Source organism: Haemaphysalis longicornis, unplaced genomic scaffold, assembly GCF_048455015.1.
Source record: "Haemaphysalis longicornis isolate Haplotype H1 unplaced genomic scaffold, Haemaphysalis longicornis Haplotype H1 scaffold_6, whole genome shotgun sequence".
NCBI classification, from domain to species: Eukaryota; Metazoa; Arthropoda; class Arachnida; order Ixodida; family Ixodidae; genus Haemaphysalis; species Haemaphysalis longicornis.
This window is the reverse complement of record NW_027526407.1, coordinates 64436864-64581042: the sequence shown is the minus strand read 5'-3', so window position 1 is coordinate 64581042 and position 144179 is coordinate 64436864. Positions and strand designations below refer to the sequence as shown.

The 144179-nt window shown below is 46.4% G+C and overlaps 1 protein-coding gene and 1 non-coding gene across 3 annotated transcripts; one reads left to right on the top strand and one right to left on the bottom strand.

The window, feature by feature from the left end:
* Positions 1-45187: 45187 nt before the first annotated feature.
* Gpa2 (Glycoprotein hormone alpha 2) lies at positions 45188-134580 on the bottom strand. 2 transcript variants are annotated; one of them, XM_077674628.1, is made up of 4 exons: positions 134202-134580; positions 88662-88772; positions 64360-64535; positions 45192-45498 (listed from the first exon to the last, which is right to left on the bottom strand). In XM_077674628.1, exons 2-4 carry the CDS (start codon positions 88759-88761, stop codon positions 45406-45408), a joined length of 369 nt encoding a protein of 122 aa, XP_077530754.1. In that variant the 5' UTR covers positions 88762-88772; positions 134202-134580; the 3' UTR covers positions 45192-45405. The 2 variants fall into 2 exon arrangements, with proteins under 2 accessions (XP_077530755.1, XP_077530754.1); XM_077674629.1 differs by lacking the exon at positions 134202-134580 and having other exon boundaries at positions 45188-45498; positions 88662-88764.
* Trnaa-ggc (transfer RNA alanine (anticodon GGC)) lies at positions 106644-106716 on the top strand. Its single transcript has one exon. It is a non-coding gene; the product is annotated as a tRNA-Ala (tRNA).
* Positions 134581-144179: the final 9599 nt, after the last annotated feature.

The window sequence follows — 144179 nt, the reverse complement described above, 5'->3', positions numbered from 1 at the left end:
TCATCGACGCCGGGTGATTCCCCCACTTAGCTCCAGCAATCTCCCTCAACATGTCCACACGGGGAAGCAGAGCCGAAACAGTCATTTCGACTGCCCGTCGCCAATACAGTCTAAATAACCCACTGCAGCAACAGCGTATCAGTAATTCCGTAAAGATTTTTCGGGCAATTAACGGCGCAACGCCTGTACGAGAAAAGCACGTGTGAATTCCCAAAAAGCCACTGAAGTTTCACGTGACAGCATGCGCAGTAACACTCTTTTTTGTGTGTTGATGTCAATCCCTGACTACCAGTTACCTAGAGAGGTATGCAACATTTTTTTGTTTACTTTTCCCTTGCGCTCCATTACCTTTCGTAAACACGCGCGATGCCTTCTTGGGTGTTAAAGCATGCCTTTACAAGCTGTGTTGGCCAGGAACGCAATATAATCCTCCAGGACCACACACAAAAAAACGTAGTCGTAAGAAAAGCTCAATATTAAGTACCAATTATCTTCTTACAGAGAACCCCACACAAGCTGCTTACTGTTGACGGGCTTCACATTTCTTCAGATTACGCAAAATAAGAGGACGGTGTCTTGCGGTTGCCACAATTAATTTAGAGAGCCTCGTAACGCAGGGTAGAAATGATCGTTTCCTTATTGTTGATTAGGCTTTCCGTAACACAGCTTTCGGATGTTTACGTTGCATAACGCAGCATAAAGTGTAAGTTTCCAATTGCTGTTACAGAAACTCTCCGCTCTTAATGGCAAATTATGTTTACCCCTCCGCCACCGCAGATCCGTGCGGAAAGTATACACAACCCAGTCTAAAATCACAGCAGGAATACCGCAACAACCTAACAAGAATTCCTGTCGTACGACAAAAAACTGTTGTGACAACAGAAGTCCTGTCGTTACGACTAAACCATCAGTTTGCACGACAGACATTTCTCTCGTAACGACAAAGCCAATTTTCTCAATGACAAACACTCCTATAGTCACAAGTATTTACGCTAGTCTTCGCAATGGGCAATAACATTAAAACAATGTGTATGCTACTGATGGAACATCAGGATCACCACAAGACAGGAATTCGGCACGACTGAACATCAAAATCAGGACAGGAATACGACACACGACAGAACACCACCATCCCGACACGACGAGAATACGACAAGACGACAGTACGACACGCGAAAATACGACAAACTGCACAATTTTTTCCTGCCGTCTTTTTCGACTGGGAGGTGAGGGTACGTAATACCAGTTTTGCAGTTTTGATCTGTTCTAACGTCCCGGATAACCCACGCTGAGTGCACGTTTGGTAGAAAACCCAGTGTACTTTTTTTTACGGCTCGTCTTCCTGAAGAGTTATACCAGAGTACGTCAATGCTATTGACAGACTTTGGTTATACTGAACACAAACAGGTAATCTCATTACAGAGTCCAAGGAATGCTCCGACTACAAGTTTCCCAGGCAACGAGCCAGCGTCCACCACTTCCACTGGCCAACGCGTATGGTCTTGCACAAGAACTGGCTGTTATGCTTGCATCAAATTTACTTGAGACCTTGAGTAGATGATGGGGCTTAACGCGTCGCAGCTACACTGCGGCTCTGAGGCGCGCCGTAGTGGAGGGCTCCGGATTAATTTTGACCACTTCGGGGTCTGTAACGTGTGCCGAAATCTCGACAAGCGGGCGTTTTCTCTTTTCGACTCCATCACCAAAGCAGCCACCGCGGCCGGGAATCGAGAGGGAGAGGGGGAGAAGGAAGTATATTTGCCCAGAAGTAGAGAGCTTGGGCTCTCTTTGCCGTGTTAGTCAGCCAGAAGATCTTGGTCCCTGGCGGCTTCTTCAGCCATCTGGACAAGGCGTAGCTGCGTTAGAAGATCAGAGCTGCGCAGCACGGTTTACCAGTGCTCCAGGTGTTTGATATCTATGGGGGGTAAAGGGGTCTTGCTCCGTAGTTTTCTTTGGCATTTACACATAATGTGCGTGAGGTCTGCGCGGTGGCCGCAGTGTTTGCGCTTATCCGAGAAGATCTCTGGATGGAAGTGACTATAGGCCAGCGGGTTCGGGTAGGTATTGGTTTGAAGTTGCCTCCATGCCTTGGCCTGCGCAGCGTTGAGTGTATAGTGGGTGGCTGGAAGTCGATCCCACGTCTTTGAGCTCATCAGCACAATGTCTTAGCCTCTGAGCCACCTTGGAATCCTAAGTAACTCGTGTGATCAGATTGCAGTCGGAGAAGGCTGGGACCTTGAACGTGTGACAGCCGAGTAAGAAACAACAATTTTTAAATGTGAGCTAATGGATTGGCTCGCATACAGCCGTTACCCCTGCTTTAAATGTTCACTCAACATGACGACATATAATTTGGGGTGACAGTTTTAGATCCGTATGTTCGAAGTGCGCGCGTTGTGGGGTACCGAAAATGGGTGGTACAAGGAAAGATGAAGTTCTGGACGGAGCGAGCGTGGGTCGCTGGGCGCTTTCCGGTGACCGCGTGCCGGGAAAGGGAAATAGCAGTGCCGGAGGAGGGTGTGCCGTGGCCGCGCGTACAATACGAGCCGCATTGAGACGTTAAGGTACCGTCAAACGTGAAGAGAAGGCTCCGGACGATGGCGAGTGATCGGAACAACAGTCGAAGTGTTCTTTTTAGAGGTTGATCAACTGGTGACGGGCGTGGCCGCGAAGTTCATCATCAAATCAGCAGAAAGTTTAGCCTCCCCATTTTACAAAGTTCTAAGCATCCCCCATATTTTTTCTTTCCCCCTTTCTGATTAAGATGCCGACAAGGGCAAATAAGTGAATCGAAATTTGCTATTCTAAATTTTAATATATCCCCTCAGGACATAACGCGTTAATCGAGGAGCATTAACGCGAGACAACGCTGCAGTAGATTACAGTGAAAGATGGTGAATTCGAACTCTGTTAATTCGAACATACAGTTAATTCGACCTGACGCCATAGTCCCTGCACAGCCCTGTGTATTTCAATGGGGGAACGCTCCCGATAATTCGAACGCGTCGATATCCTGAACGGTTCATTTGAACTGGTATTTCCTGGTTTCCATCGTTTCTCGCACAAGAAGCCTGCCCAGAGTGATTGCAGTGTGTTTAAAATCCAAACAAACCAAATTTGCTTGAGATGAAAAACAACGAAAAAAAAAACAGCGTAGCTCGCGTGCACTACGCTGCTGCGACAGGTTGTTTTGCTTCCGCAGCGGGCGCCGCGAAGCATAGAGTTTCTTAGTAAGTATACTAGAGAGGAAACAGAACCTGATAATCCATGCTGTCATGGAGTTGATGGGAAGACCCCCCGCTTTCGGATTGGGCTTGGCATGACAATTGGATTCTTAAGCGGTTTTTGGGATTTGCTTTTTTCACAATGCATTACAACGAACTACGAGGAAGCCGAAATCCTCCCTGTTCTGTGGTAGCCGTGTTCGGTGAAACAGCAGGCAGTGCGTGCTTGTACCTGACGTTGGTCATGCCGCAGTGGAAGGACGTATGACTGAGCGGTAATATGCCACCGCGAAATTTGTAGCTGGGGAAAAGAAGAAACAAAACGTACTTCGACAAAGGCAAGATACGACACATACGGGCGCCTGTTTCCATCGTATCTTGTCATCACCCACGACTGTTTAATGCCACGTTTTTTTTTCCCTTCAAGTTCTCTTTACCAACTCGCTCAGCAGCAAGTTTTGTTAAACTGTAGCTGACGGTCGGTGCACCGGTTCACCACGAAGGCGACGTTTTCATAGGCATGCTCAAAAAACTTCCCAAACTCTTGAAGCAACTGATTTCAAATAATGGTAAAGTTAATAAAATAAGAGTCTCTAATGAGTCCCCCCCCCCCCCCATAAATATTAACATTGTTCGTAACTACCACCTTGGCCGCAGAATAGCAGCCACAACCGTTCCGGCAAAAATACGCCTTACTTCCTTTTTCTTTAATGATAAAACAACCTGTTTTATTTTTCCTCTTACATAATTGCACACTATTATTCGCGTTTTTGTGGCCCTTCGTTTAAATTTGCGGTCACTCAAAGGTTTCAATCCAAGCCAATGATGAAACTGAGGCGAGCGCATCATGTAATGGCGGTCCAGGGCGACACAGGCGGCCTTCATGTCAGCCGCATAGGCGCTAGCTCTAGATTCCTTTGTAGTACACATTGTAAGAAACTCTATGCACTGAGGCACGCAAGTGAGCAATGGCAGCCATTTTGGTGTAAATCAGTGTTTCAGGTTGTCACTTCCTGCGGATTTACAGCGAACTTGGGCGAGGTAATAGTGAACAACACTGCCGAAGACGCAGCAACGCGGCATATTCAGACACACTTCTGCAGCTGAAATGCTGCGAAGCGCGTTGTCTTTGATTCGCATACGGAACGACGCCAGTCGCGCGCAGCGTCGGTGCAGGGAGGAAAAGCTGAGACTACCACAGTTAACCGACAGAAAATGTATACCACAACAAAATGGCGGCGCACATGAGCCGTCGCAGTGGAACTCTTCGATTTACAGTCTCGGACTCACCGCGGATAGCCCGGGGGTAGTCCGAGGATTCCCCAAAGCCGAAGGGATACATTGGAAAATCTTATGCCGGTCTGCTTCTCGGGTAGTCCGCGGTGAGTCCCAGACTGTAAATCGAAGAGCAACACTGTAACCAAGGGTCACGTGATGTGAACTGACAAATGATCATGGCGGCGGAACGGAGCGATAGGTGAAAAGCTTGTGAATACTCTGTAACCTTATCTAGTGATACTCGATGCAGCCATAGCCTCCTTGTATTCTTTCCTGATGGCATGCAGCTGTACTCTTGCCACAATCCACTTCACGCTCCTCCCCTTCGTACGAACGAGCGATGAGACCATATCACTCCGCAACCACATGAGGCGCCAATTTGACCTTGGCTGATCTTAAAGGAGACTGTAATGCGTCCGATATATGATTTCGCTCTTTCCCTCGTGTCTGCTAGCATTGCGAAAGATAAGCTACCGCCAGCACGGAATGGCACTGCGTGATTTGCTCGTCGCAGCAGATGCGTCTTCCGTTTCTTCTTTGCTTTTGCAGCTTTCTCTAAATTTAAAGTGGCTATCGAATGCGTTCATTGCTGCAACCGAAGGAAGGCCGAGCAATAGCCGTTACACCACTGTAATGACGTAATTCATGCGCTCGAAGGACACCAAAACTGAAAAGAGAGAAAAATCTTTTGTGCAAGTTGGAACGTTATCTGATGGACATAGAACAGTAATTTTTGGCTGAGGTACTACGCGACCCCCTAATATAAGTACTGGATGAGTTGGTCGACTACGTTCTGCAAGCATGTAGATTTCGACTAAGTCGCAAAGAAGGGTTTTAGGGTTCCTTGAAGGTGAGAGTGAAGGAACAAGGTGTTTTCTGGGTTTGTAGCTGGAATAATAGCGGTTTCCCTCTAGAAGAAGTCTAGATAACAATGAGACGTACGCCGCCGCGTTCAAGTACACCGGTGCCACGTGCGCCGGCAGAAGCGTGCACCCGGGCTGGCAAGGTCAAGCCCTAGCTGTCACTGTTACCTCTTAGATCTCTTGTTTATATCGTCATTCATCCTTCGTTATTGGTTTCTTTATGCTAAGCGCAGGTTGCTCTAGACGAAACTCGAACTCCGTTCACCCATTTGTGCCTTCACAAACGTGGCGTTGTGTCAGAGAGATATCCCTTGCGCGCCTTCTTCGCGGAACGCGTGGGACTCCGACAGCGCGGAATAAGATGATCCGATCAACGGGCATCCGATTTGCCTCAGCTCACAAAAAGCGAATGAAAAGAAAAACGGAACTAGAAGGTTGACAGATGACGCGTGGACTGAGCGAGCTGTATCAACGCCTCCCAGTTGTGGGAAAGCCTCAGCCTTGCTTCGTCACCTCTGTTCTCACGTACTGTCATTGGCAGACATCTCCGTCCTATGATTTCCCGCGGCTTTGCGAAAACGACGAATCAAAGTCGTGCTTTTTCGTTCAACTGCTATGGCATGTGTCGGAGGCGTTGGGTTTAGGGAAGAGGCGTTGGCCAGACGTGGTGGGCAGGGCTGCGCTTACGCGGACGTCCTAAGGAGATGCTTCTTTTTAGTCTTGAGTTACGGAACGCGTAATGTACCTGACACCTTAATTGCCTTTCGGCAAGAAGAATTCGCGCTAGAACAGAAATCCTAGCACGTGTTTTTCCGCTCACGCGACGAATTTGTGAGTGCTGTCGTTTCTGGCTGCCATGCACGATTCAGGTGACGTCTCGGTTTGGTAACTCCGGCTCACGGACAACTTTAGCCATCGACGGAAAGCCACGGGCTGATATTCGATTGTATTTTGGGCGAAAAAAGATCCCAGACGCCAGCTATTTCGCAGCGCTAAAAGGCAAAATGGTCCATTTAAAAGTTTGGTATTTAATTTCAATCTGCTGGGAGGTGTCGAATGTCGAAGCCAACTACACGCAACCTTCAATGCCCTCTGATGAGTTCGAAACCGAATAGTCGAGATTAAATGCCAGAAATGTTCGAATCACCCGTACGGCTTTTGACGACGCAAGAAAATTTGCGTGGAAAGAGCAGCCATATTTATTGCACGTGCGCTGCGAAAACTTACCCTTGAATGACGGGAGTCATTGTAGCGCCAGAACGCAAAAACACCAAATGACATGCGCTTTGCTGAATATTGTTTCAGCTTACACAGAACGTCCTAAAAAATGACGATCAAATTTTCATCCAGGGAAAGTGCCGATACAGGTGGCTGCGCGTATGCGACTGTAGACGATGTGCTAAAAACATTTAGACATCCTTGCAAAAAAAAACCTAGTGACTGGCTGCAAAACATGTACCCAATGACTTGAACAAGAACACGTGGGCGAATACGTGGGAGAGGCATCTGTACTTCATCCCCCCCCTCCCCCCCCCCCCCGCTGCTCTATGAGCATGCGCTGCGCTTCTTGTAAATGCAGTCTGTCTTTATTTTTACACAAGCCCCCAAACAGCGACTGCTCATCGAGTAGAAAGAGACACTGTTAAATTTTCATTGCGGTTACTTGCTTTTAACTTTTATTTTATTAATACTGACTCTTTGTTGGCGGTGAGCTCGACCACTGGCGGCACTGCGAAACGAGTATCCATGACATCAGCTTAGGGATTCTCGGAGTTGTCGTCTGCGTCACTCGGGCTCGCTCTCCCTGCGGTTTCTTCGCGCTCGGTTGACTGACTGACTGATTGATTGATTGAATTATTGATTGATTGATTGATTGATTGATTGATTGATTGATTGATTGATTGATTGATTGATTGATTGATTGCAGGGTTTACCGCGCCGACGCTGCACAGGCGATGAGGCGCGCCGTAGTGGAGGGCTCCGGATTAATTTTGACCACCGGGGAATTTTTAACGTTCGCCGAAGTCTCGAACACACGGGGGTTTTTGCTTTTCGCCTGCACCAGAAAAGCGGCTGCCGCGGCCGGGAATCGAACCCGCGTCCCTGTGCTCAGCAGCACAACGCCATAGCCACTGAGCCACCGCGGCGGGTTGCGCCCGGTTGACTTTTGATACTTGTCCGCGTCAGATTTTGCGTGTGCGTAACTTTTTATCGTAATAAAAAACGTACATTAGCATACACTAGCTCAAGCCGTAATTTAAAGTATACTTTTTGACACCGCTCCGGAAGAAAACATTGTCGGCATCGCCCAATTCGTTGCGAAACCGGTCCTGTGCGGAGCGTGAAGAGTGGAAGCCAGGCGTCTGATTCTGTATCGAGCAATCTTTCGCACAAAGGGGACATCCAGCTGCTAATAACCGACAATAACGAAAGTGCAAGACAAAAAAACTGGCCGCGTATCTGCTCCTTTCATTGCAAATGTCGTCAAAAGACGATAGTCTTTATCGACTTTTGCCAAGTAAATGCCTACCTTCGCTTTACGGCTCACCTCTCATGTTGTTCCTCTTGCGTCGCGCTCCTCACAAGGTAAAGACACCAAAGGTTTGCTTAAATCATTTTAAGTTTCCCGCGTTCCACTGCTCCAAACCAGGTGTCTCGATGCGAACGCTGCCGTACGGCGAAGACGCGCGTTAATCGAGGCACCCTACTTCAACGTTTATAGAACCGCGTTTCCCTACTCCACGTGCGTTGCAAGCAGAACGTGGAAACTATCTAGTGGAACCTTGCGTAACTGTTGCCGGTTGATTTCTTAAAATGGCGCCAGAAGCTATAGTGGCGCTGGCGACAGCAGGCGACGGCGGAGTGAATTCTTTTTGTGCGGTTGATGAAGTATTTAATTTCGCAAAAGTCAAGCATGTTTGAATTTTTATAAAGGAACACTGCAAATATCACTTCTGTATTGATTTGTTGTCTCATATTTGCGTGATGCCTTGTTCTTCTTCAACAATGTTGACAAGTACGAACATTACACCGGACCAAGGCGGGTAGATTTAGCTGTGACTATATAAGACTATTGCGCAGGCATTGTTTTGCTTTGGCCGGGTGGCTGATTCGAGTCACAGACAGATAGACGGACAGACATACAGACACACAGACATACAGGCAGACCAAAATTTCTGGGTTTAAGTAGCCCAAGAAAGACTATCGTCTTTAAAAGAATTTCAGGGAAGCTTGCACTCACGCGAAATACTTGAATGACGAAGCTGTTGTAGGTGAACACTGCCGGACACATTGTTAAGTTTCAGTATCGTTGTTTATTTGCATAGTTGCGGTGCCAGTTATCGTCGCCATATGGAGCAAAGAGATCTTTGTCTTCTTCCCGGCGAGTAGTGAATGGAAAGTCATTTTCAGCATTATAGACTTCGCCAGTTCTTCAGCGTCGATTCGAGGCAGCGGTGGCGGGATCGGCAAGTCGTCTCGGGAAGGACTGGCACACTCATAGCCACGTGTCCAATTATCCCTAATGGGTACTAGCGAATGCGGCGGCTGTGGTGACATTTTGCAAGAAGGATATATTTTCACCTCTAGCATTAGCACTGGTGATTTTTTTTTTACATGCGCGGAAGCGCTTGACGGCAGCGCTGGCGCTTCTTTTTTTCTAACGCCACTACGCGGGCCGAGAACGCTTGGGGGTCACCGCGGGGCATGCGCTCACGAGACTTGACATTTTCTTTGTATTTTTTCCTGCAACGGCGAACTGAGGGGGTTGTACAGCTGTTTCACTGCTAAAGGAAATTCCTGGCCTTCGGGGTTCTCAGCTTTGGCAGAAGGCATTACAATTCCAGGTAATCGTATGTTAGGAGATGGTAAGACAGTTTTAAAACGAAAGCGTTTTATTCCAGGATACAAGAAAATTTGACTGACGTCGTATCCTTCACGTAAATGATGACAGTACAACGAAGCAAGCGGCCTGTAAAGGGTGCCCCCGTGCACACAGGGTCTTTTTGTGGTTATGCAACCTTTAGTACGTATAAAGAGTACGCTTTGCTAGGGTTCTTTGTTTTTGGGTTTTATATTTTAACACGAAGGTGTTTTATGCCGGGATACACCAAGATTTTACTGACGTCATATCCGCCACGGCAATGGCGCCAGTACACCTTTGCCGAAGCGACCCTTCAGCAGGACGCCGCTTGACAAGCACACCCACAAGACAGCCGCCGACCCGCAAATCATGCTCAGCTGGAGATTTCGCTGCACATTTCCCTTTCGTATTTTACCGGTTCCTGTGACAGAGGAACCAACCACAGTTTGTGTAACCTTGCCGACCGCTCGAAAGTATTGTATTACATCACTTAACGTTGTCATGGCAGGACAGTATGCCGGCATGCGCAGCGGACAGCAAAAAATGTAGGTTGAGTTTCAAATAACCTACTGTGTGTATAGGCGCCTGCTGGTTTTGCAGCAGGCTTATAACCAGCATGGATATTTATTGAGCACAGCGGTTGCATTCAGGCACAATATCAATGACGTGGCCTGGTTAAAGTCGGAGGCTGTGCTCGTATACAGGGCACGGCGCCATAACCGCTTCATTCACAAAGCAATCGTGGTTTCATACTTGTGTGATATTTGTAGGAATAAACGAAATCATAGAAACTGAGGAATGAAACACACGTATTTCATTACTGCTTTTCTGTCTTTATAAGCCCGCGGTGGTGGCTCAGCGGCTGAGACGCTGTGCTACTAAGCCCAAGGACGCAGGTTCGACTCCCGGCCACGGCGGCCACTTTTATGATGGAGGCGAAAAGCAAAAACGCCCGTGTGTACGAGATTTCGGCGCACGTTAAAGATCCCCAGGCGGGCAAAATTAATCCGGAGCCCCCCACTACGGCGCGCCTCATCGCCTGTGTAGCGTCGGCGCGTTAAACCCCACAATGAATCAAATCAACTTGTACAGCATGTATCAGCGGCTCAGCACGGGAGATGATGTGTGCAGCCTTTTTTTTACGGCTTGGGCTGAAGCTTTACTAATGGGCAAGTGCTCACAAGACATGTTTTTTTTTTTTTCATTTTCATTGATTATTGAAGGCGCGTTAAACGTTACAATCAATCGATTCGCGGTGCGTGCGCTGCGCGCAAAGAGCAGTGCGCGCGAGATCAAGTGCAAAAATAGCTTTCCTTGTGTACATTGGTCGTCTGAGTGATACTTTTCGCAAATAATTAAAAAAAATGGTAAATTGGCGCCATGGCTAGCAAGCATAACCCGCCAGGCTCATTTAGGTTAGGTAATAATTATAGCTCTGTAATTCTTTATGTGCGATATTGTTGAAGCATGTGTGTCAGCTCCTAAGGCGATGATGGGAACTGGCAAGCTCCGGACGGTAATCAAAACCCTACTTTTAAAGTAAGGTGATGCGCAGATCAAGGACTAGGCAAAAGAAACTAACCAGAACGGGGCCCTGGTGCTGAATAATTTCTGCCAGAAGAATTTAAGCATTGCCCGACATGAACGCATCATGGAGCATGGTCCGGAAAGCGAGTTAAGGTCTTTGCACCAGATATTAGAGAGTAACTTAGACAGTTGTTATGAGGAACAATCCAACGAAACCGGGGGAGGCAGCCCATAGTGGAAGCTAGTCAACTTAAATAGGGCCCAAATCTTTGAATACGGATACTTTGCGTGTGCAATGGGTGCCGTGATTGTGCACTGGTGAATAAAGTACACGCGAGAGGACGTCGTTTCCAACGAGCTTCGGGCGAAACTAAATTGCAAGCCGCCTGACTGTTTCGGCTATTCATGAGCGCAGGTAAAACATGCGTTAATCACCTCTCCCCAAAGGCGAAGCGGTCGTCAAATCAGTGGACAGCACTAGGTGTAAGCGCTTCCAAGAAAGCAAGGGGCATTTGCCGACCAAGAAGGTGGCCGGCGCTGCTTAATGTGCCAGGATTGTACGGCTGCTTCCATCGGGAAATCGCGTGACCGTCCAGTTACGGAACGCGTTGCCCTTTAATGGGTTACATGGGTCTTATGGTGAAGTATTTGTAATGCTTTATGACTACGCGGTATGACTCCATTACTTATGACGACGTAGTGACTAGTTAAGGGAACCCTGTAAAACTACTGGTAAAGGCTTCCACTCTTCCCGTCGCGCCTGAAAGCATTTTGAAAGCAATAGTTCTTTCCAGGACAAAGGGACTATGGGTGATTTGCTCATCGCAGCAGATACGTCTTCCAGCTACTACTCAGTCTTTAGTGCGATTTTCTTCCAAGTGGCTGTTCAATGCCTTTATTATTGCAACTGAAACGAAGCTGTCCAATGGCCGCGATGCCGCCTGAATGACGTCATTCCAGCGCGCATACCATGCCCAGATCAGGAAACAGAGAAAAATCTTTCGACGGAGTTTCTAAGTTATCTTATGGGTGGAGAGCGTGCATTTTCGGCTGGTGTAGTTGTTGCCACCTAATCGTAGTACGAGATGCACTTGTTGAACACGTTCTGAAAGCACTTCATAGTTTTAAAAAGTCGGAAAAATGTGCGGGATCCCTTAAAGAGTCAATTGGAGCTACTAAGATAAATTAGGTCATTTTGAGGTGGCCTATCGTTACGGAGTCTACCAGGGTCTGTTAAAAAAAACAGTAACCACTGCCAGCGCATATTATGAGTGACATTACCTTTAATATTATCAACATAGTAATGCCCACTGCAGGACGAACGCCGCTCATATTTACTGGGAGGATACCGCGACGCACTGAATCCCGATCACCGGATGCTGCTCTGGTGAGAAAATAATATGCTGTGGTTATGATCCTCTGTGCACTAAATCATAAAAAAGACGGACTCTGAAACGACGCTTCTTGACGCTTAAAAGAATCTCAGACACGAGATAATTAACAGCATTTGATTTTTTCCGAAACTCTGATAGGTTTGTCCAAAACAATATACTGTGTGTTCTAGTTAGGGCAGCAACTGGCTTTTTGAGTAACGAGATGCGACTACTACGACTGCCGAAGGGTGATTACGAATAATTAAGGTAACCTAAGACCAATTAGGATGAATAAGACTAGTTACTCCTAATTAAGGAAAAGTAAGAGAATAAGTATACTTTTAAAGGTTAAAGAATAATTAAGACGTATTCGACAAATTTAGAATAGACAGCCTTAGGACTAAAAAAGACGCCCTTCGTTTAATTGGACATTCACGAGACGGATTAGCAATTAGATAATAAAGATCTACTCTAAATAGGTTAATTTGGTGTAACCAGGTTATTGCTATATTCAGAGCACATTTAGCCGTCTTCGACAGTTAGAGGGGGTTTAAAGTGATTAAATAGATTAAGTAGATTATTACTTAGTGGAATTGTAGGCCTAAAGCAAGCGTGATGTAAAGAGATTAGTTTCTAGGTGTACGAAATCATTCGTTTCCCATGTCGCAGGCACGTCCAGACTTTTTGCAAACTAGGGGCCAATTCCTGACGGTAGTTTCTCTAAAGATGTCTGGGAGTTACAGCCAAGATATAGCCCTGATTGGCTACCAGCAGAATAGAAACGTAATAGCGGATAGGAATAGTGTGAGGCGTTTGGAATATGCGAGGTAAGCTGAAAAAAGAAGGCTCCAAAGCTAGTGCCCAAAAAAGTGCACTATCACCAAGAGAACGCACCATCCCTCAAATCGATTGCATACATTTTGTTTTCATCCTCGCGGTGTTCTCTTGATTTGACACCATATGGTCACTTCTTGGTCGCAAACGTGACAATCGGCTATGCGGGGGACCGGCCCTACGCGGCAACCTAAATGCAAGTTTCCCTTGTTGAACGATTCGGGCATTACTTAAATCCTGGATGTTCCTTGTAGTATAGTTCTTATTGCCACCAGCACACTAAGCCGAACACTCCAGATCAAGAATTAACTGCTTCAGTCAATCATAGAATATAAAACCACCCTTACAAGAACAGAAGCCGACCTTGCCCTAAAACAAGAGCAGTCGGAACCCACGCAAGAGACTTACTTAAAGAGACAACCACGCATGAATGACGCAGCCACTAACTTTCCTTTCACCGAATTGGCATCTCTTGCTTCCGCCGTGGCCATGAGCTATTTTCGAACGCTATCCGGTTGTCGCCACCGAAGAAGAAGCGTTTTAGCACGCGAGAAGGGTATCAGGAATTGCGTTAATAGGCCTGTTACGTAAGGGAGATGACGTCCTGTTTGGATGGAACCAGCGCAGACAAAACGGGACGCAGAGAAGAGTACGCTGGACAGGCGCTGGTCTAACAGCCGACTTTTATTAGGGGGAAAGAAAATATATAGGCAAAAAAAAAAACCACACCCCCCACAACAAAAAAGCAATAAAAAACGAAAAAAAAAACAATGCGCTAAATAGCACTGCTCTGTGTCTCGTATTGTCTGCGCTGGTTCTATCCCAAAATGCATTTCCAACTTGCCCAACTTGCTACAATTCTGCAACGGCGCTCCCTCTAACTAATACCCCTGTCACACGGGCACTTTAAATCGCGATTGAGTCGATCCGGATCGAGCTCGATCCGGATCGGGCTGCCGCTACACGGCAGTTTCAATCGCGCTCGAGCCCGATCCCGCTCGAACTCCATCCTGGTCCCCCAAGCGTGATCGAGGCTTTCAAGCGCGATCGAACGAAAGCGGCGATACTCTCGTCCCCGCTAAGTAATGGCACAAAGGTGACAACTTCAACTAACGTCACAAATTGTGTCAAATGAGTTGACCCAAATAAGCGTGTGGTAACATTTACGTATTTACGTATACCTACGACCGCGCGAAGTTACCAGACGCCGGCCACGAAGTACATTTTTAGCGCCATCTGGCGTACATGAGAGCAACCGGTGCAACTTCTCGATCGGGATTGAACCGTGCCGTGTAGCAGCAGCAGTGCGTCGAGCGCGCTCGAAAATTAGATCGCGATTCACTTCAATCGCGATTGAAAGTGACCGTGTGACAGGGGTATTAGACATCAATGCAACCCTTTGCTTGGCGAATATTTATATACGCGAGCACAACTAAAGATAGCGCCACTTAATGGTAGCAGAATGCGGAGTGGATCTCATGAAGCATATCCCAGTGATTTTTTGACATGCTGTCTTTCTTATCAGATCGCTGGAAAACGTTAGGACAAGAGTAACAACGCGTTTCATCAGTAGATCAAACAACGCCACTACCGTACCTTCTTATCCTGCTAGGCCCTGCAAAAGAAAATACAGGTGGATAATCAGAATCAGAAAAAGAGTTTACTTGCTCATTGATAACAGGTCAGAATTTCAGCACCCTATTACAGTGGCCTCACGGAATACTTTGGTGAGATCCATCGCACTGGCCCATCGCGTTGCCTTGTACAGGCATCTCGTTGCGCTGGCTGTTGCGTTGAGCTATCTGTCGCCTTGGGGGGTCACTCCGTTGCGCTAACGGTTGTGTCGGCCATGCACGCCGTGAGTTTCGTAAGAGTGGCCCGTCTCCCTTTGTGAGTTGGTTCGGAGACGTTTGGTTCGCCCTACAGTGTTTCTTCTGTTACACAATGTATCGCGCATACGCGTACCATGGCAGATCCTGCAGATCGTTACGAGCCTCTGGTACGCCAGAACGACAGCAGGCTACGAGTTTTGTGTGGGCGCATTCTTGGGCGGGCATGCTGGCGAAAACAAACAAACCTCGCGCCTACTGCTGCCGCCGTCGTATTGTGAAGCATCCATCGCCTGCGCTGCTACATATTGTTACGGGGAAGAGGCTATATTTGGAGGATTGGTACAGCGAGATGCAGGCACCGGGCAAGACGAACAAGGCTGAGGGCGAGAGAGAGCCGTGATGATAATGACAGGGTCAAATGATGATGATCGCAGTTAGTCGCGTAGATTGTCCACCTTATATCATGGGTCCACCTAATATGTGACTGTGTGCGCTTTACTACACAAAGAGTGTCTCTCGCAGTGTCCCTGGGCCGGCCGCTTTCCGCAAAACTAGAACTAAGGGACGTATTAGGTCCTTGGAACTCTTCCAAACGCGCCGCTCGTGCAACGAAAGCTTTATTGGCATACCTAAAAGACACAAGTCTTGATCAGACTTTGTAATTAGTTAAAATCATAAGTATTCCTCTTCATCATTATAATCATCATCGTCATCGCATTCATCTGGCGTAGCAAGCCAGGCATCTTAGCTGGGCTGACATCCCCAGTTTTCATTAAAGATTGTTCTCTCTCTCTCTCATGGGTCCCGTTCGCCAACAACATAACCACGCCTGGTAACAATATGATCGGAGCCGGAGGCTATGTTCAGACTACCGGCGCAAAAGCCATATCGTGATATATAGACGTAAGAAAACGGCGTGTCGCGCAGTTCCGTTGGCTGAGACATGAAATGACGTCATTGTGGAAATTTATCACGACGTTTGCGGCACACAGTCTGAACATGGCCTGAAGTGTAAGGCACTGCCGCTTTAGACGAACGATCATGTTTTTTAGGAAGTCTGTGCTTGTGCGTACGGGCGCGCGTTCATCTAAGAGCAAACGTTTATGGACCACGAAAGCAGCAATTTAGGGTTATTTCTCCGCCGCACGGTGGCCCTGGGTTTTATGTCCGGTATTTTCTCTTACTTCAGTAGCTATACAACATCTCGCATGCACGCGGCAGTTTGTCCGGCTGCTACCGGAAGGGGAATAACCTAAAATTGCCATTTTCCTAGTCCGTAAAAGTTTGCTCGTCGCTGCACGTCAGCTTACCAATGTTTTAAATGGTGGAACGTAACAATGTAGGGGCATTCTTCCCACTGCTTCTATACATCAGAGATTGATCCGTGTTCCGGGTGCCTCCAAAGAAAAACCACCCCGACTCAGGCCTAACAAGTAGGCCCCCTATTTCTCCCTCACCGAGAGGACAAGGCGCCTCCACTAGTGCCTCAGTATTAGATTATGAACGACAGGCTCTACCATTGACCGAATCTGGCAGTGGGTCGTTTGGAACACCCTGCTTCTGTGGTGACAGTCTCGCCATATTAATCTGACTAAAATGGGAAAGCCGACATCGGTAAACGACGCCCGGCTTCACCGTGTCTAGAGGCGGGCTGATGAAGAGAAGGAAGTGGTGAACGACAAGGCCACCAAAGGCGACATGGAAACGATGATATAGGGAACGCCACAGGCCCTGTTGCGGGGGCTACTCGAAGCGCTCGCGAAGGCGGTGCACGTCCGCAGTTCGGCGGCAGCCACGATTTGCATATCTTGCGGAGAAGGGAGAGCGAAAAAGCGCCGGCTTCTTCCTCCCTAACGACCTGTTGTTCTCGGGGGAAAAAAAAGAAGAGACCCCTAATTGGTCTCCCCCGCTCACCTATAGGTGCGAGGCGAGGCCCAAATTGTGACTTGAGTTGATACGCGAATGGGAGGCTGGTGGGGGGAGAAGCGTTCTTCCTTTACCGTTAGTCGAGGTTGACGGAGGCGACGCTTGACGTCACCACGTTCGCTGGCTAATGAAATTTCTCTGGAGAATGTGCTCGTAGAGCCAACAGATCGGAGTTGCTAGGGGCTCCCCCGACGAATGAAATAACGCGGCAAGTTCTGAATAGAAAGACTCGCATAAGCCACATTGTTACGTAGGTATAGACGTGTTTCGGAAATCGGTAATGCAACCAGGGCACATGAGCTGTTTTATGTCGGCAAGTTTTAATGCCAAGCATTCTTTGCCTGCGAATCCAGACTTAGAAGGCCTGTGTGGATAGCTTACTGGCTGGCTGAGGGGGTGTCCCAAGTGCGCCTGAGTCGTCGCAACAGCCCAGTGATCGTACAAAGTAATGTAATTCTCAGTTATATTAAGTGATCCCAAGTCTTCGAAATATTCTCAGATAATTTCATGTCATCCTAACATATTTCATATGTAGAAGTAATTCCCGTAATTATGCGTACTTTCAAGTAATGCTGCTTGTAACTGTTTAACGCCCATGATTCGTATTTAAGCGAACCATCGCTTCTGCCGGATTTTTCGCCTTTAAATATTGGACTGAATTGATTTGGCTATATATGTACTTCCCAATTCAAACTCGCCGCAGTGGCTCAGTAAGTAAGGCGTTGTGCTACTGAGCCCAAGGACGCGGGTTCGACTCGCGGCCACCATGGTCAGAAAACGACCGTGTGCTGGAGATTTCGGCGCATGTTAAAGAACCCCAGGTGGTCAAAATTAAACGTAAGCCCTCCACTATGGCGGGCCTCATCGCCTGTGCATCGTCGGCCAATCACTTTCCATTTCGATTATGAAACGGCTGCAAACCAAGGAAGGCACTGATAAACGCAACTTATTGATTTTTACGAATTACCTGAATGTTTAAAACGTTGTTCAAGGCTCCGTTTCTCCGTTATTGGTGAAAATTGCCTCTACAATTCCAATGGCTGTCACAAAGAAACTGCCCTGTTGATGTGACGGAGTTCTTCGCTGTTCCTAAAGCTTACGGACATCTTATCCCTTGATGGGGTCATCGAGGTGGCCGTAGAATTCATCGCAAGCACAGGGCAGATATAATGCTTTCAGTGGAGCACTAGCTGTTGGTAGTAAACTAAAAATACGTGGCAACGAGTGCATTCTAGATAGCCGTGAGCTTGAATCGGCAATTTAAGGTAAAAATACATTTTAATAGTGGGCATAGTGGCACCAACGACTGCAATATGCTAAAAGCTAGGATGCCTTTTTTTTATACAGCTCCTTGCCAGTTCGATCGGATCCGCGCTCTGGGCAGCTGCCGTACCCGGTTTCAGTGTTGCATCGCCTTCTTCTGTGTGATGCTGCCTGGAGGGACACGTAGTCTTCGGCGGTGGCGCGCATCCGAACTTTCCTATCGCCCCGTGCGCGATAGCTGCGATGTGTCCGCCAGCATGCTGTCCGGAAGTTCCTACTCAACCCTCTTATACAACGCAGTCATCGATCGACCAATCATCACCAACGCTCGGCATGCGACGTCCAGCAGCGAAGCTTTAAGGGAACCAACCAGGGGCTTCGCCTTCAGTGGGCATTGTGGCAGCAACGAGTGCATTATGCTGAAACGATGCCTTTTTTTAATGCAGGTGTATTGCTTTCGTGATGCGTACTATCTTGATCACACTTTGGGTAAACACGGCCGCGCGTGTCATTCCGTGCGCGGGAGCTGCCTGTCGGCGTTCCCGGTATCTTTGCACGCGCATAACATAGCCTCGTTTCAAGCGAACTGCGCAAGCGTGTGAAGTTTCCCGGAACGCCGACAGGCGGCTCCTGCGAACGGAATGACACGCTTTGTTGTGTTCACCCTAAGTGTGATCAAGATAGTACGTATTTCGTAGCGATGACCGTTTTTTATTGCTGCAACTTTGGCCACAAGTGTTTGCGTAATCATGTTCAAATGCAGTCTTTTACTTTAAGAATCTTCGACGTGCAAGCTGCTTCAGCATGCACGAACATATATCCCGTGATGTTTCCTACCTACATTATCTAGCCTGCGTCGCCGGTCACCGCGTGATACTGCAGTGGATCCCTGCTCACTGCAGCATCAGAGGCAACGAAAAAGCAGATGAGGATGCCAAGAGAGGATCTCGACTGCGGAACGTGAGGAACATTCTCTTCACGAAGCACGATGCCTCTAGACTAGCAAAGGAGCTTGTTTTCAGGGAAAGAAGCACCTTCTGGTCTCTCCCGGAAAACCAGCACCCATTCCTGCATCATGCCGACCCAACTTTGGCACTGAGGTTACAGGAGCGACTTCAACGTCGGCTATAGACTTTGCTCCATCGCTTACGCCTCAACGTGGCGCTAACACATACCTACCGCTATCGCCTTGGCCTAACCTCGAACCCCTATTGTGACAACTGCGGTTCACCAGAAACCGTCGAGCATATTTTACTGGAGTGCCCTACATACTGTCAAGCAAGGAACAACCTCGCACAGAAGATCGAGTGCCTCAACCACAGTTCCTTGACTTTAAAAGCACTTCTGGGACCATGGCCATCTCCCTCTTCTAAGCGTGAAGTGCTAACGCATTATTTATACACCAAATGACATCGGTATCGCTGAGATGGTATAGGAACAGAACATCCTTGCACTGTGCAACCGTCTATAGACTTTTCACGTGTCGCACGGACGGTGCCCAACCTTCACACTAGCTCTTTTTTTACTTGTTTTGTTTTCTTTTTTCTTCTCTCCCTTCCGCCTTACTTCCTATTGCAACTTTATTCCCTCCTCCCCACCCCGCATAATAGCATGTAGGCGTTAACATGCCGGCAGACCTCTCAGCTTTTCTCTAAGAAAGAGCTTTCTCTCTCTCTTAAACAGCCCATCTCAATCCTGGCCCGCCCAAAGCTGCGCCCGTAGCTAAAAACGGGCAGCTTCGCACTCGTCCCGTAACTCGTTCTTTCGACAATTCTAGTTCGCCATCAGATCTTCGTGCGAGGTCCCGAATAGCCGATTACAGTAACTCTGACAAACCTGATGTCGCTGCTATGCTTTCGCGACTGCTGGCAACCCAGCAGCAAATCGGCAGTGATAGTACTGAAATGAAGCTCCGTTTTGACAAGAGATTTGAAGCACTTAATTCTCGTGTATCCGCGCTGGAAAAGCTTCCACAGATTGCAACTTCAGCCCTGCTGGTATCGGGTTACGCTCCTAGATAACATCGGCTAACCCATGCATCGCCCAACTCACTTCCGAGATTGATGATCTTGAAATTCGATCACGGCGCAACAGTCTTGTAAGTTACGGGGTAACAGAGTAAGCCAACGAAGGCGGTGACTGTTTGGCGGCTAAGATTGCGTCGGATTTTACTGAAATGCTGCAGATTGAATGGTTTCAGATTGAACGGTGCAATAGACTCGGCAGACAGCAACCAGATCGTTCCCGTTCTGTCACACTTAAGGTGCTTGATTCGGGAGACTAAGTGATCACATCGGGGAGCGTACCACAGCTTAAAAGAATTAAAACTTATTTTGATGAAGAATTCCCTCCTACAGTGCGTGCTCTGGGTAAAAAAATTACACCATCTTCGTGTAGGGGAACCCTGAGTAGTACGCGAAGCAGTCATGGGGTCGACTGAAGTTCCCATTAGTTTTCAGTTCGTCGTTTCGTTGACGTTCAGCTTCGCGTGCCTTTGTTGTATCAGTAGCTTCTTGACGTAGTTTGAATGAGTGAAGGACATAAGGCGCATTCGTAGCACATGCTCCCGTCTCGGTTTGTAGCGCAGTGGGAAGAGCGCCGCGTATACCTCCCGTTGCGGCCAGAGAGTCGTGGGATCGAAACAGGGCGCCGCCTAACTATTTCTTTTTATAGTGGACTGCGCTGACGTGAGCCCAAACGCTGACGGGGCTGAAGAGACGCGCATGCGCAGTAGAGTGCGGATGGCGGACAACGACAACGAGGGAGTGAGAGACACATCCCCGAGCATGAGATGCTTCGCATCTAAAAAAATGTGGGACGCCGCTGCTTCATTTTGTGCTATAGGGTGCTCTACTAGTTTGACGTTTGACTATATTCTAATAAACAAGGTTCTGTACTGCTAGCATGAATGAAACACTTAATTCGCTTGTCAAAGCACCTGGCGTGTCGAAAAATCCCGATGTTACGCCCCTCTGGGCTACATCCGGTTCGGAACTCCTCTCCTCTCGCAGTGATCTTTCGCCGGCCACACTGCCTTCCACCTCCGGCTGACGTCCTTCCATCAGGAATGAAAATTTCCTCCTACTAAATTTAAATTCTAAAAGCATAATAAGAAAATTACCAAACCTTCTGTCCCCTGTTTCAGCGCATTCTCCTCACGTCATCGGCATAACCGAAATGTGGCTACATGCTGGTACTCTCGATTCCGAGTTCACATCCCCTACGTCCACGGCAGTTCGCACTGATCGACTCGTAGGGAAAGGGGAAGTGTCGCTCTGCTCATCTGTTTAGACGTAAAATTTGCTGCTTTTCTAGGCCGCGCCGAAACAGTGTGTTTGGCGTAAGATTTGGATGTTTAATATTCAAGCGTCACTGGTGTTTTCTATCGGCCTCCTGGTTCGACTGTTGAAACATTACAAATCTTAATAACTTCATGTACGAGCACAATTTTAGTGCCTCCAACTTCATTTGCAGGGGTGATTTTAATGCCCCAGGTATCCACTGGCCCTCCATTACGTGTGTTAGTCGTGAAGCTCATATCGGCAGGGAACTTATCGACTTTACAGTATTTTTCGGCTTGACTCAATTTGTTCATGGTGCCACCAAGATGAAGGCTGTACTCGACCTGCTATTTCTAAGCTCCGCCCTTTCGGATGAAGGATTTATCTACGAAATAATTGATGGCCTGTCTTACCATCAGGCTGTTTTCATCTCCCTCGCATGCGAAATAATTAAACCACGATTTGTTTTATTTACGTTCCCCAACTTTGGACGTGAGGATGACCTTTATGTTTTAGACACTTTAGCCGATAGGTACGGGGACTTTGTGCTACTCAGCACTTCAAGTGACATTGATGCACTAAAAGCTGCTTTTGGAAAGCTGGTTAAAACATGCGCTAAAAAGGTTATCCCCGTGAAGACTAAAAAAAATACTGATGTTCCCTGGACGAACCGTGAGCTTTTGCACTTATCTCGTAAAGTCGTGGGCGCTGCAGATTATATTCCACTCCGGAAAGTATTATCCGGTTTAATGAGGCCAAGATGGCACTTCGGGAGCGGAAAAATGCAGCTAAAGACTTTTTCTTTTGTGTTCAGCTGCGACGTTTACGGACCGACAATCCCCGCAGATTCTGGCGTTCAGTCCTGCCCCGTGATGCCTCCTGCAATTCTTCCAAAATAACCGACAGAATCATAGATGATCCAGGGGAAATTTCGAATGCTTTTATTTTTTTTCACACTGTTTTTACAGTAGAGAATATGGTTGTTCGTTCATTTTCCACCTGAAATCCAGCGTCTCCATTTCGTGATGTAGTGATCACCGAAGAGGGCGTGTTAAATCTCGTAGTTAATTTGGACAATAAAAGATATAATGACCCCGACGGATCCCTAAAATGTTTCTCGTTTGCTATTGCCTGCAGACCCCTCGCTGCCTTGCAATCATTTTTACTGAATCCTTAAAATCTTGCACCGTTCCCAGAGCTTGGAAAAATGGCAAAATTACACCTTTACTATAAAACATAATATCTGGTGACAAGCAAGTCTTCAGCAATTACAGGCCCATTTCTGTTACCCTTCATTGCTGGAAGTTATTAGAGCACATTATTTAGAAACGTATAATTTGTGGGATTCTACATTTCACACACTAGTAATTTCCCACCCCGCAGCCATCCGCGCTCAGCAAACATGCCTTGCGAGCGCCGGCTGCGGACGGGTCCGTTGTTTGCGGAGACAGACAAAGGCAGGAGGCGGCGAGGGCAAAACATCAATGGCAGCATTTATTGCAAAGTGCAAATCAAATACACTGCATACAGACTAATCGTAGGCCATAACGGTAACATTGGGAGCGAGGCATTAAACAACGCTAGAGATCGAGATGGTTCGACTCACCGATTGCATACCGGAGCAGCGGAGCGCTGCTCGTGCGAGCGCGGGTGCAGTCTCCCAGCTCGTCCGGACGCGTCCTTTGTGGCGCGTTCCCCCAGCTCAGGACCAGCGCGCCGAAACGTCCGCGCGCTACCGGATCCCCAAGACAAGAGCCCGTCCCCTCGTCATGCTACGTCCCACCAGACTTCGCCTTACGGTGGCGCTAGTATCGAGGAAGAACTGGTTCTCGGGTAAGGCAGAGGGGAAAAGGGTCAACGCTTCCACCAGGGCGGAAACAAACCGTCCGGTCGCTGGCGCCCTCCCGTATGGTTCCCGTCGCGTGAGCGAGGCGCGTGTGCACGCCGGCCGCAACGGGAAGCTAGCCAGAAAAGGGGTTCGCGTGAAAGTCGCGATCCCCACATCCCTCCCTCCTAAATTCCTTGCGTACGCCGGTGAGAGCTGACTACAGGACTAGAGGCGACGAAAAGTTCGTTCGTCGATTAAATCGTTAGTCACTGCATCGTGTTGCCTACGCCGGCTTCCACTCGTCCAATGCCACCGCTGGTAGTGTACCAGCAGGCCCGGTCGTCGCCCGCTGATGTCTGCAGGCGGGTAGCTCCGGGAAGAATCGCACCATCCAACCCAAGCAAGCGTTGCTCAAGTGGCGGCACATCCGTGATGGCCCGTGGCCGCCGAGCGACCAGACTGCCGACTATCTCAGCCAGGCTGGTGACGGCATGCCGCACCGCACCCCTTCAGCAGGCTCGGCAGCTCGCCCGGAACAGTAGACAGCAGCATAAACACGCTCCGTCATGTGGTCCAAGCCGGGGTGGCTTAGCTGCACAAATGAAACTCCCCGCACCTTCAGTGTACGGCAGAAAAAATAGCTCTCCGATCGCACCGCCTTTGTGGCGCGATCCTAACGACAACTGCCGAGTTGTCAGCATTGCCATCGCTCTGTTAATGCCAACAAAGCCCAATAAATAGTCCAAACCCTACAATGTATAGGGTAGGAAAAAACAGGCTGCAGTAGCCCTTTGATCCCATCGATCATGCGGTTCGATGTCGAATATCACAACTGCCAAGGCTTCGGCATAATTACCAGCTTGTTAGCGTCAACAAAGCACGCCAAATTGTCCTAACCCTGCAGCGTGCAGGGTAGGGAAAATACGAACTCGATTGCATCGATAACGTGACACAATCCGATGGTTCAGCTGCTAAGTTTCTCAGCAATGCAACCGCTCTGGAAATGTCCACAGAGCTAGAACCTGTTCTAACCCTATACGGTACAGGGCACAAAGAACACACACGGTCGCATCGACCGCCCGGAGCGGTGCTTAACCTTACAAATGCGAAAGCAGTATTTGCTCGCATCAGTAACACTTCGTTCATACCCATGAACGCGGAAACAGTACTTGCTCCCAACGACAGCCCTATGTTCACACATGAACGCCGCTTGCGTAAAAATGCTGAAATACGTTTCAACACAGTGGCGCGTAGTTTACGTGAACAGAGCGTGGTCTCTCGAGCCGAACAAGAAGGCTCCTGCAACGTTACAATCAGCGGGCGCAAAGTTTGCCTCGCGTAATTCTCCCCGTCAGTGGAAGAGGGATGAGGCCCCCCTTCAGTCCCGTCGCCCGCGTGGCGCGACAACAAAAACAACTACGTTGCGGAAAGCAGTTTTTCAAGCAGCGAGGGGTCAAAGCAAGTCTTTCCTGAGGCGGGAGAGATTCCTTTCTCTCGCGCGAGGCGATCAACAAAAGAGGAGGGAGCGCTCCATGCGCCCTCGCATTGTTCCCAAGGTCGTGCCTTCGTCTGGGAGGACCGGCTGCGAAAGCCTTCGGGTCGCTCACTTCGGCAAACGACCCGCATCCAACAACGCACCAAAATAACACAGACCAAACGAAAGAAACCCTGAACGTGCCCGTACGTGCAGCCGTGAGGAGACATCTGCTTTGTTAGGGTCCTACTCGCTCGCTGCAACACAAGCAGCTTATGAGCGAACGGCGCCTACCGCATTCAGCGGTATCGGAGCGCCCGTGCCAGGCTGCAATACCAGCTAGCCTTTTGCGGCACACGTGGCCCGGCCACACGGCTCCCAGAGCCTCGACTCCCGGAGTCGACAAAACTCGGACCCAAATTGCAGCTTCCGTACACACTCACTTCGGGCTGACACAACGGCGCGGGCTCCCGGCCTCGCGTGGATGCAAACTCGGAAACCCCCGTTTCCATAAACAACAACGTCCCGACAAAAATTCGGCGACCACGTGTTAACTGGCAGCGATGTCCTGCCATATACACGATTGCTGCAAACTCGGCGCTTAACAAATTAAAAACGCCGCAGCAATAAATAATTCGCCTCACTCTCAGGAAAGTTCGCCTCTGCTAATAACTCGCTCCAATCAGTTAGGCCTGAAGTCTGTTGTCTGTGCTCGGATCGTCCGACGCCAGAACAAAGGATGCTGCCGTGCCTCCTGCTCGTCTCCGCAAACAAGGCCCCACGTTGGGCGCCAGATGTGGGATTCTACATTTCACACACTAGTAATTTCCCACCCCGCAGCCATCCGCGCTCAGCAAACATGCCTTGCGAGCGCCGGCTGCGGACGGGTCCGTTGTTTGCGGAGACAGACAAAGGCAGGAGGCGGCGAGGGCAAAACATCAATGGCAGCATTTATTGCAAAGTGCAAATCAAATACACTGCATACAGACTAATCGTAGGCCATAACGGTAACATTGGGAGCGAGGCATTAAACAACGCTAGAGATCGAGATGGTTCGACTCACCGATTGCATACCGGAGCAGCGGAGCGCTGCTCGTGCGAGCGCGGGTGCAGTCTCCCAGCTCGTCCGGACGCGTCCTTTGTGGCGCGTTCCCCCAGCTCAGGACCAGCGCGCCGAAACGTCCGCGCGCTACCGGATCCCCAAGACAAGAGCCCGTCCCCTCGTCATGCTACGTCCCACCAGACTTCGCCTTACGGTGGCGCTAGTATCGAGGAAGAACTGGTTCTCGGGTAAGGCAGAGGGGAAAAGGGTCAACGCTTCCACCAGGGCGGAAACAAACCGTCCGGTCGCTGGCGCCCTCCCATATGGTTCCCGTCGCGTGAGCGAGGCGCGTGTGCACGCCGGCCGCAACGGGAAGCTAGCCAGAAAAGGGGTTCGCGTGAAAGTCGCGATCCCCACAAATTGCATTTCTCGAATTTAACAATCTATTGTTCAATTACCAACAATCATTCAGGTGAGGGCATCGTGCTGTTACGCAGTTAACCGAATGTGTGCACGACATTAACTGTAACAAGGACATTGGGAATTATTTTAACCCACTATTCATTGACTTTTCGAAAGCGTTCGACACTGTACTTCATTCTAAATTACTATGTAAATTAAACACAACATTGAACAAGTCGCAACTAGTTATTAAATTGCTAATTTAAGTTCAAACCGCTCGAAATTCGTCTCTTATAACTCGGCTGACTCCCATGTTGTTAATTAATGTTTGTTCGGGCGTTCCACAAGGTTTTGTACTTGGACCTTTACTGTTTCTACTGTATATTAACGATCTGCCTCGTAACGACAGTTCTAAAATTCGTCTGAATGCTGATAATTGTGTTTTGTATGAATCCATTGACTCTCATGAAGCTCATCATCTAAATAATTCCTTTACTAAATTCTGTGGATGATGTGCAACCAGGCAAATGAGTATTAATTTTAACAAATCCGTGCTTATGTATTTCACCGATAGCAAGTCCCCTTTCCTGCTTCCCGTATTCTTTTAACGGATCCCGCCCGAAAAAAGTAACAGAATACAAATATCTTGGTGTTACTCTTTCGAGCAATCTTAGTCTCAGCATATTAACTTTATCTGCACGAAATCTTTAAAAAAATTACGTTAAGGCGAACGCTTCCCAATCCCCAAAAAGCACTTAATTACTAATGTATATCGTTACGACCGCTACTTTTTGCCTTCCCTTGCCCTATCCTTCCTGGAACTTTCAACACTTCGCACGCACCGACTCAATGATTCTATGAAATTCCTTCCCTGTTTTAGTCATTCAGCGTTTCGAATGTCTGACGATACGTACATCTCACCTGCCCCACCGTCTATAACTAGAAGCAATCACCTTAACATGACGCCTTTTCATTGTAAAAACAAAACACTCAAGTTTAGTTTTTTTTCTTGTAATTGTTGTACACTGCAGGGAATCGCTTCCTGGGGGCCCACGTTCGCTTCCTCTGGAAAATTTGCATTTGCCCTTTCTGATTGATCTTTATTGTCCTTTTTGATGGTGTTGCTGTGTTGCCCTGTTTATTTGCTCTTTTGACAATGCGCACTCATATCGTAGGCCCAAGTGGGGGCTCGAGTTTTGTATAAATAAATAAATAAATAAATAAATAAATAAATAAATAAATAAATAAATAAATAAATAAATAAATAAATAAATGTTTGCAACTGAGCAGGAACAAATTTATCCGGCGTAGTCGGTTAACTGAAGAATTGAACTGTTTTTTTGCACAACCGCAGCAACAACTACTACAGAAACCACAACAAAACGCTTCCTATCTATAAGCTTTTCTAAGTATGGGGCTTAGGCCAGGTAACCACTGTTTTTATTGTAAAGGTCAGGGGCTGTCCGAGCACGGTAGCGACGTTACGTGCCGAGAAACAAGGAAAAGGGCGGTGTCCTTACGTTTGCGGAGTGAACCCTCCAATCTTCTTGCGGTGCAATATATCAGGAAAGAACATGGCCGTGGCCGTTCTTTTGACTAAGGTAAGTTGCGAGAACCAAAAAGGGACGCGCCAATCATGAAAGGCGCCGAGTATATGCCGATTTCAAAAATTAGCAGACTGCCCCGCCACACGATTACATGCGGTGGCCGCAACGAATTCCCTCCGAGTACCACAGGCAGGTTGATTCGGGTGAGCGCTGCCGAGTTGGTGCTCAGATGTTTAAAATAAGGCCGATGTCGTGGATAAGCACGGACGGAATCGGAGGCGTTTTCTTCCTGGAGTTGTCATGACCGGTGTCGTCTGCAATTTGAGAGGAGGCGCCGGGGGAAAGAGATCTAATTGCATGCCAGTTTTATTCTGTGGGAACAGGGGAACAAGCCAGCAGTCTCGGATGGGTCGTGATTCATCTTGAATGGAGTGCCTTGACGCGCAGTGTTACCAGCAAGCTCTGCACTCCACTTGGCAAATATGTGCCTACTTTATACAAACTGTGAATGTATATAGCGAATCAGAATGGGAAACGAGGGGCTCGTTGAAAATAAGACAGAAATAAGGGTTGGCAGTCAAGAAAACCTCGGAAAGCAAAGGGGAGGATGCGGTAGGTCATTGAAACAGATAAAGAATTTTGGAAAGAAAGAAAGAAAGAAAGTGGAGAAAAAATGCCCGCCAGGTGGAATCCGAACCCATGACCTCCAGAATACCGATCTGGTGTAAATGTAAATGTAAATGTCTGTAAATGTAATGTCTGTAATGTCTGTAATGTCTGTAATGTCTGTAATGTCTGTAATGTAATGTCTGTAAATGTCTGTAAATGTATACATTCATAGCAACACACCTGATCGTACCCGTTCCGCAGAGACGAGTGAACCTGATCATCACTATCATTTTTTTATTGGGCGCATTGATCTGGCTGCTACAGCACAGCTGTTGCGTGTGATTTTGGATTTAGTGGTTACGAAGAGCAATAATCATGCAAGATGGCACGGAAATTCCACACGTTATAATGTGGTTATTCGCTCTTCCGAGTACTCATTGTGAAAACACTTACTCATATGTTGACAGTCACCTCGATTGGGACAAATCAAGTTACACAAGACGTTAAGTGAAACGATAGTATACAAAGACCAATAACATAAATCTCACTGGCACTACCGGTGCTCATTTGAAATGGTTACACACGACAAATAAAGCAAGTGTTTCGTATCTTCTTTAGCTTCGTACCTGTGTTAATGCTCGCTACTACGATGAATTCATTATGGGTAAAGTAACAGCCAAAAAACGAAATGTAAATAAACAGTAACCGTACGTTCCAGAAGGTTCCATTCACGGCAGACGTGTTTGGACGCAGCTGGGCTAATTTTCACAGTTTCTTCAGGACATCGGACATTCGAGTTCTAATCCTTTGGCACTCATCTTTCATAAAGTTCTACGGCACCTTTGTACCTAATTTGAACCTTGTAGCACCAATAGGTTTACAGTTATAAATGTTTTATTTCCTTTCGGCACCCGGGCGGCCGCGTGCGCTGAGTCCCACGCGAGCAAGACATATCTAGTCAACTTCCGCGGCAAGGTGGCTCTTTAAGGGCCAGACTTGCGTTATCGCGTTGCTGTTCCGATATTTTGTCAAGTAAATGAGCTCGCTAGGCGCATTTTTAGTATAGTTAAAGCCAAGCGTCGGCCCTGAGAGCGTTGGTTACAGTTACAGTCATAAGCGTCATCCCTGCCTTGGCAACAAAATTTGACAATTCGACTGAGCACCCCTCTCTAGCCCACCCTTTAACCAACACGTTCTGTATGTATGACATTGAACCAAATGATATCGAAGCTGTTATATTAAACTTGTCTACGAATAGAGCTGCTGGACCAGACCGCATCACGGTGTAGTTGCTGATAGAAAACAGATATCCTGTGCCCTATCTATGCAAGATCTGTAATCATTATCTGCGTGCTTCTACGTACCGATGTCCATTAAAAAACCTAGGGTCGCACCGATCTACAGAGACGGAGACCTCTCCGACCCATCTAGGTATCGGCCAATATCCGTGCTAAGCGTCCTTAACAACATATATACAAAAATTCTGGTAGCCCGAATACATAAATTCCTAGATAAAATCACATAATTTGCCGACAACAATACTGTTCTTGGTCCCAGTATTCAATATCAACTGCGGTGCTGCCTTTAACACAGGCAATCAACTCTGCCCTAAATAATAACAAATTGGTGGCTGTAGTGTACTTAGACTAAAAAAGGCATTCGACACTGTAGATCATTCCGTTCTATTACGCAAATTGAAGCCCTATTGTTTTAGAGGTACATCCTTCGAGCTATACGCAAGTTATTTTCACGACCGGTGTCAGATGGTTCGCATAAACAATTAATGTTCTTTGCCGCAGCCTATGCAAACTGGAGTACCACAGGGATTTAAAAATGGTTTTGTTTCAACAGGCTAATAATTAATACCAATAAATTAAATATACAATTTTTCATTCACGTAACAGCGCCGTCAACGTTAACTCCACCAAAATAAGTATAAACATCATTCCCTTCTCCATGAACCTCTTACAAGTACCCTGGCGTTCATTCTAATAACCACTTAAACTGGCCAAACCACGTAACGGAAGTTCGTACTAGGCTGTCGTCCGGATTTAATGCTTTGTTACATGCCTGAAACTACTCCGATCGAGACATTTTACGAACATTATACTTCGCATTCATTCACTCTCACATTACATATTGCATTGAATCTTGGGGATGGACTTATGAGAGTTACCTAGAACCTATTCGGAAATTACAGAAACGATCTGTAAAAACAATAACACACTGTAAGCATTATCATTCGAGTCAAACATGATTTTACAATATGCAAATTTTACCTTTTGATGCAATGCGGTAAGCAAAGGCGGCCAGCTTTCTAACATCATGCGGCACGATACCTTTTCCACGTATCCTTGTTTTACGCTACTTCTCGTCCCACTAGAGGCGTTGCATGTGGTAATTTCAATCTTACCCCCACAAACAACGCGTACGGAGAACGTCAGTTACCATTTGTAGGAACAAAATATGGAACAGCTTGCCACCTGAAATAAAGAAAGCCCAAAACTTTATAACCTCGATAAAATATTTATCTAAGCCTAAATCATGCGACCTAACTTTGTGATTTCCTTTTTATAGGTGGGTTTGTGTGCACAGAAATAACATACGTGGCGGATGGTTATTTGGTTTGTGCATTCTATGATATCAGTGCCAGTGATTTGATTGTGAATCTTTTTGTGGCCAGGCATCGAAAGCCTGTATTTGCATCGTATTTGTAAATGCCGGTATTTGTATTGTATGGCTCCTTCGAAGTTTGCCATTTGTTTTTCTTTTAAATTATATTATGTCCATTGTAGTGATTTGCCTGCGTTGGTGCACCTTTCCCGACTATCGCCATTATAAATTTCATTGTTACAAGGCCCATATATTGCGTATTATAAAGTGCTTGTACCCGTGTTGTACAAGAGTCTCTATTTTGGTGTGTTAGCAGCTTGACATTTTCTACTGCAGTAGAAAGCTTGCATCACTGCATGCTTTATTTTGGACCCAGAACTAGCCGTTGGCACAGGTCCAAACAGTGTGATGATCCTTTGTATATATGACTGAAAAAATAAAAGAAATCAATGTATGAAAAGAAATGAATGAAAAGCTCAAATTTTAACAAACAGTCACCATAGCTTCGAGGCCCTTCCCGTCACGGCGGGAAGGTTCTGGGACGTTCGATAAACTTGCCTTCATGGCGGACATACTTAAAAGGAGCTGCGCGAGCTGAGATTCAAAATAGCCAGCTGAGCATCAGTTATAAAAAGCTAAGCTTCTCTTGGCCAGCTTCTCTTTCGCCAACTGAGCTCCAAACTAGCCATTTTTTTCGCATCTAGGCACTTGAGCATGGCAGTGGCTTACCTTTCCAACAGCCAGACATGAGTGAATCTCATCAGTTAAGCCAGCGTGCCAGCTTACTCTTTCAGAACCGCGCGTGTAAAAAGAAAACCGAGAAACACTGGCTGGATGTCACTACAGGCATGCGCAACACCGTCGTCGGCAGGAAACTTATATCGCTGTCTCTCTCCCTTATAAAATAAATTAAAATTAAAATTAAAATAATAAATAAATTAAAATAAATGTGAATCAACCTAATGTAATGAGAAATAAGCATGCCAAGAACGTCTTCTTTAACTTGAGAAATGAAACATTAGCAGAAGTAGCAAAATATAACTACCTCGGTCCGGCGCAGAATAGGTATGGGCTAGGGAGTACTCCGCAAGCACTCCCAAATAATGAAATGTGAGCTACCTCTGTGACTCAAAAGAAAAATATACAGCCAGTGCATACTGTCTGTGGGGACAGGGGGGGGGGGGAAATCCGACTGCCACCTGCTAGTGGTCCCCCCTGCCAGCTGGCTGGGCAAAGGCGGTTTCGGCTGCCTAGCTTTGGTCAGTTGCCAACGACAGCGGTGGGTGGGTGCCAGGTCTCACCCGGGGATGCAAAACCCCAAGGGAGTGGCAGCGACTCCCTGGAACTGTATGGGCCAGTTCCTTGTTCCAGAGCCGATGCTGGACGCGGAGGCAGGCCCGGACAGCCTGGGTGGCTACCGAGGTTGGCTCTGGGAACTTGGCTTAAAAGCGGTGAAAAAGGATCTCTTATTAAGGGTCCGCCGCAGTCACCCCACGCGGGCACGACTGCTCGCTGCCGACACGAAGGTTCCTGGACAACAGGATCCAGGGCCTTCGATAGGTGCTCATGATGGCCAAAATCTCTGGCCTTTAGTAGCGACCAATCTAGGAGGCGCGCACTTGCTAGGACCGAGGAAAGAGGGATTGGCTCACTTCTTAGGGAAGCTTCTCGTCCTCAGTATCGGGAGTAGGGCTGGTCGTACTCTATAAGGATTACTCCTTCCACCTGATGACTGCTGCCTGTATGGGGAGGGTCCCCTGGTGGGTGAGTGGTTGGCATAGGAGCACATAAGAGGTCCACCGAAACCCTATAAGTCACATAGGCCTTCCTATGGAGGTAGGTGATTCAGGTGCACATAGGATCGACGGGTGCGTACAGGGTACAGCTTACCCCGTCTGTCGGACAGTTAGCTTTACCAGTATCCGAAACCGTTGAGACTAGGGGGATTAATACTATGTAGGCTGGGCAGGTGTCTCTTGAGTACTCGGGGGACCTGGTGGGTGTTAGCCGGGGGGCTGGTTGTGAAAAGGGTCCGGAGATTAGGTGTCGTCACTCCGTCGCGGGTTCTCCCTGTTCTTCGCTGTCGGAGCTCAGATAGTTGGAACCTATAGTGGGGTCCGCTGAATTCCAATTGGAACCGTCTGACGCCCATCCTGAGTTTTCAGGCCTATTTTAGGAGTCAGACATCTAAGGATTAGAACGAAAACCTCGCTGTCCCCATTCCCACCCACTTTCCCATAACCCATTCCTTATTACCACCATCCGCATCCCTCATCCCAACCTTTCCTGCTACCGTCCCAGGGGAGATCAGGGGAGTCTCCCCGGGCCCGCTCTCCTGGCTGTGGTGTCGCTGTGTAGCATTTTTCCCTTTTATTTTCCACTTCGGTGGGTATTTCCGTCTCTTCAAAACTCTAGTTGACCTCGGTCCAGTTTGTTTATTTTTAATTGGCGTCACCCGTGATACGTATGTGGTACGGGTTGGGCTTTTATTTTATATTATAGCCCTTTAGCTTTATGTCTGTGGTGACATACGGAGCTGAAACGTGGCAACTTACTAAACAACTAGAAAGCAAACTTAGGTCTGCTCAACGGGCCATGGAACGAATAATGTCAGAGATAACACCCAGGGACAATAAACGAGCTACCTGGATCAGAGAACAAATTCCAATTGGCGATATCAGAGTTCAAATAAATGAGAAAGGAAACGGACGTGGGCTGGCCATGTAGTGAGACGAACCAACAACCGGTAGACAATTGGGCTAACAGAATAGATACCAAGAGACGGGTCTAGAGGAAAGGGAAGGTCAATAACACGATTGAGGGATGAAATATGAAACTCCAGGGATAAAGTGTGTACTCGAGCGGCGCAGGACAAGAGCGGTTGTGGGTAAATGTGAGAGGCCTTCGTCTTGCAGTGGACCGGAACAGGCTTACGATGAGGATGATGATGAGTATGATAACTTTCGTGGTTATACAGGACCATGCAGAATGAGGATAGCGCACTGCTGCGACTTTTTGTTAGGAACCAAACAGAGACAAAGCAAATGGGCATGCACATCGCTAAACCATCACGACGTTATCGTATCTACCATTACGGAATAGCGAGAGAATTAAATACGTATGTTTCCTAACTATCTGTGGGGTGCGTATTATATGCAGGTCCACTGGTCATCCCCTTCCATAGGGTGAAATGGCTCCAAATTTTTTGTCCTTTTACAGCTACAACTATTTTATCTACAACATATTTGACAATGTAGCTCGGAACTTAAAATAGATTAAGGTAGCGCCTGCCACGTCTGCCTACTTTTGTGCTCACTGCCTTTTCAGAAATAACTTTAGTTCGTCTTATCAACCAACTAGCCCAGAAACGAGTATCATTAAACGGGATGAAGAACATTCTTCTAAATTCTGTTACTCAAGCTCCATACAGCAGGGCCGAAGCTACGGCTCACCGAGGCGATTAATCGTGTCCAACTGGGGTGTTGGAATTGTCCTTTCAACTTCTACAATGCCTTTGTCCTTTTCCTTCGGCCAGTGTCCGTAGATTACCGCAGTGAGTTAGACGATTCCGTTGGACGGATTCGTTGAGAGCCGTGCGGAATCTGCCATGCATCACGCCGCTTGTGAATTGAATTTGTACAATGTGGTGAGCTCTGTCGGAAAACCCCAAACATTTTGTCAGTACTATACACGTTCAGCAGTAGGAAATAAAATCTTGCACCGAGTGAAACCTTTCTCAGCAGGTCAGAAGTTCGCGAATAATTGGTTGGGCAGGTTGAATATTTAAATTCGAGTTTTGTTCGGCGAAGCGTGAAAATGGCTATGTAGCATGATCTAGTAGGAAACGTAGAGGTACGTTACATATTCTTTGAAATGTAAATACACCGCACATCTTGCCTCGATCGCAGGTCTCAACCGAGGTCCCTGCCGCTAAACAGCACTCGTTTCTGGCATTCATTACAGCTACAAAAGTAGCCGTAGCCCTCCATTTTTTTGAGAAAAGTTTGTTAAAGTACGAAAAATGAAAACGTAGAAAGCTCATCCACAGCAATAAAAATCGTGATACGCTGTTTCCTCTAGAGAACCACTTTGCACGAAGGCGTTCTTGTTATGGCAGTCGAAAGCAACTCAGCTTGCGACGACCGACTTATGTACTCCATTCGTTCATTACACAGACGTCATGGCGCTTCCATGACGACATTGGTGTTCCCTTTCGTAACATATCGGCGCAAGAAAGCAACAGGGCTGGCATGAAAATATGAGCCCACAATGCGGCCTCCTCGTCTGGGGGGTGTTGGCTGACCGAGGCATATCAAATAAGCGACGGCGTACAGTGGCTGTCGCGGCACACAATCCTGTTTACGGATTTTATTACTCCTTTCAGGAGACCCGGAAGAGCGGTAGGACTTGTCAACACGGCACCCGTGCAACCCGAAGCTGGTATTTTATTGCTGGCTTGCATAGAGGTCGATGGATGCAAGCGTTTCTGTATACGGTGCCCAGGCGTGGCCTTTGATGTGGTTTGGGTTATTCAGTACGAGGCGGTTCTAAAAGTTACAATTCCTCCTTTCTGGTCTCTGTTCCCTATCTTCTTGTGTACGACCTTCGCTTCTCGTAAACCCGCAAACTTGTTCCTACTTTTTGTGTTAAAAGCCATTTCATGACATATTGATGATAATGAAAACGAAAAAAACAACAAAAAACTGCCTTTCTTCTTCTTCAGGACATACAAAAAGCTGTGCACAAATGGTTTTCAAGGCTTTGCTTTCCACACGTCTTGTTTTATTGAGAAGCTGAAAAGCCGCCGAGAGAACCCTCACGTTTTCGAGCCGATGGACTCAACGTGAAATGCAAGCGTTTGGACGTGCAGTTTTTCTTGTTAACAAAGGCGCTTTCACAGGATAACCAAGCTACAGAAGGTTCCGATGTTGAGTTGCCACACTAAACGTCTGTCTGGCAGCGATCAAAAATGACATAGTGCTCTGTGCTGTATGGAAGCTTTCCATTAATAATTTTTCAAACAATATCTAGAAGGAGCTGATCAAGGAGTCAAATGATTATTTGTAGCACCGGAGGCATCTTCTGTGTTCTTTTGTACTGGCGCGAATATAGCTGATTTCAATGCCTCAAAAAAGCGTTCGGAGCATCATAGTTTGTTCTATAAAAAGTCGAGTATTGATGGTGTCTTGAAGAATGTGTTTGATAATGCTGTATGCTGGCCTTGAAGTAGTCCAGTGGAGCTATAAGCCTCTGGGAAGAGACTGGAGGGCTATGAGGGTTATGGCTCATTTGATTTCATGCCGCTCCGGTGGAGTTACACTGTGTACACTTTTGGTTGCTTTTTAATGTTCTTGTGAAGTGTGAAGAGCTGGCGACGTGTCCGAAATGTGCTCTTTTTTTGCGTGGCCAAATAAAGTCTAAAAATTGGTGCTAACGACAAATCAATTCTGTGCATTTTGTGTATTTCTCTATCTTATCCAGTCCGAAACCTTGCATGTACCTGGGTAAGAAATAATGGAAGTCCAAAGGGACTTCCAACTGCTGCTTTTGGAGTGACGTCGGGTGCGTTTTGCCATGGCTTAGTGAGCTTGAGAACTACAAAGTTACTTGCACTTGCCTACCCAACAAAAGTACCCAAGTTATTGCTCTGTGCGTGATGTGCTTCTCGTCACTCTATATTTTAGCACAGCCTCCTTAGGTGACAAGTGTTACCCAAGACCCAGGATATTGTGTTCTGAGCAGCGTTCATAATATGCGTTATGACAAGGCTTCAGGATTTACCATAACTCAAGTGTCTTATGGAAGCGTGTGGTGATTTGAAAATTCTGCTTAAATTGTTTCCCGGTCTTCAGCGATTTCTTGGGAGCTTTTATTAGAAAAAATGGTTAGGGAATTTGTCTATGCACCTAAGAATGCCCGGAATAGGTCACCTTACCAAATACAGTGTTCACCTCTGTAGCGAATGAATAAAAGACGAATACGGAAAGCAACTGTGAAGTATATGAGCGAAGTGGTGTTAGTTATAGTAATACAATATTTTGGATGGTTTAGATGGTTTTTATAACTAGAAAAGCTCTAGAGGGCACAAGAGCATGTCAAATTAAACATCCACGGGCATCAGTTCTTTAAGATTTCGAGATTTTGTTGTGTTCGCCTGGATTGCCGAATGAAAGCACGGCTCCGGAAGCTCATTCACCGAGGACTTGAATTCGGAAGTAGATAAGTGATAATCTTAGTGAATGTGCAATGAACACCTTGTAAAACTGTTTCAGAGCTGGTGGTGGACTAACCGGCGGAGATGGGAGAGATTGACTGCAACACAGACTGTAGGCGGGCCAGTTGGTACATAACTGAGTCACAAACAGCGCAGGAACGAGACAATAGGAAGATCACACAAACACGGCGCTGACTAACAAATGAAGTTTATTGTCGCGTACAGGCAATAAAGAAGCATGGGAAATATACAACCGTAAGCAGGTTTGCATCAGCACACCCTCCGTCGCCCTTACTGGGAAAGAAATCGAATTTCTTTGTAGCTAGGAGAGATTGTGTGGAAGATGCGATATGAATTTGGCTGGTTGCTGCAAGTATAGCAGAAGTACAGATCACTGCACCATAGCAGATATTGTAGTCTTTGTATATTTTTGTATCTTTTTTGTTTTTTGTATTTGTCATTCCTAGATTTGTATATCACGTGTTTTCTATCTTTTCCTATTTATTGCCTGTACGCCACAATAAACTTCAGTTGTTAGTCAGCGCCGTGTTTGTGTGATCTTCCTATCGCCTCGATCCTGCGCTGTTTGTTACTCAGGCATGGGAGAGATGTTTGAGCAACAATTGCTAGTGCGCCAGTGAAGTGAGTAAAACCATCTCTATCTTTCCAGACGGCACTTTCAGTTTCTGTTTCAGTTCAATTGCCCGTACGCAATACACGAGGAGATCCCGAAGTTAGTAGAACTGACCGGGGGACCTCCCGTAAGAAGATATCAAGCGCTGTTACATGAGAAAGGTAGCGGCAATTGTACATTAAATAAACCAAGCAATATGATTAGTACAAAAAAACTATTCACAGACAAACATAGCTTGAACAATGTACAAAAGCAACGCATCACGTCGTGGTTTTTGAGAAAGTTTGCTTGGAATTTAGGTGGCCTCGAAGTCAAACAATGTCTAGTCAAACAAAAGCGATCGCTTGATGGTGGGCCTTTGTGATCCAGTCCCGCTGTCCAGGTGGAGTGACGTACAGCGTAGCGCCAGCCCCTCGGTGCCAACTGGGCCATCCGTTAGAACTTGAATGTGATTTGGGTGATTGTTCTCCAGGTGTTCAAGCACCAAGGATGTGGCTGCGTTTACTGGGGTATTTCTCTCCCACGCTACCCGGTTGGTCAACAATAGATAGATAGATAGATAGATAGATAGATAGATAGATAGATAGATAGATAGATAGATAGATAGATAGATAGATAGATAGATAGATAGATAGATAGATAGATAGATAGATAGATAGATAGATAGATAGACAGACAGACAGACAGATAGATAGATAGATAGATAGATAGATAGATAGATAGATAGATAGATAGATAGATAGATAGATAGATAGATAGATAGATAGATAGATAGATAGATAGATAGATAGATAGATAGATAGATAGATAGATAGATAGATAGATAGATAGATAGATAGATAGATAGATAGATAGATAGATAGATAGATAGATAGATAGATAGATAGAGAGCGCGCTCCTAGGAATACCAGCTTGTCTTGTTAGTCTGCGCCCTTGCTCGCCTTCTATTTTAGTCGGGAGGTTCATTTTCTTATGTCAAGCACTCCTCAGCTTTCTGCAGTTGAAGACAACTGCTCCCATATTTTCCTGCTTCGCTTTTACCAGTTTCTTGATTTGGCGGTTCCTTGCTACCCGGAGATTTGCGGAGTATCTCGACACCTGCTTCGCTAATAAAACCTTCGCCGGAAAGGGCGCAATCAAGACCATCCCAGAGGAGTTGCAGCAAAGGGCAGGTGCCTCATTTGGCCCTGAATTGTTATTGTTCTGGTTAAGGGGTAAAGAATGAGCTGAAGGAAACAAATAGATGCCTGGAAATATGTGGGGGCATGAAGAAATGCAGGAACAGCCGCGAGCATTAGCAATTTCTTTTTTCACGCCGAGAGAAACGAAATGCGAACAGATTGTTCTCTCTCATTCTGTTCTGCTATTAGCACCGCCCACTAATGCTGCACCCGAGGGCATTGTCTTGAACACTGTGTAGCCTGTCCCTCCAAGACACAAGAGTTGTTTCAGAATTTAATGGTGGAATGGCATCCCATCGCATTCCGGCAGCCCGCTAATAATGAATGCCGCTTCTACCTTTAACCGCCTGATTTTATTTCGTTTGCATTTGAGCGTTCGAGATGAAATAATGTCATCCAAATAAGAAAGAAAGATTCCGAAAACAGTTCACTTTTTCTTCCCGCCATGTCATCCAGTTATGTGACTGACACAGCTCATATCGCTGCGGCGATGCTCTTTGTTCTTGTCCTATTAAGAGGAGCCAAATCCTTATCGCGTTGGACTTCCCCGCGGTCAGCCTTTGATCGAGACCAGAAAGACTCGCTCGTGACGTACGAGATTTTCGCAGTCGTAGCGTTGTTTCGGGATACAAACGCAAAGAGAAAGAAATCACTTTATTTGCCCAAAGTAGACAGGTGGGGCTCCTTTTCGCATTAGTAAGCCAGGAGATTTTTGTTCCTGGCGGCTTCTTCGGCTATGGGGACAAGGCAAAGGTGCGTTAGCGAATGTGGGCTGCGCAGGAGGATTTCTGTGTTTTCTGTGTGTTCCCTGTTTTCTCTGTGTTTGGTGTCTATACGGGGTAGGGGGCTCTTGTTCGGTGGTTTCTTCGGCAATTCCACACAATGTGTGGGAGGTCTGACTGGTGGCCGCAGTGTTGGCATTTATTATCATCATCATCATCATTATTATCATCATCCCATTAGGTCTACTGTAGAGGAAGGCCTCTCCCATCGGCCTCCAACCACTCCTGTCCCACGCCGTCGAGTTCAAGCTTTGCCTCCGAAACTCCTTATTTCGAACCTGCATGGAGTAATTGGCCTCCCCTCCTACTAGACCCGTCGCCCTTGTTGTTCACTCTGTCACACTGGTCGTCCACAGGTTGTAATTTCGCCAAATTGCGTAACCAGCCCAAGTCCACTTCTTTTTCTTTATTTTAAATGCGATATCTTGCTCTAGTGTGTTCTCTGATCCGGATGGCTCATTCCCGGCTTCTAAGTCTTACTCCGATCATTATTCCTTCCATGACCCGTTGAGCCGATCTACGATTGTTTTCAAGTTTTTCAGTAAGGCGTCAGGTTTCCTCTCCATATGTCATCATCCCCAGGACGCATTGGTTCTATATTCCCCTCTTCAGTGATAGAGGTAGCTTATTTTTCATTATGTGGAAGTGTTTCTCGAAAGCACCCCAGCCCATACCAATTGTGTTCCGGAATTTTTTCTCGTGGTTAAGACAAGCACAGATGACTTTACCGAGGAAGGTATGATCTTCTACTTTTTCCAGCGCTTCGTTACATAGTCTGAACGGGGCGCTTACGGCATGTTAATTCATTATTAGTTTTGATTTATTCAGATTTATTTTTGTCCCACGGCCTTGCTTTCTGCATTTAGTTATCCACTATTTTTGGAGCTGTTCTGCAGACACGCTTAGCAAAACTGCCCTCTGCAAACCTCAAGTGGCTCAAGTATTCTCCGTTTATCTGTACTCCAGTGTTTTTTCGGTGTAGCTTTCTAAAGCAGCAGAATGATTCTACTCCAGGCTATATGCGGGCGACGTTAAACCAAGGGAGACACCTAAGCGTACAGGTTCAGCTCACGAAGTCCCACTGATAACCAAAGACGAAGTTGAAAAGGCTCTCGAGGACATGAAAAAAAGGTAAAGCTCCAGGTGACGACGGCATTATCGTGAATATTTTGAAGGAGAAGGAGATATTGTGCTGGAAAAGCTTGCTGTAATATTTTCGGAATGTCTGAAGACTGAAAAGATGTCCATAGCCTGGAAAAACGCCAGCATTATTCCGGTTCATAAGAAGTGAGATTCCAAGGTCCTCAAGAATTACTGACCCATCAGCCTACTCCAAGTTCTTTACAAGCTGTTTATCAAAGTTATAGTTTGCCGCATAGGTGACAGCCTGGATTCCCAACAAACCCAGAATGAGGCTGGGCTTAGGAAATGGTAGTCAACCATGGATCATATCCATGTCGCCAATCAAGTGATAGAAAAATACGCAGGATACACTAGACACCTTTACATGACATTTAAAGACAATGAGAAAGCGTTTTATTGGGTGCTTACCGCAGTGGTGGCAGAAGGACTACAAGACAAGGGAACAGCGAAAACCTACATAAGACTTTTAAAAGACATATACCGTATTTACTCGCATAATGACCGCACTCGCATAATGATCGCACCCCCAAAGTTTTTAGTCAAATTTCGATTTTTTTTATTTCCCGCGAAATGAACGCACCCTGAAATCGCTGCCGCAATATGTCGTATGCGTCCCGAGTCTAGCTGATTGTGGTCGTACGTACCTCTGTGTCCTTCCATTTCAAAATTTCAAAGAGTGCAATGCTACGTTATTTCGGCAGACTTGCAAGCTATCAGCGATATCGGCAAGCATGCGTTCAACACTGATGAGGAAGAACCTCTCACTAAATGCACATAATGTACTCAAAAGGCGAAGCAAAAAAGGCGCTGAGGTTGCTGCGTCGGTAGCTATGTCTGCTTTGATGTCCCACACGGTGGCAGTTGCAGCCACTTATTGGTCGAACTGTTGTCACCACGCAACAAACTCGTTCCGGCGCGTTCCGTAAGTTATTCATGATTACACTGCACTTGCGTCACTTTGCGAAGCGGCTGGCGGCGCTGTGCAGAGTTTTTATGATGCTTTTATTCATTATTTTTATGATATTCGTGAGAACGATTGCAAAGATTTTGACCCATAACTTGCCTGCGTTTGCTGAGCTCAAAAATGTTTCGCGAACCCCGAGCAATGAACGCACACCTAAATCTGCATCAATTTTGTGCGATCATTACGGGAGTAAATATGGTATAAGAAATGCACGGGCAGGATAATCCTCCACTAGCCAAGCGACATATCCCCGATCCGTAAAGGAGCACGACAACGGGCTACCGTCTCTTCAAAACTGTGCACAGCTTGTCTTGAGGATCTCGTCCATGGTGTGTGTAATGTTACCCTGTTCGTCCTTGAGCGCGTACATTGTCTTTACCTACAGCTAGCTTCTTCTTAGTCGCTCTTAAGCTTCATCCTGTCTTTAGGGTTTCTCGATCACTGTCAGGTTGCACGCAGAAATGTCGTTCATTTTGTCTCTGTTAATTTCGACAGCTCGGCTAACCCAATCTGAACCACCATACTAGACAGTTTCACAGTTAGTTCCTTCGTTTTATGTGTTAGCTTTCCAGTTTGTTTTCTACACGCTGCTTCTCCCACAGCTGGTGCTGATTCCATGATTACCTTTGTCAGGTTGTCATTTAGCCTGTCTACACTGTCCTCGTCGTATCCAGTTAAAAGTGCGAATTTGTTGTAAAGGGTAAATCCAGCGTCCTGGCTCTGACTGGCCCCAGGTCGGGTTTCTTACTTTTTACTATCCTTGTTCTTTCTCTTTTGTGATTGAAACTTACTTTCCACCTAACCATCCTATGATCGCTGCTTCGAATCTTGCTTTGCTTATAAGTGACTGTAGAGGGTTCGAGATGCTGATGGTTTCGAGTTGTCTCCATGACTTCACCTGGAAGAATTTACTCGGTATGCCTTTTTAAATTCCATCTGTACCCTGCCGTTCTCGCTGACAAAGAATCCAGCGAGCCAACATAGTGAAACATAGCACCCAGATTTTCTCTTTAAAACGTGACATGGTCGTAATAGGTAGGTACCGCAGCCGAACAGAAGCCTAAAGTTGTACAGAATGCCCCTAAATGCGCTGCCATAAAAATTTCTCCGTGCACTGAAGTCTGCTCTTCTAGCTTGAACGCGATAGTATTTAAAGTTTGTTCATGACACATATGGAAAACTCCTGCATAGGTGCACCGTGTTCGCGTACCGCGAGTTCGATCACTGCGGCACCTTCGAAGTCGCAGCAAGTTTCATGTGTTTGGATCTCCTCGTTGATTTGTACGCTTTCTGCACTGCTGCTTTGTTGGCGTGCGTGCAAGGCTGTCCGCGCTACGCCGAGGCGGAAACTGGTGGCACACCTCACGTTGAAACCCCTTCCATCATGAGACGTGGCTTCCACCACCTTGACAGCTCCAACAAGCACCAGGCAGACTGACAGCTTTCCCTGGCGCACTATGGAGCCACCTGGGGTGTGCGCTCGTGGAGCCACGAGGGAATCAACGTCGCTTCGTGTGTTAGCCGCAGAGCTGCTTAAGCTTGAGCTTGGCCCGCTGGCATTAGCAAAAAATACCGAACAAAAAACTTCTCCACGCGCGCCGCCCGGCACGATCTTAAGCCAGCCACTAATCGTAGCCAAGCCTCGCTTCGCTATGACGTCATCGCGCACGCCGGTACCTCTCGACATTCGAGAACACTGTGCTCAGCGTTCGTGGCGAGATATCCTGCGTGCTATTCTACTCGCCAGTTCACGTTCGTTTGCGCCTGAATTGGGGCGCAGAGAAAAGCTCACTCTGCAGATCCGAGTTCGCGAAGGTGATTTCTGCAGGTTCTAGAGCGTGCTAACGCGTCCCCTACTGGGGAGAGATGTGAAAGCCAGCAGACAAAACGATTCCGGCCTGCCAGTCATGGAGAACTTCCAGCGGCAACTTCGCAAATCTGTGGGAGGTGCAACAGCTGGGTATTCGACGAAGGGAAAGGGGCCACCAGCTCAGCGGTTTCTCCAGCTTTGCACCACTAGTGCAATCTGCGGCATTTTTTAATTGGATAACGGCGCACACCACGTGGCATTAAACAACCACAGATTGACTGACAATCCTGGATTTTGGGCATAATGGAACTAATAAAGTTTTCGCCTTAGAATTTTTTTTAGGGAACGAGCCGCGAGGTCATCGTTGGGGAGGCGGTTTACCGCTCGCGAAACTGCTCCGCAGACCGGATTACAAAGTACCCGCATGGACGACCGATTCTATCAGTTTGTGTGCGAGCTATGCATGGCAGTGAATTAATGGCTAGGGATGCGGGACTCAAAGAGCGCCGATTAGCATGAATTTAGAGGATCACTTTAGAAATATATTGCTTAATTACACCTGAGACTTTTTCAAGCCGGCCGGTTGGATGCAAATAAAACCGGTATTAATTACCTCAAATGCTATGTACACTTCGAATCATTTGGAAGCATCTCATAGGATCCTTGCAATATTTTTCTCTGATCCCTATTTGATCGACTCAGACTCGTCTTTCGCCATGGTATCGTCCAGGGCACATCAACTGGATTTTAATGTCGGCTACTCCATCTTGTACTCCGCATCCAAAGTTTGATACTGAATTCGCCTATTGTCAGCTTCTTCGACGCGGGAAGTAACAAAGATGGGATGAAGCGGGCATTGGTAACGATGGCACATGAAATAAAAAAAATGCCTAAAAGCCTAACACACGGTGGGACTAAAGGAACTCAAGAATAAAAATGACTTGGTGCGCCGTGCGATAGCGGACGAGAGTTTCAATGGCGGCACCTTCAAAACTTCAGGAATTGTGCCAATATGTGTACTGCTCACACTTTGTTTAAAAGGATTAAGTGTGTCTTATGATTAATAAGTTGGCCATTAAAATCACTTATGACAGCTTTTGAGCCATGACTCAAGCATCTCTGAGGTGTGAGGAAACAGTAGGCCACAAGAGATTTTGCAATTTAGGTCGCGAGCTTTGAGTGGAGTTATGTTAATTACAACAGACGAAATGCACTATTGGCTCACCTGCTTTTGCCTATCGTATTCCCGGGAGGCCACTTATGCTTTGTAAAAAATCGGCACACCTACTCAGGTGACCGGGCACTGATTTGTGGTGAAAAGGCTTCAGTAATGAATATCGCATGCCATCATGACTTCTCGAACAAAAGAAAAGACGTCTCTAGGTCAAAATGAAAACCGGTCGCCAGCAGCGTTACGCGAGACGATCTGGAGTCTTTCTTCAAGACACTATACTTGTGTAATCAACACAGAGTAGCAAGCTTTACTGCCTGGATTATTTCAAACCCTCAAAGTTTTTTATCATCCTACCAATGCTTAGGTTCCGATTTTAAAGTGGGCTCACAGCATGACTTTGCGTATGCCATCGCTGTTGTGAAGAGCAACAATATCTAATCAACATCCAATGTTTGTTGGATTTCTGCTAAGCAAAATGCTGTCGCTCTTTACCAAACAAGATAATTCCATCCAACTCGAATTTCCCCTATTTTTATTTATTTCAGTTTTCCACCAGCTGCTATCTGCCGTTGGACAAGCATTGCATTCACGATTACAACGATCGAACTTCTAGACAAATAACATCATGTGTGGAGAACGTAGTGAACACAACAGCGACACATGGACGAGGAGCAGAGGGATGGTGGGATGTTGGGTGCCAGGGAAGCCGCGGCTGGGTGGTCTCGTCAATTCTTCTTGCAGTGGAAGCACGAACAACTCTTCGCGGACTTGAACGTCAGGTCCTTGTGGCCGTCGAGACACCGGACTTGAACTTTCACCTGTGAGAATCGAAGACCGAACGTAAGGGAAAGTAGAATAGAAAAAGAATTTCGCAAGGGTACTATGGTTGACCACCTAATGGGAGAATTACTACAGCGTAGTGCTTCGACGCACACATTGTGCACTCATGAGTAGGTACGCATACACTTGTGAGGACATGTTCATGAGTACTTGCCAAGTGACCATTGGTACTCGAGTTTTCTTGAGTACATACGCATGACAATGTGAGTGCACATTATACGTTCTCTAGGTCGCGTGGAGGGTCTCCACCTAGTATGTCCTCATGAATACGTACTCACGAGTATGTGCTCCAGCACACGCAAGTGCTCGTGAGCCCATAAGAGCGCCCTCCGGAATGCATCCTCATGAGTGCTCTAAGGGCTTACGAGTACATATGTACGCTCCAAAATGAATCGCACACCGCTTTGGATCGCAAAATGGGTTATTTCAATAGCCTCTGATTTACCATTGCAATTTAGCCTTTTCCTGTGCATATGAATGCGCCCTATATATGTTGTGTAAGTTTGTATTGCCTCCCACCTTAATTTACAAAAGGCAATGTACCAATCCCCTACGCGCTTCAAATAATGCCTCTAACCAAGTCAAAACTTGCATTGCGGAATTTCATCCAACCAGAGCAATTAACCGGTAAATTACAAACCCCAATCACACATTATCCTTGAACATTTTTTAGTTTCTCTTTAATTTTAAAATCGACACAGCTGTTCGATCTTAGGACACCCGAAACCATACGCCAAATGAATTAAATCGCCCCCGTATACGTAATTCTTTTTTTAAAGTCAACGTTTCACTCATGCACTTTACACTTTGGCTACTTATTGTTGGCAGAGGTGAACTGTCCACCACATTCAGATTTTTGACGACAGTCAGCGAATATTCTACGCTTTTCCACGACTTTTAAATGGAGTGTAAATGGAATTTATTGCATTTGCAAATGAGCGTAATTAACACCATAGTCTGAAAAGTGCACCTTCGATCAACCTTCATATGTGCTTATTGCCTATAAATTTAAATGCAATACAGCATTTGTCTACCCCGTAGGAACTAAAAACATGCATATCACGCTTTCGAGCGCTTTTGGATGCATTCACAACCTCAATGTAAAGAAAGTTAGTTTACCATACAAGCGATGCTCCGAAAAAAAATAGACGCGTGTACGTTTACGAAAATTGAGGCAAATTCTCGCCAGACACTTCGTATTCAAAACAAACCAATCACAAGAGCAAATGGGGCCTAAACCAATGGAAACTTCGAGTTTCGTCCTTACGCCATACCGTTACCGCCTACTGGTGAAATACATCCAAATCCCAACCAAGGAAATTACTATTACCATATTTCCCGCCCACAGCAAGGCCACCACGATCTTCGTGTAACCCCCTTTCAAGTTCATTCAATTGCATGTTCCTCTCTCTGCTTAGGCGTACCATATGGCCTGCCTAGACACAAATGTTACGGGAGAACAGCCTAAGGGCGTTTTAGTTCCAAATTCTCTCCTTAGACTCCTCGTCGGTTGTCAACCCATAACGTTAGTGGTTGTTAGAGGTGAAGGGTCGTTGCCAGCAAGGCTGACTTGCACTCAGGCAGCAGTACGTTAATAAATACTGTCGCCGAAGTTTATTATTCACCGACGAATCGCTTGAGGAAAAGTGCAACAATTGATGTATTCTACGATTTCATTCTGGGCACTGACTCCTGTCTCAAGTTTTAAGTTGTGACACACCGCGAATATGTTTGCAGTTTTTGCAACTTGCCATCTGGGGCGTCACTTACTCCGGTACAGTACATACAAGTGGTAATGGCATATTATTCTGCAGATCAGATCGCTGTAAAGTGATGATGCTTAGATGCACTCAAGGTAGAGACTAGTGAAGGCAAGGCAGTGCAGACGACGATATGCGACAGCAACCTCACCGCGTGAGAGTCAGCGTCATTCCGTACTATCATAAAGTATCACAGACTTATAATCTGTTATACCGAAAATCTGTATATAATTTGCTATGCTAAAATAGTACCTCCTGCGGCGACCAAAAATTTCGCTGCGATATTAAGCAGACAGTAGTTGTTACTTAAGTGCAATATCGCATTTCTTTGATGTGTGGCCAAGTATATGTAGGACTAACTCGTAAGTATAAAAACAACTGGCTATAATGACATGATTACAATGCTACCCTGGCCATCCGGTGTCACCTTGACACCCTGTCTTGTGAATACGTGTCAGAGTTCGCTCACTACGACGTCCTGCTTAATTAAGAGCACTGATAACTCAAGTCGCCTTATTGTAGAAACCGCTCAAATGGGGCATGCACGGCCAAACTGCATTACTATAATACACACGTGTCTTATAAACATGACGGAAACGTTTTTGTATTCTTTAAAATGTTTGTTAGCTGCTATCGGCTTTTTGACGGCAGAGTGGTTTAGGCCGACCTTTGTTCGTGCGTCGCAGAAAAAGACCTCGAAGCCTGAAGAAAAAAAACTTGGTTAGGGAGGTTAGCAGCGGCGGAGAACGATAACATGTGCTGCCAGTTTGAAAGAAAAAAAAAACTGTGGTTGATTTCTCTTTCATAGGAATCAGTAAAACAATGAAAGGGAAATGTGCAGCGAAGTCTGCAGCCGAGCATAATTTGCCGGTCGGCCGCTGCCTTATGGGTGGGCTTGGCGAGCAACGTCCTGCTGGCGGGTCGCTTTGGCAAAGGTGTACTGGCGTCCTTTCCGTGGCGCATATGACGCCAGTGATATCTTGGTGTATCCGGACATAAAACACTTCCGTGTTAAAATATAAAACCAGAAAACAAACAACCCTAAGTATAACGTACTCTTTAGTTCTAAAGGTTGCTTCGCCGCAAGAAGACGCTGTGTACAGGGGTGCACCTTTCACAGGACGCTTTCTCCGTTGTACTGGCGTCACTTCCGTGACAGATATGGCGTGAGTGAAATCTTTGTGTATCTCGAAAAAAAAAAACACTTCCGTGTTAGAAAACCGCTTCCCGTTGTCTAAATGGAACCTCGGTCCCTCGTTTTACAAAACCAGTGTCTATCAGATTGAAATATCATCGCAATCCGGTTGCTGGGCATTGCTTTTGGGTTCGTAGCATGGGTGTTGCCTTTGGATTTCCCCTTCTGGTCCTAGCGCGTGCTAACTTGGTTCACTTTGGGAGAGATCTGAAAACTTGCTTTCGGGAGAAAGTTTCAGCAGCAATTTCAGCAATCTTTGTGAGGTGCAACCGGCGGGTCTCCGACAAAAGAACAGGGGCCTTAATTAAGCCCTGCTGTTTCTCCAACATTGCACGACTGGTGCAAGCTGAGCCAATTTTGTTTTTTCATATTTCCAATCTTTTTTCCTGTTTTGTGCGCGTGGCACGCGTACGAAGAGCTCGCAAAATAAATTCTTGTGGGAGGTAATCACCTGTGTTGACGGTTTCTTCGTATTGTGTTCTTCGTCCTGCCATCTGTTTTGATCGCGTGGGTGTTCAAACCAATCCCCAGTAAATCAGCTCCCTCTCCCATTGTCGCTAAAGATCACGCGTGACGTTAACTTCGTCTCGCACATCAGAAAGCCCTTACGCAAGAGATCGCAACGCCTGTAATTCAGAGCACGCGGCTAACTTTGTCCCATCACGTAATCGTCTTCAGGTCGAGCTGTCAGCGAGGAAACCGATGCCTGTTCCGTCGCGTTACGAGTACCTGTTGCGTAATGGCGTCCAACGCGGCTCGAATAGACCCGAAAAGAGATCTACCTGGCGATGCTTCGGAAGCTGGCGCCTTCCTTCTGCGACATTAAGTTGGCGGTGCTGCCAGGCGGAGTAAATTGACTTCCTAGATCGGGCATTTCATACCACTTTGAAAAAGGTCAGGAATAACTGTGCTTGCGGCACAATCTCGCAATTCAGCCCGTGAGGATGTCGCGAGAGTGGCTCAAGGTTTTCTGTTCGAAAACAAGGATTAGGAAATGAAGTGACTCGCATCTCGAACTCGAGGTTCTGCGTGCGGTTAATGTCTACTGTAGCATTAAAGGGACCCTGCAAAACTGTCGATAAACGCTTTCACTCTTTCTTTCGCGTCTCGAAGCACTACAAAAGCTACAGTTATCGCCAGCATAGAGCGGCACGGCGTGATTTGCTCGTCGGTCCAGATAGGCCTTCCATTTCTGCTTTGTTTTTCTGGCTTTAGTTTTAAAGTTGCAATCGAAAAGCGTTCATTGCTACAACTGAAGGAAAACTGGCCAACAACCGATACATTGCCTAAATGACATAATTTGAGCCGTCAGAGAACGTCAAGACCGGGAAAGAGAGAAAAATCTTTTGAGCAAGTAACCGAGTTATCTGATGGGAATATAGCAGTAACTTTTGGCTGAGGTAATTTGCGACCCCCAAGTATAAGTACTGGGTGTGTTGGGTGACTACCTTCTGCAAGCATTTAAGATTCCAAAAAAAAGCTGAAAGAAGTGCTGCAGGGTCCCTTTAAGAAGGAAAATCACGAACCCCTCTGTCTAACGGCGATGATGGTTGAACGCGAAGCTGTTTCGCGATGGATTCTTTGGTTGGCCAATCCCACACAGCGAGTGTGTGCTTCCCTGGAGGTAGGTACGCACCACTTTTCTAGAATACCCACAGCAACTCTTGAGTGTGCACTTCGTAGGCCCAACGTTTGCGTTTGGAGTGCACGGCGCGGATCGGTACCTGGTGCTTGGCGTTCGCTTCGCCCATGTCGAAACGGAGAAATCAAATCGGATAGACGCCGGCTTCACTACGCGAGGGACCCAGGTGCGATTCCGGCCACGGGATGCGTTTCTTTCGTTCACTGCACCCACGATCATTCATCAGAGGTCCAACCAGTCTCCGTTCAAGGTGTGACGGAAAGACGGAAAGCAAAACCGCCCGCCTGTCCCCGCAGGGGTGTGCGCAGATCCGCAGTAATTACCCGGTCTGCTAAAGTATCAGGTACTCAGATTTCCACCCCTGCGACGGCCGTCCAATGCCGCGCAGCCATTGGATGACCCCTATTCGCCTAGCTTCCCCCCTTTTCGGAAGTTCCACCGTTTCCCAGCGGGAACCTCGTGGAGGTTGGGGCCACCTAGCAGGGCCAGTTCTACCACCCTCCATAACTCGACACTCGCGCTCCCCAGAAGCAGGGTTACATAGGTATGCCAGCTCCCCCAGCGATATGGACCAACACCCCTTGGGACCCCGCATGGGTTACAGAGGTGTGCAATTGCCTCCGGCCCGTGTCTCAATCATATTTGAAAAACCGATGAGACACCAGGTGCGTACCGTCGAGTGACGTAGTTATAGGCACCGCGGCCTCCTACCACGTTGGATTACAGGAGCGCGTTACTACTCCCGGCCATTGGGTAATTCTGTTATCCCTGCTTCCGCGCGGATTAACAGGAGAGTCATAGTTACTCCCGCCAAGTGTGCGTTAACGGTGGCGTCAGTATGATTCTATCGAGGCAATCTTTCGAATGAACCGAACTTATGTTTTGTCCTCATGGCTCCTTTAAACGAGCCTTTCGTCAACTAAGGTAGGCTTTCCTCAAGTGGCGCATCAGCTATACCTCTGACGAAAAGCAACGTAGAAGGAGGCGGCCACAGCCCAGAAACGTCCTCTATTATCGCAGGATTCATCACATAACTGTCTCCACATTGTCGCGAACGTCATCATCAGCCTATCTACACCCACTGCAGGGCAAAGGCATCTCCCGTAGATTTCCAATTATAGCAGTCCTGTGCTAACTGCGGCAAATTTATCCCCGCGAACTTCTTGATCTCATCCGCCCATCTAACTTTCTGCAGCCCCATGCCTCGCTTGCCGCCCCCTTCCGCGCGAGCGTAATGCTTTCAAAATCAGCGGAATTAGAACCACGAATCTGGCCTGCGGGACGGGCCGCGGTGGAAGGACACATTACCTCCCTTAAAGGGGCCATGAAGACAAAACGCAAGTTTGGTTCATTCAAAACATTGCCTCGTTAGAATCATGCTGACACCACCTTTGACTTGAACTTCGCTCGAATAAGCTGCATAACTAGGAAAAAAAGGAATGGCCATGCGACCCGATAGCTCATTTCCCGCAACAGAACCCATGATGCCATACCAGCCAGCTCTGCGATTGGCTGAGGCCGGCAAAAGCAAACGCAAATTAGGCTGAACTTATCAGCTTGCCGAACAAGCTATTTGCGCTTACATTTGGGGCACATTCTTTTTATATCCGTAAAAATTGTGGGACAAACAGCGGAATTTACGAAAGAACACGTGAACATAGGAGTACCGATGCGTACTGCTGTTAGTAATGCGCGCAGTATGGTTCGTTTATATGCACAGCACTGCGGGGCTTTGTGGTTGTCGCAGACGACACTGGACGATTGCCGCAAACGATGGTGTCTTACGTGACCGTATTTGTCGAGCGAGCACCGTGTTTCACGAAACGATTATTTTCTTCATGAACAAAGACAAGCCGGGTTTAAAAATAGGCTCACAAACAGACCAACTCCAGAAAACGGCCTGCCGCGGTCTGGTGGTGCCATCTAACAAGTCTCCGCTCTACACCAAGCTTAGCGGAAATACATGTTCTGATGATGTCATTGCAAACGTTGTTCAAACAGACGTGGTGGTTCGAGAATAAAAATTTTAGCTTAAATTGATTAATTTCGCAGTGAATAAAGCATCGTTTGCTTCCGGAAAAGCGCTGGGAGCACAATAGAACACGAAATTTTTCGAATAAAACAAACTTGCATTTTGTCTTCATGGCACATTTAAAGACAGCGGAGCTGGAGAAACCCACTGTCACGACGCGTGGAGGTTGGACACAGCCGCACCCGCTGCCGCTGCCTCCTTTCTCCAGCTCCTATCTATTTCTTACTCCTTACGGAATGTGTATCAATCTGCGGTCGTGCTCGACGCAGAATGCGTGCCGCCCACGGGTCATATAAAACGCCCGCCGAGAGAGGTTAGGCTTAACTCGCGCGTCGTTTCGATGTGCGCTCGCTGCGAGAAAGCTGGCCGCCTATATTTATGGCACGCGACGCGTGGGAAGCCTTACAGCCTGTGATCGCGCGCTGTTTGGAATGCAGTAAAGGTGTATTAGGCGCGCTGGCGCATATTGGTGCGCGCGCAAGATAGGCCGGTTGGGCCGATCCGCAGCGTGCGGCCGACTAAAACGATTATTTCGCCATCGGAACGTAGCTGGGGCCCCGGTGGGGAAAATCGGTTAGGGGATGCATCGAGGGATGCGAAGGCGACGGACTGATGGAAGCTCGTGGACGGTGTTCGAGTCCGGGGATGTCCTTTTCGGGGAAACCCACTGATTTGGGAATCCCTGGGCTGCTCACCAGCGGCAATCTTTCGGGCCAATAAGAGGCCCCGCGTTTCGAGCGGATGTGACGTCACGTGTGACTTAATAGACTGAACAGCTGCGCTCCTCTTTTTACCGTTGCCAGGGAGCACGACGCCCACTGATGTATGTGTTTTCAGGCTGGTCACTGACGAAGATAACTTTAAAGGGACCCTGCAACAGTTTTCTTCAACTTTTTTTGAAATCTAAATGCTTGCAGAAGGTAATAACCCAACACACCCAGTACTTAGATTAGGGGGTCGCAAAGTACCTCAGTCAAAAATTACTGCTCTCAGCCCATGAGATAACTTGGAAACTCGCTGAAAAGATTTTTCTCTCTTTCCCGGTCTTAACGTCCTTCGACGGCTCGAATTACGTCACTAAGGCCATGAAGCGGCTGTTTGCCGGTTGTCCTTCTGTTGCAGCAATGAACGCTTTTCGATAGGAAATTAAAGAAAAAATGACACGAAAACAAAGCAGAAATGGATGGCGTATCTGGTGCGGCGAGGAAATCACGCAGTGCGGCTCCGTGTTGGGGATAACTATAGCTTTCGCAGTGGTTCCAGACGCAAAGGAAAGAGTTAAAGCACTTATCGAATGTGTTTCACGGTTCCTTTAATAAACGCTATCAGCTGTTGCAGCGCTGTAGTTCACGGTCAGGTTAAACAGGGTCAGCCGGGGCTGGAAGAATTGTGAAAGCTGTGCCTGGCTGCTGATACACCAATCTTTATATATGTAAAGAAATTGTATGCATTTTAACGCAAGTTTGCCCGCTTTATAAAGCGCTGAGAGTCTGCCGAAGCTAATACCCCCCCCCCCCCCCCCACAACTATATTTTAACTATGAACAAATTATACTAGATTTACTGCTGAGCAAGAAGAAGAGGACTGCAGCGTTTGTGCTTGAGTCGTGTGCAAAGAAGTCGAATTAAGAAATTCAAGAAAATATTTGTCAGCAACACTTTGTTCTTTACAGTAAAAGTGAGATAGATACTGAAAACTTGACCACGAGGTCACGGGTTCGATTCCCGGCCGCGGCGGCCGCTTTTCTGATGGAGGCGAAAAGCAAAAACGACCGTGTGTACGAGATTTCGGCGCGCGTTAAAGATCCCCAGGTGGCCAAAATTAATCCGGAGCCCTCCACTACGGCGCGCCTCATCGCCTGCGTTGCGTCGGCACGTTAAACCCTACAATCAATCAATCCCTGAAAACTGATAGCAATTCATGACCTCTAGACAAGCGCAGAGCGAGTGAAGTCGTGCGAGTAAAACTGGACGCCGAAACAACAAGCCAATAGGAGCCCTTAGAAGAACCGGCCATATCATGCTACGCGGGTACGTCGATAGGAGCGGAAATGCGAACGCTTCCATTTCAGGGGCCCTATTGTCGACTCCACAAATTCCCGGGAAATCTGGGAATTTGGCGGAAGTCTTTTCTGATTGGCTCTCAATTTTGGCCACGTGCTTCCGGTTGACAAAGCGGTTGTGTGTGCTGTCGTCAGTTTGACGTTTCGTGGTGTTTACTGTCAACAGTTCTAAAGTTTGCCGTATTGCTCTTTACTGAAAGCGCGTAATTCTTGGCAGGCAAAGAAACACTAGTCTAAATGCACCGGATGTGACAACAGAGAGTTTTAGCTGACCGTTTCTGACGGTCCGCTCCGCTCCGATAGCAAGCGGGAGCGCCATTGCGCATGCGTGGCACGCTAGCCCGCTACCGGCGATACCGGAGCGGGGCTCCGCTCCGCTAACCGGGGCCTCTTAGCGGACCGTCGCGGCAGCTTACGCTACCGTGCGGAATAACAACATGGCTGCCCCCGCGATGCGAGCGCGCTACGGCGAACTCCGTTTCTACAATTGAAACACGGCCGACGAAGCCGCGAAAGCGCTTCCGAATAATCAATTGTGCCACACACCTCAAAGAAATTTATAACGGAAGCGAAAAACGTCGACCGAAGTGCGGGGCTGCTTCTATGCAGCGCCGAGAAAGACAGCCTTGGCTTGGCTATTACAAAGTTTATCGGCTTGTTTATTGATACTTAAAAAAAATTATACCATGTCAGCGACTACAATATACAAAAGAAGGTTCAATGAGGCCAAGAAACACGGTATTTTGCTTTGTTTGGGCGACCAAATACAAATTCTTATGTTTCCTTTTGAATGAAGTTTCGGTTTGCACGCGCGCGCGAAACGACCAGTCACGCGAATCATTCCCCGTCGAGGGAGATACGGTTACCGCTTAGCTAAAAGCCTTTCGGCTGCTGACGATCCGGTTGTGCTGAGAGGCACGGCGGGAGCATAGCGGAGCGTCAAAAACGGTAAGCTAAAACTCTCTAACGTAGACCTATCTTTGCTATTCAACAACAATGCTGTTTGTAATACACGCCCTCTCTGTGATTTGTTGAGAAGGCGTGACGTAATTTAAACAGTTGGCAGGAACGGTCGCGTCATGCATTGGCAACTTCAGCCTGAGTAAAAGTGACGTAATGTTACGTAACAGCCTGAAAATGGCGGCTGTTTTTGTCGCAAAATAGGGCAAAGAATTGCCCGGCTTGTGGCGCCGCGAAATGTCCGCGAATTGGCAGCAGGCGCAGTTTCGCATGACGCGCTGTTTAAAGCATGTTTTCTACCGAAAGATTGAATAGTTTCGACTGTTTCCTAGTCAGCGATCAGCGAGCATACAAATAACGTGCCGTAGTTCGCTTTTATATTCGGCAATAAAATAAAAATTATTTTTTTGGCGTAACCGCAACATAAGAGGGCAGTACAAGTCTCTCCATGACCAAGAGAAGCCAATGCATGGTATTTGTCTACGAACCTCCTAGTAAGCTGCTGGGTCACATGATCGAACTCAAGAGAAAAATAACAAAGAAAAGTGACTCGTTTGTTCATTACAGCGCAGATTGAAGTCGAGCTTGACGAATGAGTGAATCGGCAACATCGGTGCGCTCCGCGGTTATCAGGGGTAGCGCTTCGCTGCTCTTATGTGCCATACAAGCGTTGGTCGCCGCCGTCTTTTTAAATGCAGAGCATTTCTTAGCCTCGCCTGTTCCTGCGTCGGACGGTGTCAACAGTTTCGCGTCCGCAGCAGGTGCGCCTCTCCTTCCCTCCTCTCTCTCAACAGCAGCTGGCGCGCGCATGCCTCGTAGTCAGCCCGTTCGCTCCGTCACGGTCTCGGCGTAACATGTGCGTGATAGCAGCGCGGTGGCGCATGGAAGGGCGCGCGCTGCTTGCGCATGCGCGCTCTCCCCCCCGTACTGCTCTCCCTCTACTGCGCGCGCTGCAAATATAGCGGCTAGCGGTCGCTCGTGTTTCAGTCACTGCGTTGCTCCTTCCTTCCTTGGTTGACGCTCGTGCCCACGTTTACTCGTGTCTGCTACTCCAGAATCACGGAAGAAGCGATGGAAGCAACACTGCCTTCAATCAGTACTTAGGCCCCAATGCTCTGCATTTACTCGTGTTCCCCTCGCGGGAAGGCGCGGGAATTTTTTGTGATCACGCCATAAACTTGTAACAGAGCAGCAGACGATAGCGTGGCGGCGTGGGAAGCTGATAATGCAAGAAAGCTTGCATTGAAGCAGAGAGCCCAACTATGTTACTAAAAGCGATTGAATGAAATCAATAGATACGGTAAAAAACTTGTGTGATTTCCTTTAGTTCGACATCCGCCTTTCGCTCGCTTTTGGATCAACGTTGCTCGATCTCCGTGTGGTGTTGACGACAATTTTGACCTCCAGAAATGTGTTTTTCTTGCCAGCCTCAGCTACCGTATTTATTTTTATAGTACATGCCAAGTGTTTTTATATCTTTCTTCAGCAATATTTGATACCTTTCTTGCGATTTTTATGAGTGAATCGTCAAATTACACTGCATGTCGTCATAGCTATAGGTGCAGCATGTCACTGATTGCTTACGTCGTGCTTACGCAAAAAAATATGGCGAATTTCTCAGGAATTTGTGCAGTCGAGAATAGGGCCCCAGCTTACGAAATGAAGGTTGCGTAGACGATTCAAGCGGCAATTTAGTGACACCCAAGGCGTGCCGCAAGGGAGCGTATTATCCCTTACATTGTTGCAAAAGTATCTTCTCTGTGTTGCGCAAAACACAATGTTTCGAACATTGAGTGGGTTTAAAATCAGGCATAATGCGACATGAAACCGGAAACCTACCATGAGAGGGTGCGCAATTTGTGTTTATGTAATCTATTTCGCTTTTCGACCTCGCTGGGCGTACAACACACGCGGGGAAAATGCTACGTTTCAAAAACGACACGTGGGGAGAGTGCCACATTCATACACGGGAATTTGGCTTCCCTTGTTGCAGAAAAAGAAATCACCCTTCCTTATCTGGAGGGGAATGTAATGACGAAAGCCGATAGGCTTCCTGCCTTATCAAACTGCGCTGGGGGATTTATATAATGGCACATAAACGTATAACCATGCGTAACTGGAGATAAGCGTAACAGCAATAACCCTGCACAAGTCGCAAAGTAGCGCGTTGAAATAGGCTCTGTATCCTTGCGTCAATATATCTCCCTGTCGAAATTGGTTTAGGAAGGAAGAATTACTGAGACGACCGTATGCCGAGAACAGCCTGCCTCTTCGCAAATAAGCCACGTCGACTATGGCGATGAGAATTACAAATGACCTTCGGGGCAGGTGCAACGTTTTACATTCAGTTTACTGGCCCATCGCCTGCGCTGACGAAGGCGACGATGTCGATGACAATGATTGTTATGGCTGCTGGATTTCCACACTTCGGCAAAGACGGCGTCGAAAGTTTTCTCGTTAACTGGCTCTGCGCCTGCCCAGGTGTTGTTTAGCAACGCCGGATGTATTTCGTTCTGCTTTATATTTGAGGGACACGCTGTGAAATTCAGGTGCCGCTTCTGTGCCACCGATGGCGCCGGATAGCGTCTACCCTGGCTTTTCCACTCATCGGGCTATACAGGGTGTCACAGCTATCATGCACCAAGATTTAAAAAAGATAGCAACGACGTTACTCGAAGAAAACCTAGTGCATAATGTTTGCAGTACTGTGAAGAAGAGGACTAATTTTTTCGTGACTTAGGCCTACATAATTAATTGTATATAATTATCTAACTCGAGAAGTACTGTCCTAATCACTAAAGTGTCAATTAGGCACTTTTAGGTACCCACGAGGGGCATCTAGCTGCGGTATGTTCAGCGGCGAACTAATTGCGCACTCATTTATTCTGACTGATAAAGGAAACCCGCGAAATACGAAAACTACCACGTGATGGCGCTTCCGCGCGCATTGTAAAGCAGCGTCCCCAAATGAACTGCTTGAAAGCAACTGCTTCGCCTGTAACCCGCCCGAAGAGACAGCGCGTCACCTTGATAATGGCATTCATAGAAGGAGCAGCAACAGCAAGATTCGCGGGGCGCGTGTGCAGAGAAGGCACAAACTCGGTCGCGATTTCTTTCTTTCTTTTGTTTCATTCATTCTGGCTAACTCAGAGGCAGCCTGTTTGAGGGCATTGCTTTACGATGCACGCGGAGGCGCCGTCACGAGATATTTTTCATATTTGGGGGATTTTCTTTGTCAGTCAAAATAAATGTGTACGTAATTAGTTCGTCGCTGGAAATACCGCAGTTAGATGCCCCTCGTGGGTACCTACAAGTGCTTCACTGCCACTTTAGTGATTAGGAGAGTACTTCTCGGGTTAGATAATTAATTACAATTAATTAGTTTAGTCTCACCGACGAAAAAAAATGCTGCCCGCTTCTCCACAGTGCTGCAAAAATTATGCACGAGGTTTTCTTCGAGTTACGCCGTTACTCTTTTTTTAAATCTTGGTGCAGGATAGCTGGGACACCCTGTATATGCTTGCGCATTTAAATAAAACGACTCAACAGCACTAAATTCTTTCAACGTAGGCAGGTACGCCCTCATGAGCGGTAACTGAAAAGAATAAGATTGTAATGGAGGTGCTTGATACGCACAGCCTTTGTCAAACTTTTCCAGGCCAATGCTAAGCCTTCTGGGCCACAATAAATTCAAAAAATAAGCTTTGCCTTTACATGTGTCAAAAATATTTTTTGACAGTAAGAAAGAAATGTCTTCCTAGCTTACACCTCCTTCTCAGCAAAAAATCTTGGCAGATGGCTATGACTCCCGCTTCGGAAGCCGTATAATACAAATCAAGCCAAGCCAAACCAACGGATTCGCAGAGCTTGCAAATAGGCTTAACAATAAAATTTTCATGTCTGTGCAAAAGATCCACGGATGCGCGGACGTTTGAAGGTGTGTGTGCTAGTGCTAACGTCAAGTCTCGGGTATGAAGCATGCCTGTTCGCAATAGCACGCACACCTCCCACTTTTACGCATGTTTACTTTGTGTCTTGTAGCAACCCTGGTAGCGGCTCATGTGTAAGCCAAAAAAAAAAATATTCGACGCGCACCTGCTGACTTCGCTGCAAATGTCGTCAGAAGACCAGACTCTTCTGCTGCCTCTGTCACGTAAAGGCGGCTCTACTCTTCACCGCCCATCTCTCAGGCTTGTTCGCTCCTTCTGCTCCTCCCACAATAAACACGGAGAAGGTTTGCTAAAGTCAATTTCATTTTCTTGCGTTCCGCTGCTTGCGTCATCTCATAGAACCTTTCTTACCATAGAGTTTCATATTAATATATACTAGAGGGAAATCTGGCGCTGCATTCGCGGGCCGCCGTGGGCGGCGCCATTGCAGCTAGCGACGTTCCTCACCTCATTGGCTTGGTTAGCCACATCGCTTCTTTTTCCCCTTGAAGCCAAAATGAACAAAAACGGGTAACATTGTTTTTTATTCAGCTTGCATGAAGCTTCCAAATAATCCCTGACAAATACATCTTTCTGGAGCTTTACTTTACAATGATAAAACAAATTCGATTAATCTTCTGCAGTAATATTGCATTTTTGCAGCCAGAGGCGACTTTTCAGCCTGTTCGTGAGCCATGCCAAGGACAAGTGGAAAGTTCCTGCCCGGTAGATGACGGAACGCTCGCTGATACGCGGCTCCCCTGGACGGTGGCGCCAGATTTCCCTCTAGTGTATATTAGTATGAAACTATGTTTCTTACTGTTGAGCTTGGAACACCGCCACGAGGTCCGGGCTCGCCCGAGCTGTTTTTGTATTTTTGGGTCAAAATATGGTTTTTAAGCTCGTATTTTTCATTGGCATTGGCAAATATCAAGCACACGTTTATTTTTAATATAACGACAACTGTGAGTACCATTTCTGCAGTGATGTTTTGCCTCAAATAGGCCTAATGTTATTTGTTCGCCCAGGAATGTTCGCGAGTATGATGCATGTTTCTAGATTTAGTGGTTCGCAAAGATTTTGCCTATGTAAACGTCTCGTTCCAGAATTCTGTTAACTTTTTTAGATGGCTCAATCGAGGGACAAATAGATATGTACAATGACAGAACAGAATCTTCTTATTTAAGTAGCCCAAGAAAGAATGCCGTCTCCTTCCTGAATTCGTGTTGTGCAACGGTCTGTCTGTACCGGCGTTTACGACGAGCTGGGAATACTGCATCTTGTCGGGCGTGGCTTCCTGCACTGACCGCGCCCTGAACGGAAATCAATGCGGCAGTTCGACCCATCTGGATGCTCTAACGAAGTGCAAATGTTTTACGATGATCCGACGACCGCACGGTTGGCGTTTAACCAACGCTGATTCTTCCCACTATTGCAAATGCTAATGAAAACAGGACATTTTATGTCTCCATTTTATGTCGGCAGTGGCGTACATGCCCCTGATACTGGCTTTTCGACATATCGACATATTGATGGTATCAATATCGACATAATGATATTTGTCCCAAGGCAGCCCCTATTCTTTGCTGCTGCACCTTTTGCTCTGTTTTTTTATATTCCCGGTATGATAAGTTCTCCAAAAATTATAACACTGTAACCAAGTTATATCCTACACAGTGCCCACGTGCACGTCATGCCGGTCCTGCTAGTTAAATGCGACTGTTACGAAGAGTGTTGCTATTGTTATTATTACCCTTATTACTAGTACTGTTACCACTACTGCTATCAGTACCACAGCTTGCAATGCTACATCGACTGCTGTATATGCTATAATGCTTATATTTATTTTATTACCCATACGATGACCTCTACTCTGCAGAATACCGTTTCAACTTCTACTATTCCAACTCCAACTATTCATTGACTGCTACTGCTGCTGCTATACGTACGGTATTACAAATTATATCCCTACTATTTGTAATAACACTATTACTAGACCTACTACTATTAGTAGCTCTAGTAGTTGTAGTAGTGCCTCTGCTTATACCATTACAACCTCCTGCATTATTACGTAACTGGTACTTCAGGTACTGTACTTATAGGACTACGTTTTATACTACCACGCCACGCTGCTACTAGCAGTTCGGCAGCTACCAATACTAGTTCATCTACTAGCCCCTGTAGCCATATGTCTGTTATTAACCAGTTATATGGCTACACGTGCAGCCAAAGCTCATTAAAACTATTAAAACTATTTTAGGGGCGAAGCTCCTAAAGCCATGGGTCTGTCCATCACTTGTGTCTCGTGGTACGTGACCGCCGCATGCTTTCGGAGATGTCGCAAAGTGGGCCGTGTTGCACGCGCTAGAACCGGCTGCAACCGGCAGCGCAAACTCGGCACCGGGAGCGCGAGCTTGTCTGTGTTCGCCAACGGAGGCGCGAGCGCACGTGCACTGCGAGGGGAGATCACGCAAGAGGTGGGTGGTGGTGGTGATTTATTAACAAAGGAGGGAAGAGAAAAGGCCTGGGGATATTGTTGAACTCAACGGGGAGTTCACCCTCATACGACCCAGTCCAGGGAAGGGGATTGGGGCTTCAAAGGATAGGAAGAGAGAAGGGGGAAGAGAAGAGCGTTAGGAGAGTGGGAGATAGTCTATATCGCGTTCGTTTAGTCCATGACTCGATGGCTACAAACGCAGTGCTAGTCCTGTTGTAACCAGGAAGTTGACTAGGTGCTGGAAGACCTCCCGTCGGATGGCGTCCGGTCCCGTGGGGAACAGGAAGTCTTCTAGCTTGTGGCTTGGGGCACCGAGTCGCTGGAGTTCGGCCCGGAGTTGTGTCCTTGCGGTGTCGTGCTGCGGGCAAGAGCACAGCAAGTGCTCTAGCGTCTCGGGCTCTGGGCAGTCGGCGCAGGTGGGGGATGCTCGGCGGCCTTGGGGGTGCAAGCGCGCTCCCACGTTGCAGCAATTGAGCCGCAGGCGAAGAAGGAGCGACCGGGCGTCTCTGCTAATGCGTCCGGGCAAGACCCGTGGGGCCTGGCCACTAACTACTCGGGCATCTGGATGCTTACAAGAGATCACGCCACGAACGCAGGCAGTCGTTCTCGGAGATCGAACGAGACGCAAGGACCTTTGCTCGTTTCCTCTCGTCTTGTTCGGGCACAAGTTCGCCCTAACTAAAAATTCTTTCTTTACCGTTGTGTCCCATCCTACGTGACAAATTGTGGTGGAGGTGCGGGGTGGTCCTCGATGGCGCGGGGTCTTTCACCAGGTCTGGGCCTGGGAGCATTGACTCCGAAAATAAAAGTTGTACAATGTACAATGTACAATGTACGCAGACAGTCTTACGTCTTTCTTAATGATGTAATGGGCGAACTTTCACGGGAGAGTTACGGTTACCGATGATCTCCCCCTCTCGAGCTTGGCCCCACTTATCATCATTCATTCCGTGGATATGGCGTGATTTTTTTGGCAAATGTATTTGGTAAGCTCCACTGTGGTGACCACTGTTATTTATGCTTCTTGGGTAGTGGAACAAAGAGAGGGGCATCTACCTCTTTGTGTGCGTAGCTATCTAACGCCCTTTCGTGCTTTGCTCCGCCATCTTTTTGTGTGTAACAGGTGAATTCACACGCGAGAAAAAAGAGACACACGTTGTTTCAATGAGTTTCTCACGTTGGTTGGCAGCAGTCACACTGCTGTCCTTTTTCCTGAAGGCATCACAAAGACGCTGCTTCTATGCTGGATACCACATCACTGTCGCCAAGGAGGATCATGATCCCTAAGTATAGGCCATGGATTATAATTCTAAAACAATGTCATTATGCGCCACTGAATTTCGTTAGAAGCCCCACTGTTATATCAGTAACGGGTGCTCTAGTTAGCGAAGATCGTGTTATGACCCACAAACGTAAGCACGATCTGGCAATTTTCTTATAGGCGCGAGAAGTTCAGCATATTTTGCGAGAAAAACTGCCCTATTTTGGCTTTGAAAACCCCATAACATCGTGATAGGACAAAAGCCATGAACATTCTTGCTCATAAAGCGTTGTCCAATGCACTTCCGCTTATATCTGCTTCTTTGGGGGTAGGGGACTCTTTGCAAGACTTGCAGGTGACACTTTACAGTACACACAGTGAATTCAGCGTTCGCGCACAAACTTTTTGTCTTCGGCTCTCTTGGCGCTAGCGCTGTAATTGATTGATTGATTGATTGATTGATTGATTGATTGATTGATTGATTGATTGATTGATTGATTGATTGATTGATTGAACTTCTTGACTGAAAGAAATAATTGATTTCATTACCCGTCTCTAGAACGTTGCCTAGTACACCTCTGCGGGTCTGTGGCAATGTCGGTGAGCTTAATTCAAGTTGCAGAAGATGTCTACGCGTGTGTTGCTAAAGATGTTGATGCGATAGCGTCATTATCATCCTTTTCCTTTTGTACCTTTTACTTCTATCCGCGGGTACCACTAAGAGGCTTGCACAATGGCGCCTTTTAGGACTGCTTAGCTTAACGTTTGGTAGTCCTAACGTTAAGCCCAACGACCCGAAAAGCGCATCAAGCTTTTTTATCTCAAGATGGGGATGCCGTTTGACCATGCTAAACTGCGAAACACGACATTAGGCCTAAATTCATGCTTGCGCATGCTCACTTGTCCCGTCCCTCCAGCTTACGCTAACTCCACAGCAATGGCAACGCGTTTGCTAAGTCTTTACCTTACAGCTGCAAAATTCAGGGGGAATGTAGAAGTACCTTCGTACAACAGTATAAATTAGAACATGCCTGGTACCCTATATTAATACTTTCATTGCAATAGTAGTCAGTCACTAGATCTTCTCTTGAACGGACGCCTCCAGGACACGGGTACCCCGTCAGCGTATTATTAGTGTTTTCGTTTGTTTCTTTCTGTGCTTTTACAGGTTCGCGATTCCCATTTTACAATATGATCATGCAACAGAGAAACGACTTCTACTTTTTATAACTCATTCTAGTAGCTAAGGGCTTAAGATTAGTGGAACGCAGCTTGGAACAATACGCTAGAATAGTGAACCTCACTCTGTATTGTACCGACCGCCTTAGGTTATGGTAACGCTGCTCTGAACAATACGTCACGCGGAGTAATGTATGGGATCTTTAGTTGCAACGACCACATGCCTGCGTGAGCACAAGTATGCTTGAAGGTATAGCCGCACCATACAGCCGCAGTTTTTCGTAACAGACCTTCGAGGAGACGGAGGAGAAATGTTACTCACGTCTTCTGTGTCCATGATATTGCAGCACTGGCCGAATGACGTCACCTTCTGGTTGCGGTTCATTCGGAGCGTGAACTCCGGCGACGGGATCGAGTACGATGTGCAGAAACCTCGGCAAGCGTTGGTCGTGATGTCGAACTCCACGCAGTCGGGGATGCTAACCCTCCGCGTGTGACCTGCGCACGCCAGAGAAGATGGGGAAATTGTGCGGCATGATTAGAAATTTGCCGTTAAAACCAGACAAGAAATTTTTGTGGAGTGCATGTCGTCTAGATCATGTGAAAGCCTGCGTTTTATACACGGGGGTAACCAGAAGGAATTTATTGATAAACAGGGGGGAAAAAATCTAAATTTGCCACTAAAATCTCTGAAGTCTGAAAAGTGGCGCCATGTAGCGTCTAAACGTAACACTACGTTACGGGTCCAAACAACTCCGTCGATTTCAACGCGTGATTTAATTACAAAAACTGCATGAATGAATGAATGTTGCCCATGATTGTTTGTTTTAGCCACATTCAAGTTTTTAAACCTCTTTTAACCTCACGCGCAGTTAAAAATATGTTGCAGCACGGTTGACTGACATGGTTGCCAGCAGTCATCTTGGCGCGTAGGTCTAAAAATTCTGATTTTAAAAGTTCTAGGGCGCTATGAGAAAAACCGCATCGGGTTATAAGGTGTTTTAAGTGATGCCCTTTCATTTCGGATAAAGAAAATATACTCTACAATAATCGGTTGTCTGTCCATTCAAGAGCGTCTGCCAATGAGGAGCCATTTCACAATGTGAATGTGGATGACCTGCGAAGCCGTAGCACCCCGCAAGGGGTTAGGCAAGGGGTAAGGCAGGGGTACCCGTATTTACTTCCGTCCTTTGGCACTGATAGTGCCGATATCATTCTGATATCTGATAACCGTTATATACACTGATTGGTTTCGTTGGAATCATAGACACATTCTTAGCCAAAGTTAAATGTATACACGACCTTGTATGAGTAGCTGACTTGGATTGATGTGGCTCTTCAAACCATGCTGTTCCAGCAGAAACTGAGCGGACCATTTTTTGTCGGGTTTTGAAATGTCCCCAGTGAAGTGTCCAACGATCACCACATGGGTAGTGTCATTATGGCTAACCCATGCAAAATGCGGGGTGATTAACATCCCGGCATCACATTTATGCGTGCGCCTGGATATATACACATACAAGAGAGCCTTGAACCAAGACAAAGAGCGTGAGTTCATAGGCTTCTGTGAAAACGCAAGCGCTGCATATTTCGTGTATGCGCTTCTAACCCCTGCCCTTGCTGGCAGGATTTGGTCAAGTAGACGGCCTTTTGCATACGCATGCACCCATGCCGACTAGCGCGCAATTTGTCCAAAAGCATATGTTGTCCGCGCACATCGACAATTGACCCGTTCTTGCACGGGAGGTTGCCAGACCGATTAGTACAAGATTGAACAAAATGGAGCTCAGGACGCCTCCTTGGCGGACACCGCGGTGGGTATAGTGCATTGATGTTAAACCATCTTAATCCTTACAAAGAATGACCTCCTGAAGTTTCCGCATTAATCACAAACGCCGGAAAAGTATTTTAAACAATGTTAGGAGACTAGTGCATTTGCTCCAATTGCATTCAAGTTTTCGCGACAAGATGTTATGCTTAGGGTGTGAGAAGGTTTAGCGAGGTCTCGAAATACTCAGGCATTATGAATAGAATGTTGAAAATAATGAGTTGAAGAAAGCTGTTATAAATGAGTTCAGCTTCTTGTGCAGAAGCCAAATTGGTCACGTTGTAATGAGAGATATTTAGCTGCAGAAATATCGAAACGCTAAACAAATCATTTTACCGATCTTTTGAAGCAAGAGAAAATTAGAATTGGGAGGAAGTTATCAGCTAAACTTTTGTTGCCCATTTTCTATTAAACCGTGGCGCATTTCACTAAAGAGGAGAAACGAACCGGTTTTCAAATGAAATGTATTAGAGGCGTGATGTCATGGAAATGAGTACTCTTTTTTATTAAGACGAACAAGTATATTCCACGAGACATGATATAAAAATAAATTATTAGTAGCCAGTGGTGAACATCTTATGCCTTGAGCTCGCGAAATTGGATTTTGTTCCGATGCGCACGCCTTGCTGTGACTTTCTGTTTCGCCGCCCAGAAGTGGCTACGCACTATGTTGTACAACAGGCGAAAGCGGTGGCGGGAGTCCCGGGACCAATCGAGACGTTTGTTACTTTGTGTAGCACGAATGGGGTACATAGTGTCTTAAAAATTTTCCACTGTTTTTATGAATAAAATTTTCCACTGTTTTTATGGACGGACGGACGGACAGACAGACAGACAGACAGACAGACAGACAGACAGACAGACAGACAGACAGACAGACAGACAGACAGACAGACAGACAGACAGACAGAGAGAGTAAAGGGAAACCTTCAGACATGGCAGGCACCTGGAGAAGCAGCGAAGAACTGTCAGATGTTGAAAGGAAATGCAAGTGGATGAATAAATTGATGATAACGAAGCAAATAAATATTAAAAAAGGACTCCTGATTGAAACGTCTTTTAAGTTTTAACTAGGTGTTTGCACCGGAAAGAGCTTCCGAATTGAATATAAGCTTCAGACAGCAATTTTGTATTCCTTTCAAGAAGAGTATAAAATTCGGGAGTGTGCATTGCATTTACCTTAAAATTTTGCTTTAACAATGCTAAATTTGTTTCTTGTTACATGGACAGCAGACGTGGCCTGTGATGGTTTTCACCAATGTTAAAATTACAAAACCACCCTTCGTTCTGTCTGGATAGGTTCTCATTCTACTGGCCTGGAAAATGAGCGGAGATTTATTATTTGAAAAAGCGGCTTTCCAAACTATTCCATCTCTATACGGGGTTGAACAAAAAACATCCCGTTCAAAGCATCGCGCCGAATGCTTACCAGAATTTGATACCAGCGGTAATAATTCCACTACGCCTTGAACCCGTCACTCGGAAAAATGCGTATAAAAGTTATTTTCTCGATGTCGAAGCCTCGTGTAATTTGTTTTCTCGTAAGCCTGTTTCTTCCCATAACCATCATGTAAGGCTTACCCAGGTAATGATTTAGGGCTTTAGAATCAACGTAATTGATATGTCTGAATAGCAACCAACTTTTACATTTACAATCAAGGCTTGCTTACACAAGCTAAATACTTCCTCTCCAGACACGTACTTACCAAACAAAATCCAGGCAATCAAAACGTTTTAAGATTAGATAAACATATTTTTACTTTTTATCAATTTATTGCAGATCTATTAAAGTCCTGACGCTTTTCCGAAACATAGCTCCTGTTGCCGCAGTAATCTAAAATACAAGATACAACATGCTGCCATAAAAAAGTGCAGTTGGCAACCAATGAAGCAAAGCTTTAGACTGTAATTGATCGTTCTGCACATTCCTTTGAAATACGAAATGCATTCTTTCGGAAAGCAGACGTGCCACATAGAGAACTCCAATGTTCATCAAAGGCAAATGCATGGCTCTATTGTTTAGTGCAAAATTTCTCGGAGGGTGGACCGCACTCTTGCTTCACATCGCGCGTACAGGCTTAAGACGGTTTTGAAGCCTAAGACAAGCGCACAGGTTTCGTGTGGTCCACCCTCCGAGAAATTTCGCAATAAAAACAGAGCCATGCGCCCGCCTTTGATTAACATTGGAGTTTTTTTATGTTAGCATTTCGAGACACTTAGTTGGAAGCTGCTTAACACTACCGTTGTAAAAGTGAACATGAATGATGTTAAGCGGCATACCCGAGTTTTCTAGAGAAATGTTCCAATTATACTGCAATGAGGCGGCACGTCCGCTTTCTGAAAGAATGCATTTCCTATTTAGAAGGAACGTGCAGAACGATCAATTACAGTCTAAAGCTTTGCTTCATCGGCTTCCAGCTGCCCTTTCTATGGCAGCATGTTATATCTTGTATTTTAGATTTCTGCGGCAACAACACCTATGTTACGGAAGAGGGTGAGGCCTTTAATAAATATGCAAAATATTGATAAAAAGCAAAAATATGTTTCTGTAATCTTAAAACAAGTTTTGATTGTCTTGATTTTGTTTGGAGAGGACGTGTCTGGAGAGGATATTTTTACCTTGTGTAAGCAAGCCTTGATTGCAAATGTAAAAGTTGATCACCATTCAGACATACAAATTACGTTGATTCTAAAGCCCTGAATCATTACCTGGGCGTGCCTTAGATTATGGTTATGAAAGAACCAGGCCTACGATAAAACAAATTACACGAGGCTTCGACACCGAGAAAATAACTTTCATACACATTTTTCCAAGTGAGGGGTTCAAGGGACGCGTATGTGGAATTATTACCGCTGGTATGAAATTATGGTAAGCATTCAGCGAGATGCTTTGAACGGAACGTTGTTTGTTCAACCCCGTATAGAGATGGAATAGTTGGAAAAGCTGCTTTTTATTATAATAAATCTTTGCTCATTTCCCAGCCCTGTAGAATGAGAACCTATCCAGACAGAACGAAGGGTGATGTTGTAATTTTTACTTTGCCGAAAACCATCACAGGCCACGTCTGCTGTCCGTGTAACAAGAGACAAATTGAGCATTGTTAAAGCAAAATTTTAGGGTAAAATGCAATGCACACTTCCGCATTTTATATTCTTCTTGAAAGGGATACAAAATTGCTGTCTGAAGCTTATATTCAATTCGGGAGAACTTTCCGGGGCAAACACCGTTAAAGCTTAAAAGAGGATTCAATCAGGAGTCATTTTTAATATTTATTTCCTTCGTTATCATCAATTTATTCATCCACTTGCATTTCCTTTCAACATCTGACAGTTCCTCGCTGCTTCTCCAGGTGCCTGTCATGTCTGAAGGTTTGCCTTTACTCTGTTTGTCAGTCTGTCTGTCTGTCTCTCTGTCCGTGTCTGTCTGTCTGTCTGTCTGTCTGTCTGTCTGTCTGTCTGTCTGTCTGTCTGTCTGTCTGTCTGTCTGTCTGTCTGTCTGTCTGTCTGTCTGTCTGTCTGTATGTCTGTCTCAAAACCTGTTTAAGCCTGTACCAGGAATCTAACTGAACAGCAAACGAACGTGGGAGAAGGAATGATAGTACAGGGAAAAGACAGAGAACGGGTGATGCTAGGTCATGTAGCGCCTGCGCATTGGGGCAGCGCGGCATGCCACCCAGGTTTGAATTTGAATATGCGAGTATTAATTGGCACATTGCGAGAAAAAGCCGGCGTTGACGTTAGCAGTGGCGTCTACAACGGCAAAATGGCTTCAGGGCCACGTGTCTTTCAAGTGTTCCACAGCGAAAGGCGCTCCATAGCACGTGCCTATACTTGGCAGTAACAAAAAGCGGCCGTCCACGTCCGTCAGTACACTGCAGAACGTAACGAAGCGGGAGAACGCGGCCAAGCGAGCGAACAGAGACAGCGAAGACCACCACCGCTGTGAACGTTCCCATTACAAGTCCACAGTAACGAGCACTGGTGCAACGTGTAGGAGACAGATCGAAGCCATTCAAAAGCGTTGAGGCGTAACCGGTTTGTGAAGCCGGTTACACCTGAAGCCGGTCTCAAGCCGCAATGAGGATGGAACCATTAGAGAACGTCGGGCAGAAGAAAGCTCCTAAGGTGTTAAATTGTACATTTATGTTTACAATGGAGATTTCGGCGCACGTTAAAGATTAATCCGGAGATCAATTTTTATCCGGAGCCCTCAAGATCGGGGGGCACCGGATTAAAAATCAATTTGGAGCCCCCAACTACGGCGCGCATCATCGCCTGTTTAGCGTCGGCGCGCTAAACCTCATAAACAATCAAATTCTTGCGTTCAAAACACGCAAGGCTCTTTAGGTGTTCTAGAAATCTTTTTTTTAATTTTTGGCTTAGTAAACTTTTTCTTGTGCATAATACCATCGGAAAGAATCAATTTTGCTTAACACCAGGGCGTTCAAAATCTTCTGAATTATGCTTCTTCAGTATAGATAACCGCCTTGAGGTGACCATACCAATTCAACGAAGTATATTTTATCACATTCTGGTCTCGGCTACTACACGTATTGCGGCCTACCACACCAAGAGAGTGCTTCACCTTCAGGATATGCTTTCAATAAGTTAGCGAAATTTAGGTCGAACCAATAACATTCCCGAGGAAAGAGATTTGGAATAACCTCGAGAACTGGCGATAACAGCGCTGTTATCCCTTTTCTCTTTGTTCAACTCCCTAATTGATAAAGAGTGCACATAACGAGTCTGCGGATTTTTTTTATTACTCGAAAAAACTTTGTATTGTGTCCAGTCCGCGCACTGCAACGTCCTTCGCGAATGCTAATGAATCATGAAAAAATTAGGTACTAGCCAGGAAAAAGTAACGATTACAAAACATGAAAAACTGCTGTGTCACTAGAGATGGCATGGACGATAAACACTGGGAATATATTTCCTATATTAACGTTTACTGTTGCCCACCGCCTTAGAAGAGTACATACATTTCTCCGTTATACTTTGGTAATGAAAGGGATCAGGGGATGATTAAAGATATTCGCCGGAACGTACGGCTCCCTAAGGCTCCATATTTTGGTGAGAAATTTGCGTTTGAAAGGCAAGTTAATGAACATATTTTAACCATTACAAATTTCCATCCATATACTACAACAAAAGAACGACGTTTTTCTTTCTAGCTTCTCCGCAAAGAATCGAAGTTTATTTCCGTGTTTTACCCCTATCCCCCACACCGCTTTTCGCGCTCGAATAACCACGAGATGCTCCTGAATGTGGCTCAACCTTCAAATAGCTAAAACCCCATTTCGAGGTCCTACGAATGTTTCTCATACCTGGCGGCGGCCGCCTGAATCGTGTCTTCATGTTTAACCAAGGAATTCCTCTCCACCCTCGGAACGTGCAATTCTGTATATTTTTAGCAGCCCAGGAGGCAGCTAAAACCGCCCAATGTTCCCGATTTATTCGCGACCCGTGCTTACCTATTCCCGCTTAAACGTCATGCAGGGTTTTTAGCTTAGACGTTCCCCTTTAGGAACAGCAGAAAATTTTTCCATCGCGTTATAAATTTCACTGCTGAAGGGAAAACTCACGGTACGCTTTGACGCTTACAGCAGCCGCTGAGATTCCTTAAGCGGATCAGAAATTTCAAAGCATTTCGGTTTTAGTTGAATGTCGTATAGAAAATCTTTCGTCTATGCGGCGTTCTTAAGAAATATGTGTTCGTAGCTTATCTGCGCTCACGGCGGGACAAAAGTCTTTCCCAACGTTAAGAGGTCTGAGCTAAATAGCACACCCGGTTAGCTTACTCCTTTTCTAGTGAAGGAATCTTGTTTATGTCACCCCCGCACGGGGCACCTTGAGTATTCATGGTGACGGTGTTGGCGACACCGCGGACCCCGAGCCCCCAACACAAACTGTAACCTACCGTGGTGATGTGTTTAAAGGTGAAGGGTAGAAACCTCAAACGGTGGCCGTCGGAGCCCAGGTCAAGCTCCGGCGGATGGGCTCCCTGTCTGTTTACCAGGCAGGGAGCTCCGGGACCTCTCAGGCTATCAGGGTAAGGTTTGAGAAGAAAGTACCCCCGTCCCCTGCTTTTTTCTATGCTGTATGGAAAATTCAACCCCCCCCCCCAAACGTGATCGGTCCCTGAAAAGGGGCCGCACCGAAGTATCTTTCCCTCCACTTCCAAGCATGAGCTTCCCAAAGCCAGACAAATACTCTCGTTTCCTTGTTATCGAATCCCTTGACACAGCCCGCCCTCTTGCTTCACAATCAGTATTTTTGATGACAAAATACCTTGATGGAATCATTGGGAAAACCTATAACGCCAAAAAACAACGCACAGGTGAAGTCCTTGTTGAAGTAAAAAACCAACAGCAGGCAACCACACTTCTTGGTCAGACGAAAATGGTCGATCTGGACATCAGGGTCACACCCCACCGCAGCCTGAATAGCTCGCAGGGTGTGATCTCTGAGGCAGATCTTCTTAACGAGACAGATGCCGATATTCTTGAAGGTCTAAAGGGTCAGGGTGTCACAGCCGTGCGCCGCATCACGATGCGTAGAGATGATAAGGTAATCCCCACGAAACATATCATCTTGACCTTCAACTGCTCCTCACTTCCTGACCATATCAACGCAGGGTTCATCCGATGCTCCATTCGTCCTTACATTCTGAACCCGCGCCGCTGCTTTAAGTGCCAGCGGTTCGGGCACGGAACCAACTCCTGCCGTGGTCGTCTGACCTGCGCAAAGTGCGCTCAGCATGATCATCCATCTGATAATTGTCCATCATCAACCCTCACCTGCGCCAACTGCCAGGGACCCCATGCCGCCTACTCTCGAACGTGCGAGAAGTTTAAGCAGGAGAAGGCGATCATTAATGTGAAGGTAACTGAGAACATCACCTTCCCAGAGGCGCGAAAGAGGTTCGCCTCTTTCCCCCTGGGGAGGTACGCCGACGCGGCTCGCCGGGGGGCGGAGCGGCGTCTGGTGTCCACAGGGACCCAGTTCAGCGAGTCTGACCTGGTCCCTCCCCCGCGCCCCCCTGGGTTGCCTCTGGCAGCCCAATCCGTTCCCACGCCGCTTGCTGAGGCAGCAGCGGTTGTGGTGACAACCTCTTCTGTAGGGACCGGTGCCGCTCCCGCCTCTGCCTCCCCGTCCTCCAGTGCGTTGGAGGGTGCCAACCGGATGGACACCGGGGGCCCTGCATCGGCTCCCACCGCCACCGCCCCTCCCGTGCCACCTCTGGTGCCCCGGACGCCCTCGGCGGTGGCGGCTCAAACGAAGGGCTCCCGAAAGGGGGCCAAGTCCGAGGGGCCTAGTCCGCCGGGCACCCTTCTGGCATCCGATGAGGAGATGGATGTCGCGCCGTTCCCGCCTGCAACGCAGCGCAAGGAACGGCCTCCGATGTCGAAGCCGACAGAAAGGCCTAGAAATCCTAGAATAACTGCCCCGAAAGACGACACATGAACAAACAGACACACACACACACTCCAGTTATTCTTAAATTTAAATAATGGGAACAGAAAACATCATCCAATGGAACTGCAGAGGCCTCCTTAAAAATCTTGACGATGTGTATGAGATTCTGCATGCCAGTCAGCCAAGTGTCATGTGTCTCCAGGAAACCCACCTCAATTCGAAACAAACAAATTTCTTAAATAGGTACATGGTATTCAGAAAGGACAGGGTTGGCTGCACACACTCTTCAGGAGGTGTGGCAATCGTCGCCCGGAAATCCTTAGCCTGCCACCCTGTCACTCTGAACACTGTCCTTGAGGCTGTAGCAATCCGTACGATAATATTTATAGGTTAATAACGGTGTGCTCCATTTACATTCCTCCTGATTTTGCACTTCTGAGCTCTGATTTCGAGGCACTGGTTGACCAGTTGCCCGAACCATACATACTAACAGGCGACCTTAATGCGCACAACTCTCTTTGGGGCTCCTCCAGAACGGATGCCCGAGGTCGCCTGATAGAGAAGTTTCTTACATCCTCCGGAGCATGCCTTTTCAACAAAAAACAGCCCACATACCATAACTTAGGACACAATACATACTCGCATCTTGACTTGGCGATTGGTTCTGCAGTTCTCTTTCCATGTCTTGAGTGGGGTGTGGGCACAGACCCATATGGTAGTGACCATTTCCCCACTTCCCTAACGTACATAGTTAAAGGCCCATGCAGTCCATCTTCCCATAATAGGTTTAATGAATCAAAAGCAAACTGGAGTACATTCACAGAAACATCTAAACTACACCACGCAACCTTAAAACACCTACACGTGGAGGAAGCAACCCGACTCGTCACGGCACACATACTCGACGCCGCCGAAAAGTCCATGCCCCAGGCCTCTAGTGCGTCCCGCAACCCAAGGAGGCCCTGGTGGAACGAGGACTGTAGGCGGGCGCGAGAGGCCCAGAACAAGGCGTGGGGTGTCCTTCGCCGGTACCCCACGTCAGATAACCTCATTTCTTTGAAACGGGCAAAGGCTTTTGGGAAGCGAGTGCGTCGTGAGGCGAAAAGGGAGAGTTGGCACACCTTCCTCACCTCCATCAACTCATACACTGATACACACAAAGTCTGGACACGAATACGCAAGCTGAAAGGACAACAAAAAAACAGCCTGCCCCTGGTTAGCACAACCGGGGACACACTCGAAGACCAGGCCAACACACTTGCACAACACTTCGAACACGTGTCCAGCTCATCACACTACACAAACACTTTCATGAAGCACAAAACGTCTGCGGAAAAGAAGTCCCTGCGTGATAGCAAGAAGTCGCACACTTCTTACAATTCTCCTTTTTCAATTCATGAGCTGAAGGTTGCTCTGAGCACATGTAAGCCTTCAGCTCCAGGTGCAGACAAAATCGCATACACCATGATACAACACCTACACCCAAACACTCTTGAAACACTCCTACATCTATACAACAACATATGGCTTTCGAGGCACATTCCTCGCTCTTGGAGGGAGGCCATAGTAGTGGCTTTCCTGAAGGAAGGAAAGGACCCTTCCTCTCCTGCTAGCTATCGGCCCATCGCCCTTACAAGCTGCCTTTGCAAGCTCTTCGAGAAGATGATAAACAGGAGACTTGTGTACTTCCTTGAGTACAACGGTCTTCTCGAGGGCTGCCAGGCAGGCTTCAGGGCGGGGCGATCTACAAATGACCAACTTGTCGCCCTTGAATCATACATAAAGGACGCTTTCGTTCACAAACAGTTTTGCACAACGGTATTTTTTGACCTTGAGAAGGCCTATGACACCGCTTGGCGTTACGGGATCCTAAGTGACCTAAAGTCTTTCGGTGTTTCGGGCCATATGCTCAACACCTTTGCTAGTTATTTGTCCGAAAGAACGTTTCGCGTGAGAGTAGGTAGCGCACTCTCAAGAGTTCATGTGCAAGAAAACGGCGTTCCGCAAGGTGGAGTGCTAAGCTGCACTCTGTTCATAGTTAAAATGAACTCCCTTGGGAAGGCATTGCCAACTACAATTTCTTATTCAATGTATGTAGACGACATCCAGCTATCTTTTAAATCATGTAATATGTCCATCTGTGAGCGTCAAGTCCAGCTCGGTGTCAAAAAACTTGCCAGCTGGGCAGACAAGAACGGTTTTAAAGTTAACCCAGAAAAAAGCACCTGTGTTGTCTTTTCCAGGAGGCGTGGGATCCATCTGGACCCAGACATTATCCTTAATGGCGTATCGATTCCTCTGAGGAAGGAACACCAGTTTTTAGGTGTGGTGCTGGATGAAAGGCTTACGTTCATCCCTCACATTAAACAATTGAAACATAAATGTCTAAAGGCTCTCAACATTCTTAAAATCTTGTCCCACCAGTCGTATGGAACGGATAAGCAACTCCTGTTACGTATTTTCGCAAGTCTATTGGGGTCTAGATTGGACTATGGGAGTGTTGTGTATGGGTCAGCCACTAAAACAGCACTTAAAATGCTCGACCCAGTGCTTCACTTGGGGCTTCGCCTCTCTTGTGGCGCATTCCGTACGAGCCCTGTACAGAGTCTTTACGCAGAGTGTGACAAATGGTGCTTATCACACCAGCGAACCTATGTAGACTTGTTATATGCCTCTAAAATTTCATCAATGGACAACCATCCCTTTAAACCGGTTTTTAATGATACATCCACATCAAAACTCTTTTTAAATCGCCCGTCCATTCCTGTTCCCTTCTCGCTCAGAGTAAGGGACGAGGTCGCTATTCATGAGGTCTCCTTTGTAGACACATTCAAGTCATCTATCACTGATCTTGTAGCACCATGGCATCTCCGTCCTGTTGCATGTGACTTGTCTTTCTTAAAATACAATAATAACAGGACACCGAAAAGTGGGATTCTGCAGCATTTCATGTATGTGCAGGATAAATATAAGGCTGCAGAGTTTTTCAGCGATGCATCGAAAACGTTCACTGCAGTGTCTTGTGCGGCGCATGGGCCGAATTTTGAAGCATATAGAACCATGAATGTAAAGACAAGTATTTTTACGGCAGAAGCATATGGCATTTTTCTTGTTGTAAGTCACATAGATGAACAACATATTCCTAAATCCATCATCTATACAGATTCGCTGAGTGTCGTCCGTACATTGTCATCCGGAGAGTCCTCGAAAAACCATGTAGTTAACCTTGTCTTGAAATCAATTGTGCTGGCATATTCTTCAAACCTTGAGGTGACTGTGTGTTGGGTGCCAGGCCACTCTGGCATCGGCGGAAATGAACTGGCGGATGAAATGGCCGCCAATGCTGCACTCCGAAACACAGTAGACATAACAACACTACCTTACACAGACCTCAAGCCACACATAAGACAACACTTGCGCAGAACATGGCAAACACACTGGAATGAACAGACAGACAACGAACTACATGTAATAAAGCCACACTTGGGACGGTACACAGATGACTCGCACAACAGACACACGGAAGTCGCCTTGGGTAGGCTGCGGATAGGGCACACCCATGCAACGCACTCGTATCTTCTGACGGGATCTCCTAGACCCCAGTGCGGCAGGTGCGGAGAGGCCCTATCCGTAGTGCACATACTAATCACATGCAAGGCACTTCACACAACACGACACAAACACTTCAGAGAACTCTACAGACAACATATTCCCCTACATCCATCGTTTTTCCTAGGTGACGATGCCATTGTTTCCGTCAAACGTGTGTTTGAGTATTTGTCAGAAGTCAAGTTTTTAAACCTCATTTCCTATCACGCATCATGAAATCTGGCCCTTTACACCAGCCATCCTCACTGTCTTTTATTGATTTTACTTTTGTTCTTGCTTACTGATTTCAGTGTCTAAGTTCTCACCTCTCATATTTAACCACTGTTTTGGCGCTCTTTGCCCTAGTTGGCCTTGCGCCATTAACATCCAACCATCATCATCATCATTGTTTATGTCACACAAAACCCCTCCAACAGGATAGTATCTATCTTGCTTAGCCACGCCCATATCCTGTGATGTTGTTTCTACGGGGAGGTACTCAAGCGCCGCAGTGTATCACTGCAGTGCTAACGTAAGACGCAACTAGATATGTAATTGCTAGGCTTGGGGGTTTATGGCCGGATGCCCCTCCTGAAACCATGAATCCACCCCTCAGTCCTAGCTTGGTGCTCGTCAGTGATGCAGGGTAGGCACCGCAAACCCCGGGGGGAGAAAGAGGGAGAGCAATAGTGCATGTGAGTGTATATATATATATATATATATATATATATATATATATATATATATATATATATATATATATATATATATATATATATATATATATATATATATATATATATATATATATATATATATATAAACGAATCACAATGCAAAATAAAGGGCTCGTTAAATTATTACAGAAATAAGGGTGGCCAGTCAAGAAGGCGAAGGAAAGCAAAGGGGGAGAATGTGGTAGGTAATTGCTTGAAACAGATACGTATTTTTGAAAGAAAGACAGAAATTGCACCAAATAATGGCCGCCAGCATCTTTTTCTCCTTCCGCCTGAAAGAAGCAAGGAGAAAAACATGCTTTCTTCTCCTTTTTTCCTCTTTTATTTTTCTCATGAAAGAAAGCCTTTCGTTTCGGGAAAGGACTTCCTTTTTTCTTGGTACTCTGAAGAAAGGAAGTCCTCTTCCTGAAATGTCTGGAAACTCTAATTTTTTAAAAATGTTTTCTCGGGTGTCTCTATATTCACTTGCTTTATTTTTCCCGTGTTTTGTGAGTTTTGGGTTGTTTCGTGTGTGTGTGTGCGTGTGTGCATGTGTGCGTGTGCGTGTGCGTGCGTGTGTGTGCGTGTGCGTGCGTGCGTGCGTGCGTGCGTGCGTGCGTGCGTGCGTGTGCGTGCGTGCGTGCGTGCGTGCGTGCGTGCGTGTGTGTGTGTGTGTGTGTGTGTGTGTGTGTGTGTGTGTGTGTGTGTGTGTGTGTGTGTGTGTGTGTGTGTGTGTGTGTGTGTGTGTGTGTGTGTGTGTGTGTGTGTGTGTGTGTGTGTGCAAACTTCTGGGTGCAAACTTCATTCGCCATGTATCAGTCGTTGTGTCCACCACACCTCCTTCGTCTTCTTCGTATCTGCTTTAAACCCGTGGTGGACATTCTTGTAACTAAATTGACTAATTCTTTCCCTCTTTTTTTGCGTCACCCTCGCTGTCGTTACTAAGCTGTCTGCCACTTGGTGTTTCCTTTCATCCTGACAATTTGCACCCTTGGGTAACACTTCCGTCTTGAATGAGCCAAGTTTCAATGCAAACCAGTCGCGTTTCTTTTTCTTCGGTATGGTTGTTTCGACACAGGTTGACGTAGCATTGTTGCTTTTGATGTGTAATGTCAGACAGTCAAATTGTCAACGTTGGTTTCTGGTCGCACATGTCTCCTTACGTCAACTGTAATTGCTGCTTCTTCTGAGCAGTCGTTGTGCGACGGATGGAACGTGGTATCTTCGACAGAGAAACCAACACAGCTGTGTTTTCTATTGGAGGTATATCTAGCCACTTCATTTCAGGCTCGCACTTTTCTTCGCGTTCTTCGGCTACCGCAATATTGTTTCCACTCGCAGTTTCCGTATGTCGTAAATTTTAGGTGTGGAGTACCTTAGGACCCCACAATGTCCGTCCGCATCCGTGCTCATAGCATTTACAATTGCAAAAATTGCCCGCATTTCCCCGAGGGGAAGAATGTGAAAGTGCGAATGCACGAGTTGAATTTGCGCGGTTCGGTAATGTTCGCGAAAGAGAGATCACACACACACACACAACTACAAAGGAATAAAGATGCATTTATTCACAGACACCTATTTGTGTTGTCGTTGTACTTGATTGCTAGAGCGGATCTCAGCTTTGAAATTTCGTGTCAGTACTCCTTTAAGCAGGTGCATTAGCCCTTCTCACGCCCGATTCTTTGCCAATCCCCCACGTGGGTATGTGCATGTCAGCGGCCAGGCAGCGCGCGCCCATCTGCACCCGTTGCCAAGGAAGACGAGGAAATTCCTGGCCAATCCCCTACGTGGGTATGTGCCATGTCAGCGGCCAGGCTGCGCGCGCCCATCTCCACGTGCGCGGACATCGCCGGTGGACGCAGGTTCAGGGTCGCTTAAGAAGTGCATTGCACTTAAAAATCACACAGGCACCAGCAGGATTCGACCCTGCGTCTGGTAGACCAGACAGAGCAATTGTCAGTCGTCTCATTCATTGGACTATGGCCGTTTTTTTCTTTATTTAGTTGGACTAGGACCGTAGGTTAGTACCCGAGAGTGAAGCCGCTTATTTCCTCGTCTGTAACGGTGCGTAGTACCTTAGGACCTCCCAATGTCCGTCCGCATCGATCCGTGCGCACACCACCATCAACCGAAAATCAAGCGAAGTTCGATTTGAGCCGCGAGTTGCAGTTTAATTTAGGGAATAATCAAGGTACAACTCATGGCTCAAATCGAATGATGGTCACGCGCAAATCAGATGCCACTCGGGGCGCAACTTGGATGTCATTTCGAGTCCCCGTACTCCGCATCCTCGCCATCATCCAGGGAGTAGAGATGCTGCCATTTCTTCTATTTGTTGTTTTGCTGCTCTGTAAGACCATTCGAGTTTGAATGGACGTAATTCGAGCACGCAAATTTTTGTAACATCTGCTAACCTTATTTACACTCTCCCTTTCGCAGTACGCAGCTTGCCTTCAAAGTCAAATGCATCAAACATTTCTGCTTCTACGCCGGCAATGTTAACGCTATTTTCTACTTCTAAGGTAATCTGCACCAGGAAATTGTTTTGTTCATTCAGTGTTTTTAAGAGATCAGTCAACTGACGTGAAGGTGGCTTCTCGAAGAGGAGCAAGTCTTCAACCTTGCCGATCACATCTGTTAGTCACTCCCGGACGATGCTCCGTCTTTTGATGAGGGCCTCAATGATCCTATTCAGCGTCATACGTCCGTATAGCTGACGATTACACACACAGGCCAGAAGTCTACGTCATTATACCGGAAACTACGCAGCCGAGAAGGCACATCTCATCTGCCAGCAAAGGTGGTCGTGGTGCCAGAAGGAAGGCCCATACCAACCGTGGGGGATTGGCGAGAAGGGCGCTATCCTAGAGAACGTGTGCTCAAGATTTTTAAAAAATTCCTATAAAAATACATTTGAAACAAGCTTTTGGGGTAAAAACAGGGAATGCGAACCTACATTAGTACATATGCCAAAATGCCAAAAATAAATCCATACACTGCCCAAAAATTAGATACGGCGCGAGAAAGGATTAAAAAAGAAAGGAGAGAGAAATAGCTTGTATTCTGGCGGGAGAACTTTAGTTCATAGGGGAGAAGTGGGAGTAAAAACAGTGATAAAATTAGAACTGATAAAAAGGGAAGGAAAGAAAAAAGGAGACCCGTGAAAAGTACGTAAACAAATAAAATGAGAAGAGAAGGCGGTGAAGAAGAGGCGGCGATCAGGAAGACTGCGAGCATAAGCGCTGGAAGGTTTTAGAGGGAAGCCCGCGGCGGCGACCTGGCGGCTAGCAGGCGAGACGGTCCGATTCAGAAATGAACAAGTATACAGCGCAGGAGAGATTCCTGCAGCGAAAACCCAGTACTTTCGCTCCAAATTACAACATCAGCGCAACTCAGAGTCAATGGACACACTGATTAATAGTGTTCTTCAAGTATCTTTTTCGTATGGAGGACAACCGTCGGCAGGAGAGGGAAAAGTCCCGGGCCATCTCCGCTAACGTGCAATATGGGAAGGGGCGAAGCATGCAGTGTATAAGTGCGCTAACAGATTGTAAGTCTCTCTCTTGCCACATGGCGTGCTCTCATTGGGCGCCAGAGAAGCGGCGGTGAGAGGAGCAATCGCGCGCTTGCTGAGGCGGTGGCGCCCTCTCTGGTGTTGAACCGGGTTGAAGCAATCAAATGTGGCACAGACTGGCCGTGAGCTGTCTTCGTCTCACATTCCGCAGCATGCGTTCTAGCGTGTGGCGTTCCAAAACGAGTGTACCGGTGTTTTCTTTTTGTACGCGTTTTTGTCCATGGAGGTGAAACTTCTAGCGCTAGGTGTTAGAAAACGAGTGACCCGGTGTTTTAGTGTCGGAAGTACATGAGATGATATGGGAAGCCGACAGCTGGAGCCGTTAAATTGCTTCGCCCCTAAAATATTCTATTATCTCTAATTCGTTACAAAATGCACAGAGGGGTGAAGGGGCTAGATCACAGCGGCGCAAATAATTATAGAAATTTGGTACGCAACACAGACATTTAGTAAGGCCAGCTTCACAAGCCCGTGATTGATTAACCCTGCTCTTTCATGCGTACCGGAGGTGCTCGAGCTCTGAGCCTCCATGCGCAGATTCAGCCATGCATTGTACGAGGCCTAAACCATGAATACGGGCCGGAGTAAGGAAATTTATGGGCGGTAGGACCTCCACAACCGAACCATCCAATGCAACGCCCGCCAGAGTGTTCCGATTCGTTGAAGGCACCTTACCAAACGAAGTTCCCGTAATGATGGGGGCAGTTATTAATTAACGGCTCTGCGTAGAGGAGATGTGTTTCGGGACGAAAGGGGAGTGTAAACAGAAAGAGAGTCAGTAAGCACTATTGCGTGTTCTTTTGCAGAACCTAACTTTCGAAGGGGCAGGACAGTTGTTGAATATGTTGCACGATAAGAAGCTAGTGACGTCAGACAATCGGAGAAAAGAGACCCAATCTAAAAATACCCACGACTGCCTTACCATTCCGGATGGAGGCCTCAGTTGCAATGATGACGCGGAAAAACCGCTAAGGTTATCCTTCAAAAGGCCTGATCAGAGGTTCGATTGGAGTAATTTATCAATCGTGGGGAAAATTTGATTTCAAGCTACATCTAAGGATGAGACAGAACGATTAGGTACAGGAAAAGACAAGAGGGCCGCATGTAGCGGGTCTAGTAAGGACGGTACAAATATCACTTGTGGCCGTTTGAACCGGGCCCATGGACTCTCGAAATACAATGAAGTTCATGTAAGAAGGCAGTTTGTGGTCTGAATTTAATCGATGGTATTACTCTGAGAAATGCGTCAACAGTGAGGCAATGATGCGGACGAATAGTGGGGGATTTCGACCTTCCATGTATGAAACGTTAACTGACAGGTAGGTATCGTGAATGACCCGGGCACAGTCTTAAGTCTCGCCGTTACAACATTATCGGTGGTAGAAGTTTGTGCTGAGGGCTTCCTAAGAAGAGCACACATCCAAATTGTAGGATTGAATGGACATACATTCGGCAAATCATTAATTAAGTGCAGCACAAATGGGTCCGGCTTTGTTCTTCGTCTTCGTTGACCGGTCCCAGCTGTGTCAATTGGGCCGAGAGATTGAACACCTTTACGGTAAAACGTTACTACCTCCCGGCATAATAAAAACCCCTAGCAGGAGGTTTAGGTGAGCTCTAATCTTTGTTGTTATAAAGGCTACAAATGATCATTAGCTTATACGTACTTTTTCTGCTTTACAACAACGTCTTTGATCTTTTTTTGCACTTCTGTCTAAATATAAGGTAAAAAGGTCTTGTTTGGTGCACTTATCCTGTAGCCGCATATTTTGCCACCCTTAAAATTCGCTCAAATGGCAGCCGGTTGATCATTGGCTTAGCGTACTTGCTACCGTGCCACTCTTCTGCATGTGTATTGGGACAAGATAAGTGCTATATACCCAAAGTTAACAAAGTAAAGGGGCGACAAGGGCAATCCGCGGCAACTGCGGACGAACGCGCCGATATCGCACTGATCGGGTAATCGACATCACAGATTAAAAACATATTCAACAGTCAGAGGACAGGGTATTCACCCCCCAAAAAAACTCGACATCTTTTCCGAAATATAAAATAGGACACCGTGCCCCCAAAACAGAATAAAAATAGAAGCTTAGAACCCTGAACCCTTCATATGACCCACAGCCCCGATTAAACGCCACTCGGGTGGCAGAAAAGATATTTTTCACATCTCTCCGGGGTAAGAATCAATGCGAAGCAACCATTATTGTGGCTAAATACAATCTGAGGAAGTTTCCGGTGCTGAGAACATGCAACGAAAAGCAATCTTTTGAAGCCTTCAGTCTGTTCCGGTACAACTGATTCCACCGGCCCAATGCCGGCGGCCATCACGATCCAACAGAAACGCCTTTATTGTGCTAATAGGACCCAAACGATTGTGAGAGTTGTCCCACCCCGCATGTAGTCGGCAATCTTTCGATGATACACAAACTGTTTCTACAGCTTCAGTGTGTTTTTTCTGCACAGTTCCTAATGACTGGCCCTTGCCTTGTCGACGGGGATACTTGAGAACACGGTTGGTCATTAGGCCATGTGCCTAAAAATACGAAAGCAATGCCAGTGAAAACGTGCAATGAAGTACGGAAGCATTGAAGCATTGAATATACATTTGTTTAGTTGAGTTATCTGCTGAACTTGCATGAAAGCGTGGTATTGTGCAAACCTTTGTTGAATTTAGCATGAAAGTGTACTGTGTTTCGCATTGTATTGCGAACGCTGATGAAGCGTCTCGCCCCGTCCGCCGAAACATCACGCATTTTTTTTTTTTGGTGTGGAGCACTTTAGGACCGAACAATGTCCGTCCGTGTCCGTGCGCATAGCATTTGCAATCGCGAAAAATCACACAGGAACCGGCAGGGTTCCAGCCTGTGTCTAGTAGACCACACAAAGTTAGTGTCAGTAGTGTTACCCGTTCAGCTACGACCGGGAGTTAGTGCCAGAGAGTCAAACGGCTTACTCCCTCGCCTGTAACGGTGCGGAGTACCTTAGGACCTCCCTATGTCCGTCCGCGTCCATCAGTGCGCGCACCACCATCAAGCGAAAATCAAGCGAAATTCGATTTTAGCCGTGAGTTGCACTTTAATTTAGGGAATAATCAAGGTGCAACTCACGGCTCCAATCGAATGACGGTCGGGGCGCAAATCAGATGTCACTCAGAGCGCAACTTGGATGTCATTTCGAGTCCCCGTACTCCGCACCCTCGCCATCATCCACGGAGAGGAGATGCTGTCTTTTTTTCGAACTCCTGGGTCCTCTGGACACAGTTTGTGCGCGCGCACAAAGGATTTGAAAAACAAATACACACGGCATGGGCACAGCTTCTTAACTGTTAAGCTGTTCACGTTCGCTCGTCATGTTATCAAAACATAGTAAGATATTTCAAGGCGTAAAATAAACGGCGTGGTCACACTTCAATATTCGTTGTTTTAACCCGCCTCTCAAGTAGCCCCAACATGTGTGCGTCTTCATTTTTATTTTCCACCGACAGCAAGATGTACAACGCAAGCGATTAGCAGAGTAAACTCATTTTGGGTAATCATAAGGAAACTATAAAGATAGGCTACGAGATATTACGCAGTAGTGTACTTTAGATTATTTCTGCCAACCTTCAGTTCTCTGTCTGGGCTCCTGGACACGCCGCCGTCCCCTGCAAAGAAGCGGCTCATACCACTGCTGGCTATTTAATACACCGAGTCATTGCCGACAGCGGCAAATGTCTACCCCCTCAACGTCATCTATACCCACTGAGCGGCTACACAGAGATTCTCTCCCATTAAAAGCAAACTCGCCGCAGCCTCCCACCTCCACACTGGCGCCTCTCCAGAGAGGAAGCTACAACTTGGCGACGGCTCCAGACGAATACGTACCCACATCCCATCCGCCTCCACCTCATCTTCCCCACCCAATGCACCTTCCCTCTGCGCTTACTGTCGCCAGCCTGGCACCCTCTACCACATCAATGGAAGTGCCAACGAGCTTGCCCCCCTTCCCAACCCCACCTTCGAGCAGTGGAGGTCTTCCCTGGGCAGCCTTGAGCCGGATATCCAGCTGAAACTGGTTACCCGGGCACGGACGGGCAGCCAAAGTCAAGACATCTTGGACTTGGGATGCCTTCCACGGTGTGAGGCCCACACATCAGCCTCTGCCCGATGAATAAAAATATTTATTCTCTCTCTTTCTCTCTCTCTCTCCAACGTCAGGTAACCACGGGAACGCATTCTTGTTTTTTTCTATTCAGCTGGGGCAGGCATTGGAAATGCAAACATAGATATAAAAAGGAGCAAAATTTTCAGCCTTCTCAGCAAACACAAAGCTAAAATAAGTCGTCGTTACCTACGAGGATGACCCGCATTCGCGGTTGGTCCTAAACGCATCGCTTGTCCTAAAGGCGTTGAATTAGCTGCCCTGAAGCGTCAACACAGATCCCACGTGGCAATCGTAAATTCCAGGTCGTAAGGGCATGCAAATTAGGAAGACCTCCACTCCACACTAAAGAAGCAAAAAAGAGGTCCCGGCTCTCTCGCCCTTCAGTGAAAACATTCTTGAGGTAACTCTGCGTCAGAAAACAGGCGGGTAAGTGCAGGACACAGAGGTAAGATGGGAACGAATAACATATCTAAGAGGTGGCTGTGACACTTCAGTTGTACGAACTTTTGGCCTTGCTCAAAGCAGCCACCGACATCGAATCTCGGCACCAACTCCCGCTGAGGTTCGTTCCGGCTATTGATCCGTAGACGCACCGGACAGCACCTTATGGCAAGGCCTGTGTTTCATGGACCTGCCTAGATTGCAGGCAGCAAGACGGCTTATGCAGCTGAGGTTCTTAGTAAGCCGCCGAATTCCTGGGACTGTAGTTAAGGAGATACAAAAAGGCAATACAGTGTGGTTTATAAAAGAAGTATGGTTTATAAAAGAAGAAGAAGCAATGGCGCCAATTTTATCGTAAACTTCCAACAAATCATGAGGCATAAGGAACACAGATGAAATAACGGCGACTCCCCGGCCAATTTTCCAGGGACGTCTCTGTGACATCACGGAATCTCGTTTGTGGGATTGCCGGCCCCCGACCAAAGCTACAGACAAGAAACATGACTACGGTATTGGTATTGTAGCGCGAACTTCAGTTCCGTTGTATTGTATCACTTGAAGGGTAAGGGGCAGCTAACACGCTGACAAATATGTTTACGCGCTTGCCCATAATACGTTACGCCTTCCCATATTACGTCATTGCAGCGCAAAATTTCTACGTTCTTCTGTATTTCTTGCGTTCGTTTCTTTTAACAAGCGTCTTTCGTATCTGGAATGAGGCTCAGTAAGATGCAAACGGCTAATTGTTTTAAATATGAGGAAATTTATATTTCGTCTTCAACGTAGCCTTTCGGCTACATTATAGGAAGGGCTACTCCAGATTATCTGTGTGATTTCTTAATGTGCATCCAAACCGCTTAATAAATTCCACCTCTGACCCTTTCACCAGAGGCGACCACACAATTCCTTGCAAAAATGCCTATTCAGCCTCAGCACTACGAGCTATGGCAGATCGTCTGTGGACCTTTACAAGATTCATGAGACTCCAGCGCTCAGACTTCGAGTTTTCTGGGCATTGTTTTGAAAACCCAAGCACTTAGCGGAGGCTGGAACCGTGGTATTCTGATTACATGCTCTTCCAAAGGGCGCCGACAGCATTAGGGAGGTGAGGAGCGACACCCAAGGGAATCCCAGCAGCCGCAGCGTTTCCGACATTTGATCGACATTGCCATGAACCGAAAATCGGAAACTTTAAATCAGCAGCTTTTCGCTTCCTGGATTTTCCTATGCGCGTCAAGGGACAGATCAGTAAGTACCTGGAAAATTCCTATCTGTAAACGGCCCCTTCTACTTTCCTTATTAACAATTCTGATCTCCCCTGCTTCCCCTTAGTACCGTGCGCAATTTGTATGAGAGGCATCCAAGCGGGTTCGTGGGGAACGAGGGCCTTTCAATCAATCGTTGCGAAAGAAAATACTCAATCATCCTTAGGGCAGGTAAGCGACCACGCAAAGGGCAAGCAAGTCATCAATGTACGACTTTTTAATGCGCCTTAGCTTACGAAAGAGGCCGGATTGTGGAAGAATTTTTCCTGTATTCCTTTTTAAGTGGACACACTTTTTTTTTGCGGTCGCCGGTCGCATTTGCATCTAACTTGGGAGCCTTAACTATAACTCTGGCCAGTGGCGCAACTGGCTATATAATATGCAGTAACCTGAATTCGGCGAAGGAAACAACTGAAAAAAAAAAAAGTAAATGGAGCGAGGAGAAAGGAACGAAGGTAAAGAAAGGACAGAAAGTTGATAAAATTAATGAAACAAGTAGAACACGGAGTAAATTGAGCGTGAGCGTGAGAAAGCAAGTAAGCAGAAATGAAACGAAGTAAAGATGGGAAAAGGAAGAGATGGAACAGGGAGAGTACAAAAAAATGAAAAAGAGCGGGAAGGAAGAAAGAAAGAAAGAAAGAAAGAAAGAAAGAAAGAAAGAAATAACGAAAAAAGGAAACACAGAAAGAAAAAAAGAAAGAGAGAAAGGAAGAAAGAAAAAAAGAAAGAAAGAAAAAAGGAAGGAAAGAAAGAAAGAAAGAAAGAGAAAAGGAGGAAAGAAAGAAAGAAAGAGAAGAATGAAAGAGAAAAGAAAGAAAGAAAGAAAGAAAGAAAGAAAGAAAGAAAGAAAGAAAGAAAGAAAGAAAGAAAGAAAGAAAGAAAGAAAGAAAGAAAGAAAGAAAGGAATAAGAAACGAGAATAGTATAATTGCAAGAAGAAACGCTCGGATTGAAGCAGAAACTTAAGAAGGACAAAAAAGAAGAAAAACGAAATGAAAGATGTGAAAAGAAAGGAAGAAAATACTAACAGAACAAGAAAGAAAGAAACGATGGAACGAACGGAAGTAACGGTGAAATTAAGTAAGAAACGCGAATATGGCACACGTGGTTTGCCATATTTCGCGCGTACCGTTTTGCACCAATCTATTCTGACCGGCCTAAACCATCCGAGGGATCATAAAACCTGGTTATTAGCGCAAGTAAACAGAACACAAGAGGAGGTGCTGGTCCGTGTCCCTCTTCTTGTGTTCTGTTTGCTTCCACCAGTAACCAGGTTTTAGACCGTAACCAACACTCGCAGTAACCAACGAAAACTCCAAGTTAAAGTATCTTTAAGTTAGAGATCCCCAGGTAGTAAAAATTAACTCGGAGCGCCCCACTACGGCACGCCTCATCCCCTGTGGCGCGTCGGTGCGTTAAAGCCATAACCAATCAATCAGGGACTACTTTTTATATTTAACGGCTTTCCTAGTACTTCACCTCTCATTTCCGCGATAATCCACGAAAACAGATGCAGTTGCCATTACCGGACATTCTAGGTTTCAGGGTGCGTTTCCGTGGAGCATTAACTTCATGACTTTAGGCGGAGTAAAACAAACCCTTCAGCCAGGGAAAAAGGAATGCCAAATCTCTTCTGAGTTGCACTTACCGACTTTGTGGCAGCCAGGTCTTTCCCAGTAGTTGGCCTCCACACCTACAACGGTCAAGGCGATGGCCAGAACAACGGCGACGCACTGCGCCCGAGCCATTTGTTACCAATCTGCAAGAAGGAACGCGGGACTCCTTAACGCGGGGGTTGCGAGTATTTGCTTACAACAATCTGCTGTGCGCGCAAGTATACTCAGAGCCTGTGTTCAGCGTATGAAAAAATTCATAAAAAAAAGAAAACGAATCACAGCGTGTATATTTTGATATAACATGTCTCATATTGTCTCTGCGAAAATGACTTATTTATTTATTTAATATATTATTTATTTAATATAGGTCTGCAGAATTTAATATACTGCAGACCTTGGCAGTCCAAGCAGGAGTGGTACAAGAAATACACTGAAATAGTACACACAGTACGGTCTCAGAAGCAAAAACAAACAAACAGCCGCGACAATATTAGGTGCAAAGGAAAATAAAATATATGTAAGGCAGTCGACAACTTAACAGCTGGGTGTCTTCTCTCCAGAAGTGAAAACCACACCCATGAGTAAATACCACAAGTAAATACCACTGTCAATACCAAAGTGAATATCACATTCATACAAAATTCGATATTTGAATCCGATCGACAAATGATTGCACGGTTTCGCACTTGAGTGCACTTTCCGGTAATTGGTTCGAGTAATAAATGGAAAAACAAAATGTCTGTGGGTATTGTTGCGGCTAATGGGTTGTCGAATCAATTTGTTGTGTTTGTTCGAGAAGAGTGTTTAACGGGTTCATGGAGATAATCTCGTGGGATTTTAAAGTGGCCGTGGTACAAAAGATATACAAATTTCAGTTTAGATATTATTCTTCGGTGTGCCAATGAGGGAAGTTCGGCTTTGTTTTTTGAAATTTGTGACGCTAGTGTGTCTTGCATATTCTGAGAAAAGAAACCAGCTACTGAGTAATCAATTCGTTCGATTTTGTTTATTAGATATTGCTGATGTTGGTCCCAAATGATATCTGCATTTTCTAGGGCTGGTCTTATGAGGGTTTTAAAGACAGTTACCTTCACTTCAGGATAATTTCATTCAGGCTATTTGCATTCAGGTGAAATGCATTGCTTCCCAGCAATGCATTTAATTTTAGAGGTGAAGCCAACTTTAGTAGATGTGTAAAAGGTCGGTGTTTGGAGGCTGGCTTTTCCGCATTGTGTGTTCGCCGTGAATAATGGTAATCTACGGAGGGAGTGTGTGTACAGCCCCACTTTATACCTCTCTCCGCCGCTGCCACCTCTTTCCGGTCGTGTATACTGGCACGGCCGCTCGGTGGAAAGGCCGTCAAGCCTGCCGCACAAAGGGTGGCCGAAATACGCAAGGGCAAAAGTGTGCGTCCAAGAAGTTTTGGAACCGCGTAAAATCACTAAGCGTAAAGAACGATATCCATATGAAAATTCAGGAGATTTTCACCGCGCTTGAAAGTCACGGGTTCCACGCAGGAGCAACCAACTCAGCTCATCTCCTTTCGCAGCTGAGTACGGCTGCAAAAGGAGATGCGACATTAGGCCTCGTTGAGGCGGCGCCGTAACTCCGCTCCTGTCTAAGGCATGATCTTTTTTCAATGAAGTCTTTCCCGATGCAATCCAAAACAGTAGCGGAAACATTTAGAAGGAGAGCACGCGCTGGCGCATATTCATTAAGTGATGAGTGAGAAGTTTAGGGAAATAGAGGAAGTGAAGCCTGCATCGAGAACAACAGCGTCACAAAAGACAGCGGGAAGGGAAATAAATTTGAGCAGCCTTGATCGCAAAAAAAGCAGTGCAAAAGGTTCCCCCCAAAGAGCAGTGGGCCCGGACGGAATACCAATGCAACTGATAAACCTGCTTGGACCAAAAAGTAAGGCATCCTTTATGAGGGCAATAGGTAAGGTGATACAAACCAAACAAATGCAGGAGGACTGGCTAGAACGCATGATAAATTTACTACATAAAGACAGAGGAAATAAACCCAGTATTGATTCATACAGACCACTCTGAATAACGTCAGTGGGTTCTAGATTCGTATTCCAGGCGATAAAATCAGACATTGAAGCATGAATGGAAGAAAATGAAATTCTTCGGGAACTGCAGAATGAATTTAGGCAAGGCAGGCACTTGGATGATAATTTGTTCGCGATAACACAGTGCACTGAAATTGCGAAAGTGTAGAATATACTATCATTGGATGCGTGCTTGGACATTAAAGGGGCATAGGACAACGTAAATAGATATCTGCTGTGCAGGGTGCTTAAACTCCATGGCTTAGATGAAAAATTAATACAGTTCGTTCTAGTAATCGATAATGATAATACAGTGCCACTGACATGGTAAGGGCAGAAATGTGCATAGCAGGTCAACACCAATCGAGCACTGAAACAGGGATGCCCTTTGAGCCCAATACTGTTCATGCTTTACATAGTTGGGTTAGAAAAGACATTGGAAAAAAGGAAATTATGGTTGAACTTAGCCCATATGCGGCAAGGCGGAGGGGAACAACAGTGTATTCCGGGATTGTTATACGCAGACGGCATTCTTCTTTTAGCTGATAACCAGAGCGATATGCAACAGCTCAAAAATAGTAGTGGCCAGGAATCCACAGACTTCAGGTTAAGGTTTAGCGCTTAAAAATCGGGAATAATGGTTTTCAAACAACCAGCACTGACTCAGTGTCGATTCAGCATAGCGAATTACCCCGACTCAAGGAATATAAATATTTGGAGGCGTAGATAAACCAACCAAGGGGACAGATACTTAAAAACTCACGAGGAACAACTTAAGAATAAAGGAAAGTGCAACGCCGCTACAAGGAAGCATATATCTCTGTGGGTGTATATCAAATCTGAAGTAGTGGGAGGAATGTCGAAAGGAGCAACGGTTCCATGCCTCACATTTGCTAATGCAGTACTCTGCTTAATATCACACGCTCTTTCATGCTTTGAAGTGAACCAGAGACCGGTAGGCCGTGTGGCCTTAGAAGCACATGGTAAAACAGGTAACGAAGCAGTGCAAGGAGATTTGGGCTGGGCGTCAGTTAAAACCTTTGTTGGTAGGTTTTCAGGTTCGTTTTCGGTAGCGAAGGGACCCTTCGCTTGAAGAATTCGGCGGCGTTGGCGGTGAAGCAGAAGAGATGAGAAGACGATGACGGGAGGAAGAGATGATGACGAACAAAAACTGTATTTACGGCTATTTACAAGAATTGGTTACAAAAAGTTGATTACACAGTTGGTTAAGCATGGCTGTCTTAGCGATGGACCCTCCGAGTTACGCCCTAGGTGCCATACCTTAGCGATCGACTCTGGGTTGCGCCCTAGACGGAAAGGTTTACGTGCACCAAGCACGGAGGCTCGCTGCTCTGAACCCAAAGTCTGCCGCTGGCTGGTATCCCCAGGAGTATAATCCCTCGTGTCCATTGTAAGCCGGACAGCACATCTGATTGGTAAGAGCGACATCTCGAATCCCACCAATCATGGGGAAAAACGCCGCCGTCTCAAACTTCGCGCACTTTTTTCCTCTCCCAAGACGGAGCGGACGGAGGAAGACGCGTACACGTGAACGGGGCCGCTTTGCCACGGTCAGGGTGGCCATTAGGTTGGCCTGAAGGGAATCAGGGTCCCACGGTCAAGGTGGCCTGAAGGGAATCTACGTAAATGGTGAGGCACTCCCCATGGGGAAGGTGCCTTGAGGCACTTGCTGCAATAAATAGTCCAGGGCTATATGAATGGCGCACAACTTCAGTTCACAAGACGTGGGGCATTCCTGATGATCGTATACTGGAGCACCAGGTGACGACGCATGTCACGTTGGGGGTGATAAAAGTAATGCCTGCGCGGTGAGTGGTACAACCCTAGGAGGCGTCTGTAAAAATGGCCCCAGCATCGGCATCGGCACGGGTAGCGCAAGCGGATCGGTGGAAGGCGTGGGACGCTTTGGCAAGCTTTCTGGTTGTAGAATTGGAACGACAGACATTTTCATCCTATCACGGTGGAATCTTTGGAGGAATGTTTGGCAGGTCGGTATATGGTGCACGGGTCAGTCCAGCAATAATAGACGCTGACCAGAGAGATTCCATGTGCGGCGCCTTGAGTAATAGCGCCTGCGCTCTTCGATAGACGCAGCTATTGCCGGAAGAGGAGAGAAACAAGGGGCTCTTCTATTCGCGCGTGCCGGGGAAGGCCCGTAATAACAAGCATGGATGCTCTGTGTAACACCTCGACTTGTTTGCTTTGTGCTGGAGTGAGGTGAAAAAACTAGGCTCCGGAGTGGAGTAGGCACGACAAGTTAGAAGTGCTACTACTGACATGCGGGCGACCTTCGTACCGCACCCCCACTGCGATGGGAAATCCTCTTAATGAGGTTAAGGATCTTCATCCATGTGGGCGCGAGCTGTTTAAGCCATGCGTCGGCACCTCCGTTCTCGTGAAACGGTGCGCCCAAGATGAGAACCTGGCGGGTAGGTGATCTGATGATTAGTTGAGCCCGGAGCTTCAGACTCACTTTAGCTCCGAATATTGAATAAATAGTTTGAGAAGCCTCGGGAAAAATCCGCCACAACATACCTCCAAAGCCCTAAACCAACTGCGAATTAGGTTTACGCGATTTCATCCGGTATTAAAACGGGATTTCAGGGAATTAAAATAACTGCTTATAATTTAGGAGCCAGTAGGGCCTCTGTGTATTTGTACCCATAGCGTATCAGCGCGTATGCATATTCTACATCGAGCGTATTAAGTTACAGTTGACACCTCAGGAAATTATGCGTAAGACTGGTGAACTTAGAAAATCAAATACTAAGTTATCGTCAAAACCCCTAAAGTGCTATTGTTGAGACTTTTCAGCGGTGATAAAAGTGTCTAGATTAGGCTTCGTGCATACTTTGGAACAGAAACTTTGAGTGGTAGACGTAGACACCAAGAAAGCTAATTGCAACCGCTCATGTTAAAATAAAACGCAATATTCGACTGCCTAATTGTTGAAGCTTTGGAGCACATGCCAAAACTGTAAAACTGCAGGCGGTAGAGTATAAAGCACTCGGTACTAGGCACTTGCCACTTAGCCACCCTCCACACTCCTATTCGAACATGTATCCTGAAGTGTCATGAATTACTTAATTATAATATTGTCCTGGTATGAAAAATCTCTTCTACACTGCACTCCCTGTCTTCTTGCATCGTAATCATGCCAATTTATTGTTCAAAATTCAAACCCCATTTCTTGAGAAAAAGATTGTTAAAACGCAAAGCTTGCTGTCATGAAACCTGAGCCAAAGTCAAAGGCCAAAATCCAAACACTTTTCACTGTGTCGGAATGCCCTAATGATATAGACGTCGGCTTCATAAAGCGATGGACGGAGGTTCGATTCCAACTGCGGGACGCGTTTCTTTTAGTAAAACCCATTGCGTAAAATTGGCTTTTCTATAGTGCGTTCTGCGCCACGAACTACGCCGTCAGCGATGCATTAAAAGCTTCGTTTAAAAAAATCCTGTCAACGCATTTATTCCACTTAATCGCCCTGTTGCTGCCGAAAAATGCATTACATTGTTTTTGAAAGGTATGTGCGTGGGTGTTCTTTGCCAGGTGTACGCGTTCGTGCTTGCGTGCGTGTGAGACTACGTCCACGTGTCCCTTCTCGAAAGTTCCCGCGGATTCCCGTTTTGCGCGTTATTTCCGTCGCTGGAGAGAGGTGATTTCTCAGTCTGATCCGGTCGGCTGTCTGCTGCCCGCCAGTTCCTCCATTTCACCTGGCTCCCGGACTAAGTGAAAGTAAAAAAAAAAAACCCACCCTCGCGCATTTGTTCCCGGTAGTGAGGTGTATATATATAGCGTCAGTCGCGCTTCATCGTAGCGAAGTAAGACAAAGCACCGATGGGAAGATGAAGATCCCGGGCTAAAGATCCTCTCATCTTGGGCGAGCCTTTGGGGCAGCTGTGAAGACCTAAGGTGGGACCGGGAGCGTCACTCGCAGCCCAGCCCTGCTCGTGATCCCATACCGGGCGGGTTTCCTCTCCAAGGCCTCGCAAATCTCTTCCTGGCCACGCCGTTCCCAAAAGGCTACGTGCAGCGCATGTATCCACGGGACGCTGTTGCTGTTACAGTAATTACGGCGGTGGCGCGAGAGAAGAACAATCCGAAACTCTCGTTGCACCCCCTCTCCACCCCAGCGTCTCTTCGCGAGCGCCGCCTCTCCCCTCCTAAGCCTTTTCTGGCCGTGTTCGAGTCTGACTGCGCGGGTAATCCTCTCGCCCCCTCGTACCGGAGGGATGACGCTGAGGGAATGCCTCTGCATTGTGCGCTAACCGCCGAGCGATTGGTTTGTGTAACACCTTAGACGTCTTTAACTCGGCAGTCCGTGTGCCCGCACAACGACACGAGATTCATTTGTGGTGGTGACGTAGCTTAATGGCCTTGTATGAACTCAGTGGTGGTGGCTTATACCTCGCTCGCTCGGCGAAGCCGCCGGCTGCTGTTCATCCTCGTGCCGTGAGGAAACCTGTCTTGAGCTCGGGAGAAAAACTGGTATTCTTTCTGTTACCTCCGGCTCAACTGTCGCCGAGAGGTGCGCCAGCGCTCAAGTTCCGAACCCTTCCGACTCTTAAACCTGCGTTACTGTGTTCGCAAAGAGGCTATTATTGCGTTTTGTGGCAACAGTGTAGTTCTTCAGCCCAAATATAGTAGAGTAAGGTGTCAGCTTTTCTGCAAATTTACAGGCACGTTTGTACGTAACCTTATTTTAGCTGGTTAGAATACGCATGCGCGTATATCGCAGCGACCGCAAAGCCATTGAGACCGTTGTTACGAAGTGCCAATGAGTGATGCAATAAGAATTTTATCGCAGGTTTTCTTACCAGGACATTTGCAGCTCCGTTGGGCGTTCACTTTTGCAGGGAGGAACGACCTTGAAATTTTGCATGCCTGGATCGGTCGCTCGCCGAGTTTAATCGCTGCTCGCAGAGATTGGCAATTCAGCTGAACGGCGACGAATCAAACCAAGCGCAGCATTCGTGGATCGTATAGACCCTGGAATTCGCGTCTTTATCGCCGGGGTGACGAAAATTTGCATTGCCGAAGATGCCGACGACTTTTGAGCAACTATCTGCCTGAGAGCTTTCAGACACGTCATGCAATATGTTGCATGCGTTGCTCACGTATAATAAGAACGCATTTTCCAGCGCGATGGAAATTCGGGCGAGTCCGTGTTGATTCACGAAGGAAAAAGTGCGAAATCGATGACGGCGGGGGCTACGAAAGACTACGAGTATGCGATACCTCGAGCAGATAAATTTTATTCCGAAAAGAGTATTCAATTGATTAGAATCCAGTATCCGGTATATTCAGAAAACTTTTTATTCAGTATATTAACGTATTACATCCCCATAACCGCAACGGATGTACAAAAATTAACGACCAATACAGAACAGGGCGTCATGACTACAGGTGCTCTCCTACTCCTGCATTCATCATTCTTAGGTCTGAGACCTAAGAATGATGAATGCCGCCCGCCCGTCCTGCTGGTCGCCGAAATTGTGCATGTTTTGAAAGCCACAGTGCGGAGATCGTACCTGCACTCTTAACGAGCCTTCCTATTTATTTGTAGGGTTGGCGTCACTGAAACATGTGTGCGGCTGCGACCGCCTCCTGTAAACTCTTCCCGTAATGTCAGTGACCATTGAAATTCTGTGCACCCCACTAATTGTGTGAGAGCCTCCCTGTTACTGCTTTCCGCTTTCCCTTCTTGAGCAGAGCGACGCCCTTTTGAAGCGGGTAGTCCCTGTCACTCTTTCTACAAGCTGACGAACGATAGAGGACAGCGTTTTGAAAGAGTTGTGTACTCTTCTCTCTCCTCTGCATGTTTAGGTTTGTTTTTGTTTTCTTTTTTTTTTCTCTTTCTCGTTTTTGGAAACCTTTACCTCGACTAGCCGAGAGTTTGTGTTTGTTGTTGCTTTTCTCCCCAAATTCCCCCCCCCCCCCCCCCCTCTTTTTTTCGGCGTCGTTGGACGACGGGCTTATAAATGCGTGCAAGGAAATACGAAAGGTTGTCTTGATAAAGGTCAGCATCCGAACGAAACGTCAACAAATAAACTGTTTTGTTAGAATATATATATATATATATATATATATATATATATATATATATATATATATATATATATATATATATATATCTAGGTCGGGTATCTTGTTGAATGGGCCAGTTCAGCGTACAGCATAGTGAGGGAGACGTTAGCGTTTGTCATTTAATGCCCAAAAGTTTCGAAAGGAGGACCTTTTTGCTTCGGGGGTTGTCTTAGAATATATATATATATATATATATATATATATATATATATATTTATTGACGTTTTAGGAAGAGGACTTCCTTTCTTCAGAGGAAGAAAGGAAGTCCTCTTCCTAAAACGTCAGTAAACTTTTATTTTTATTTTTAATGTATTTCTGATGCTTCTCTGTCTCTACTTACCTAATATATATATATATATATATATATATATATATATATATATATATATATATATATAGGCAGCAATAAAACTTGGAATACGGTAGAGCAAACTCAAAGTATACAACCTTCTTTCCTTCTCAATATCTCCCCTACGTATTCCCAAACCAATCAGTTTTCTCAAATCCACTTCCTTCTCTCTTCTCACTTCTCACCTGGGGACCTACCCCTAAATAGAGCATGCAAGCCAGGGGAGGGTTTGCCCTGACGAAGGCAAGTCTCTTTGCTGAAGCGTTAGTGGCAACAATCGTGGTTTTTACCTTGTTCAAAGTTTTCTTTTCCTATATATGTATATATATATATATATATATATATATACAGAAAGATAGGTCAGCAGTCTACAATGCCAAAGGAGGCATAGGGGTGTGGTTAGGCTCTTTTCCTTATCACTACGGTTAATTAAGTAAACATTTTTTTAATTATACAGAAGAAAGAAAGAAAGAAAAACACGCGCCCAGAGTGGGGACCGAACCCACGCCTTTCGATTACATGTCGAATGCCTTACCAATTCGGCTATCTGGGCGCCCAGTCGCCCAGTCGCCCAGATAGCCGAATTGGTAAGGCATTCGACATGTAATCGAAAGGCGTGGGTTCGGTCCCCACTCTGGGCGCGTGTTTTTCTTTCTTTCTTTCTTCTGTATAATTAAAAAAATGTTTACTTAATTAACCGTAGTGATAAGGAAAAGAGCCTAACCACACCCCTATGCCTCCTTTGGCATTGTAGACTGCTGACCTATCTTTCTGTATTTCCTCAACGAGCCCCTCATTTCCTTACTATATATATATATATATATATATATATATACATATATTCTGAGTTATTCCGGCGTTTTGTATACATATGCCCAAAAAAATTCCCCGCATTTCCCCGAGGGGAAGAATGTGAAAGTGCGAATGCACGAGTTTAATTTGCGCGGTTCGGTAATGTTCGCGAAAGAGAGATCACACACACACACACACAACTACAAAGAAAGAAGGCAGCATTTATTCACAGACACCTATTTGTGTTGTCGTTGTACTTGATTGCTAGAGCGGATCTCAGCTTTGAAATTTCATGTCAGTACTCCTTTAAGCAGGTGCATTAGCCCATCTCACGCCCAATTCTTGGCCAATCCCCCACGTGGGTATGTGCCATGTCAGCGGCCAGGCAGCGCGCGCCCATCTCCCCCCGTTGCCAAGGAAGACAAGGAGATTCCTGGCCAATCCCCCACGTGGGTATGTGCCATGTCAGCGGCCAGGCTGCGGGCGCCCATCTCCACATGCGCGGACATCGCCGGTGGACGCAGGTTCAGGGTCGCTTAAGAAGTGCATTGCACTTAAAATGGGAATGTCATTTTGATCCGCTACCAAACGAACGAATAGAATAAATGATGTTGAAGGGCATCAGGCTAGAGAAGCATACAGCCCTCAATACCCTCTCACACATAGGCGCAGTGAAACGAATTACCAAAAAGACAAAATCCATCAAAGACATTAGCCTTAGAAGTGCACGGGTAAAAATGACAAACTCGCTCCCAGGCCACGTCGTTCCTTCATGTGCTCTTCTTCCACCTAAAGCTGTTTCTCCTCGGATAATAAGATTAGTTCAGCCATCACGCCTTCATAGCTCTGTTTTACTTTTAGACGTTACAAAAGGAGACCTTCGCGAACGAGCAACAGCGTCATTTAAGCGTACGAAATAGTACGCGGTGTGCAACTGTTTCCTTGACGAAATAACGGCGCAGGAGCGCTAATTTTTTTCAAGCCGTGTGACCCGGAGAAAAGGCCGTTTTTATTTAAAAAAAACTCGTTCTATGTCTGAAGTGAGGACTGTGTGCACAGGAGGTTGCCGCATTGTTAAACTAGCAAAAATTGTCCACTTCTGAGTCCATTTGAGGCACTTGCGACAAGACGTCAACAGCACGAATGGCGAGTACCTTACCCGGCAAAATTCAAGGTCTGCCATTCTTGGCTCGTGTTTCCGGTTGCTATCGTGGGAACTTGCGATGTTTAATTGTAACTATGCGCGCTTGTGCACTACAACAAAAAAGTTGACAGTTCACTGACATAAATAGACTGGTGGCGAAATTCAGCCAAGGTTAATTTAAGTGGTCGTCAAAAGGATTTCCCTGTTATTTTGGTGCATTTGGCAATTACTTCCCGATCGTTACTGAAATTCTTCTGGCGGGAGTGTTCATGCTGTAGACGCAGTTATTGTCGTAGAGATGATTTTCTCTGCATGAGAGCTGATTTAAGGCGGTCTAGAAAAACAGCTTGAGTTCCTCAGGCAGAATGCTGGCGATGCCAGGAATGACACAAGAAGGCACCGAGCTAGCGATATAATCTCTTGCTGGTGTTTACCATGCAGGCCGTTATGGTAAAACTAAAGACAACAGGGTGAATAAGGAGGGGATCGCTGTTAATTAGTTTGGTTGTACCAATCAAACTACCCTATTTTGCAAAAATAAACATCTGGGTGTATTTTTATTTTGTTGTTCGTGAGAGTCCTTCCAAGTGATCGCGCTGTACTATTTTAAAAGTACGTGCAACTACGGCCACATGCAGGCCATTTGCGCCAAATGGATCAAAGAAAAGTTCTAGAGAGACTGGGGGGAAACTTGAGGATTGACGGGTCTAGAATTCAAATTTCGAAGTGCTAGTTTTCTGGGCAAGAGTTCTTCAAGGATGTCTCTTGCCTTAGACATCAGCATTGATGAGTTTTTATGGAGCTAGGGGATAGGGAAGGAAGAATCTCTAGTGCAAGAATCTCTTGAACAAACCCGTATTGGTGAGGTGAAATAACATTGCGAGTGTCTAAAAAGTCTGTCATAATTCGAAACAGGTATTTTTCGAGCATCTTGGCGAGGCAAGACCGAATAGGTATCGGCCTATAGTTTTCTATTTTGCTACGATCCCCTCCTTTGTGAAGAGGTCTAAAGTATGCTCGTTCAAACATTTTCAACAACCTCCGAAGGATATGAAAGAGTTCCGCTCATAATATAAAATCTACAGAAGTCTTACCAAACCCCTCTTTCATTCTCTATCTGCGGCAATAGTCGATGATCTGCGCTGAGCGCATTACATCAACGTAGAGCGCGATACATAATTCAAAGGTTGCAGTCTCACTCCAACCACTTTCTTTCAAAATTGACTAAGCTTATAACATTCTGGAGGGACGGGTTTTATAATTTAAGAGCGGAACCCACAAGGAGAATCGAATTACACTCGTGCGAGTTCCACAGCCATGATGTCAGTGCCTCCTATTTCTTTGGAAGACGTCCTTTTGCAACATAATCAGTGAGAGGTTCATTGAAGGGACACAATAAATCATGTGTTTATCTGTGAATGACATAATTCTGAGAATTATGGCGGCATTACGTTCTGCTGGAACTTAAGACCCTGGGAATAACCAGCCCGAGGATGCCATACTCAGCGCGAGAAGAGCGTTTTGCAGTACGTCATCTCATGGCGTGTGTTACGCTTAGAGAGCCAACACCGCTACATTGTTCTACCTTGTCCGTAGGCGTAAACAATTGGTAAAAGAGAGTGGTCGCAAGGAAGAGGAGCGTATTTCTTTCTCGGCAAATGTTCACCAACGCTTGGTGGCACACATTTTGCGCGATTTCTTTTATTATGGCTGACAACACTCACAGGTTTGTACGAACCAGCCTACGTTCGCCTCATGGTCCGTATCGCTTTCGAACATCTGCGGTCAAAATAAAGGCTGCCAAATTTCACCGCAGGGCTCTATCTGAATCAATCTTGTCCAAAGCCAATAATCGAACGAAAATAAAGACCCGGTGCCCAAGGAAATCCCGCCGCATTAAGGCCAGTGCCCTTTTATTTCGCGATGATTTATGAGGGACCAATATCACAAAAGCGACGTTCTCAAAAAACTATTACGGATGTTTACTATTTACCCGAAAGCAATAAGTGTTCAGTCCCTGGTACGGAAAGAAGCAATATAACTTCTGACTCCGGCGCTTGAAAGAACTTCGTCCTGGCTTGATCTCTCAAGGTGAGTTCTAAGGGATGAAATGTGTTGTACACAAAAGGGGCTTGGTCTTCGCCATCCAAACAAAAACGTCATTGTTGTTCCAGGTTTCAAATCCACTGACTCTGCTCACAGCTTTCTCCAGTCCTCTTTCCTGTTTTGGTTCCTTCAATATCGAAACCGAGACATAAATGTCAATGGCTTTCATTACTCTGAGCCTCACACTGCAGCAACAAATACACCCCGGTTGTGTAGGTGTTGTGCCCTCTGCTAAGTTCATAGCGTTCGTATCCCGGTAAAGAATAAAGCACGCTATATTATAAATTTTTTTACGAATGCTTTCAAGGTAACACCTTTCTTTATTTAAATTAGGGATGGGGAGGGGGGACATCACCCAGGTTCTGCGACATAAACAAAGGCGGCATTATCGGCACAAGGTCATCTCGTGCTTCAGCTTGACCACAATGCAATGCAGTGAGCAATTCATGCCGGCAACAAAGCGAACTCGGCAAATAACAGCAACGTGCATGCATTTTGAATCAGAAATGTGATCTGCGCTCCTCCACTCCGTAATGCAGAACTTCACGGTTGCATTGCGTGGGGCCGCATCACATACCGCACTTTTGGGTCAATCGTATGCTAAGCGCCGTAATTTCATTGAAATGTTGTGGTTCGCTGCCCGCATTTGTCAGACAAGTGCACATGTGGATATGGTGAACCGCTGCGCTGTCTTCACTTAGGAACAAAGGATTCGTTAAAATGCTCCGAAAGCTGACCGCGAGCTATCGCTTCGGGAATGAATGAAGGGGTGGCGTGGCCTTACTATACGCCTCGAGCGTTGCCTGTAAAGGGGCCACTGAAATCCCCCTAACGGCCCATTTCGGAAGCAGCCGCGGGAGTCGCCGGCCCGCGGCTGGCGACTCCTGCCGCGGAAGTCCGGCCGCTTACCGGCCCGCGGCTGGTAAGCAAACGTACTGTTTGCTTACAGTCATCACCATAACACGTTGTTGAGGGCGCGGAAAGACAAAAAGAAGCGAAAAAGAACCAAAACACTGCATGAGCCTCTATCAGCTGCGCAGCGCAGCTACCGTAGACGCCGCGGTGAAGTGGCGGCAGGCGGCGCAGCCATCGCTTATAGTTCTTAGAAGTTTGTCTAGTCTGCTGCCTGGGCAACTTTCGCATTAGAACGTAGTTTCGTCGCTGTGATGAAAATGTGCGAAAAACAGCACACCGGTATACCGCAGAGCCCTGTCACCGTGTTTGTCGTTGAGGAAATTTTTGAGATATAAACTGCTGTTCTGATAACTTTCTATTGTAAAAATGTTTATTTCGTCACTTTTTCTTGCCAGAATGATTTTTTTTAGCAATTAAAACTGAAAAATTAGCGTCGTCTTATTGCACGCCGCTCTTAGATGTGGTGGTCTGCACTCTGTGGTGAGCAGACGATCAAAGGAAGAGGTTTTTACAGCGAAACCACGTATGCCTCTTTCATCGCCGTGGGAAAAAACGATCCGCTTACGCAAAAACGCCAGGGCCCGCATGTTAAAGATGTCCAGCTGGTCGAAAATAATTTGGAGCCTTCCACTACTGCGCGCCTCATCGCCTGTGAAGCGTCGGCGCGTTAAACCCCACAATCAATCAATCGAAAATGCCAAGCCGCAAGGCTTAATTAGTTTGCAGAGAATGACGCAACAATGACCAAATGACGCAGAAAATGACGCAAAAAAGCTTAATGACGCATGCGCCCGAGCGCATGCGTCAGGCTCATCAGGCATACAGCATAGAGCTTAGAATTCGTTCAAAAAAACCACAAAACCAGTATCGAAACAGCATTATAGATGCTGGGCGCCTGTGAACAATGGGGCGCCCCCCCCCCCTCCCCCACAACGTGCTTCTGGTGCAGATTATGTTTGCAGATTATCGACAACTCAACGCGAAACAGCTAAAAGAACTTTAGTGCGACTGCTACGAGGACACTCTCTAGAGCTGCGTCACTTTCTTGGTCCGTGGCAAAATCACGCTGACGCGGCGCGAGGGACAAAGGCTCTCTTAACTTTTCTGTCTGACACGGCACTAACCGATGTTCTTTAAACTTGGGATCCTGAGATTTTTCTCCTAGTGCTGTAATTTTTTCTACGTCCCGAACTGATTTTATTTTCTTCTCCCTCTTATTCATTGTTGGTGCGCACTTCTCCCCCTCTTTTTTTTTTTTTTTTCACCTCGCTATGTTCACCCCCATCTGAAGTAGCAAGCCCCGCCGTTTGTGGGGCTAACCTCTTCAGTATTCATTAAAGTTTTCTCTCTCTCTCTCTCTAGACAGGACTAGTGTCACTAAAGAAAACAGTTCTCGCCCAAGACGCCGAGCGCATGCATTCAGCAAGGCAGGACCCATCATTTGCCGCATCTTTGGACACACTTCTGCTGCTGAAATGCTGTTACACGCGTTATCTTTGATTCTCATTCGGAATGACATCAGTAGCGCACCGCCGAAGATAGGGAATACAAGCGAAGTGTAAAAAAATATGACGTAAGGCGAACTGACCACTGATCATGGCGGCGGCAGAGAACAATAAGAGAAAAGATTGCCGATACTTGCACCCTTATGTAGTGACACTAGCCGGGCGCCACCGACAAGCCCGCCGAGACGATGAGAGGAATTTCATGCCCGCCTCCATCACTTTACAGCAGCTTTCCTGGACATCCACATTCGCAAAGCGGGATGGCGAACTATTTTTCCCTCGTATTACAGTGATCCTGGGTAGTGAGCGAGCGGTAACGTTTATTCCGATTTAGTTGAAATCAAGGCCTTGATTTTTACTAAACCGGACTAGACGTTACCGCTCAGTCACTACCCACTGTAACGGGAAGAAAAACAAGTGCAAAACCTCTCCCACGATCAGAGCCGTCAACAACACTGTTCACAATTTAAAAATTCCCAACTTGGTTTATTGAGACCCGAAAAAGATGACAACAAATAATGATGCCAGGAAAACCTATCACAAAACCAATTTAGTTATTATACTCTCTCAGCATCAAAAATGGCCAGTATATCGAGAGGGCGCTGCAGTCGACATGTGTGCTGCCCTCCCGGCGCCTTAATCATCTAAAGGACCCCACTGGCATCCTGAAACGGCATACCAGCCAAATTTTCGTGGATATATATGGATATGTGCCCGGTGCCAAACACAGGGGCGAAGACATAGTAAATCCGGTGCATTGCAGCTTTTGGTTCTTGGCCTATCATTGTTTCATTTTTTCTATCAAACAGAATACACATAAGCTACACACCAGAATGAGGCTGGTACCTTGACCGAAATTCTCGCTCTCTCTCTGCCTTCCCCCCACACACACACCTCTGTATATATATATATATATATATATATATAACACAGAAATAAGGGTTGGCAGTCGAGAAAACCTCGGAAAGCAAAGGGGAGGATGTGGTAGATCATTGAAACAGATTAAGAATTTGGAAAGAAAGAAAGAAAGTGAAGAAAAAATGCCCGCCAGGTGGTATCCGAACCCACGACCTCCAGAATACCGGTCTGGTGCGATAACCACTACGCTACCGGCGGGGCGATTTTCCCATTCACTTTCTGGGGTATTTATGTTAGGTATGTTTGTTTCCTGTGCTTGGGGGTGGTAGCCAGCGCCATTCGGACTAATCGGGGTGAAGGGGACCTTCTTTTTAACCCCCGGGTCGTGACTCGAGTGTCTACGACATGTCCAGAGTGGTCGACCAGCTTTGAACCCTCTTAAGCTCCCTTTGGCAACAAGACTGCCAGAACAGAGGCCCTCGCTATGCATGTAGCGAATCAGAATAGGAAATGAGGGGCTCGTTGAAAATAACACAGAAATAAGGGTTGGCAGTCGAGAAAACCTCGGAAAGCAAAGGGGAGGATGTGGTAGATCATTGAAACAGATTAAGAATTTGGAAAGAAAGAAAGAAAGTGAAGAAAAAATGCCCGCCAGGTGGGATCCGAACCCACGACCTCCAGAATACCGGTCTGGTGCGATAACCACTACGCTACCGGCGGGGCGATTTTCCCATTCACTTTCTGGGGTATTTATGTTAGGTATGTTTGTTTCCTGTGCTTGGGGGTGGTAGCCAGCGATAACCATTCGGTTATCGCACCAGACCGGTATTCTGGAGGTCGTGGGTTCGGATCCCACCTGGCGGGCATTTTTTCTTCACTTTCTTTCTTTCTTTCCAAATTCTTAATCTGTTTCAATGATCTACCACATCCTCCCCTTTGCTTTCCGAGGTTTTCTCGACTGCCAAACCTTATTTCTGTGTTATTTTCAACGAGCCCCTCATTTCCTATTCTGATTCGCTACATGCATAGCGAGGGCCTCTGTTCTGGCAGTCTTGTTGCCAAAGGGAGCTTAAGAGTGTTCAAAGATGGTCGTCCACTCTGGACATGTCGTAGACACTCGAGTCACGACCCGGGGGTTAAAAAGAAGGTCCCCTTCACCCCGATTAGTCCGAATGGCGCTGGCTACCACCCCCAAGCACAGGAAACAAACATACCTAACATAAATACCCCAGAAAGTGAATGGGAAAACCGCCCCGCCGGTAGCGTAGTGGTTATCGCACCAGACCGGTATTCTGGAGGTCGTGGGTTCGGAACCCACCTGGCGGGCATTTTTTCTTCACTTTCTTTCTTTCTTTCCAAATTCTTAATCTGTTTCAATGATCTACCATATCCTCCCCTTTGCTTTCCGAGGTTTTCTCGACTGCCAACCCTTATTTCTGTGCTATTTTCAACGAGCCCCTCATTTCCTATTCTGATTCGCTACATGCATAGCGAGGGCCTCTGTTCTGGCAGTCTTGTTGCCAAAGGGAGCTTAAGAGGGTTCAAAGCTGGTCGACCACTCTGGACATGTCGTAGACACTCGAGTCACGACCCGGGGGTTAAAAAGAAGGTCCCCTTCACCCCGATTAGTCCGAATGGCGCTGGCTACCACCCCCAAGCACAGGAAACAAACATACCTAACATAAATACCCCAGAAAGTGAATGGGAAAATCGCCCCGCCGGTATCGTAGTGGTTATCGCACCAGACCGGTATTCTGGAGGTCGTGGGTTCGGATCCCACCTGGCGGGCATTTTTTCTTCACTTTCTTTCTCTCTTTCCAAATTCTTAATCTGTTTCAATGATCTACCACATCCTCCCCTTTGCTTTCCGAGGTTTTCTCGACTGCCAACCCTTATTTCTGTGTTATTTTCAACGAGCCCCTCATTTCCTATTCTGATTCGCTACATGCATAGCGAGGGCCTCTGTTCTGGCAGTCTTGTTGCCAAAGGGAGCTTAAGAGGGTTCAAAGCTGGTCGACCACTCTGGACATGTCGTAGACACTCGAGTCACGACCCGGGGGTTAAAAAGAAGGTCCCCTTCACCCCGATTAGTCCGAATGGCGCTGGCTACCACCCCCAAGCACAGGAAACAAACATACCTAACATAAATATCCCAGAAAGTGAATGGGAAAATCGCCCCGCCGGTAGCGTAGTGGTTATCGCACCAGACCGGCATTCTGGAGGTCGTGGGTTCGGATCCCACCTGGCGGGCATTTTTTCTTCACTTTCTTTCTTTCTTTCCAAATTCTTAATCTGCTTCAATGATCTACCACATCCTCCCCTTTGCTTTCCGAGGTTTTCTCGACTGCCAACCCTTATTTCTGTGTTATTTTCAACGAGCCCCTCATTTCCTATATATATATATATATATATATATATATATATATATATATATATATATATATATAGCGAATCAGAATAGGAAATGAGGGCCTCATTTCCTATATATATATATATATATATATATATATATATATATATATATATATATATATATATATATATATATATATATATATAGCGAATCAGAATAGGAAATGAGGGGCTCGTTGAAAGTAAGACAGAAATAAGGGTTCGCAGTCAAGAAAACCTCGGAAAGCAAAGGGGAGGATGTGGTAGGTCACTGAAACAGATCAAGTCTTGGTAACAGATAACCAGATAACAGATAAAGTCTTGGTGCCATAGGAGGCTTAAGAGGGTTCAACGCTGGTCGACCGCTCTTGACATGTCGTAGACACTCCAGTCACGGCCCAGGGGTTAAAAAGAAGGTCCCCTTCAGCCCGAGCAGTCCGAGTGGCGCTGGCCACCCCCAAGCACAGGAAACAAAAATACCTTAACATAAATACCCCAGAAAGTGGAGGGGGAAATCGCCCCGCAGGTAACGTAGTGTTTATCGCACCAGACCGGTATTCTGGAGGTCGTGGGTTCGGATCCCACCTGGCGGGTATTTCTTCTCCACTTTCTTTCTTTCCAAACTCTTTATCTGTTTCAATGACCTACCACATCCTCCCCTTTGCTTTCCGAGGTTTTCTTGACTGCCAACGCTTATTTCTGTGTTATTTTCAACGAGCCCCTCATTTCCTATTCTGATTCGCTACATGCATAGCGAGGGCCTCTGTTCTGGCAGTCTTGTTGCCAAAGGGAGCTTAAGAGGGTTCAAAGCTGGTCGACCACTCTGGACATGTCGTAGACACTCGAGTCACGACCCGGGGGTTAAAAAGAAGGTCCCCTTCACCCCGATTAGTCCGAATGGCGCTGGCTACCACCCCCAAGCACAGGAAACAAACATACCTAACATAAATACCCCAGAAAGTGAATGGGAAAATCGCCCCGCCGGTAGCGTAGTGGTTATCGCACCAGACCGGTATTCTGGAGGTCGTGGGTTCGGATCCCACCTGGCGGGCATTTTTTCTTTACTTTCTTTCTTTCTTTCCAAATTCTTAATCTGTTTCAATGATCTACCACATCCTCCCCTTTGCTTTCCGAGGTTTTCTCGACTGCCAAACCTTATTTCTGTGTTATTTTCAACGAGCCCCTCATTTCCTATTCTGATTCGCTACATGCATAGCGAGGGCCTCTGTTCTGGCAGTCTTGTTGCAAAAGGGAGCTTAAGAGGGTTCAAAGCTGGTCGACCACTCTGGACATGTCGTAGACACTCGAGTCACGACCCGGGGGTTAAAAAGAAGGTCCCCTTCACCCCGATTAGTCCGAATGGCGCTGGCTACCACCCCCAAGCACAGGAAACAAACATACCTAACATAAATACCCCAGAAAGTGAATGGGAAAATCGCCCCGCCGGTAGCGTAGTGGTTATCGCACCAGACCGGTATTGTGGAGGTCGTGGGTTCGGATCCCACCTGGCGGGCATTTTTTCTTCACTTTCTTTCTTTCTTTCCAAATTCTTAATCTGTTTCAATGATCTACCACATCCTCCCCTTTGCTTTCCGAGGTTTTCTCGACTGCCAACCATTATTTCTGTGTTATTTTCAACGAGCCCCTCATTTCCTATTCTGATTCGCTACATGCATAGCGAGGGCCTCTGTTCTGGCAGTCTTGTTGCCAAAGGGAGCTTAAGAGGGTTCAAAGCTGGTCGACCACTCTGGACATGTCGTAGACACTCGAGTCACGACCCGGGGGTTAAAAAGAAGGTCCCCTTCACCCCGATTAGTCCGAATGGCGCTGGCTACCACCCCCAAGCACAGGAAACAAACATACCTAACATAAATACCCCAGAAAGTGAATGGGAAAATCGCCCCGCCGGTAGCGTAGTGGTTATCGCACCAGACCGGTATTCTGGAGGTCGTGGGTTCGGATCCCACCTGGCGGGCATTTTTTCTTCACTTTCTTTCTTTCTTTCCAAATTCTTAATCTGTTTCAATGATCTACCACATCCTCCCCTTTGCTTTCCGAGGTTTTCTCGACTGCCAACCCTTATTTCTGTGTTAGTTTCAACGAGCCCCTCATTTCCTATTCTGATTCGCTATATATATATATATATATATATATATATATATATATATATATATATATATATATATATATATATTTATATATATATATAAGCGTTGGCAGTCAAGAAAACCTCGGAAAGCCAAGGGGGCAAAGCGGTAGGTCATAGAAACAGATGAAGAATTGTTTGAGTCAGAAAGAAAGTGGTGAAAAAATGCCCGCCGGGTGGGAACCGAACGAACCCACGACCTCCAGAATACCGGTCGGGTGCGATGACCACTACGCTACCGGCGGTGCTGTTTCCCCACCACTTTCTTATATATATATATATATATATATATATATATATATATATATATATATATATATATATATATATATATATATATATATATATATATATATAACCCGGTGTCCATACGAGCACCTTGTGTTTGCGAAGCGTATCGCATGCCGCCTTGCCGCCAAAACTCCAGTGACGCTTAACCTACCTCTACGAGCCTACCAGTAAAACTATAACGAAAACCAACGCGCCCGCTGGGCCTCCCGATTTTTTCCACAAAGAATGCTTTGCTCCGGCAGACCGTGCACTCGCTACATAAGAAGCAAACGCGGCAACAAAAACTTTACTCAACAATTACGGCGCTTTCTCCCGAGACATAAGGAGCACGAAACTTTAGACTAAGTGTTTAAGAAGCTAACCATCCTCCCGTCTTTTTCTGTTTGACGCCACAACAAACACGCCACAAAATGTGTTTGACGCCAGAGAGGGCCACCGTTTCAGGATAAAACGCCATGGCCACTCGCCTTTCCACAGCTGTTGTTCGTTTCATTTGGTTTTGGCGGGTCGGCTCGCTTCCGAATAAACGTTTACGCTTCAACTCCCATTCCAGCTCTCGACGGTTTTGCCCGCTAGCGTTTCGTGTAGTGCGAGCAGGACCAGCTTTTCACCACTTGTCTCGTTTGGAGCGCTCATTTTCGGGACACCTTGTTTACCCTCGCGCACAGGCGTCAACAATGGTGGTGACACTGCCGGAAAGAGCCGCCCACACCGCTAATGGATCCAAGCCAATCCAAAGATAGTCGTGGCAGTTTAGTACTTCATCAGCACAGCTGTGTTTCTCTTTTATAACTGTTGTCTGGGAAACTCCACGTCTTCACTTATCCGTCGTCACTTGCGGCAGCTTCCGTAGAGTTGTCTTCCATGCTTCACATTTATCGCGAACGTAAAAAGTGCGAACCTTTTACGATTTGCTGTGATATGAAAAGGTACGAGGCTCGCGATTACGAGACCCGAGTACTGAAAAAGAGCGTGCTATTTAAACGCGACTATTTGTGCGATGCCCTTGTTAATGGGGTTTAATTTTTCCGCATTCACTCGCTAGAACACAAAGCCGTGAGCATAGGATTGAACGGGTTGCGTCTTTGGCTCTAAATATGATAAACCGGTTGGAAGGTGTGGCACAAAAAGATGTCAGGTGGCTTGTATGGTGGCGTTGCGTGGGTAGATCTGTGCAGTGCCTTTATGGGTAGTTCAGAAACCGGCGTCCGTAAAAATGTCGATTTAATTCCGCTGCTTAGTCGGGGATAGAGATGCTGTATTCACTGGCGAGGCACACATACAGAGAACCATGTGAGTGCCCATCACTCTTTACGTCGGGCTTCCCGGGTTGGCGGTACTTTTTCGTGCTACGCATATAACGTGTGTTGACATTCTAAACTCTACTTATGGTGGCTGTAACTCTACCCCAGCGAACGCAGAGTAACGCCTCGACCCCAATGTGAGTGCGAATAATATCTCTATTGTCGCCACCGTTGGGAATCGAGTTGATTCGCAGGAGATGACGCACGTTGGTGTTTTTTTTTTCTGCGGTGTGCGGCCGCAGTAGCACAAGTCCGTGGCGCTTCGGCCATGATAGATAAGATAGATAGATATACTGTTGCCGTTCCCTTTTAAACGGGTGATCGAAGGGAAATCCGGATCTGGCGTCCGTGGCTGTTTCCAGTGTTACCAAGCGAAGAAACTGACAGCTAAACGTTTCAGTGAATACCACCTATACGTTTGCTGGGAGCATGTCTAGTGGCTCGTGGTATTGGATGCTCGCTCTGGACACGTCGATTAAAACCAAATCATCGTTTTTTTAGGCGCCGATTTTACGCATGGGGTATGAGGCGCACCGTCGTTGGGGACTTCAGAATCATTTTGATCACCTGGGGATCTTTAACGAGCACTGAAATCAAGACGCAGGGGCGTTTTTGCTTTACGCCTGCGCCTGAAAAGCGGCAACCGCGGCTGGAAATATAAACCGCGTTCCTGGGCTCAGCAGCATGCACGACGCCTTAGCCGCTGTACCACTACAGCAGGGTTTTGTGATTAGGGGATTCTGCCAGGCCGGTGCAAGAGTAGCAAGATCGGGAAAGTGCTTGTCGTTGCTTGCCGTTTGCGCGCCTTGGTATATAAGTGGTAGTTTGTAGTTACTTTGTTAGACTTTAGTTAGACTTGTCCTTTAACAATTTTTTAAGGAAGTACTAGCGAACATGGCACCTTAAGAAGGGACTCCATCAGTTCAAAGCTTAACCGGAAGCGATGGCGTCCCTTCTGATGACGTCAGTGCAGTGCAGCGAAGCAACAGTAGGTGCGGAACTAGTGAATGATGTGACTGATATTATAAAAATGAGTAGAGAAAACCCTGTGAACTCAATGTTGAGAGGACAGGTATCGCGGTGTGACAATTGCGTATGATAGAACAGTGCGTTGGGTCGTATTTAGTGGCGTCATTTCTCGCTGTCTTGCACTGGAGTCCGTTAAACGCACAGCGGCGCTCAACGTATTTTTAAATTTGTTACGGCGACATGAGCAACACCACATACGTCGTAGTGTACTACCATTTGTTCATCGTTAAATACATGGGGGTGCACTACTTCCGCAGCTTTCACTGAACCAGCAATTTGCTTGGGAACATTTGCCAGCATTTTTGTAGCACTTTTGACTCGCGTGAACGGCGGCAATAAAGGAAAAGCTACGGAAAATAGGTGTTGCTGTTATTAAATTTTTGACACATTACTTGTGACGCCATCATATATCATGGCTCCTGGCAGATCCTTATAAAAATATAAAACAGCCGTAACCAACCCTGTGTAACATTTGTGTAACGCCCCTGTGTAGGTTTTTAAGGTAATAAAGTGAAGTGAAGTAACGTAAGAACAGTGTTGGCAGTAACGCACTACACGTAACGGTGTTACGGGCCACGCAGTACGCTTGAGGTCAGCCCTAATGTACTCGTTCCCGCTACTGCGTAAAATTAGTTTCGATTTTCATTACCGCGTTTGCGCCTTTACGTGTACAACTAACGTCCGTTACTTGTTTACGTTAACTTACTGGTAGCGGGTTACATTCACTCACTGGTAACGTGAAGCCCCTCTTTTTCCATTTATAACTACGCAAGTAGTTATGCATTTATTCAGTAATCAAGTAATGCGTACAACACTGGATAAGAACCTCAGATGTGAATTAACTGCACCTGGAAATTCTCGTACGGCATTTAAAGTTTTAAAAAAAGAAATTGCAAAACTGGTTTTAGTCCTCACAAGATATGTACTGCTGCTCGAACCCAAAGATTTCGTCACCGCGGTTTCAGTTCGGTTATCTCTTATTGATATGTCCAAGGTTACAAACTCAGTTCAAGTATTTATGATAGCCAACTAAACGGGCTTCCATAGCACCGTACTGCCAGCAGCATGTACTGCGGAAATTGGCAAACTTCCGAGATTATTAGCGCACGCTAATAACCGAAGCAGCAGGTTGGTTTTGTGTTGGGCATATGCACGCGTCATGATAAACGACCCTCGCTAAAGTGCACGTGCGCCTGCCACGTATCTTTTATACCCATAATAATTTATACAAATGGGTTACAGGAAGAGCTGAGCACGATCGGGTGCTCCACTTCGTAAATCTTGCAGCTTTTCACTCTTTCCTGTGGGCGCTGCGTACTCCGCCAAAGCGAGTGCCTCTTCAGAAGCTCTCCGTAAGCCGCCCACGCGACTGCCACTTCAGAAACGCTGCGTAACCGGCGCAATCATATGAGGAAACTTCGCGACGTCGGGAACTGTCTCAACACTCGGAAATGAACGCCTGGGAGCGTGAGCATCCTCGGGGCTGCGGCAGCTTCTTTTTACAAGCTCCGTCTCGAACAACCTCGCCCCGCTCATCGGCGTGCATTGTTCCGTAACCCTGAGTTGGCCTCAGTCTATACGGCATCGCATTTCTGTGTGTGGTTCTCCTCAGGGCAATACGTTCTTAGGGGGGCTTGAGGAAACTTCCGCCTCCTCAAAAACCTTTCACCAAAAATGTCGCTGGTACATTTACTGTATCAGTGACATTTCTACGAAAAATGGCAGCATCTCCACTCCGTGGATGATGGCGAGGGTGCGGAGTACGGGCACTCGAAATGACATCCAAGGTGCGCCCCAAGTGACATCCTCATGCGCCCCGAGTGACATCCGAGTGACGACCGTCATTCCATTTCAGCCGTGAGTGGAGCCGTGAGCTGTGAGTTGATTATTCCCTAAATGAAACTGCAACTCACGGCTCAAATCGAACTTCGCTTGATTTTCGCTAGATGGTGGTGTGCGCATGGATAGACGCGGACGGACACTGGCAGGTCTTAAGGTACTCCGCACCGTTACAAGCGAGGGAGTAAGCCGTTTGACGCTCGGGTACTAACTTACGGTCGCAGCCCAATGAGTAAGACGACTGGCAATTGCTCTGTCTTGTCTACCAGACAGAGGCTCCAATCCTGCCGGTGCCTGTGTGATTCTTTCTGATTATAAATGCTATAAGCACAGACGCGGACGAACATTGTGCGGTTCTAAGGTACTCCGCACCTAAAATCACGTGAAAAGGTAACTCCTAGTTCAAGCAAAACGGTGTGAACGAAGACTGGCATTACAGCTAGGGGGAATGCCCTGACATGAGGTAAACACAAGAAGAACGTGCGAAAGAGAATCCTGCCCGATCCGCACCCTACCGAGTAGCATATAGAATAGGGATTATGATGACTTTCGTCCGAAGAGACGAAAGGGAGCGTCATAGTTTACTCACACTATCACTGTGTCCCATTGTAGTTTCAGTCGCCATTCCGCTGCTCTTTTATTTCCTTTAAATATTGGGAGCGGGTCGACACACGCTGCCATCTCACGACCAAATTCTTGATCCTACTGCTCTAGTTGCGTAAAAGAAAATTGTTGCAAACATGGTGAACAGCAAAACACATCATCATCATCATCATTAGTCCGTGTGCGTGAACTACAGGACTAAGACCACTTTCCAGCCGCTTGAAACATCAATATGGCGAGTTCATTAATGCACCCCAGATTTACCCCCACTTTCCACACCCACCTTCGATCAGTGGAGGGCTTCCCTGGCTAGCCCAGACCCGGATATCCTGCTCAACGTGGTAGCACAGGCGGGGACAGCCAGTACAAACGGAGGAATCGCAGACTACGGATGCCTTTCACTGGGTGGTGCCCGTAACATCCGTCTCTACTCGACGAATAAAGATTTATTTTCTCTCTCCCTCTTTCTATCTCTTTATTTCTCTCTCCCTCTGTCTCGCTCGCTCTCTCTCTATCTCTCTCTCTCTCTCTCTTGCCAGGAATTCTCTAATTTCAATCCTCCATTGTGTCTTCAGTCTTGCTTTGTTTAACTTATGTCCTCTTCAATTTACTCTTCTTGACAGAAGCTGGTGGCCTAAATAGTTTCGTCGCAGTAGATTATAAGTGGACGGCACGCTGGTGATCGCCATTTGCACAGTAGCTGTAGCTCCTGGCTGTTGGCTGACATATTTGCGTCCCGTTCCCTACCAGAACAGGAACTGGTCGCTCGTATCAAGAAATGCCGTATCAAGAACCACAATTCCGTCGATGTCGCATTTTTAGATAATTTTGTGCCATTTGGGAGTCATTACCAAGAAGACACATCATGGGGCTTGTTTAGCCTTAGCAGTCAAGCCACTACGTAGTGGGACGAATGAAGTCGAAGTCGCGGTACCTCTTGACAAGCATACGTACACCTTTTGTCAAAAGTTTCTAGGTCATGCCAGAAGCTCCTGGGTCACAATGAATTCTCAGCAAACGTTTACGTCAAAGTGTGAACGAAATAGGTATGACAGTAAAAAGAGAGGTGCTTTCGCCTCACACGAGAAAAAAACCTTGTATACTAAATTATTTGTGACCTATCAACTTTTGGCATGGCATACAAACTTTTGACACTGAGTGTACGTGAGCACATGTGTACTGCTCAGAAACCACGCTATAAGTGACATTCTTGGTCCCGGAGGATTTTGAAGTGAAAAAAGTCAGTACATCTTTAGGCTTTTCATGGCAAGGTGAGAGAGGGGTGCCACGGTGCATCCGCTTGAGTGTTGACCGATTATTGGTTTCTGTTCTTAAATGATCCTTCATCCTCCAGTTGGTTCGATACATTCACGCATCAATGAAAGAACAGAAAAAACCGCCGCTCGGGTAGCACCTACTACTGTTTCTTTGGCGTGCACGCTTCGATTGTTCGGAGTGTTAGCAGATGATGTATGAAGGTATGACGCGGCGACTTCTCAACCATTAACTGGCGATCATTAACGGTTTCCCACTGCAATTTGTTACACGTGTCGTTCCCGGTGATACACGAAATGCTGTCGCGTGCGCATATACCTTTAGTAAACGCACTTTATTCTTCAAATATCCCTGTCTTGTCGTAGACAGCGGGCATACATTTTGCGTGTACTTCGGTGGTTGGCGTGTTCTTTGGTTGCGCAAATGTCAGATTCCCAAAACAGAAGCAATCATTAATGAACAACACGTATTTACACGCCTTTTAGGACTTCCGGGGACGCAGAATACACTCTGTTCTTTCTAAGTATTTTCCTCTAGTTACAATCAACATATTTTGTGTTCACTGGAAGCCATTATTATCCCTAATATCTCGCTGAAATTAGTTAGTCTTGAATCTGTCATTCATTGTCGCAGAAACTGTGATTAGCACCTAAATGTAGCGTTTCTCAGAGGCAACATAGTCATGCCTGTAATTTCTGGGCATACGCTCATCATCATCATCATCATCATCAAATAAATCTTTAGGGACCCAAGAGGGGTATTAAGAGAGGGGGGGGTAGAGTCGTCGTAGTACATATGTGGCACAGGAAAATACAGTTCTATACATGGTTCGTTACAAAATTTATACAACAAAATTAATTAGAGAATTTATACAGCAAAATTAATAATAAAATAGAAAAGCCCGCAGCGGCAAGTCGTGGGGATTATATAAAATTAAAGGCTAAGGTGAGATAACAATAATTCTTTGAATTCGGCCGGATTGCATTCACGGACAACACAGTCTGGCAGCTCGTTCTATTCTTCGATGACACGCGGTAGGAACGACATACTCAATGCGTTAGATGAACCATGCAATCGTTGGATGTTCATGGAATTGAACAGACGGCGTGAGTAACGGGATGGTGTGAGCAGGAGGGAACTGCGGAGATGGGGAAAGTGATAATTCAGTTTGTGGAAGAGGCCTATCTGTCCAATTTCACGTCTATATAGTTGTCAGGGAGGGAAGGGAAAGGGACGCTTTGATGTCGGTGACGCTGAGATGCCCACCTTATTTTTAAGTGAGGAAGCGGGCTGGGCGGTTCTCGACTGATTCGACGGCATTAATTAGGTACGACTGATGAGGGTTCCAAAGAGCACACGACTACCCCCACCTTTTTTATTTTAAAATCTCCACACGTATTACGCATAGATGAGCTGGGAAGGATTAGTGCTTTTGACGCGTTGTTGTTGTTACATTCGTTTCCTGCCAAGGTTTTCCTTATTTCTCAGCGCAATTATGTAATAATGAATGCCTCGAAGTGTTCATAAAATAGAAACTTGAAAATCTTGTTCGCAGCATTAACTCGTCTACAAAGTTCCAGGAAGTTCCACTGCAGGAAGTTCCACTGCAACGTCCTCCCTCTTTCATGAATTGTCCAGCAAAGCAGCGCAAACACTACAAAATATTTTCAAAAGAAAAGCGTCCTTGAAAACTATAACCTTTGTGGCATCCCAGACCGAAGCTTATTAACCTGGCAACTCAGCGGGACTTCCCATTTCCCCGACGACATTCTCGCTTGCAAAGGAGCCAAACGCTCACATGGAATGTGTTAGGTCTGGGTCTAGGCTTTCAGACCCCACAGAAAGGCTACTCCATTGCCAACAGCTGTATCGATTTTTTTCGTTCCAGACAATACGGAGAGCCATCTCCGTCCTTTCAGGATCCTATTCTTGATGCATGCAGCGGGGGAATAAATTTGCACCTTTTAACAGCGGCCAGTTTTGTGCCCCCTGAAGGGCACGTCACAGCCTATCTTCGTCTGGCACCCTCCTGCGCGTAAGACACACGACCTTCGCACAACCCTAACGTGTCTGTACGAAATTCTTCTACTCTTCTTTTCCTGAACAACCTGTCCTTGCCGGCTCCTGCTCTTTCAAGCATACCCAAAAACACACGCCCTGTTCGAATTCAACTAGAATCAAGCCGGAAAAGTTGCTGATACAGAGCTCTTCTTGTCTTATTCTTCTGCGGTGCATACGACATGGCGTAATGTTGCTCTAACAGGACAAGTCCGGATCATCCAGAAAACATCTAGACATCTAGACCACCAAACAATACATAAAAAGTACACTTTAAAATCACAAGGCTAGATCATTTGAGCAACCCATATACAAATTTCTTGCAAAATGTGGTTGCCCATGTGGCCACTCTGCGCTTAGTTGTTCTGGCGTTTTGTGTTGGTTTGCTGCACGAACAGTTTAAAGCTTTAATGATTTGCCTTGCACGTTACACACGTATGCGGCACGGGTTCACCTATACTTTGTGACACAAGTATTGCCTTACATACATGCATACATACATACATACATACATACATACATACATACATACATACATACATACATACATACATACATACATACATGCATACATACATACATACATACATACATACATACATACATACATACATACATACATACATACATACATACATACATACATACATACATACATACATACATACATACATACATACATACATACATACATACATACATACATACATACATAGGAATAATAGCGTGCTGCATACGCTCGATTGCCTCCAAAAGATGACGCATTTAAAACTAATCCAAGCATCTTCTGAAACTTTGAGCCTGATGACGACCCAGTAGGAAGACTTTTTTGTCATTTTGTTAATGTATGCAAATGTTGATTCTCAGACTGCCTATCGTAACGGTGTTCACACTGCGTCGTCTTTGTTTTGATTTACATTATAACAGATATCTTAACGGCGCTCCACGATGGTGGGTGTGTCGGCTTCTCCGTACAATAATTGAGTGCGAAAACGCTGCAGGGCATACTTCAAGTTTTAGACGATTCGTCCGTATTAAATTTTTGTTCATAAAAAATTAACAGTCGAAGGCTTTTCGTATTTTTGCAAAAAATTACCCACGACTGTGATGTACAAAGAAAATGCGAACGCACAATAAGGAATGGGAACATACAAATAGCGCAATTTCTTTCTATTCAAGTGCAATTGTTGCATCGCTTCACAACAGAAGCAAAGTTTGTAAACGTGACTTTTCAAATTACCACAACTGCGGCATTACAACATCTCCACGAAACAAATTGTTAGATTTTACCTGTTCAGGTTCACATTTTGGTGTTCGCTTTTTATATTCCCATGACGGTACATCCAGGCTTCCCGGATATCATATGCACGTCTTCGTTCCAATAAGAAATTGGCTGGCGATTACGATAGTCTCTAATGCGATATTTGGGCGCAGCAGCAGTGCGCTGAGGCCGCAATCACTCGTGGGTTTTCTCGACGGCAGCGGTGATGAGCGTCTGCGTCGGCGGCGCTAGGTGCGTCTCAGGAAAAGACCGTGAACTGCGTCTTAAGCGAACGCACATCATAGCGACGCGCACGACCCCCCTCACGTTTTCGCCAAGCGTCGTGCCGTCGAGCGCCTCGTGCGGGCTCAGCATAATGTCCCCCCCCTCCCCCACCACAGACGTTCGGAGACCGCTGGCTCGCGCCGCCACAGCGAACCGCCCTCCCCTCCCAATTTCGTGACACTCCCCTCCTTTGTTTTTTTTTCACTATTCGGTCTTGCCATCGTTCACACAATTACGACGACGACGCGGCTGAGCCCAGAGACGGCCGCCAAAGAGCTGCGCCCTAAAAGAGAAACGTTGAGGATGCACGCTGAAGGTAGCGTATGGGTGACGGAAATTTTATTTTTAAATCAGCAGCCTATTATGTAACACAGGGGGTCCAAAAGTGTAGCTGCAGGGTTTGTATGCTTGTAGGCCTGAGGCATTTAGTTCATTGATTAATTGATGTTGAGGTCCAACGCGCCGACGCTACACACGCACCGCTGTAGTGGAGGGTTGACCGCCTAAAGTTCTTCAACTTGCGCCGGAATCTCTAGCCCGAAGGCATTGGAATGCACTGGATTGTGATGCGCAGTCACAAACTAGCGTAGTGTTCTTATGTGACATCTGGCGTTTGTGTATACGCTGATGGCGTGGCAGTCCTTTAGCTGCAGTGAGAGCTTTTTCACGAGTCTTTAATGTTTACAGACAGTTCAACGACATCATCTGTCCCAGTAAGCACAACTGGCCTTCTCTGCAGATCAACCAACCGAACTGCGCAAAGATAAATGTCGGTGAAACCGTCGTTCAATTTGCTGCGTTTTTAGCTGTAAGCCCTTCGGCAAAGACGCGGTAGTTGAACTGCCTGAAGTACGAAAAGCAGATCGAGGAAGGAATGAACACAACGCCTCTTTTGAAGGAAACGCGTTTGTGAGGTTAGGTATTCCCCCTTGCATCTGCGCTCTAGCGAATAACTAACGCGATATCAGGTAAGGGCAGTTATGTAGCAAATTCAGCCAGCTGACCATGTTCTCATCCTTGTTCGTTGTGCTTTAGTTCATGATAATTTGTGCCAGGTTATACATTTGATTCTTTTCCTATGCCCGGTTTACTTTCTAGTGGGAAAGCACTATTGTGCGCTGCCGCTTTTGTGGCAAATTCATGAACTTCATTGGTGGAACCACTTTCGTGAAGCCACCGGTATTCTCCGGCGGAGAACCCGCTTGCGCAGACACTGATTCCCCAAAAGCAAGGGTAGTGACGCACGCGCATGCGACGGTGCGACGTTAGGGGTAACGTAATGCCATGAGGTAAAGTAGTCAACTAGTACCAGCAACTTAGCGTAAAGCGAGAATGACGTTGCTTGGCACATCGTAAGGCTCGAACAGCTTGAAGGTTACCTAACGTTAAGCCTAAATATAGGTCGTTAGGCCTAACGACAAGCTTTGAGGTCTAACGTCGCCAACCGGTACTTATTGGTCAAACCTGTCAACGTACTCTCGTGCGTCAAGCTGCGGGTACCAGTGGACGTCGCGGAACCTTCTCTTCACATTACCATTTATTAACAACACTGACCCGTACTACACAGGTGAACATTGCTCGTTTTTTATTCACAACAGTGCGTAATTTCATCGCGCTTGCAGAAATTGAGAAGGATATCACTCGTGTCTATTAATTAAACAATCTTGAAGAAGTCCTCAAGCCCTCAGTCGTTGAACTCGCCAAGAACAAAACCGTATAAGAAAGACCCTGCTCAGCCATGCCACTAAATCAGGCAGTATCATCTACTCGGCCAGCAATATTTCTTACTATATACATAACAAAAACAACGGCATTACCCTGATCTCAAGGGAGGGATGTATGACGCGCAGTGCCACGTGATGTGCACAACTGGGACTGAGTACGAAACCCAAGTGGCAATACAATCTGCAACTACAGCTGGGCGCATGTTTAGTAACTTCGACAAGTTACGCTTAATCCGTGACCCCCCACTGCTCCACAGCTATCGTGTAGTCAACCGATGTTGTCCAAGGCAGGACACCGTGTAGAAAACCATGTGAAACGTTAATATTAAATCCTCCCGTCAGCTCAGGCGTGAAGGCAGGGTCCCCAGGCCAGACTCTCGCCTGTGCTTGCTGGCTTGGCTTTTTTTTGTCTTGGATCCTTTCTCGCTTTTTCTGTCTGCCTCTCTACCTCTCTCTTTTGGACACCTCCTGTCATTAATGAAGGGGCCATCCGGAAAGCATTGCATGCTGAGTGCTGCCTCCCAAAACGGACCAAATGACATAAGAAATTATCACCCGCGGACGAAGTGCCCGACTGTCCTTTTCTTTGTTTGCCTCTGCGTTATGCATCATTTACGGACGCAGTCCGTGTTGCGACAAATGGGTTCCGGAGAGCAGTCGTCGAAACGCAAATGCGCAAAGCGCCCACTCTCGTCGTGTATTAGTAATAACAGGAAATAGGAAACGGAAGTGCAAAGCGAACGTTGAAAGCGGAACAAACATCCGCCCACGAGAGGTGTGTGTTGGGTGGAGGGATGAGTTTATGTCACTTTTTTTGTTTTTTTTCTCCCTTCCGGAGCACTTAAGTTGGGTGTCGCGTGCCTGTATGCAGACTCCGGCCGTGTACGCCCACAAGAGTGGTGGTGGGAGCAAGACGGCCATAATTAAATGACAACGAAAGATTAACCTGCCACAGGTGGTGACAAAAGTGGAGCACATGTGCGTCGTTTGACAGCGATGTTTGTTTCTATTAATAGCCTGTTTTATTTAGGACAGCATTATAAGCCGTTCGACACGGTATTTTATGGTACAGCTGGCTTAAGCACACTGGTGAAGTCTCGGCTGCACTTTCATCACCAACGTTGATTTTGACAGGTTGATTTAATTATGACGTTTAATTAAGGCGCCGACGCTACACAGGCGATGAGGCGCGCTGTAGTGGGTGGAGGGCTCCGGATTAATTTTGAACCCCTGGGGATCTTTAACGTGCGCCGAAATTTGGAACACATAGACGTCTTCGCTTGTCGCCTCATAAGAAATCCGGCCGGTGCAGCCTGGAATCGAACCCGCGTCCTTGGGCTCAGTAGAACAACGCCTTAGCCACTGAGCGACCGCGGCGCTGATAAATGCCGCTGGTTCGTTCTAACCAAGAAAGCCTTAGAAATGGTACTTGTTTCTGAGGCCGCTTACTCTTTGGAATTCCGCATTACGTAGAAATACTCAAGGCATCGGTTTCCTTAAGGTTGAGGCGTGGGCTCAACGTGCAAAGGAGAAGGAAACGCACAGTTTGAAGAGATAGAGGCAAAGAAGACCAGCTCCTTGTGATCGTCTGCTTCTCATGCCTCGTCAAATTTCGCGCTGCTTCCCTTTTTTCCACAAATTTCTTTACACAGCTATAGCTGTGTTTGAAGCGCACGCAGCTTGACGGGCCTTCAATAAAATACACCGTACACAATGGGCCGTTGAATCATTTCCGTGCCAAAGCATGAGGTGACTGGATCAGTGAAGAAAAAAATTGGCTGGCGATTACGATACTCCCTAACGCGATATTTGGATGCAGCAGCAGTGCGCTGAGGCAGCACTCGCTCGTGGGTTCTCTCGACGGCAGCGATGATGAGCCTCTGCGTCGGCGGTGTGAAGTGCGTCTCAGGAAGGGACCGCGAACTGCGTCTTAAGCGAACGCACGTCATAGTCACGCACGTGCTCCCCCCCCCCCCCCCCCTCTCACGTTTTCGCCAAGCGTCGCGCCGTCGAGTGCCTCGTGTGGGCATAGCATACTTTCCCCCTCCCATCCTCCACCGCACACTTTCAGAAAGCGCTGGCTCGCGCCGCCACGGCGAACCGTACTCCCCTCCCCATTTCACGACACTCTCCTCCTTTGCTTTCGATCACTCGTCGGTCTTCCCATCGTTCGCTTTTTCTTTCACTTGTTTGTCTTCCCATCGTTCGCTCGGTCACGACGACGGTGACGCGGCTCAGCCTAGAGACGGGCGACAAAAGGCTGCGCCCAAAAAAGCCGGCGCTCCACAAACGCCGCACCACCGTCCGTCTAACGCTACACCTAAATTTCGGTTGCTCCGACACACAATGTGGATGTATAGCACGTCCCTAAAACTAATGGCGTCGCAGCGGGAGGAGGGGACGCAGGTATGTGGCAACCTATGTTATGCGTAACGTTACTCTTTGAGGTCAAATGTCGTCGAACGGTACTCGCAGGTTGACGCACAACGAGTTTGGCATTGCGTGGCACGTCAAGGTCTGTATTATTGGCCCCTACCGTTAAGCCTATATAAAGGCTTAACAAGGGTGATGGGGCATATCTCTCTGTTATAGTAGTATGGTAACGAAGAGAACGAAAAGGCGCAAAGTGGGGAGGACTACGGGGGTGCTGAGAGCGTGCCGCTCCAGGTTTGCACTCACGCCACCCCCTCCACCAGCGGCGCAATAGTCACCACCGAGCCAGGGAACTCCACGCGGCGCACCGCCGCACTGACTGCTCGGCGCTTCGGTCGCTTCCGCTCATCTCGGCGCAAACGAACGTGCCGGCGTCCACATGCCATCATTTTATTCGGAAATTGGGCACTGATGCTTAGCCATTCACCACGTTGTGCGTGGACGTTTTCGTAATTGCTTTATATTGTTTTTTTTAGATTGCCTTAGACAATCTGTTGTTGGCTGTCCACTTGAATGTAACTGGTGGCTTCTCAGTGTGCAATGGTTTTCGTTTGTTATCATCGAAGTTGCTTTCTAAGCCCGTCAGGCTGGCTGCTTACTTACATTGCCATTCACCTAAACTATGTTAACGCTGCCTTTAAATTTCGCTTTCTTCATACTGTCACATTTTGCAAGGCAATGTGTCGTTTATTAGCGCCATAGACGTTCTGGAGTAAACACTTTTGTAAACACCATGATACATTAGAAGAAACGCAGGGGAACCATTTTATGCTCCTCCACGTACGCATTTCCCACCAAAAAATTGGTTCCATTACTAACAATGTGTTCACAAATTTTCGCTCCTTTTCAACCTCCTGCGTTGCCTGAAAGCGCTTCTCAGGTGCCAAACGAATTATAAACAGCAAGATAACATTAAAAAAAAGTCCTCTTACCAGACTGATCGAGAAGCCCGTTTTTAGGTTTAAAGTGCGACTAAAATGGCACCAAGAATGTAGTTCTTTGTTGCTTACTCGCAATTTTAGTTTGAGTAAACAGGCTGCCCCGGAAAGTACCTTTATTAGAGATATCTCTTGTACTTCAGAGTGCGACGTTTTCGGGACCTGCAACGATTACGCACAGCCGAGCTCATTGTAAGTGGCTTCTTTTCATCAGCATTCCACGAAGCTTTTGTGCGGCACAGAGAACGGGCAAAATCTTCTCTAGAGTCGTGCATTTTCGCTTACAATAAAACTTACGCTTGAACACCTCTTACCGCTACAAACCCAAAAATGCAAGCTTAAAAAAAGTGCCAGACTATGTCTGGCTAAGCCTTTAGTTTTATTTTCACGCAAGTAGTCGTGAATGAAAAAGCTGTTCACGTGATTTTTCAGGCATTCGTTACCCACGGTATGTGCAAAAAAGACAACAAACTTTGGAATCGCAAGCTCGGCTTTCGTTTATTCTACCTTTAATGCATGTTTGTATTTTTAGCCCCAATTTCCTCCAAAACTCGGGTGTTTTATAAAACCTAGTCTACAGACATGCAGCAAAAGTTCGCTTGTGAAAATAGTAGGAAAACAACAAATGACTAGTTTTAGCAACAACCCAGAGATGTTTATGTGGACTACCCATAACGGCTGGGGTTACCAAATTACACTAATATACGGATGAACGGTATACACTCCAGAAGGTGGACAAATAACTCGGCGTAAGAATAAAATAACAAAAAAACGCCAGACAGGAACAGTTGGAAATATTTTGTGTGGTCACAGAGATATGCCAGGTGATGACTATACGACTATAACAATGTTCACCGTGGTGACTGTGATGGTGATGATGATGGCCATGCTAATAATTTGTACGTAAAGACTGCAGCTCTGTTCGACGTCTAATAACGTGTGTAAAGGAAAAGAGGGCTGCCCGCAGAAAAAAAAACTTGCTCCAAGAAACATAAAACTACTTTCCACACACACCCCGGCGGCTGTCTGAAAAACACGGTGGAGCCACACAAAAGGCCCTTACCACCCTCGATATAGGAACAGAGGTGGCTTCTTATATCACGGAGTAACGCAATATGGTTTCAAGAGCAACCACCTAAACACACCCTACGAATCATTGCCGGCCTAACCCGTCATACAATCCACATTAAATAAACTAAATGCAAATCGAACATGTTAAACAACCTTGATTTCCAGGGGAACTAGCCCTACAAAGACTACTAAATACATGACGCGTTGCGCCTTCAGCTCAACCGCCATCCGCATTTTGCTTGCTCTCTGAAGTAACTTGGCGGACAAAGAGGCGTCAGCTTTCTCAAGGTTTGCGCTGCTTGCGGGCGAAACTTTTTCCATTGAAGCATACATCAGTGCTACACCGCCGGAAATTGCCTTATAAGAACGGAAGGATGAGCTTCATAGAGGATGGATTCCTTACTATTCCTCCGCGGGTACATTTCTAGATTTTCTCCCTTATGTACCACTTCGCTGAAACTTTAGCATTACATGTAAATATCCCGCCGTTCCGCAAGATCTAAATGGCAAGAATACGATAATAGAACTCAACAGCCTTCTACAACCCCCTATCGGTATGCGCTTACTTGGTGCGCGAAAAATCTCCGCACGGCTCTGTTCTTCGTTTGTGATTTGGGTCTTTGAAGGTTACACAATCGAATGGGCGCACTTTCAACGAAGGTTGGACGCCCTTTTAGCTTTCGCGCTTCTGTCAACTTTCTTTAGGAATGGGTGGTAGATTTCCCTTTGAATGTGCTGGTACCCAGGGCATGCCTGTGCGTAGGCGAATTCGCATATCTGTTCATTGGGCACATACCCACATGGTGGTATTAGAAAACGCAGAAGCCATGCGGCTTTCACGCAACATTCCGCCAACGGCGCAGTCAGAGCGTGTGTGAATATACTTGCGCCCTTCTCGCCTGCGCTCTGAGGGTTCTTTAGCGGCTTGGTGTACGACTGGTCCTTCACCAACGCCTTGACACGCCCGTTATACAGAAAACGAGTTATTTATTTATAGTTTGTTGACGGAACGCTGGGCAGGTTTGTTTGTCTCTTTCTTTATTGAGTACAAAGGCTTAGATACCTGTTCCGTGCCCCGCAACCCACGTTCGATTACCCAGAGGTTAGGGTTACGTGCACTCCGATCCCAGTTGTGGCAGTGCGGCCGGCGTGTGCATATTTGAGGGGGCGGAGGCGCAATTGCGCTAATGCACTCCGAATAGCAATCGACGCAAGAAGGGCCCCGTTCCTGCCGCTGTGACTCCCGTCTGCCTTTCAGCCACATAGGCTTTCCGGAGGGCATGGCATTAGCGAACTACTATTGCATCACGGCACAACGCCCCCGCACGTCATAAGTGACCATCTGTATACAGCTGTGTTTAGATACTTGCGCCCACATCCATGCCACAGATGATGCTGGAGGCACGGCAGAGGGCTCGGTTGATGCCTGTCCATGTGACCGACTGAAGCTGGGAAGACAGAACTGGGTCACGCCCTACTATGACGCACTTGAAGTAGCGGACTAGCTGTGTATCAGCACAGATAAAATGCCGGTCACCACTTCTACGCCTTTTGAAGCTCCAGCAGTTGATGTGGCGCTTCCTTGTTACGGTCTCCCATGGTTGCTTGAAGGAGGAGCAATCAACTTTTTTTGAGCTCAATAAGGTATTGGCTAGTGCACGCAGGCACCGGATGGGGTGGAACCCTCTTCTTGGGTCCCATATGCGTCTAGCAGCTCCTGGCCCCTGGCTGCCAGCGTGAGCTGGATCGTCAGGTTGGGGCTAGACAACAAGGTCAACCATCGCTCGCCCTCGGGGGTCGGGTGTGGGAATAGGGGTGGGGCGCGGGCGGATCTTAAGAGAGTCGCACTCGGCCAGGACGTGTGCTAGAGTGCCTTGTCTGTCTTTGCAGAACGGGCAAGTACTCTCGTACCTGTCCTGGTACGTCTTGTTTAGAAGTGTGGGATGCGCTAGCGACCCCGCCTGTATTCATCGGATAACGGTCTGCTGTTTTCGGTTCAATTGCGGGTGAGGCCTGGGAAATCTGCATCTGCGCTCTCTGTACATTTCAGTAATTTCTCTGTAGCCCGTGACGGGGCACAGCTGCGCCGACTCGTCCTCGGCCCGGACGACCATGATTGCTTGAGACTAATCGTTCCAGGTAGCATAGCCTTCAGGGCAACGCTAAAGATAGGACATGATGGTGTTGTCACTAACTTTCATGGATAGGAAAGGCAGTGTCCAGTGGGGGACATCAGTAAGATAATAGTGGCTTTAGCAATTCAGGAGTCCTCCGTAGAAAGAAAAGATAAGGGCATACTTCATTGCATACACCACAGCTAAATTCTCGTACTAACCGCCACTCGTGGCATAAATGATAATTTTGAGCACAGAGTTTCTCGATATTGCTGTAGATCAATGTGAGTTGCGGTTCGAGGCAAGGGCGTGCATGTGGGAAAGGGAGTGAATTTGAGGCGCTTCCCGATGACGTGGTCGAGATAGGCTATTGCGGAGTGGTGGCAGTAGGGACACCGTCGCGTTCTGTGAGTTGTACCATTCTCGAGAGGTGTCCGAAGCAGTAGAGGTGTTTGGGAAGAAGTTGTTGAGAAATATTACTTGCGTTAGGGTTGGGGTTGGAAACAAGATGAGGTGGCCTTAAAGTTTGAGAGTTTTTAGGCGTTGTCGTCGAGCTGCTTTTTTACGAAGACTGATTGCGGGCGGTAGAGTGTGGTCATTGTAGGGGATGTTGGGCTAAGGCAGGTCCGAGGAGGCGGTTGGTTATTATATATAAGCTGTAATGAGGAGGGCCTCCCGTGCCGCCACGCGAGCTGCCTGGTTCCCATAGGCGCATGTTTTATGACCGGGGTTTCAGTGAATTCGGACGTTGCAGCCTGATGTTTGAAGTAGTTATTTGATTAACAATGTGGTGGTCAGAGAAGTGAGTGGAGCTTGTATGAGAACATTCTTGTAGAACCCCGTACGAGTGAGTTAGGATGAGTAGTTTTGGAGTAGTTGGGTGATTGTAGTCGTGCATGAAGTAGTCGAGGGCGTCTTGGATGATCGTAGGTTCAGTCTATTGTAATATTGCTGGAAATGCTGCAGTTTTTAGCGCCCGCCACGAAGAAATCCTGTGATAACATCAACCACACGGGGTTCTTTAGTAACAATATGGCGTCATCAGCGTTGTTGTCGAAGCTTGGGCTCAGCGAATGCGGTGGGTTCTTCCGTGCTGCTGCCGCTTCCATGTTGGTGTCGGGCGGGCAGATTAGGTAGGATAATCTATATTCGCTGGTTCCACGGGGTTAGATGTACGCTTTGGGCGTAAGCTATCTTTTATAATGTACCGGCTCGTTTGTTCTTGGATTATGCGCGCGACTATATAAGAATGGTGACTGCTTGTTCTAAGGCTGCAATTTTTGTATGAGGGTGTAGGCTGGTAATGGTTTGTAGCGTACCATAAAGAAGAACTTGGAGTGTGCGTAGGGGGCTGCTTTTGAAACCTTAATTCGTTCCTCCGTAATAAAGGATGCCAATTGCTATATCGAGGGCGGTAATGGATTTTTGTTTGGCTCCATCGTGTTTGGCAGAGAGCCGTCGTGTGTGGGAGGAAGTTCTATATCTCTCGGAGCAAGTTTCTTTTTCTGCGTGCAGCCTTTTTTTTACACACGTTATTAGAGGTCGAACAGAGCTGTGGTCTTTCCAGGCAGAAATCGAAGCTTTTCATTTGCACACGGCTCGATAACATTAGGCACGAAGAAAAAGGCCTAATTTCGGTTGAGATAAGGCCCTAATGACAGTTGATAGATGTTGATTGAAGAAAAGCGAGCAAGCTTTGTTAAATTTATTGCGTTAAATAACACTGCGGAACAAAATGTTTCGGATACCGCAGGCAACAGATGGAATGGTATTGGTGTCATCGTGTGTCGTAGTATGTCATGCCATAGTGTCATGGTGGTGCATAGTCTTTGAGTTGGCACAAAAACTATTAGTGAGCGAAACTGTACTAGACTAAACTGGATTGGGCAAGAGACGATTGGGAAACAGGGCTAACAGAGGGCCTGCCTACAAGTCGATGTTTAATTTGGCCCACCTAAGATTTAATGCCATAAGTGTTCACGTACGCACACGATCTAAATTCCCCCTTGGTCGTCGATTAGAGCTTAGGGCATAGTGTAAAAGGGCATAGACAACCGAGAGAGTGTGATATGTATTACTCTTACATATAGCGAAGTGTGGAGAGTACCAAATGGTATGAAGAGATAACAATGGCAACGCGACTGACACGAAACGAGGTTGCCTGTCGTAATCCTCCCGCCTCTAACGCTGCCTGCAGTGGCCAAAGAATTTTAACCTTAAGAAACTTTGTTATCTAGCAACGCCTTGTTCAGGCCACTGACACACATGGCGTATCAGAAGAAAGCGACGTAACAGGCAGCGATGCATGCGATTTGATTGGTGGCGACGTCGAAAAACGTCATTGTTTAGTAATGCTACGACAGTTGAGGCCATCGTATGAACCAGATACAACGCCCACAAAGCTTCAATGCAAAAAGAAACATGAGTCGATGTGAGCTATCCCCGAAAGCGTTATATCATGCGAGCGGCTGATGAAAGGAGTCCTGTTATGACAGCCGGTTTCCGTCAAACCAGCGCGCTTAAACAGCGGTAAAAAGGGCTGTTCGTGTCTTAAATAAAGCAGAAAAATTCCTAGTGAGGTACTTTGGCATTTAGGTACGCTTTATTGCGCGTTCGTTTGCATGTTGGCGTGCGAAGTGCGAGCCTGTGCCTTTGCGAGCAAACAGGCTCTAAAACTTAAACTCGTGTAGAAAAGCTGAACGAAACTTGATGTTCGCAGGGCACATGTTATGTAGAGACTCATGATCGGGGCTGTAAGATTGCTTGGAGTGGCTTTTTCACAGGTGATTTAGAATTTTTTTTTCACTGTTGCACGGTAGAGACAGACAGACGAAAGGAGACCTACAACATTTTTTTTTAATTTTTACTTCGGACGATTAAACAACATATTGCTGTTTCCCTTTCATGTCGAATACCTGCCGCGTGTATTGCTTATTCAACTCACCGTGATTATGTGGTATTGAGGACGACAGTATTAAGATAATTCTAGGCGATTTATTTAAACATTTTTAACATCTTAGCAAATCTGGTGACGTCAGCGACATTTCTGGTTTACTTTTTTTGAAAATCTTGTGCCTTCTATTAACCCCTGTGTTCTGGTAAAAACTAAGAAAAAATTGCTAGGCTACCTTCGGATGACCGGAGAATTATTATAACTGTCACGTCGCGCAAAAAGGTTACGTCTTTCGACTAGACGCAAGAACTTCCCGCCACTAAATCAGTTCAATAAACTTAAAGAGGAACTAAAGCTAAAACTAAAGCCGCCAAACATTCCCAATAGCAAGGGAAAATAAAAACGTCATGATAACAAATACAAGAAAATTTTGGAGCCACATCTTGCCGAGCTGAACAAAATCAAACACGATAGAGATTAACGGAGCTTCCACAAGCGACCCTGCCACCACAGCCAACACATTTAATTTTTGTTTTAAGTCGGTTTTTACCATCGATACTATTCAAAATACCTTTTCACTGGCTGACCCTGTGCCTCTAGTTGAATGCTTATGTATGTAAAGAAGGCATAAAAAATCTGATGCCGCGCTAGAACACTGAAAAGAGTTTTAGCCACGAGAATACTCCCAACGCCTTATTGGTGGGATATGCCTTATAGACAAGGCGCTACATTACGGAAACATTAAAAAAAACTTTCTAGCAAGAGAAACCGTTTTGTTACCATAGAAATCGGCTAAAGTTCTCCTTTTCTTTAAAGCCGTATGTAACACCACCGTGTCCGTGTCCGTCCGTCTCCAAGGCCGATCTCCTTGACGTCTCACTCATGACGATAATACAGCGCATCATATAAAAGACCGAAGTAGAATTACGGGAACCTAATAATATTTTACCGATAAGAAGTTGGATAATGGTGCAAAGCACCATGTTTACTTATGTGCGAATAAGGCGACGAACATTGTGCTACACAGCTATGCGCGTGCCAAGATTGCTGACACCCGTTACATCCATCTCTTCTACAAAGGTTGTCATTGTCATCCTTCTGTCACGTAACATGATCTTAGCATTGAACGAGCTTCAACTCGGCTTTAGACGTGGATTCAGTATATTTGCTCAACGTACATAATTTAGTCACGATATAATTGAATCCATTGATGAATGTTATCAGGTAGATGATATTTTATTAACCTGTCGAAAGCTTTCCATACAGTTCTTTCTCCCAAACTTTTATTTAAAGTGACGACATATTAAAAACCGGCTGCTAGTCGACTGCATACGCTGTCTTCTTTAGAATGGGCACAGTACGCGCTTCTTAATTCAATGGCATCCGATACCACTGACGTAAGTTCAGGTGTGCCACAAGGTCCGGTTCTTGGGCCCCTCCTTTTGTTGCAATTTATCAATGACATACCCGGTAACATACCTACCCATATTAGGCAATACGCAATGAATGCGTGATTTATCACAAAATAACGCGTGTAGACCACGCTAACCTGAACAATTCACTTTCTAGTTTTCTGAATGCTGCCACACGTGGAAAATTAACATAAATTTGCCAAAGACAGGGACCATAACATTTTCTAGTATGTCATCCGATCGTTTATTTCTCTACTCATTCAATGCGTCTCCTTTGCAATGCAAAACTGAATATAAGTACCTCGGCCTTTAGTTTACTAAAAAAAATGTCTTAGTGCAAGCACATAAATATCACCTCTAACAAACCCCTAAAGAGGCTTGGATACCTACTGCACGTACTGCGTGTAGCACCAAAAGAAACCAAGCTTTAAACTGTCGAAACTGCCCTTTACTTGAATACAGTCGCATCGTGTGGACTCCTCACAAAGCATCCGGCATGGCAAAATTAGTATCACAAAAAAGAAAGCCGTCCATTTTATCCATTGCAGATACCACCGCAATTTTTCGCCTTCTTCGAACTTACCACTTTTAAGTTTAGCTCCGTTATCTGCTAGGTGCCACTCAGAATGGTTACGATTCCTCTGCTCTTTGGTTAATTCCCCGCGCTTACCGTCACTGCAAAGGTACTTGCGGGTTGCAACACCATCCCCTACACAGACCAGAAGCCAACACACTCTAAATATTACACTATTCAACCCCAAAACTGATTTGTTTAAATGTAGTTTTTTCCATGTCTATTGAGCACTGGCACTCACTACCCCGGGATACTCGCACGCTCCCTGTGGATGAATTTCTGGCTGCAATAAAAAAGTCACATAAATGCAGATTTTTTATGTACTCCTGCATTCTGTGATCTTCCGTCTGTTTATTGTGTACCTTATTTACTAATGGAAACCACTTAAAGTGCGTGATGCACTCGTGTTTCTGTGTTTGCTTTGTATCATCTGTAATCCCTGGAAAGGGCTGCGGTCAGTATAAATGTGCGTAAACCAATCGATCAACATCATGATGCTAGCGCGTCTGCGGAGTAACTATCGCTGACACTTATGGCCGGGCGTATCACCTGGACGGCCCCCGAAAAAAGGACAGGAGATAGTTTGATAAGTTGGGGCAGTTAACTAAGAGTTGAATTTCGCAGTTTTAGCCTATCAAGCGTCGGTGCATAAACACTTAACAAACTGCACCGTTCGGTCTCTTGGATTGCATCGAAAGTGTACTGCCGCAAATCTGAGTCACGTCATACACTCTGTTCATTTTTTTTTTGTTACTGGTCCGGAATTCTAGCCTGCAGTATCTGCATTTATAAAGCTACAGCCATCCTAGTATTAGCGAGAAGATTCTACAGCACCACAAAAATAAAGTTGAATAATGTAGTTTTGGCGTAGACTCCCAGCCACCATGGCCTCCTCCACCTGGCTTTATAAGCTTTCTTGCGGGAGGGGTGGGGGTCAGCAAGGGGCAGTTGACAAATGGGTTCATTTATAAGTTGAATTCCCATAATAAGAGTAAATCTTGAAGGTACTCGATGTGCGCGGTTCACTGTCGACCCCAATGTGTCACCAATGCGAGCCCTACTTCACTTATCATGTCCGTCTTGCAATGAAGCCATTTCCAAAAACCAAGAAGCAAACACCTGATGTGTACCATCACTTTGCAGGCTGTATACGACAAGTTTTGTGTTATAAGGGTGCATATCAGATGCCCGTAAAAGGCGATTTCCACGGGAAGCGCTTACGCAACCAAAGTGGGCCGAATGCAACTTGCTGCATTTCGGACATTTCTCAAGAACACCATTAGAGTAAGAAAACAGTACAGGTCCTGTCAACGTTTTCGACTTCCACACGTTACTACGCATTACAATGATGTTTTCTTATATAGATGTCACCGGAAATTCAAGCGTGAAGGTATGGCGAAATTAGGTTAAATCTCTTTTTTCGATGCTCCCTGCGTCCGTGTAAATTATTTCGCATCACTGAGCCATGAAAGACAACCATCATTAAATCATCATCATCATCAACAACTAAATCAACCATCATCACTTTTTCGGCGGCCTGAAGCAGTGGTAGACTGGACGCATACACTACGGGGAGATAGTTGGCACCTCCTGGCGCTTTAGTGTTTTCAAACAAACAAAATTATTATAGCAATGCCCCCATCCACTTACTGGATATTTCCCTTATCTATTATGGTGTAAAGCGCTGCAGCCCACATATAGTGATATTCTTAATTTTCAAAAACACATGTGTGAACCCCACATGCATGCATCAAGCCTAATCACTACTTTCCCGTGAATACTATTTTTTCGTCCCCATTGCTTGAATTTCACCAAATGCGGACCGCACTGTTTTGCCGTGTTAGCCTGATTAGTTATTTGAACATTTAGAGCCCTCTACAGATTCAGTAAACAACGCCTAATCGTCCGGCTCTCTACAAACTTTGAAATAAAACGCCTAAAGCTATCAGTGCTCGACGCTGGAAAGTCGTTGGCGGATTGCCTTTTGAAAGCAAAGAAATAGTGACCTTAACACAGGAACTGCATGACTTTTTGGTTTTAATCTTTTGTGAAAGCGAAAAAAATTGTCCTGAAAGACAGAAAGTTCGTACTCACGGAACACTTTCCCCGCTGAACGCTGACGAGAGATTGAGCAGTCGGCGACGCCTGGAACTTGCTTGCGATGATGCAGAGAGCTCAGCTTCCGCACGATATTTATTTTAATCTGAAATTATTTTTGATTTTGACTTCTTAAAAATGAACACCGGTTACAACTCAACTAACATCTCACAAATTGTGTCTGCTGCGGGAATTAACGTAGTATTTCTTTCTGTGATAGCGTTCGTTTATGGAAGCGCTAATTATTTTCGCGCGCCTAACGAAGTTTGCAATCGTCCTCGCAGACTTCGAGAGCGCGAAATCCCGTCGCAGAAGCGCGTGCCGTTACCTTTCCGCGAGCGGGGGAAAATCTTCAGCGCCAGTTTACGGCGCTGCAGTCTTCCGTCACTTTCACGCAATTTTGTTTTTGTTTCCCGGCGCTCTTTGAGAAAGGAGGTCTGATCGGCACCGTTTAGGATAGAGGCCGTGAGATGGAGCCAGCACGCAAGCGCGATGTAGGCTTCACGCGTGATGTTGTTGGCGATTTTTTATATTTTAGCAACTCGCATTGTTATTGCTTCCTCATAACCCCGATAGATGGCGCCACAGACTTTTTTTGTAAGTGGTTCTTTTAGGGTTAATTATTTCTCCGCCAGGAGGCGCCAGCTACTACTCCGCTTCTGGAGGCTTGCCTGGCGCTTCTGCAGAATCGATTGGCTCATTGAAATTTGCCGCGCAGTAATGTGAAGCGCGCGCTAAGAGCGGAGGTGGGCTCCAGTGAAGTTGATTTCTCTGTTTTTGATACGCCTCCTGTTCTGGCTTCCATAGTTCAGTAACAAGAACATTATAGCAGTTAAAAAAACACCATAAAAGATTCAAGAGAGGCGTCACAGAGGCTACCAAAGTAGCGGAAGCCAATGGTGCCCTGGACCTAGGCACCCACCCCTACAAATTAGGTGCTACAAATATCTTGCTGCAATCAAGTGTAGCAATATATTTCGCTCCCTGCCAGTCTTTGGTCAATCGACAATTGTGAGGTGCGTTACCCCCTCTGACAGAGAAAAAGCAAGTGATGATGATTAGTGGAACGTTTGAATTATTATGAAGTTATTATTATCATCATTATCATGATCACCATCATTCGTGGATGTTGCGTACCCTGTTCGCTGTGACCATTCGTTGCCTCAAGAAGTGTGCCAGTAACACCCCCGTTTGGACGTTCCTGGTCACTATATTGATTGACTGATTTTTTTTTTAAACAAGAAAAAGAATTCCTGAGACAAAATGCGTGGACTGGTCTAGCGGAGGTTCCAGGTGCATCAGGAACTATACATGTACCAACCAGCTCCAGGCATTTCCTTCGTTTTTTTATGTGAGAAACTCATTCTTATATTTGCAGTTGTATACAACACAAAATATGAAAGGTAGAAACATTGGTGATTCCTCTTCCTGAAGTACAATATTTTTGCTCGTGCTTAAGAAAGGCTACAGGAAAAAAAGAAGAACGAAGAAGCTTCCCGAAGGAAACGCCCCAGGTAATGTTTCTCGGAAATTTCCGTTTTCTACAATTTCACTGTAGAGCTTACACATGGCCACTTTTATGACAAAATTGGAGCGTGTTCCCGAATGGTTGACAAGGTTGCGTCATAGGAAATGGAGGATTTGTCGTGATACTGTACTCTTTCCGAACAACACGTATCTATGAGGCTGCGTCTAATCTCACGGCAGCCGTGAGACTTACCCCCGGGAAACTCTCACGGCAGTTTGAATAAAGGTTGGCTGGCCTAACATTTGCTGAATAATATTACGTCCCAACGTGACCTAACGTAACGTAACCTCACCGAACCTAACGGCACATAACCGAACGCATAATAACCTAGCTAAATCCAGCCAAACTTCAACAAACATAATCTAAGCCACTCCAATGACGAAGAACACAACCTATATTAAACGTAATTAAATTCATTCTAGAAGTTCTGTGCGTCTATCTCTTGATATAATAAAAACCAGAGTAAAAAACGCCTTAACAAAATCAAGTTGAACGAAAAATTCCTAAACCTAAAAAAAACTATCGCAGTGTCGGAGTCGAACCTGACCCTTCTCGTTTAAAACCAAGTACTATGCCACAGCTCTGCAGGGTCAGCTGCAAACACGGCTTTTTTATGGAATATTTATCCAACAAAATCTACGAATAGCGTCCTTAGCCAATGAGAGGCGACTGCCGTGAGATATTTCGGACGGTCATTCTCACGGCTGCCGTGATAATAGACACTTCCAATCTGTTATCCATTTTCGAGTTCCGTGTCCTTCTGTTAAATGGCCCCTCAAATTACAAGTGAACCCCTTGGAAGCGTGCTCTGCATGCCACTTTCAGGATACCGAAATTTGTTGCCAGGGTTGTGCTATAGTCGTAAGCACGAAAGTCGCAAATTGAGTCATGATTCAGCTTCTCACAGTGAAAAACATATGTACGTCACTGTGGAAACACTCCTGAAGTTGAGCTGCCCCTCACATCTCGTTTCTTTTTTATTACTTGGTATAAATTTCCTTCTCAAGTATCTGTCATTTGCGGTTCCTACTTCCACGACTAAACCTTCGCCTGAACACGTTTCTCGGACTTACTACAGTACTTTCACTTGTTAAGGTAACTGCACTTTCGACCTGATTGTCCCAAGCAGAATCTCAACGAAGGTACCGCGAGGATACTTCGATGGGTTTCGCCGGTGCTCTTGTATTTACACGGGCTCGTCAGGCGTCGTGATAAGTGTGGGATTGGCATTTACTCTCAGTCCCTTTCATAGTTATCCAGCCGTGTCTTTCAGATTCTGACATCTGTTCTTGTTGTCAGATTCCAATAGCTTCATTTAGCCCTTGGAAATATCTCACCAAGCTTCCCTCTTTCCCTCCCTCCCTCCCTTTTTTTCTGTGTTTCGATAGCGGTTCCGCGTACTGGAGATTGCGATAACGCCAGCCAAGACTGGAAGGGTGTCAGTTATCAATTTGCCTATGCCTCCACAGCATTGTCAAACTAAACACCGTACACAGCAGGCATGTCACAAAAGGGAGGAGATTTGCGCCGGTCTTCACTGTGCAGAATGCGTAATCATGCGAACCGCAATTAAACTTAGGAGTTCGATACCTCGGAGAGCGAATGCGCTAGAAGAATTCTGCCAAATAAAACTACGTGGAAACAAGATTGCGTCCACCTCTTCCATACTAACATGCCTTCTTACTCCCGCCACTAAAAAGTTAATTATTCAATATTAGTTAATTAAGCTAACGTCATCAACAATTACCACTTCGTTTTGTGTCCCTCTTGGCGCATAACCTCACTGTAACAATGATATTCACGGATATCCAAGCGTCTATTTTTTTTATTTGTCGACTTAACTTTGATCACCCTGTATATAAGCATAAAAATTTACCACCACACACTCACAAAAAAAAGACACGTTTTGATGTATATATCAGTCCCATCTTTTTTTCTTCTGTTATCTTTAACTATCCCTCAACGCACCGAGTTTGCTCTACATTCAGACACAAAGTTTGTAACCCTGTGTGCTTTCTGCGTTCATCTGTTTAGCAACTCGAGTGCTGAAGCAAACGCCGAAAACGCAACCTTACGACCGACAGCATGGTACCGAAGAAAGAAGAGATACCGGACAAACCGTTCGTACCAAATTTAAATTAATTTAGAAAATACGGATATATAATGCGCTGCATCGGGATCTGTTTCAAATTCCGCTCGCACGACATCGTTACATCTTTCATAAGCGTTCAAGTCTCTGTTCGCCTTGGTTACTGGGTACCAAGGCATGAAGACGCCGTCTTTTTTCTTTTTTCATGGTATGGTGGAATCCTGTTCTTTTTTCTTGCCCTCCATTTCTCTATTATTTTTAATAATTTCTTGGTGTTTTTTTTTTATCTAGTGTAACGATTAAGGTGAAGTTTCTAATGGATAATAAGTGAAGCAGGATAATGCTTGGAAACAACAACTAAAACGAAAAAGACGATTTTTATTTCAGCGCATCAGCCCTAGCCCTCAACGCAAATGGGTTGAATCCCAAATCAATTATGCTTTGCAGTGCACTAATCTAAATGGGGCAGTATTAGCCTCGCGGGATCATGATTTGCTGTGCCTCGATCCTCCAGAAAAGAACAAGTGCATGATTTTCTTGTTCAAACCGCTTGTTCTGTAGCAGCCATTGCTACAGTTCCTGTCCAATTAAATAGACCTCGATACATTTCCCTTTTTTTCTAAATCTTATATGCGTTGACAGCGCAATCATCCAACACATCCAATACTTAAAATGAGGGTCGCAAAGAATCTCAGACAACATTTATTGCTCCATGCCAAACATATAATATACAAAACTCGCTCCAAATTATTTTTTTTTCATATTTCCCGCTCTTCGCGTTCGTCGACCGCCCGGATTACGTCATCACGGCAATATAGCGGCTATTGGCTGGCTTTTTTTCAGTTGCAGCAATGAACGAATGCATTGCATATCCACCTTGAAAAAGCAACAAGTTTAAAGCAAAAATGGAAGGACAGATTTGCTTTGACGAGAAAACCAGTCAGTGCCCCTCCGTGCTGCCGATAACTAAACCTTTCACAATGCTTCAAGACGCGAAGAAGAGTGAAAGCGTTTGTCGGAAGTTTTGAAGAGCCCTTTAAGCAGTGCGACCCATTTCCGAACGCTTCTCCGGTAATATTACAAATCGTAATTGGAATCCGACGACGGTGATGTAAAGTGGGCATGATTACTTTAGTTGAAGCTATAACATAGCAGATAATGCGATGACGCCACTTCGTTCGTATGAGTAAGAGTCGACGGAGAAATCGATTCTCCTGTTTGCATTATACATACAGGGTGTCCCAGCTCTCATGAACCAACATTTTAAAAAACAGTAATGGCGTAACTCGAAGAAAACCTAGTGCATAATGTTTGCAGTACTGTGGAAAAGAGGGCAGCATTTTTTTCGGTAATGAGACTTAACTAATTAATTGTAATTAATGATCTAACTCGAGAAGTACTGTCCTCATCACTAAAGTGTCAATGAGGCACTTGTAGGTACCCACGAGGGGCATCTAACTGCGGTATCTTCAGCGACGAACTAATTGCGTATTCATTTATTCTGTCTGATATAGAAAACCCGCGAAATATGAAAAATACCACGTGACGGCGCCTCCGCGCGCATTAGCGAGCGTCGTAAAGCAATTCCCTCAAACAGGCTGCCTCTGAGTTAGCCAGAATGAAATAAACATAAGAAAGAAAGAAGAAATAGCGGCCGAGTTTCTGCCTTATCTGCACACGCGCCCCGCGAATCTTGCTGTTGCTGCTCCTTCTATGCATGCCATTATCAAGGTGATGCGCTGTCTCTTCGGGCGGCTGACAAGCGAAGCAGTTGCTTTCAATCAGCTTATTTGTGGACGTTGCTTTAGAATGCGCGTGGAAGCGCCGTCACGTGGTATTTTTCATATTTCGCGGGTTTTCTTTATCAGTCTGAATAAATGAGTACGCAATTTGTTCGTCGCTAAAAATACCGCAACTTACATGCCCCTCTTTGACTATAAGTGATTAGGACAGTTTTTATCGAGCTAGATAATTAATTACAATTAATTAGTTAAGTATCATTAACGAAAAAATCACTGTCCGCTTCTCCACAGTACTGAAAACCTTACGCACTGAGTTTTCTTCGAGTCACGCCATTGCTCTTTTTTTAAATCTTGGTGCATGATAGCTGGGACACCCTGTATATTATACATATGTGCGAATACATCTAGCGCTGAGCTCGGATAAGTTTACTAAATTAATATTTTTTTCTGCGTAATGCTCGGATAAGGCTCGCCGGGCTACGTTTATTCAGGAATGCAATGTCTTTGCTATAAAACGTAATCCGAGAATGCAGTTGGAACAGCCACCTTGATTACGTCACAGCTAATGCCAATCGCAAGCTTTTTATGGGCGAAGCCCCTTAGGGGCTCGGGCTGTCGGCGTCTCCTGTCGTCGTCGTCTCATGTAGTCACGCTATTACGCACCGGGACGTGGGAAAAACCCGTACGAAAAGAACATACCGGGACACCGATTTTCCAACGCTTCGCGCTATAACGCATCGTGCTTCAAAGACGCCAAACTTTTACAGCAACGGTGTATGCCTTTACCTCCCAACGGTTTCATTCCCATGGGCAAAAATGCCAACGCGCGAAGAACACGCTTCTTATGGTGTATTTGGTTGGCCGCTCCGGTCCTCTGGCTCGGAGTTGCCAAGGCGGCTCGCAATCAGAGCGCGAGAAGCCGCCGGGTAAACATTCCTGCGCTGCATCGGCAAATGGCGCCTATCAGTTCAGTGGCCATCTCCGACATTATAGTGTCTAGAATAGTATACTCTAGGCATTATACCCACATGTCTGGACGCAGCGACAGCCCACTGAGCCCAGCGCTCGCGCTGTCACTGCTGTCACCGGCGGCAACCACGGTGTTTCGTGTCACGTGACCCGTCCTCCCGGCCAGATCGCGCCACGCTCTCACTTCGAAGTCAGAGCGGTCGGGAGCACTCCGAGCCCGAGGCTGACGCTCCGAAAGAACCAACCGAAGGTAGTTCGAGCGCTCCAATTCTTCCAACCGAAGGCGCGACCACTTTTCAGAGCGCTCGTAAACGCCCAACTAAATACGCCATTATACTCTGCATGCTTCGCCCCTCCCCACGTTTTACGTCAGCGGAGATGGCCCGGATTTTCTTGAGGGCACCTTAACACAATTACTACACTGAGAAATCGCAGCGGGTGCGCTTCACCAAAACGTTCTAGAACTACCAATCAGCACCACCGAATGTATAAAGTTGAAGAATGACCGGGTCAAGCATGCAATGAAGTAAAAAAAAACAAAATCTGCGCAAAGACACCAGCGAAAATGCACGCCTTGCTCTGTTGCGCTAGCACAGAGTCATTTGTTTTTTACTCTAATGCCATGCTTTAGAGAGTTGGTGACCCTGATTGGTTGTTGTGGAGCGTTGTGGTGAATCACACTCGCTGCGATTCCTTAGAATGCCGCCCTTTTTCGCGCCTACTTGCCCACAGAATTGTCGTTCGCCCCACATTAGACTATGCAGTTGTTATTTGGGACACACGTGGCGGAACCAACATTGACTATATAGCAGGGGCTCCTGGCCGATGGCTGAAGAGGAAGGGAAACGAGTTTTAGCCTACCCCACCCCTGACCCCACCCCGGGCAAGCAATGAAGCTATTTCTCGCTCACTCTCTGAAAACAGCTGCCCGCTTCGTTCATAATAGTTTTGGTCGCACTTCAGAGATGGAACAGTCGTTCAGAGAACGTTTACCTCCCTATCCCAAAAACCGGGTGTTAATGTCGAAATTCTTTTTTCAATAATTTAATAAGCTTTCAAATATAAATCTTTCAGAAATATTTTCCCCCTTTTCTTGATGCAAGACAAAATTTCAAAAATAACTCCTTACCAAACATGGCCAAACTCTTTTCAGCTTTGTTTTTTCGTGAACAATAGTTCATTGGTATAACCTGCCTAATAATGAGGTGTCTATGACATCGTTTCCAGTGCTTACCGCAAGTGCTGTTTCATCTATTTCGTTGGCATGATACCTCACGAATATGCCTGATTGTTCTTTTGCAACCAACGTTTTTTTTTTGTACCACTCTGCTGAAATCACTGGTAGGGAGTGCAAATAACCAAATAAATTATCCAAGCATGGTTTAACAAGGTGAAACGCCATGGCTGTCAGCGAAGCAGAAAGATTGCAATCACACAAGCACCATCTGTGTGGCAAGCAACATGGCAAAAATAAACGACCAGAGCCTCCTTAAAGGGGCCATGTAAACAAAATACAAGTTTGTTTTATTCGAAAGATTTCGTGTTTTATACTGCCCCCAGCGGTTGTCCGGCTGCAAACTATGCCGTATGCACTGAGAAATTAATCAATTTAGGTTAAAATCTCGATCCTCCGGCCAAATCGCGTGTTTGCGTGACGTCCGCCATGAAGTCATGAGGGCGGGTATTCAAACAAACTTCCAGTGCGTCATTACGCTCTGCAGCCTTGATTACAGTCAGTCCTCCAAGATGGCGCTACCATACTCAGCCGCGGACCGTTGTACGCCGTTGCTTTGTTTATGACCGTATTTTCACTTGGCTTGTTTTTATTACGGTAGAAAGTAATCATTTCGGGAAACATGGCGTGTGCTCAACAAGCAGGGTCACGTGAGACAACGTCGCTTACGCCCATCGGCCAGTGTCGTGTAAGACAGACTCCAAAGCGGCGGACGGCTGTGCAGCTAGAACAAGCATAGTGCGGCCAGTATCACCAGCACTGCGCATCGGTACTTCTGTGCTCATGTGTATTTTCGTCACTTTCAGTGTTTGCCGCACCATTCTTACTGCTGTAAAATGAATATGCATTGCATTTAGGCGCAAATAGCTCATTCGGCAAGCTTATAAGCCCTGCCCAGTTTGCGTATGCTTTTGCCGGCCCTACCTAATCGCACAGCTGGGCATATAATATAATAGGTTCTGTTACGGGAAATGAGCTGGTGGGCCGCACACCCATTCCCTTTTTTCCTAATTATGTAGCTTATTTGAGCGAACTGTGCGTTAGAAGTGGTGTCAGTATGATTCTAACAAGGCAGTCTTTCGAGTGAACCAAACTCGAGTTATTCTGCATGGCCGCTTTCAACATTTGTTGGTGCCACGCTGTTTTCAAAGGACCCGAGACGCCCTGAAGGATTCGGGCAAGCGCAACGCTCAGAAGGCTCACGACATGGCCGCCGATATTCTGCGCACGTCGAACCCGGCGGTGCTTTCCCACTCCAAGTAAGAGCTCCATAATCACCTTCCATATCACTAAGCGGGCGGGATAGCTGAGAAGTAAAAAAAAAAAAAATGCCAGGACAGCTGTGATAGCGAAAGCATGAATTTCCAGAAGACACGAATGCATGAGATGCCTTGCTATCGCCACGTGTTGACCAAGGGCCTTGTATTCTTGCCGCTTAAGGCGAGTTCCCTTGCGATCCACTTTTATGCTTTTGATTGGCTCCGATCTGTCACTTACGCGTTGCGTCACTGCTGCTTCTTGCCGCTTTTAGAGACGATAGTCTTCCTGCGGCTACTCGAACGGGAAAATTTTGGTCTATCTCTCTGTATGTATGTCTGACTGCAGGTCTGTCCCTCGAATCAGCTAGCTGGCCAAAAAGAAGCAGGAGCTGCGCAATAGTCTTATATACCCACTGTCAAACTAAACATCTAAGTCCGGTGTCAATGCTCATAATTTTCAACATTGTTGAGCAAAAACAAAACATTACGCCAATATTTGGCCTAAAATCAATACATGAGTGATATTTGCAGTGTTATTTTAACAAATAATGGATGCGTGATTTTTGCCAAATGAGATAGTACACCCACTGCAGAAAAAAAAAAATCACTACGTCGCCGGATGTCGCCCGCACCGCTATTGCTTCTGGCGGTATGTTAAGAAATGAAACGGCAACAGTTACGAAAGGTTCCACTAGATAGGTTCCACATTCGGCTTAGAACGCACGTGTAGAAGGGCAACGTGGTACTATAAACGTTGAAGTTGGGCGCATCGATTCACGCGCGTCTCCGCCGTTAGGCAGCGCTGGCATCAAGGCACCCGGCCTAAAGCAGTAGAACGCGATAAATTGAAATTAACTTGAGCAAACCTCTAGCGTGTTTATCTTGGGAGGAGCGCGAATAGAGCGGAACAGCATGAGAGGTGAACGGGAAAGCGAAGGATGGCATTTCATTGGTGAATGTGGACGAACAGACTATCGTTTTTTGTCGACATTTGCAACGAAAGGAGCAGATAGGCGTCCAATTTCTTAATTGGAAAGTTGACGACGATGGGGCTTTCGCTGCTTGTTGTTCCGCCCCCCCCCCCCCCCCTTTGTGGTTTATACAGTCTAGACGGCCACCTACCACCACAGCTGAGTTTAAGCTCACGCATTCGA

Excerpts from the sequence above, each read along its gene's own strand:
- Gpa2 (XM_077674628.1), bottom strand. The coding sequence starts at position 88,761 with ATGGCTCGGGCGCAGTGCGTCGCCGTTGTTCTGGCCATCGCCTTGACC. Across the intron at positions 64,536-88,661 it reads ACCTGGCTGCCACAAAGTCG|GTCACACGCGGAGGGTTAGC; the intron begins GTAAGTGCAACT and ends TGGCGTGCGCAG. Across the intron at positions 45,499-64,359 it reads ATATCATGGACACAGAAGAC|GTGAAAGTTCAAGTCCGGTG; the intron begins GTGAGTAACATT and ends CGATTCTCACAG.